At 48.2% G+C, this 132,367-nt stretch overlaps 6 protein-coding genes across 9 annotated transcripts; 1 reads left to right on the plus strand and 5 right to left on the minus strand.

Annotated features, from left to right (window-relative positions):
• The first annotated feature begins 1,429 nt into the window (after positions 1–1,429).
• On the plus strand, positions 1,430–4,630 carry LOC8032421. The gene is made up of 3 exons (XM_040498999.2): positions 1,430–1,759; positions 2,907–2,983; positions 3,689–4,630. Exons 1-3 carry the CDS (start codon positions 1,457–1,459, stop codon positions 4,590–4,592), a joined length of 1,284 nt encoding a protein of 427 aa, XP_040354933.1. The 5' UTR covers positions 1,430–1,456; the 3' UTR covers positions 4,593–4,630.
• A 1,900-nt stretch (positions 4,631–6,530) lies between these two features.
• Positions 6,531–23,407, minus strand: LOC8032420 (ubiquitin-associated protein 1). Of its 4 annotated transcripts, XM_029979894.4 has the most exons (10): positions 23,310–23,362; positions 23,181–23,199; positions 19,385–19,421; positions 17,935–18,053; positions 17,413–17,532; positions 16,273–16,569; positions 15,097–15,402; positions 12,868–13,005; positions 12,205–12,306; positions 6,531–6,710 (listed from the first exon to the last, which is right to left on the minus strand). In XM_029979894.4, the coding sequence occupies exons 3-10, from the start codon at positions 19,404–19,406 to the stop codon at positions 6,585–6,587; spliced, it is 1,230 nt and encodes a 409-aa protein (XP_029835754.2). In that variant the 5' UTR covers positions 19,407–19,421; positions 23,181–23,199; positions 23,310–23,362; the 3' UTR covers positions 6,531–6,584. The 4 variants fall into 4 exon arrangements, with proteins under 4 accessions (XP_029835754.2, XP_029835753.2, XP_040061131.1 ...); XM_029979893.4 differs by lacking the exon at positions 23,181–23,199 and having other exon boundaries at positions 23,310–23,407; XM_040205197.3 differs by having other exon boundaries at positions 23,181–23,377.
• LOC120836367 (piggyBac transposable element-derived protein 4-like) lies at positions 9,386–11,056 on the minus strand. Its single transcript, XM_040205199.3, has one exon. The coding sequence runs from the start codon at positions 11,042–11,044 to the stop codon at positions 9,743–9,745; it is 1,302 nt and encodes a 433-aa protein (XP_040061133.3). The 5' UTR covers positions 11,045–11,056; the 3' UTR covers positions 9,386–9,742.
• A 16,553-nt stretch (positions 23,408–39,960) lies between the features above and the next one.
• On the minus strand, positions 39,961–51,159 carry LOC121835019. Its single transcript, XM_042288890.1, has 7 exons — positions 51,071–51,159; positions 47,905–48,090; positions 46,328–46,349; positions 45,667–45,797; positions 44,302–44,346; positions 43,440–43,483; positions 39,961–40,090 (listed from the first exon to the last, which is right to left on the minus strand). Exons 1-7 carry the CDS (start codon positions 51,150–51,152, stop codon positions 40,004–40,006), a joined length of 597 nt encoding a protein of 198 aa, XP_042144824.1. The 5' UTR covers positions 51,153–51,159; the 3' UTR covers positions 39,961–40,003.
• A 14,361-nt stretch (positions 51,160–65,520) lies between these two features.
• LOC115310876 (transposable element P transposase) lies at positions 65,521–69,847 on the minus strand. Its single transcript, XM_040206315.3, has 4 exons — positions 68,160–69,847; positions 67,803–67,904; positions 67,530–67,709; positions 65,521–67,048 (listed from the first exon to the last, which is right to left on the minus strand). Exons 1-4 carry the CDS (start codon positions 69,685–69,687, stop codon positions 65,643–65,645), a joined length of 3,216 nt encoding a protein of 1,071 aa, XP_040062249.3. The 5' UTR covers positions 69,688–69,847; the 3' UTR covers positions 65,521–65,642.
• Positions 69,848–106,483: 36,636 nt separating this feature from the next.
• On the minus strand, positions 106,484–112,143 carry LOC115319900 (V-type proton ATPase subunit E-like). The gene is made up of 3 exons (XM_029979934.3): positions 112,023–112,143; positions 111,108–111,395; positions 106,484–106,798 (listed from the first exon to the last, which is right to left on the minus strand). The coding sequence occupies exons 1-3, from the start codon at positions 112,119–112,121 to the stop codon at positions 106,484–106,486; spliced, it is 702 nt and encodes a 233-aa protein (XP_029835794.2). The 5' UTR covers positions 112,122–112,143.
• Positions 112,144–132,367: the final 20,224 nt, after the last annotated feature.

Consider the following 132,367-nt stretch of genomic DNA (forward strand, 5'->3'; position numbering starts at 1 on the left):
CCCAGAGTACGTCCCTCGAAAGTCGACGTGGAGTAGAAAGAGGCCTTCTCACCTTCGATTTGTTTTGTTTCTTTTTTCTTTTCTTAATAAAAACTAGCGCTCGCAAGAAAATACTGTTTTCTGCTTTTCGTTTCATAGGTGACGCAGATTAATTTCCGCAGTTAATTGGCCAAAGTCTGAAAATTGTTGCACAGCCCCTCTAAAGGGATACTGAATCAAGGAATTTAGTGCCCATAATAAGTGACGCAGGTTCTTTCCACGAGCCAGCAGCCGCCGGTGTGCGTGAGCACACGCAACAAAAATGACGTCAAAGACCTCCATTCGCGGTTAAAGGAGCTGTGCAACGATATTCAGTTGGAATGTTTTTCACTTTACACGAGCTTACTGGCACTAGTGGGACTCTAGAATATTCTCGCACGCAACGCCACTGGCCAAGAAACTCCTTTGTTGCGGTGTAATTTCAAGGGCAAAAGCGATCATTTTCATTCAATGTCTCCTTTGCAAAATTTGATGACGGAACGTGGGGATCGCAGTACACCCCAATGACGATATTTGAATGCGGTTCCTAGATTGGACCCGAGCATTGCGTGGACACTCAATTTGGGCTTGTGATAATTACTAGCTCGAGAAGCATTCGGGTAGTGGCCCGTGTCCAATCGCTGCAACGACAATAGCCGAGCCATAACAATGTCTGGAACTCAGCGCGTGTCCTTGAGCTTTGCCAACACCAGCGCATGGCAATGATCAACATTGGCGGCATATAATCGGTTCCAGGTCACGTGGCCGCTTGTTCTGGCTGAAAGTTGAGGGGGTGAACGCAGTTTATTTTTCTTCAATTTTTTTTCTGGGACTTCTATTGCGTGGAGTGAAAAACGAACGCGTGTTTCATAGGTCATTAATGTCAGGGATCCGTTCTAAGCGGTATTTGCGCAAAGTATACAAAAATTGTTGTGGTGGTGCATAGGGCCAATTGGTGCATAGGGCCAAAGGAGAATAAAGACAAGTTTTTTATCTACACAGTGGTGTCTGGTGTAAAAGGTAAGCGATTAATTGGTCTAACAAGCACGTAGCTTTCACTTGTAGAGATGAAAAGCCAGTCTTTATTCTCCTTTGGCCCGAAGCCCATGCATTTCACTGTCCTCTTAAGCGCGAATGGAAGTCTTTGACGCCATTTTCGTTGCGTGTGCTCGTGCACACCGGCAGCTGCTGGCTCGTGGAAAGAACGTGCGGCATTTATTATGGGTTACGGAGCCTTTGAAGTATGCTTAAAAGCATACTTCAAAGGCTCCGGTAGTGCGGTACGCGGAGCACGGTAACGGTTTGTCAAAGGTCCCTAATGTCTCAACTGCAGCGGGGACACAATAATATTTTTCTTTTAATCCAAGTAGCACAAGCATCTTTGGAAGAAGAGGAAGAAACCAGAACAACAGGTCGCCGGCTCCCCAAAGAGGCGGCCATGAGGGCTGCCGCCTTCATCACCATCCTTTTGGCGGTGTCCTCTATGGCCATCATCCCAGACGGCTCGGTCGCCACTGCCGTCTTCCACGGCGCTCCACCGTCACAGACCTGGGCTCGTGGTTCAGACACGGCGTCCAAGAAACGTCGGCATGACGCGCCTTCCTTTGACCAGATCATCGTGGAGACGCTGGACCAAACGGCGACGCAGCGTTCCTCTACGACGTTAATCTTGTTCCTCTTCTCGACCGGACTGCTCATTGGGGCAGTCTTGCTGCTCCTCTGCATACTGTGTATGCTCAGGGTCTTCAGGCGAGTCCGTGTAGACGTACGAGTGCAAGCACAACTTTCTAAAGATGTGTAGTCTAAGCTACGGGCTCCCGTGCGCTCGCGCACTTTGTAGGCCCATCAGATATGCACATGCACTCCACTTCGGTAATGCTACAGAAAGTTCTGATTGGGTCTGATGCTCCTCCTTGCCCTTGCAGCCTATCTACCACATGACACTGAAGAGAGCGAGAGTGAAGGCAGTTGCTCGCCTGCGCTTGCCCGTTCGTTGTGGATTATACTCCGTGTCACTAGTTGCGTGCAGTACTGGCGAAGGCAGCGCCAGGCGAGGGGAGAAAGTGCAAGCACTAAAAGGCTGGAAAGGAGGAGAGAAACCTCTTTTCCTCTCTAACGACTCTAGTGCTCTCCCTTTCTGACCTCGCCCTCCACTTCCCTTCTCTCCCGTTCCGCCTTCCTAGTGCTCGCCCTTACTCTCTTCGCTTGGCATTGCCTTCGCCTGCACTGCACGCAACTAGTGTATGTATGTGTCACACAGTATAGCTCCAAGGTCACCTCTGCCGTCTGGTACAGCCCATTGTACCTAGCGTTCCCGGTGCTCCTTTCGGCGATGCAGACGACGCTGTAAGCCTTGGGAAACATATACTGTAAACGACACAATTTTCGCAAGAACCTAATTTTTGCAAATCGCCTACAATTGGCGAAAAATGCGTCCCGCGAACAATTCCGGTAAAATGTAAACACATTGGAATCTATATAGAGATCCCATTGCATCGCGACAATTTGAACCTGCGAATTATTCTAAAACTCCAGCTTTGACCTAAAACACAATATTGAGCCTGCAAAAATAAGTCCCTTACAGTATTCATGCCTATCTACAAAGTTCCAAATAATATGTATGCGGGAAGCAGTACCACCTTGCACTTCAGGGCTAGAAGAGGATGCTATCAAAAATGGGCGGATTCAGAACTTCATAACACTCTGTAGACAAATGGGAACACAAGGAATATTTTTTTATATATTTCTTACCTGCTTCGTTTTATGTAAAACCCCATTTCCTAAGAACTAACTGGTCTTTACCGTTGTGGTACTGCTGCAGGCTATGGTGCCCATGCTGTCACTATCACTACGGTACCATGGATATAGTAACACACGAGGCATGAAATGCGGGGCTGCTCTCAGCTGCTGGGAGAAGCAAGCGATTACCAGACCAGTCTTTCTTGTCCACCATAAGACCAGCCAGGTTACAGCTAGATTTGGTTGCTGCCACGTCTCTTGCTCGTTGCCCTAATGTGTCTACCACACACCAGGCACGTATCCAATGGGGGGGGCATGAGGCCCGGGTTCCCCTGAAATCTTCTATTTTGCTGGGGCCTCCTTTTCCCTTTCAGCCTCATAGAGCATTTTGTGAAGGGCGGGGCCCTTCTCCCGAAATAAAATCGTGGCTACGTGCCTGCTGCACAGGCCTGTTGCAAGTTCTGTTCTGTTCACCACGCACACGCCTGCATGTCTTGGGCACCAACCAGGAAGCCATCCTTCCAAGGCAATGCAGTCAAAGCCGGTCATGGTGGAAACGGCATATATTAAAAATAGAGGCAAAATTGGCAGCTGTTAGCGATTTCCCGGTGTTGTAAAGGATGGTTTTACTGTTGAGACCGGTTAAAACGAAGTCAACGGGAATCGGAAATCACTTCGCTATATCCGCTATTTCGTTATAACCAACTTCGGTTAACGAAGTGCAGAAGGGAATGGGAAATCATGATTGCTTCGCCGTAGCCGCTATTTCGTAATAACCGGTCTTGACAGTATGCCGACAAACAAAGCCTTTCATTAACCAGTGTAGTCCGTTGTTAGATGGCCTTGTTTTATTGTAAAACTATATGGTCTTTCATAAAGTGATAACAGGCAGTTAATTTGATCATTACCATTCCCAAATGTCTGTGCCCAGGGCCCAGATTGCCTACCAGCCAGTGAAGCAGCAAGACGCCGAGGACAAATTCTGCGTCGCAGAAAAACGAGGAGCGTCCTTTGCCGGTGCACCCATCAGGAAACCATTGGCGGTTCAGGGCAGTGCAGACATCCGGAGCCTGACCTTCGACCAAGGGACGGCTGGCGTGACAACACAAAGTTCGGAGGATTCCGAGACCGTTAGATCCCGGCGGTCTAAGAAGCGAAGGGCAAAGGAAAAGTATGCAAGACACCGCCGTTCATCGCACCAGAATAAAGAGGACGAGGATGAGGACGAAAACGAGGACGACGACGGCATGAAAACTATGTCCCAGCTGCGGTTGGATCTCCGATTTCAGCAAGACAAGCCCAAAAGGACCAGCTACAATGCAGCGAAGAGGTACTTCGAAGACGACAACACCAGCTCGGGGTCTGCCGAAATAGCAGAACCGCTGACGGCCAACCAACCTGCGATTGCCAGTTACAAAAAGACGCGTCCGTTGGTCTTCTGCCTTAACGCAGACGATCGGGGCAAGAAGACAAGCAGAAACGGCTCGAGACCCAGGGGTGCTAGCGACTGGTTCGAAAAGGAGAGCCAGTCTGCGAGGCGTCGGGATAAGGCAGCCCAGTCCGCGACTCTGCAGTCGAGTCAGAGCAGCGAAATCGACGAGAAATTCAGCGGGGAGAAGGCACCCCAAGTGCACCGGGCCTTTGCGTACAAGCCTGAAGTGAAGCCAAAGCCGGCGCTCAGAGAAGATCCAGCAAACGGGTACGGACAAGCCGCTTTGAAGGAGGGTGGCGTGACGCTGGATCATTTGAAGGTTTTGCTCGACGAAATTCTGGCGGAAAAGAATGACGGCAGGAAGCCTGCGATCAAGAGCCACACCGTCAAGAGTCCTAGGTAAAACTGAAGAAAGCTGTACTTGACCTCGCCTTTTCTGTACGGACCAAAGATATTAAATAATTGTTATGCATATGTCTCCGTACTCACCACAGGTTTCTGTGTATTGTTAAACTTTGCTGTTGGTTAAAAAAAAAAAAAAAAAAAAAGAAGCAAGGAAGACATTTCTTTTTTTACCTTCTCAATTTCTCAATGACTTGTAGCTACATAACTAAGTGGAAAAAAGGAGAGGTGAATCCTCCTCACCCCATTTTCTGGCTGGAGTCATTATCAGTGTATGTGTATATGGTGCATACTTTGCTCGCTTTCCAACATGATGAGCATGTGCGTGCTGGGCTGGGGACTTGTACTGCAAACATGCACAGAAACATCAGTTGCTTGCTCCTTTTTCAGCACAGGCATACAACCTCAAACTTATCATAATGTGTGTGAGCATAGCCTCTTATATACTGACAAAGACTGGCAGATCGCCATGAGAAGCAACCGCCAAAATGGAAAAGGTGGAGCGTCGGACAACGGATGACAGGAGAGCCACGGACCCAAAACACACAAGAAGTGTGTTTCGGGTCCTCGCTAATGCAAAATCTGTGCGCTGACGTACAGGTTCGCCGAGAAATGGCTCTTTGATGCTGTGTGCTGCCAGATCCTTGCGCTCCAAATCTGAAATGGCACTCTATGGCTCCGTCGTCGAACTGCCAGGCTTTGTGAGTATACCGTAGAATACCGCGCATCCACCCAGTCCACATTAAGCGCCCATTCCCAAATTTGTAAGATCTGAGAAAATACGCACAGTACATTTATATGTAAAATTGATGACCGGAGAAGCGCCCATCCTCCATTCCCTCGCAATTATTTCTAAATTTTAAGAGGGCGCTTGCCCGGTATTTTAAGGTAGTGTGAGCTACTGACAGCTAATGCAATCACAGCTTTACCCCCAAATCTCCAGTTCAGCTAAGTGTTCAAAGTATTTCTTTCCAAACGCCAAAATTACAATGCAACAGCCGTAGATCTGTCCACCTCCCTCGAAACATTACTATTTCCATGATCTTGGCATCATTATGAATGCGACGAGAAACTGAGGGAGAGGAGGAGACCAGTGTGCGCAGGGGCATCAGAGCGCCAAGCTCTGGTTGGAATGATTAGTGGATAGACCTAAAGCTACCTGCCTTTGTCTCCACTGCACTCATCAAATGCGTTTAAATGCGAGGCCCAAAAGCCGGATGCTGGCGTTCCGCGTTTCAACACGTTCAATGAGTGCAGTGTTCTAATGTGTTTTACGAGCGCAGTGGAGACGAAGGCAGCTAGTTCAAGTCTACCCACTATTCATTCCAACTAGAGCTTGGCATTCTGAAATCCATACACGCTTTATCGGCGCATAGCGGTGAGTGCACGGACTCGAGCACTCACCATGAAGACACATATTCTTTTATCGTACTGTAAAATACCGAGCGAGCGCCCATTCAAAATTTGGAGATGTTCATTTGAAACTGGGGGATGGGGGCTCCTGAGGTCAACGATATGTAAAGATATGTCCTCCGTTTATTTTACAAATGTTACAAAATTGAGGGGTGGACACTTTGTGTGGAATGGGCAGATGCTCGGTATTTTACGGTAGTTGGGGACAATATTTCATACGATAATTCATTTACTAAGAGCATTTCAGTTCTTGACAATCTTGCCAACATATGTAGGAAGGCTTACAAGCATAAACAGAATGATGACAATCTCAAAGCAATTGTTGGGTGGACCCTTACTCCAGACCACGTAAACCAAGCACACACTGTCTGCAATTATTGACAATCTTACTGTACCCAATTAAATATTCTAGAACGTTATTACCAGACATACTTGATCATAATAGAACATTTTTAGTTTGACTGAACAGATCTGCTCACATATCCTTGTTTGGTATGATAAAGAATGGCAGATAATAACCAATAACTATCAGAAAAAAAAAGAAGATATATTTATTAACCTATAACACATACAAAAACTTTCACCCCAACAATGAATCAAGAGCCTTGTCTCGGTCATTTTTGTTCTCCATCAAAGCCTTTGTGACAGCCTCTCTTTGGAATCCGAGGTCGAGGAATTGCTTCTGAAGCTTGAGAAATTCCAGTGCCTTCAAGAAGAAAGAAGAAACTAAATGTTACGTAGCGAACACACAACATAAAAACCACTTGTCACATTACAAGGCTGCTGCATCTACTTTTGAATGTAAAATAATCTTACATTCAAATGCAAGATCATTTTACTCATAAATGAACCCCCTACTACTACTAAATCAATATGCTGAGCATAGTATAAAGCTCCACAAAAGTGCAACCAGTGTGTGGAGATCCATTTTTGCATTTGCATGGTTACCTGGATGCAAAGCTCAAAACAATTGGTTTTACTTTCCCAGTTCTGTACTATTGAAAGCAACAGGTTACATTGGTGAATTCACGCTATACTTGCAACCTTCACCATTTCTTTTCTTCACAACCCGAGCCTCAGTGATGCCTATATACAGTAAAACCTCGATAATTCGATCTCAGTTCGTTTGGAATCCCAGATAACTCGCAAAATTTCTATGGTCCCGTAATTTCTCATGAAAATATGACCAGATATTACAAGTGATTCAGGCATGCCGACGCAGTTAATTCGCCGATTTGGTCTTCCAGGTTCGGTTTTTAGTTACTAGGTGGTGCAAACTGGCAGGTAGCAGAAACCAACAAGGCACGAGTCTTCATTGTTCCATAGTTGCGTTTCTGGTTTGCTGGTTCATGTGCATACCATGGAACACATCCCTTTGGCTGTGTTCCAAAGCTTACCCAAATAGGTCAGTTACTCAAGCAGGTCGTGTCGCAGGACAACATTGATAGAGCAACGCTGGACATGGATAGGTTATGGAATGCCAACGTACAAAGCCTTTATCCTGGAGTAAGATAGAGTAAATTCTAAAGCACAACTTTCATCTCCTTAAGCTAGGGCTGGCTCATAGGGCTAGTGCTGGCTCGCGTGTGGTTCTAGGTCTCAGGCCGTTTGAAGCGTTCAAAGCAGTGCAGACGGGAGATGCCGAAATGTAAACCTTTATCATTACAATGGAAAGTTTGCCTCATCAAGGAAGCAGAGAGCCAACATGTACTAAAACCAAGCTCGCGGGGAAGCAACAGGTGCCCATTACCACAGTCTGCTTCGTCCTCAAGAAGAAGGCGAAAAGCCTTGAGGTGTACAGCAAGATGCACTCATCGAAGCGTTCGTGGATTTGGTTTTCGATGTACCCAGACGTCAAAGCTGCCCCAGTTACCCGACTCCAGAATGCCACTGCAGCTCACCTTCCAGTCAGCGGCATGACCTTACGAGAGAAGGCCAACGATTTAGCGTCGCAACTTGGTCACAAAGAAGTTAAATGCAGCAACGGATGGCTCTCTCACTTCGAGCAACGGAATGACTTGACGTTTCTGACGGTGTGTGGTGAGAGCGGCACTGCAGACAAGATTGCTGCAGTAGGTTGGATAAAGCGCACCTTGGCCCTGCTTCTTAGCATGCACAGTGCAGATGATGTCTACAATCTGGACAAAGCGGCTTTACGAGATGCTTTCGACAAAAACGTTTGCAACAAAGTACAACAGTGTCAAAGGACGGAAGCAGCCAAAAGACGGAATCGCAGTCTCATTTGATGCAAATGTGACGGGCAAACGCAAGATGGCCCTTTTTGTCCTAGGAAAAGCGGAGAAACTGCAATGCTTCAAGCATGTTCGGTTCCCACCTGCCAGTGAACTCATCCACTGACGCAACAAGGAGGCCCGGTTCACAGCAGCAATCTTCGAAGAGCATGTGCGACTCCACGACCCCAAGTTTACGGCGGCAAGACAAAAAGTTGTTTTCGTCATCGATAACTGACCGACCAAGATGGATCAAGACGTCTATCTCGCAGCCAATGAACTAAGGCGTTATTCTGCATGTACGAAAGATCTATCATCACCACTTTCTGAAGCGAACAATGCTCCGCTATGACAACGGCAAAAGCTATTCCATCGATCTTCTCAGGCTATGTGTAGCGCAAGTTTGTCTGCTTCTTGCACACGGGTTGCAATAATGTTAGAATAATGCCGAGCTCTTAATGGCTGATTGAAAAAGATAGCAGGTAGACCTCAAGGCATCTAGCATTGAGCTCTACCCACTATCCTTTCAATCAAAGCAAATCAGAGCTCGGCATTGTTCTGACGTCACCGCAACTCTTGCGCAAGAAACAGACGACTTGCTCTCTGAATATGCTCAATTGTGCATGCTTGGAAACAAGTGAAGGAAGATGTCACCTTATGGTGCTTCGAACATGCAGGGTTTCCGAATGAACAACTGTCCGAGGAGCGGGAAGGTGCAGCCGGTGTCGACGTTAGTACCGGCATCATTCTTGGAGTTGACTATGAGGGAGGGGTGCTTTGCTCCCGCAACAAGGACAGCGACGATAAGTCGGTCGGTACGATTTTCGTCGACCGCTTACACGGTAAAGAGAATGAGCAAATCTGCTACACGGACATTGAAGGCAAAATCACAGACAGTGCGATGGCAGAGTCTGACGACGACGGCGCCCAGCTGCCTCAAGTCCCCGCTTTAGGGGAAGTGATGCAGTCGCTGGATGTCGTCCGTAGCTTCGTGGAATGTAAAAGCGGGGATTCCGAGATGTTGCGGCTAGTAGTTTGCCTTTTCGAAAATTTGACGTTCGGCAGAGCTAATTATCGAATGCGGCAGTTTCATGTCGGCGACCACTTCGGGCGACGTCTCTTGTTTTCGACTGCTCATTTCGAATTAACTCTTTCGCTACCACGGGAAAAAGGGCAGTTTTTACTAGGTGGAAGGAAATATTTTTTGGTGCAGATTCACTAATGCCTTATTTACATTGTTTGGTATCAAAATGTAGTTAAAAGAATTTTCTATTCGATAACATAAATGCTGCATATACATTTATTGCACAACATAATAAAAAAAATGTTTTAATGTAAAACTTTATACAGTGAGGATGTTGTTCTGCTTGACAAAGGTGGACAACTCTAAAAATATCAAGAGTGAAAAAATTTCAAGATATGCATTCTGTAGCTTATTATGCCATAAAATGATAACACAATTTTCAGAGGGTATTGCTGAAAACTGTTCTTTGCGCAAAAAAAAAAGTTAGCGTGGGTGTGTGGCGTGCCATCCTCCAAAGCAGTCCCTCGTTGGGATGAAACACAGATACACACCACACGGCTCACAAAAAACTGCAGTCTTCCTTTCGACCTTCTTTTTCTCGTAGCAGAGCTTGCAGTTACGGCGCTTTTCTTGCACCTGGGGCTTGTGCTCAGACTTCTTTGGAGGAGGCGGAGGGTGAACATGTCTGTCGTCCATCCCGAAAATCTGGTTGACCAGCTCAATACGGAATGCGAGCTGGTCAAAGCCAGTCTTTCTGGTGAGCTCCTCTATCTCGGGGTGATGTTCCCTGTGTCCTTGGAAGATGACAAAGCTGTTGACGACAGCAATGTCAATGCAGTGGAAGAACAGTGTCTTCCACCACCTGACACACTTCATCAAGACATTGTAAGAAGCGATAAGTTGATCGGACTTGTCAACACCAAGCATGCCCTTATTATAGTCTTCTATTATGAGTGGCTTCCTTATGGGGATCCTTGTCCATCGGTCTCCTCTCTTCACTTTTCGCATTGCACTGACGTGATTGTTGGCAGTGTGGGCTGTGCTCATCATGTTTACAGTGCGCTTGTCTTTCCATTGCAAATACAGCACATCACGGCACCGCAGCCAGCGAATGTCCCCTCGAGTTGCTCTTTTCTCCCAAGTGGTGTCTTTCAACTGGGAGGGAAATCCGCGCCGATCTTTGCGTGTTGTTCCACAAGAGAGAGTCTTCCTCTCAAGAAGGTGTTCAAAGAGGGAGGTGGATGTGTAGAAGTTGTCAAGGTAGATAATGTAGCCTTGATCCAAATATGCATCACACAGGCGCGTTACAACGTCATAAGCCAGTCCCTTTGAGCTGGGTGTTTCTCGCTTCCCGGTGTAAACGCTAAATTGCACAGTGTAGCCTGTGCTTGAGTCAGCAAGGACCCACAGCTTGTACCCCCATTTGACCCCCTTGTCACGCATATACTGGCGTATTCCCGATCGTCCTTTTGATTTGACCATTCGTTCATCCACGCACAAATTTCGGTATGGCTGGAAATGCTGACTTGACACGTCATTCATATGTTGCAGCAGATGTGTGATCCTGTGCAGCTTGCCATCGCGGACAGCGTCAGTCTTCTCCGGGTCCATGACACTGAGAAAAGCAAGAAACGCAAAAAATCGGCTTCTGGACATAATCTTTGGAAGAATGAGGCCGGAAAATAACTCCGAGGTATTCCAGTATAGATGGAGGCGAGGCAGTTCCACAATTCCCATGTAGATCAGGACTCCTATGCACTGCATCACTTCATTGGGACTGAACATTTTCCATGAGCCGTCCTTTTCTGCGTACGTTTGCCTCTCTAAAATATGCGCCCACGCATATTTGTTTGTGTTCTCACAGATCATGTTGATTAGCTCTGCGGTGAAGAAGAGTTGGAAGACATCGACGGCCCGGACGAACCGCCGTGCGCTACTCCGGACCGCGCCGCCAACTTTGACTCCCGGGTTTCGTTTAGGAAAAAACTGTACGCGCTTCACAGCTGCTGGCAAGGAATCATGTCCGTATGACGTTGAGACCCTGAAAATAAATAATATAGCTGTGAGTACATGCTCCGCCGGTCATAACTATTTATTAGTAATCTAAATGTGCGCCCCACATAGAGCTGACACTCACCCGCTGGATGTTCCGGCTTGAGTTGGTGCATCCTCGTCATCGGTGCTGAAATCTGATGTGTCCACATCATCTTCAGTCTCACTACTGCTGATTGCATCCGCAAAATCGGCTCCTAAAGAGCTCGAAAGGCCAGAAGCACGACATCTTTTGGGAGCGCCCGCGCACGATGACGACGCCATGATCGAAGCCCTCGCCCGTCAAAGCTAAACTTTTTGCAACGCGGGGAGGAGCGCCGCAAAGCAGGAAACTAACAAAACATAGCGGAGCACGTTGTGTGTTTCCCACTTTCTAACCTAGATGGCGCTAGGCGCCCGTAAACCGCGCGAGCGCGCGAAAATTTGAACTGGAAGTGCGTCGATCAAATTGATCGATTTGGATAGGCGCGGTAGCGAAAGAGTTAAATGCTTCGTCCGAGATTAGGTGCTTTGCTCACGATTTTTGTCGTTTTCTTTCTTTTTTGGACACTTCGCAAATTTGTTCAAGTGGCATATTTCCGCCGTCCCACCAACTTTGAGTTAACGAGGTTCTACTGCATTACCATGTGGCTTTGAATACGTTGTGCTCACGACCTGCCATGCTTCTATAGTTGTATGTAGTATTGTCAAAATCAAACCACAAGTTGGGCAGGTTAGCACTGCACAATAATACCTCTAAGTTTTCAGCAACTACTAGCACAAGAAATCGAAAACTAATGCACACCTCATTCGTTATAAACGCTGGGGATCCCTTTTAGTCAATACTTTGTGGAAGTGAGCTACACGTTCCATGGTGTCTTTAGTGTTGCCTTCAAAGTCTAGAAAAGACTTACTTGTTCATAGTTGCTCTTGTTCAACCCAAGTGCCTCTTCAGAATCAAGGTCAGTGAACCCAGCATCCACCAGGGACTGTACATGACACAAGTGTTCTATGACCTGGAAGCCAAACACGAACCCGATTGAATGGTGATGCCAATTCAACCACACGGACAGTCTGAGACAGATATACACTTGTTGCATATGTAAAAGTTTCACCATAGATCATAGCTGTGAAAGATATGAACTAGGGAAACATTGTACGACTACGAGTACCTCTGAAAGAAACCTAACACTCAAAATTAGACTAAAGGAACAGTAAGCTCTAAAAAGAAACTTTTTTTGTTTTATTGCATGTATAGGACAGATGTGTCCCACACAGGCAGTAAGAGAATTGGCCATGAGTCAAAACAAATAAGACAGTTTGCCACAAGTCAGACAAAAACAGTTTTGTTTTTAATTTCTTGGTCAGTTTGAACAAAGTTCACGCATTTCAGTGTGCCGGTGCAAACGGTATAAAACACTGCCTGAAACAATAGTGGGCTCCAGCAGAAAAGCAGCTGTTTTGCTCGTTGATACCCCCACCTGTCACGACACAGCTATACTGCAAACAAAGGCACAGAAACTAGACTGGTGACTATTGCTATTGTTTTAGTCGGAGGCATTAAGGCAAAAGCTTACCTTCTTGTCATCCATTCCCTGGGATTCAATGGCCCGCAGTGCCCGGTCTTCTTCGAAGCCCATGTCGACCAAGTATTTCAGGAGTTGCTCCGTCGCGGGGCTCAGGATTCGCTTGGGCCTCGCATCCATCATGCTCGGCTAAGAAAACATACCACACGTTTGCTGCGTTACATCTGCACACATTGGAAGGGCACTGCTCGAGCTACCACATAAGCAACGTTTCAGATTAATGAGACTTCAGCCATCTTGTCGTTTAAAGTCATTGTTGGCGGTCATCTGAAATCACGGCGAACGCTTCTCCACCCTATAGAAATGTTAAAACGGTAGGCGACAAAGGAGAACGACGTTGCCGTAGCCTCCCGACGCCGTACGTAAGGCTCAGGGAGTCTAGTTTTGTACTTATAGCTATCGCCAGATGCACCCGCTCCAAACTGGGTGCCGAAATGGCGGCGTCCACAAGATAATCTGACAATGAAGTGCCGATACTTTTGGCGTGACCTATTTAGTGGCTCTAGGCAGTGCACTATTCTTTGAGAGGCTGTTTTGCTTCACTGTTCCTCTTTTACTGCATTTGACAGAAGCGCTCGTAAGACAGTCCCATGAAGAGTCACGTCCATTTCACTCCGCCTGCTATTCGCAATAAGGCAACTGAACAGTGAACACATTCATATAAAATCGCATTGTTCCAAACCAAAAGGAAATTAAATGCCGGATTAAAACTAATAAATTAAAAAGGCAAGCTGCAAAATAGGCGGAGAGACTAAAAAAATTCTGTTTCACTATCTTCGCAAACTTCGGTGGACTCCGTTGAGAGTCCTTGCAGAGGTCTCAATTGAAATATTGATGGTCAAGATTTTCTATAAAAGCTGCAACATGTGTATTAAAGGGATACTACAACGAAATTTCGGCACTTATTTCTTGGTCTATTTGAGTACAATGGAGCATTATCACATCAGACACACCAATCTCTCGTTGAAAAAGACACAAAAAGGAATTCCAAGATGAATTAAACGATTAGCAAAGAGCACCTGGTGGATGTCGCTAACGCCTTGTTTGTAATGCCCGTCTAGGAACCTTGACAGGTTGTGACGGTAACTGTCTCGCCTCCGGGCACGACGAGAGAAGAGCTGAAAGAGGAGCTCCCCTCTCCTTGAGACTCTCTTGTTTGTGTGTCCCAGAAGTCACTATTGTCCCTCTACGAGATTATAGAAGATTAACCCGTCACTCAAAATTTGTGCAAAGACAGCTTTGGGGTTACTTGCGGTGGCCCAATCGCTGGTGTGCTTCGGCTGCTTTCAACGGATGCTATGAGCCATCAGGGCCTATCCAAGGGCGTGTGGGACCTTGGAGAGGGGACAGCGACGTGTGGAAAGCGTATCACGGGCTACGTGCACAAAGCGGGATTGGCGTGGATAGCTCGCAGGCGTCCGCTGGGTCCGGACGTAAGGTTCCAAGACAAACTACGTCACGATTGCTGCAGATGTGACGTGATCTCTACTGGCTGCTCTGCGAGCGTTTACCAGAGTGGGCCGTTTATAACAAAAAATACGGCCATCAGGCTCAAAATAGAAACATGCGATTGCCATTTATGGATATTGTGGATCATATTCAACCTATTTCTGAACACGACGGGTATATTTCAAATTTTGTTGAAGTATCCCTTTAAATACTGTACAGAACTTCATTTATGTAAAAACCTAATTATTCGCGTGACTAGAAAAACATTGCAAAAAATTGATTGTGTGAATACATACCCCCTGGTAGCAAATACAAAACATACCATTCCAAATCACAAAAAATTTCGGGCCCACAAAACTTTTTAAAAGGCCTCATTTTGCGAGATACCAACCCCAAAAGATTAATTTTGTTGATAGTAAACTTTCCTGAGCGCATCTATCAAAATATCTCGCCAAGGTATTAATTTCTTTGGTACAAAACTAAACTCGACACTGGAGGGTTTTAGTAGATCGTTCCGACGACTCCGATAACTATACCCGATACGCCGCCGCCGCCTTTGAGCATGTATTGGGTATCGTTACCGGGGTACCGGATGTGTCGGAAATATCTACTAAAGCTCTCTATCTGCGTGCTTAAAGCCATGGATGAAACCATTTTGGGCTAAGTGTCACAATGGCAGCATCCGAGCTTGAGAAGCATAACAGTGCCCTTCAAAGCTACTATTATAACAATTATTACTACGCACCACCTCAATTGATGTTTGACTCTTACCAGGTGTGGTACGTTGCTGTGGGTGTACGGTGGTGGAGGTGTGTTTGAGCGCCATGCATTCTGCAGGCCTTTGTCTCCGGAGCTCCGGACGTCCGAGGCACTTCTGGAAGGCCTCAGTGGCTTGGCGTCCTCGGCCGCTGCCGTAGCCGAAGCTGCGGTGCCGTCAAGATATCCATTGACTTCGGCCTCTTGCAAGACGGGGACTCCGGGAATCTTGACGTCGAACGTCGGCACCTGGCTGGCCGCAGGCGCCGACGAGTCGGCATTTTCGCTTTTCGGTGCCGCGGGATGGCACACCGATATTCCCTACGGGAAATATGTGCTTTACCAACCGGCTCCCGAGGTTTAAAACATTGTGAGTGACACAAGACATTGCAAGATCACTAAAACATGGAGTCGAGAGAGGGCTGTGAGAGTGCGCCTATTCTGACGTGCACACCCTCCCTTCCCACTATGCCGTTTTATCAGCCTCAAGGAGATGCGGCATGTATCGAAGGTCACGCACGCCGACGTTCCCGCTCGTACTGTTTGCGATAGTGCACATGATCTCGTAAATACCGCAAAACCTTTGCTCCAGTGAAATGCAGTTCCACGGTCATCTCATAAAGCTTGCCAGAATGTTCTCTCATTGTAAGAGATCACGAGATCTTGGTCCTAAGCAGACGCAAGCGTGTGAATGGCCCTTCACTCTTTGTTCAATGAGTGCCACATCACTAGAACACCGCTTTGGTTTTCTCAATGTATATAGAGGGTGGTTTCTTAAACTCAGTATAATCTAAAAAGAAACATTTTTTTGAGGTAGCATTAATGGCCGCAGCGGGTGCCAGGCCGCGAGAATGATGTGATTATTAAGGGGCTAACATGGCAGCACACGCTGCGAGTGTCATGATCGGAATGGGATGTTCTGCAGTAACTAGTCACCGTCGGGTGGACATTTACACAACGCCTCTGAAGACGTCTTGTGGCCCCCAAACTATTAGCACATTAGCCGAACTAGAAGACGGCTTCAAGACATTTTAAGAAGTCTGGAGCTAAACTGCCTTGCCACGATGTTTGCGGACATGTTTTGTACATCCTTCCAAGATGTCCAGCAGGGTTTCAACGGGATGTGCCTCATGACGGTTTTGCTCATAATCCAACTAAAAACTTGCATCGAAGAAGGCGGGCACAACTAACCTGAAAGACGGAGTTGAGTTCCTCCAGATCGTTGATAGTCTGCAGCTCGACGTAGTCGAAGGGACTGGAGCTATCGTTCTCAAACTCGGCCAGACTGAAGTGCTGGTTAGTCTGCGGCCGCGCCGGCGCCGTGGAGGCGGCTTCCTTGGTCTCCCTTGATCCCGTTGCCTGTGCGGGCAGGAGGATGGCGCCGGACGGCACCACCACAGGGGGTGCCACGGGTCTGGCAGAGCAGTCATTGGCCGTCGTTGCAGTGGCAACTATGGGAATGGATCCATCGCTTGGCGACGTACCCACCTGTTCCACGAGTGAAGCTTCAGAAAATGCTCGCTTCTTCCTTCTCGGCTGAGCCGTGCACAGACCGAATTTCACGTGCACCCGCGGCGAGTGTCCTCGCCTAGTGACGCAGCCTATGAAAGCAGCGGGTGCTTCGAAAAAAACACCCTTATTTCCTTTTGTTTTTCTGCACATGCCCCACCTAGCTAGTCACTAAATGGCTTATGCTTAGAGTATGGACACCCCATTCCCCGACTGTCCTGTGGGCCCTGGTGCAGGGTGGACACAACTGGCAATAGCTAAGACTCAAATTGCGACTTTCTGAGCATCAGATGCGGTGTCGTGAAGCTTGGCTGATATTGTCTCACCCTGTTGCGGGCTGTTTGAGCATTTCTGGAGGACGGAAAAGCATTTCCTACGATTTCAGATATGGTTTAAAATGACTGGCAACAACGATTCTAGGCAACAAGATGACTAGAGCTTTGTCGTCAGTTCGAACCATAGCTTATTTAACAAGGCCCTAGACCCGTCTTACTAAAAAGGCGAAACTTGGAACATTTATATTTTGTCTTTTTTTGGCTCACTCAGAGGTGGATGGTAAATACATGCTAGCATGACTAGTCGAGCTCCACAACCCGAGTAGAGTTGCGTCTCTATAGAATCGTTCCAAATCACAATCCCCTTCAACTGTGAGAAAGGAGCCAGATAAACGTGACCCATTATGATGAGACATGCACGGCCACATATCTGAGCCGTACGGGTCCACTCGAATCACTCGCTTTCCCAGCCCCACACTATCCAAACTCAATTATCCAACCCCTAATTCAATGGACTTCAATAGCAGCATGCTCGTGGCTGACTGACCTGTGTGAACTGTTCTATGTCCGCTGCCACGCGGTCGACCCTGGCTTGGCGCTTGGCTTGCTGTTCACGGCGGTACCTCTCTGCAAACTCCACAGCTCGCAACTCTACGCTGAAGTCATACTGCAACAAGGGTACCAACATATGCTGCTTGAGCAAAAAATAATTAAGGAGCTAGAAGGAGGCTTTGCAGAGAGAAAGACAGGCTACTAGTACTATTTATTAATTTTCAGTGACACAGAGCTACATTTAGAAGTTCAGTTTATGATTGCAAAGTGAGGCCCCAGCTTCGAAGAAATGTTAGCCTTAAGGAAATGTTGGCTGTTATTCTCAGAATCCCCAGGAGACCTCTCTTTAGAGTCCTTGCTGTCAGCTTCGCTCTTTATCAGCAACCAATGCTGACAAGTAGAATAAACATTCGAGGAAAACTATGACCAGACGCCGGTTCTTGCTGTCCGTTCAGTTGTTACCGTCAACATGCCTTTTAGCAAGCAAAGAGAGAAAACCGGGGAAAGGAAAACTCACATGCTCGTTCAGCGTCTCCGGGAATGTGTTTCTAGCAAGGCTGACAGGGAGCACTACCCTTCGTGGAGGACGAAACTTTTCCGATATTTTCACCTGCACCCCGTCCAGGTAGCTGAACCCTGCCGGCATGAAACAGACGAACCTTCAATCAGCAAATGCAGCTAAAGAAGCGAAGATCTGTGGTCAGTCACAAATTGAGTCTCTGCTCCCCAATTAATTTTTCTCGTTTCAAGGCACTCGTGCAATTAGAGCAGCGGTTCTCAGACTGTGGTCCGCAGACCCCTAGGGGTCCTCGAGAGCATTCATAGGAGTCCGTGCAAAAAAAAGAAAACGCTCCAAGAAAAATGATTGCATCTCCACGTGGTGAATGACGTTGATTGGGGTGAAGCTATGGTGGTGCTGATGATACTGATTTTATTGCTCATAAATAGTGCTGATGGTGCTGATTTTTTTTTTTTTTTTATTGCTCATAGGTACTGCTGAGTTTTGACTTCATTATTATTGCTTTATGGTCGGTGAAATGCAGAGCCAGTGGTTCTTCTAGTGGATCAGCTTGGATCCGCTAGAAGCCGTGGGAACGCATCTCCACTGCTTAAGTCAACGGTCCATGTCAGAAGGAGAATGTGTGGTATGGAATGTGGTTATATACGCATTTGAGCATTTGACTGCAGCGCCCTCTCGTCTATAAACGTTGAGCCAATGCATGCAAAGTTTAATGCGATTACATACGCATTTGACCGCAGCGCCCTCTCCTGTACAGACGTTGAGCGGCTACATGCAATGTTTCATCCATGACAGAAACCCCAGCTCTTGAGTTACTACCATATCTCAGAGCCCCCGACTCGTCCCGCAGTCGTGGCCGAGTGGTTAAGGCGATGGACTAGAAATCCATTGGGGTCTCCCGCACAGGTTCAAATCCTGTCAACTGTGCAAACATTTTTTCTTTTTATGTGAGCACGGACGGACGGACGGACAAGGCTAGACCCTAAGGAGCTTCGCCCCTAAAAAAACCTTCCTATGCCATCGCACAAGACCTCTAAAGACAGAATGCATTTGGGGTTTGTGAACAGCATCTGAGTGGGTTGGGGGTCCGTGACAGCCAAAAGCTTGAGAACCGCTCATTTAGAGATGTGGTAGGCGTTGTTACATGAAGCACGTAATTAGGCCATGGTATGAGTAAGGAACTACTATAGTTCACCCCCAAGCTGACTGTGCAGGCGGAGGTACATGCTCATCGGACACATTGACCACCTCCCTTTCAGCACCTGACCTCGCTCTCTGTACACGAGCGTGGGCGAGGATGTAATGATATGGTGGAAGATAGATGTACGACTGGTCCTGTGAGCATGTAGCTCGTACTGCATTGTCCGCTTAGGGGTGAAGGGAGTACAATGTGCTTCAGAACTTCGAAGGCCAAAATAAACATTAAGAATAATGGGAAGTGGCTTACCATCTCTGCGCGAGTATGCCATGGTGTTACTTCAAATCTGCAAAAAGATAAAAGAAATTTCAAAATATTTCTCAAAGTGAAAATTTTCACTGCGTAGAGGCTTAAAATGTCGCCCGCTTTTTCCATATTTTTAAGATGAATATTTCTTAAGCTAACACACAATCGAAAAAAAAAAATGAAATGTCTTACTGATGATTGGATGTGTTGATCCAATAAAAATTGGTGCCAAGCACATCAACTCTGAAGATTACTTCAGAGACATCCAAACTTTTGGGTTGCATTTCTTTTAGTATATATAATTTGTATGCCATCACTAATCAGGGAACGCGACGGAAAATATGTCAAGACGCAGCAACTAATTTGTGATCATGTTAATCCACCTTAGTGCATTTGGGTCTAGGTCACTGGGAGCCAGGAGGTAGGGACGGTGTCACACACCAGCGAGCACAACTATGGTGGCAGTCACGTTAGAGAGCATAGATTTCAGAGAGGGGGAAGCTCAAACCACAGAGAGCATTTGTAATTTAATGGCCGGCACCTCCAGCACCGAACGGATGCTCGTGCACATGCATTCATGAGTTGTTGCGTAGGGGCAAAGAGTGAGCGGAGAGGTTGAGCAAAAGTTGGAGACTCTTGCAGACGACCGACGCCTTCGGCTCCTCCTCACAGCTACCGTAGAATACCGCGCATCCGCCCATTCCACATTAAGCGCCCATCCCCAAATTTGTAAGATCTCAGAAAATACGCACAGTACATTGATATGTAAAATTGATGACCGGACAAGCGCCCATCTCCCATTTTCTTGTGGTTATCTCCAAAGTGGGCGCTTGCCCGGTATTCCGGGCAAATGCCCACTCTATACTGCAAGTATAGAGTGGGCGCTTACGTAAGTATACTGCAAGTGTGACCCACGAACCACATGACCCCGATAGAGCAGCTGGGAACACTCTGTAATCTAGGCACACTGTAGGCCAAGTGAGCCAAGAAAATTCACATGCGGTCGCAGATCCGTCATCTACTTTCATCTCGGCAAACAGATTGCACATACGCCGCATTATATGTTTGGTGCCCATAGTTTATCCCGGTCCCAGCATTGGATAGGGAGAAAAAAAAAAGTTTATACAAAATTATTTACTGCATGTTGGCATATTCTGATAGTGTTCCATAATATAAAATATTATGCAGAGTAAAAAAAGAAAATGCAGCTGAAAATTGTTTGGTCTTTTCTCTTTTCAGGAATAGAAGATGTCTTCCGAGTTCATGGTGCACTCGTTCTGAATTTTCATACTTCGACACTTGGTACTGAAGGGTAGTGTTGAAATTCTCACCACAAAGAAGCCCGCGGGAGTTAAGCTTACTGGTCGTAGGCTCACCATAAAACCGTCCGAGTATGAGGGTAAAAAAGATCACCAGTCTTTAGAGTAAGAGGGATACGCTCACATACAAATTAGTAAGCCATTTAAACTGGTGGTGGTTTCTAAGGCTGGCCCTGCATCAAAATTCCCACCAACTTTCTTCTCAAGACAATAGACTTTTTTTTTGCTCACTCTTGTCCCCAGCCATTTGATAGGCAAACCCAATATAAACAACAAAAAAAAATCTTGCAAATAGTAAAAAAAAGTAGAGGGGAGGCAAAACGAGAATGGACGACGGTTAAGCTTATATCCTGAATATATTCTACTGGAATAAAATAAAATAAAATCATCTGATGGGCTAGTTGGGTAAACATAATTAAAAAAATAGCGCAAGGACGATGGAGAGAAGAACGAGAGACAGGAAAGAGCGCTAACTGACAACTGGCGTTGTCAGTTAACTAACTCATACCCTTGTTACACGGGCACACTTAACTGCGGTTAACTCAGCTTTAACTGCGGTTACGTGGCAGCACAGATGCCGCACTATACCCTCGGACAGCTATTTCAAAAGAAGTGAAGAGAGCGCGTGCACTGCTTTGATGGGTGCTCAAGATGCTCAAGCGCACGTTCGCCCATAGCTCTGACTGCATCGCCGCAGAATGTTGTCGGCAAGCATTGTGCGCTAATTGTGGTTTAGCGTAACTGCAGTTAAGTGTGCCCGTGTAACAGGGGTAATAGTTAGTTAACTGACAACGCCAGTTGTCAGTTAGCGCTCTTTCCTGTCTCTCGTTCTTCCCTCCGTCATCCTTGCGCTATTTTTTAATTATAATTATTCTACTGACGTGGCGACGGCAAAGCAATGTTTTCCCCAATACTGGAAGTGACGATAATCAAGATGGCTGCATTCTTGTAAAATAAATCTATAAACAAACATCTTTCTTTTCGCAGTGTCGAGTACCGTCCGACGGCACTCTTGCAGAGCGTTCAGGTGTCGTCCGACAATACTTCACTCACGTGTTCAAGTGCCGTCCAAAAGTCTCGTATAAAATGAGTTCTCAAAACGAGATTTTCGAAGCGGAGTGTAGCTTAAGGGGTATTCACACGAGGGAGAAATCCCGGGGATTTCTCCCCCGCACGCGCAAATCACGAGATGAAAACGCGAGGCTTTTGCACATCGCAAAGCTTTACGTTTTCGTCGTGGGATGCGGGTGCCAGGGAAAAATCTCCGGGATTTCAATACCCCTTTAGTGGTAAGATGTCTGTCTCATAAGCAAGCGATCCTGGGTTCGATCCCCAGAGCGGCCTTATTTTTTTGTTTTTGTTTTCTCGTACATTTCATTTTGCCGACGCATTTGGCGATATTTACATTTATTTTTTTTACGATTAACACAGGAAAAAACTAAGTTTGCTGCCGACATTTCGCTGAACGAAATGGTATGGGACTTCGTTTCCCGAGGTGCATGAGGTACAGTGGGGCTTGGTTTGCCGGCTGGACGGCGCAAAGCGGCGTGTACGACGGGGCCAAATGGGTAGCCGCACACTGTCGCCGCGAAGCGGCGTGAACGCAAGCGGGGATTGGCTTAACACGCTCCCCAGTGATACACGTGCCGTCCGACCCTCTTTCGGATAGCACTTGTAGGCGCGATTGGAGTGCCGTCAGACAACACTGTAAACACAACCTTTTCTTTTTGGTAAAGGGGAGGGGAGGGGAGGGGAGGGGGGGGGGGGGGATTAAAATACATGTTAATGTATTAGGGTTGGCTGTGTAATAGGGTTGGCTATGTAACAGGGTTGGCTGAATTTCAGCTCAGGAAGAGGGGGGCAAGGCCCCCTTCTTGGCTACGCCACTCAACAGTGTGCAGGTTGCGATTTTGTTTTATTCACAAAGAAACATCAGTTTAACACTTGGCATAACCTTGATGAAGTGTGACTCACATTCCAAATCGGTGGTAGTCAGCTAGAACGAAAACCATATGATCAAATGGCCGATATGTACACCAGTTATTGTGGAAACACAATCTTCTCGCGTAGAGCGGAAGAATTGAATATAAATCTTGGCAACGCAATTTTTAATGCACAGTTCGCTTTCGGTGCATCAGCTTCTATATCGCTTCAAAATGAATTTTAAGATCATGTTTCGAAGAGGTTCAAGAATCACACTAATGAATACCTCGTGGAATATGTTCCTGACGAAATAAGAAAGTGGTATTCTAAAATTCCGATGCACGGCAGACCCGGAATACAAGGGTCTCCTACCTAAAGTCGCCCAGGGAGACAGCTCACAAGACCAGCTACGCATATAAAACAAAAACAGATTGGCCATGTGACAACATCAAGTTCAATGACACGAGTTATCCGACATGTAGAAGAGAACGAAGGACACTTTAGTTTGCGGAACCAAGGCAACGAAAAAGCATGCCGGATGACTGGTACAAACTCACTTCCATACGGCCTCCTGTGCTGCTTTCGTTCGATGGAAGAAGATTATATTGAGCAGGACAGTCTATTATTAAAACACACACATCCTGAGCGACTTTGAAAACACCGCAAATTAACGAAAACGCACTCACTTCATTAGTGGCGAAATTTGGCGACGCTCCCCAGCTATCACAACAAAATTATGTCTGAAATGGAAGATAAATAGATAAATGGTATTGTTATACATTATGATATTGGGCGGTAGCTAGCACCACCTAGTTTAAAAACATGCTTTCCTCCGAGCCTCCGAGATCCCGAAGCGCGCGCGCGAAGGCTTCTCCGGTCTGCTCCGGCCGTCCCACCATTGTCATAGAGATCAGTGGGCCGTCCCGGCCGTCCCATTCGCCTCGCTCCCAAATCTCTATGCTCCCAAGGAGAAGAATGTAATTGCACTAACTCTGTCGCTCGCCGCGAGGCGGCGCTGTTTGCCCAGTCATTGCGAGCGCGCCGGTTTCGAATCTGGAGGATCGTTTCTTTTCGGGGTCTCCCTCTAAACGTCGCGACGTGCTGGACACCGTGGTTTTTTCACACGAAACAATCGCACACCGTTGCCAAGATGTCCAAGGGGAGGAGCCGCAAGGTTGCGAAGCCAGAGGACCCCCTCATCGGCTGTGACAAATGCGGGAGATGGGCATACGTTTCCGAGAGCGATTTGAAGAACACTCAAAGGGGCTGAAAATGCTGACTTCGTCTGCAGAATATGCAAGATGATTGACGAGGTGGACACGACACACAGAAACAAGAGTGACAAACTGGAAACGACCATGACGGACATGATTAAAAGGTGGAAAGACACCAACAAAGCAGGTGCCGTGGATCAGAACGACATGATACATGCACTCCTAGACCGGGTGGATAAATTAGAGCATTGCGTCGAAGAGCTTGTGAAGCGAATGTCGTCCAGTCGAACTGACAAGGTAACTCTGGACACAACAATGGAGGATTCTCCAGAGTACAGTGCGCGACGTGAGCAAGAAAATGAGAAAACGCCTAACCAGATTGACAATCAGCGACATGGGCCTGTGATGTCCCGAAGTGGTAACCCGTTTCCTGAGACCTACGACAGCGGAGCAGGACCACACCTTCAACATGAAAATGGCATGATGCAGGTATAAACAGAGCAGCAAGTGGCAACCACATTAGTAAAGGACTTGCCCAGCCAGGTGGGAGACAATAGCAACACTACCACCATGAATGGGACTCGCATAAACCAAAGGCACATCGATGAACCCATCCGACCTCCTCAAGGAGTGACACGAGAAGGGATTGTTGCAGGTGATAATAATGTTGCCCGGTTTGCACGCACTCTCGTAGATCGAGTAGGGGACCATCGACGAGTGGAAATTCTATATAACAGAGGTGGAACAATCGCAGATGTACACCACCTAATAGGCGAATATGAAGAGAAAGCAAGGAAAGTACCCCGAATGTATATATTGCGTGTGGGTGTAAATGACATCTTGCACGGCGAACAACCTGCGGCGATTGTAGAGCAGCTGAGGCTGAAATGGACCGATCACAAAGACGCATTAGCCATATGCTCAATACCAGAGCTTGAGGGCAGTGGCAAAGGAATTCAAGCAGCAACCATGCTGCTGAATGCCCAACTAAAGAAGCTCTGTAAGGACCTCAAGGCGCGATTTATAGACCTGAGCCGAGATCTCAAAGCTGAGGATGCAATGGAGAGAGGCAGGCTACACTATAAGGAAGATGGGGTGCGAAACGTGGTCAAAAGGCTAGGAGCCGTGGCCAGGCTTTTTTTAGGCGTACAATGGTGAAGAGATTCACCAACCTCGAAGATCGGTCAGCAGGGGAGTCCACTGGTAGAGCACAGGAACAAACCAGTGCAGGGACGGAATACAGCAACAATGTATGGCAAACCTCAAGCTTATCGCCCAGCCGAAGAGCACCGCATGGTGCATCAGGCAATGGGGAGCCTGCACGCACAACACACGGACGACCCCGCGAACAGATGGCACGCCGGCAAGACCGAAGTGCTAGCTGGAAAGCCTTGCGATCACTATCCAGTCGAAGAGCAACGCACGGACTACCAGAGAAGTTTTCCGTCATTGGGCCCAGTTCGCGAATTGGAGAGACGGACACCGCGACCCCAAGACATAGTACATTGCGTCGACTCGAACATGCAACTTCCACCATCGCAAAACAGTCATGTAGCAGTAGCACTAAGGCGGGCTCCACAAATGGACCCTCTACAACCTCAGAGGCAAACACTGTCACACGGGGGACTCCCAGGGTACTGCCCCCAATCCTGAACCCCCCCAACGTCAACACGTCTCTCCCAAATGTATACACCGGTGCTGCCTCAACCCCAAGACCTGTGTGCAATCGTGGCCGAGATGGTGAGCCAACAACTCGGTTACCACTACCAGCGGCACAGGATATACACCAACTCATGTTTACAAACAAACCGGAGCGCCCCTAGCGGACGCCACCGGCGCCGCGCATGCGCGGTGGATGGTGGGCAAGAAGCCCGCCGTCGCCCATAAACAAACCATTGAATTGCGTTGTTGTCGGCGTCGGTGGGAGTCCCCGTGCTCTTTTTCGCGTTGGAATTGTTGATTCTACGTCCTCCTAACAATGTCTGACGACTTGAGCGGCTTCAGAAAAACTAACGAGGCAAAACTTTGCGTGAATAATGTGACGTGCGGCGATTCATTTCACGTGGACGCCGCAGAATGGGCACTAAAGCCTGACTCCCACGATGAGATTCTGCTCGCTGTTTTCAATCGCGACGTCGCTCGGACTGCAAAAGCGTGGACCGTAGCTGAGATGGATGACGTCGATACTGAAAACCGCAAGTAGAATTGGGCATTACGAGTCGGTGATGGCCACTGGTATAAACGATCAACATCTTCTTGTATCTGTTTACACTTAGCCTACTTACCCCAACCAACCCTCAAAAATGTTTTGAGGCCTGCACTTAGTTGCAACGTTTTGTTTACGGGCCGCTGTCGTTTGAACGAGTTGACGACAAAAAGCAGCCAAGTTTGAAAGAGCAGACGACAGCTCGAACACATGCGCAATGGAGTACGGGCAAGAAGCACCGCGTCTTGCGTCAACAAACCATTCGAATGTCACGTTGCCGGCGTTTGTGTGAGTCTGCATAGTCTTTTTCGCGTTGGAATTGTCGATTCTACGTCGTCATCGCAATGTCTTACCACTTAATTCGCCTGAGCGAAATTATCAAGGCTCGTTACGCCGCTAAACTTTTCGTAAATAATTTGACGTGCTGCGATTCATTCAAATGAACGCCGCAGAATGGACGCCAAAACCATGATGATAATCTTCTAGCTATTTTCGGTCGCGACGTCGCTCGTGCTGCAAAAGTGTAGAAGGTAGCGGCGATGATCGACGTCGATACTGAAAATCGGAAGCGGGAACAGACCAAGCGTAACGAGTCGGTGATGGCCACCGGTACCAATGATCAACATCTTGTATCTACTGCTTACACCGAGCCTACTTAAGTCTTTTCAGGCCTGCAATTACTTCTTATTGCAATCACTGGATCAAAGTTTGGTCTACGGGCCGCTTTTGTTTGAACGAGCAGACGACAAAAAGCAGACAAGTTTGAAAGAGCAGACGAAAGTTCGAACGATCAGGTGGCCGTGTGAATTTGAAGACGCACTGAACCCGTGGGTAGTCCGGACAACTTGGCGGTTTTCTCTCGTTCATGTTGGAACAAAGCAAATACATCTGGCGACCACAAAGTGTTGCCCGCACACGCAATCGTAGTTCGACAGCGTCTGGTTTGCCCTTTTCACGGCTGCTATCCATGTTCTCGGACGAACGGAGGGGGCAGAAACACATTAAAACTGATCTTCAAATTTTTCCAGACTCTCTTGGTACAGCCCCCGTCGCAGCATTTTGACGCGAAGGCAGGTTTTTTGTCTCGTTTCTTTCAAAGGAAAGCAGGAATACATGTCTGGCACGGCGACTTCTGCCCACCGCCCCAGACCGGAAGTGCGTCCGGCGCGCCACCACCGCGGCGTGACGTAGGAGAGTTGAGTTCGTGTATATGGCCGCTTTCGGGTAGGGGGGTCGGAGATAAGAGGGTGAGGAACAAAAGTAGGTGTGGCAAAAAAAAAAAAAATGAAAGCCGTTTACAATTCCCTGTAATGCCGGTTAGAGCGCAGCTCTTGGGGAGGAAGATGGAAGCGTACTGAGGGATAGGTGACTCCTTGAGGTCACGTGACCTCAAGGGGGTCACGTGACTTCAGGGGGTCACGTGACCTAGGGGTGTCACGTGACCTGGGTGGGTCACGTGACCTCGGGCGGGTCACGTGACCTCGCGGTTACGCCGACGCCGCTCAAGCCGGAAACGGGCCCCTAAGAGCTGCGCTCTAAAAGTCGGAGACGACGTAGACGCAGCAGACGACTGACAGATGTGGTAGGATTTCTCAACCTCCAAGGAGCGAGACGGGAACAAAAATGGGAAGAGCTATATAGGGAGTTGGAGGCGGAGGGTATGACACTTTTTGGAGTGGCAGAGACGCACCTATGTGATATTGAAGAAGCTCCAACCGATGCAAATTGGTGTTGGGCTGGACGCAATCGTGTGGAGGGACAGCGTCGAGGTGGGGGAGTTGGCGTGCTGTGGCGCAGTACATCAGTATGGTGCAAGGAACCACGAGACTGTTGGGACCATATTTGGGTAACGGGAGAGATAATCGGGATTCCTGTTGCCGTCTGTATAGTATATGTGTCGGTGGGAGCTGCGCGCAGAGTGGAGAATCAAAGTTAAATGAGTTGTGTGGAAACCGAAGTAAAGGACTTGGCTGCTACAAAAGACATTTTCATCATGGGGGATTTTAATGGACACCTGCATGAACTGGACGGATGGGAGGACGAAAATGGGTGAGCGATGCTGCGGATGGCCGAAGATAACGCCTTGGAGATACTAAATCTCAGGGCCTCATACATGGAATGCCCGGGACAGCAAAACGTGCATTGATTACGCCTTAGTCTCACAGAATCTGGCCCGTTATCTGGTTCACGCACACATTGATGAAGCTGGTGAACACAGTATTGGGAGTGACCACAACCGGATACGGTTAGAATTCTCCAAAGCTACACCAAAAATAAAAAGAGAAAAGCTCTCTCCGACAGGCCGTTCCCGGCTAGACGGCAGTGGAGAAGGTGGTGGAGGAGTTTGAAAACAGCACCAAGAGAAAGAGCGCGGCTGGATACGCGGAATATGTGGCAGAATTAAAGCGAATCATCTGTCAACATTCTACAAAGGACCGACGTGGGCGACGACTAAGAAAGCGTTGGTGGGACGCGGAAGTTCAAGCCGCCATCAGACTATAAGACAGGAGCTAAACAGGGAGCACCGCATGGTTCTCCATGGCGGCTCGGCAGACGCTGTTGTAATAAGGTGGCAAAAGTACAAGTTGCAGAAGCAGGCCGTAAAACAGCTTGTGCAGGACAAAGAACCCAGGCTGATGTAGCTACAATGAGAGACATCAGTTCAAGTGGCCGAGACGCACGCAGAAAGTTCTGGCGATATATCGGAACTCTCAATGGAAGAGACCAGTGCCTAGCAATCCTGGACGAAGACACAGGGCTTCCCACAGAGAGACTTGGGCAATGCCTTACAGATAATCTCGTTGAAATTTTCTCGTCTCCAGGAGAGACACCTACAAAATCTCTGTCCCAAGCAAGGCGCAGACTGTGCATCGGATCGCAATAATGTTACAATTGGTATGGTGTCAGTTATACGCGCACTAGCGCATATTAAGAACAACACCGCCCAGGGATTAGATAACATTCCGGCAAGTGTGCTCAAAGCACTGGGCAAGGATTCCAGGGACCAACTTGCAGGAATTTTTAATGATATTGCATCTGGGAAAGAAGAGATTCCTCGAGACTGAAGATGCGGCAGGGTTATCCTGATTCCTCAAAAAAGGATGTGACCGCCAGTACCTTCGACAGTACAGACCCTTACTGGGACAAGTGCGGTGTATAGGGTATACGCCCACATCATGAAAAAGCGCATGACCGAATGGGCAGAGGAGGAGGGTATGCTGACAGAAATCCAAGGAGGCTTCAGACGGGGACGCCGATTAGAGGACCATCTTTTTACCTTAACACAATGTATTGAGGTTGCACGGACAGAGGAGAGGAGACTAATATGTTGTTTTTTTGACATCGCAAAGGCTTATGATAGTGTTTCCCCTGCCCAGCTTATTGTTAGCCTACAACAGCTTGACATGCCGCCGGAGTGGACAACACTCATCTCCCGCCTATACCATGGCAACACGGTTATGACCCACCTTGATGGTGCTCACTCTGAGGAGGTGCTGGTGACAAAGGGCTTACGCCAAGGTTGCCCGCTTTCTCTTGTATTGTATATGTTATATGTATCCACCCTAGAGAAGCAACCTATACAATCAGGACTGGGCTTTTCACTAGCACATTTGGAGCATGGGGATCGAGCTGACTGGGTTCTACCGGGATTGACGTACGCGTACGATGTGGTACTGACCGCAGGATCAGTGTTTGAAATGCAGAATCTTCTTGACATATGCTCCAAGGAGGCTATGGGACTTGGGTTAAAATTTAATACCAGCAAGTCAGCGGCGGTGGTGTTTTCGGGATCCGTCGAGACAACTCTCGATAGCCTTCGTCTCGGAGGGTCCGATGTACCAATTCTTAATTCTTACAAGTACTTGGGCATCACAATGTCGAACGACACAGGCTACCTGCAAGGCCATCACACCCATCTCCGCCAAGCAGCCCTACGAGGAGCCAGCATTCTCCGTAAGCGAAGCCTCTGGAGTTGCAACAGGTTCATCGTTTCGCGGGAATTGTGGAAAGCAGTAATGGTACCCGGACTAACATTTGCAAATGCAGTGGTGTGTGTCCCAGGAGATGTCCGCGCCAATATGGAGCGTAGGCAGAGAGACGTGGGACGCCAGGCACTGGGCTGCCATGGAGCGGTCGCCAACGAGGCAGTGCAGGGTGACCTGGGCTGGTCCTCTTTTGAGGCTCGGGAAGCTTTGAAGCAAGATTGCGTATGACGGACGCCTTCGACTTACGGATAGATGCCGTTCGGCGAAGAAACTGTTTATATACACCAACTTGACTGGGCTGCGGACCCGCTGGCAGAAGCGCCTCTATCAGCTTCAACACAAGTACGGCTTCTTCTCGGAGCCTGCTGATGCGTCGACGGAGACGGAGTGGACGTCGGAAGTTAGGAAGAGAGTCCGAGACTGCGAGACCCAACAATGGCTCCAAGACGCCCAAACGAAATCGACGCTGGGGGTGTACCTCACCAACAAAATAACCATCGCCTCGGAAGTCCGGCTGTATGACAACAGCCTGGGTAGCCGCTTCTTGTTCGAGGCACGTGCCGGGGCACTGCGGACGCTGTGTTTTAGGCGTCGTTTCGACACCACTGTTACGTCAACAATGTATAGGGTGTGTGGGGTAAATGACGAAACGGTGGAGCACATTGTGCTAGACTGCGCGAGACTCAAGCCGTCCCGGTCTCAGGACAATGGCCCAAGGCGTCCGAGACCCTTAGCGCTCGCTGAAGCGTTGGGCTTCACTGACAGTGAAATCGGACAATCCACAGCAGTCTGCCCAGCTACGGGGCTGAAGGTAGCCTCCAACGACACAAAAAGGCTTGTTGCAGACACGAAAAGGAGACTGGAGGACTGGTGGCAGAAGATCCACCTCAGGGAGCATTAAGACACCTACGCTCCTAGGCTTGGGCACAAACCTTGTTTGAGTCCTCCCGATTCAAAGGGAAATAGCCGCATCATCATCATCATCTTGCCGAGTTGTTGTTACACGAGAACTCTGGGAAAGCAGCCATAGGTGGCCATAGTGGCCATTGTACCTGGACCGCTGCCCAGTCATAGCCGAGTTGTTGTTAAACGAGAACTCTGGAAAGCAGCCATAGGTGGCCATAGTACCTGGACTGACTTTTGTAACGCCGTTATCCGCGCACCCGGAGATGTGCGGGAGATCTTGGAGCGCCGTCAGCAAGACGTCGGGAGGCCGGCGGGCCAGGCCAGGCCGTAGGATGCCATGGTATGGTGGCCAACGAGGCCCGAGGCTGTTCAAGTGGTCCAAGGAGACCTCGGGTGGTCATCCTTCGAAGCCAGAGAAGCGACGAGCAAGATCGGCTACAACGGGCGGCTGCGATTCATGGACCGAAATCGGTGGGTAAAGCGACTCTTCGTATACATTCACCTTACAAGTATACAGACAAGATGGAGGAAGCGGCTATATCAACTGGTAAAAAAAAATTGGTTTCTTCACAGTGCCCGTGAGTGCCAATACAGACAAAAAGTGGGAAACGGAGGTGCGGAAGAGAGTGCGTGAGGAGGAGGCCCTTCAGTGGGCAAAGGCGGCCCAAAGCAAGTCAACGCTACAGGCGTACAACCTCAGCAAAAATACAATATCAGCGGAGGCTCGGTTATACGATAACAGAATGGGAAGCCGCTTCATTTTTGAGGCACGTGCAGGAGGGCTGAGAACGCTAATATACCAACAGAAATATAATCGGATGGTGGAAACAACAACATGCCGGGCTTGTGGAGAAGAGGATGAAACCATCGAACACATCGTCCTCATGCACAAGCCTGCAACCAAGGCATCTGGTGCAGTGGACGGTGATGCTGCTGCTATCCCTCAAAGTGAGGTTGAAACGCGCGCCGCAGCGTCCACGAAGCCGTTTGGACGAATCTGGGAAGTAACCGAAAGAACGAAAAGGAGACTGAAGGACTGGTGGCGAAGAACAAAAGCAAAGTGAACGCGAAGGACAAGGGAAAGAAGTAAGTGTTTTTTTTTTTCGTTTAATATTTTTTATTTTTTATTTATTTTTTTTTTTTTTTTGGGGGGGGGGGGGGGGGGGTTAGGTACGAACGTGGCTCGGAACCGCCCAATACAAAGGGAATAGCTGCAAGATCATTATTATCATCATTAACAGAAAGGCGAGCCGTCAGCGTCGCAGGTAGAGACCTGCACTGGTACGGGCCAGACCGCGGGCCATGGGCCGGCTCGGCCCTCGGGCCGGCTCGGCCCTCGGGCTGGGCTCGGGCTTTACGTCTATATTCATGGAGGGCCCGGGCCGGGCACGGGCCTTGCATTTAAGTCTACAAGGGGGACCAAAGTAGGCCAAACCGGCCATTACTCTTTTTTTTCCTTTTTTTTTTTTTAGCGGCATATTTTTTGGAAGTGCGTTCGGGGGTTGGGAGAGGAACCACAGCGGGGGATAAACAGACGCTGAAGCATGTGTGTGTGCGTGTACGTTTTTGTACGGTTCGGTGTGTGTGCAGCGAATGCTGTTCCAGAGGACTAGCGGCGCGGCGTTCCCTTTCGTCCCCGGCGGCGCCGCCGCCATCGCTACTCACCACAAAACGGACATACACCTGGCGGCCATATCTGTTTACGTGGTTGCTGAGCGCGTGCTGACGGCGAGCTTCCACAGTTCTTTTGCAACGCGCATTCCGCACCATCAAGATTGGCGGTCTTAGCAGGCTATTAATGTCAGCTGATTTTGAGCATGCGCCCTAAACATCGCCCTCAAACATGGCGTCCAGTGAATGCCCCCTATACCATGCTTACCCTCGCCGGCGTAAACCATCTGTACGCACGAGTGCTTGCATCCCCAATAGGGGTGAAGAGGTTCCCCCTAAGGGGTACTTTTCCTTAACTATTTCTCGCAGACCACCGCAAAAGACGACAACGTTGCTGTATTTTTTTCTCCTTTTTTTACCGTTGTGCGCAGCATGCATGGTTGTTTCTAGTCATGAAATATTTTTTCTGTACGAAGCTAATTTTTTTTTTTTTTTTGTGTTTTATTTGCGCTACAAGAAATGACCATGAGAAACAAAATTCTAGGATTGTACGGTCGTTCTTGGTCAACATAGGCGTGACTATGAAAGAAAGAGTAGCGTACCGAAAGAAACTGCTTGAAGCCAGAGTTGGGCAGTATCGCGATACAAATGTATCGCGATAGTATTTTAGAAATACATTTCGTATCTGTATTTCTGTATCGCGATACATTTTTTTCACCAGTATCAGTATTCCTGTATCGAAATACATTTTGGAATGTTTCTTTGTATCGCGATACAATCAGGATGAAATGTATTTCGTTACATTTCTTGAGAAATACTCCTCCCCACCCCCCCCCCCCCCCCCCCAAAAAAAAAAAAAGCCGAAAAAAAAAAAAAAACAAGTCCGAATGCATATTTTTTATTTGTTTTTACTTTTCCATGCGTCGGTCGCAGAGGGTCGGCAGGAGGGACCTTCACAACAGGGATGCCAGAGTATTTTTTTTTTTCAACCGTAACAGAAGATGAGACACGTGTTCCAGGATGCTTCAGGTGGTCCACTAGTCTCGAAAATTCCAAATGACATTGCCTGCACGATCTTCAACGAGGTAACCTACAACGAAAGTACCTATTGTACTTTCATACAGCAGCGTGGTAAAGTTTAATGTTCAAGGCCACACCTACAGATAAAGAATACCAGTTTATTCTGCCGTGACGTCATGTGATCAATGTTGGCAGGGACGTCCTTATTGGATAGGGGCGTGGTGACGTTTTGATGAGATTTAGGTTCACATAGAATTTATTTAGAGGTCGAAGTCTTTTCGTATCCCTCGTCAGACAGACAGGATGTCAGGGAAGGAACCGCGGTCAGTCCTTGATGGAACGTTTTTTTGAGCCCATTGAAGGCTCCTCGTCGTCCGAAACCACTACCTTCAAGGCAAAGTGCCAAGCCTACGGGAAAGTAATTTTGGGATAAAAAACGTCCACTTTAAACTTCAAGCTTCATCTCAGTTGGCGTCTCTAACAAATGTGAAAAATGTATTCCAGTATCAGTATTTCTGTATTTGTATTTCTGCCCTCCCTAGAATGTATTCCTGTATTTGTATTTCCAAATACTTTTTACCTCTATTTAAAATGTATTTCCGATACGTATCGCGATACATTTTTGCAGATGTATTTTAGTATCAATATTTTGGCTACTATTTTAATGTATCGCAGTATTTGTATTTCCAAATACATTTTTGAGTATTTCTGCCCAACCCTGCTTGAAGCCATATTGCATCGCCAAGTACTTCGCGTCTAACCTTAAAAATCAAGGCTGTAAATATGCCAGGTTGGAATACCGAATAAACCAGGCTGGAAGAAGGTTGGAATTTATAAATAAACCAGAGTCCCTTTTCTTGAGATTGCATTGTTTGTATATCAATTAAGCTACATCGCAAATTGCATTACGGGATACTGTGGTCTGTGCTACATGTGCAAAAAACTAGACGTCTACAAGATAACGCCCCACTTTTCAATCAGTACCTACAATTATCACGAAGTTTATAAAAACAAAAATGGCGAAATCATTGCGAGGTGGTAGTACTTCACCGCCATAAGTTTTTCCCCAAAGCCGGGGTCACACTGCTTGTACATACATCACACAAAGGACAGTCTGCAAACAGATTCATGCTCGAGTCACCACGAGATCTGAGCTTCGAATGCCGCAAGGCAACGAGTTCAAGGAGACACTTGGCACGCGGCATTTCAACCATAGATATCGTGGTGACTGATATCTGCAGACTGTCTTGCGTAATAAATATTAAAAAAAAAAAAATATTAAAAGAAGGGCAACACGGACTTCACTATATAGCAGGGGTCTCAAACACGCGGCTCGCGGGCCGCATGCGGCCCGTGACTCGGTGGGATGCGACCCGCAGGCAACCGGCCGAGAGACCCGGTTCTCATGTCTCGAGCGTTAGAAATGGCATGCACCATAGTGACCTCATCTCGAAAATTCCTTTTCGCTAAAATGTAGCTCTGCTCTTTTATCGTATTTTCATAGTTTACGCATACTTATCTGTGTTCATTTGCCCTTTCTTTCGCTTCATTTTTAGGCGCAGCTCGCAGGCGCCCGTTTCCGGCTTCAGCGGTGTCGGCGTCGGCGTAACCGCGCGGTGCATTATGGGAAATGTCCCATAATGCACAGCGCGAGCCCCCCCCCCCCCCCCGGGGTCACGTGACCCCCCGAGGTCACGTGACTCCCCTGAGGTCACGTGACCCCCTCCCCGATGACGTCATCGTCACTGATGACGTCACCGGCATCCGCATCGTCATCATCACCGATGACGTCATCAGTGCGTCACTGATGACGTCACCGGCATCCGCATCGTCATCATCACTGATGACGTCATCAGTGACGTCACTGATGTCGTCACCGGCATCCGCATCGTCATCATCACTGACGTCACTGATGATGTCACCGACATCCGCATCGTCATCATCACTGGTGACGTCATCAGTGACGTCACTAATTGAGTCATCTGCATCCGCATCGTCGTCACTGATGACGTCATCAGTGACGTCACTGACATCATCGGCATTGTCACCCCTAGGTCACGTGACCCCCCGGGTCAGCTGACCCCCCCCCCCCCCAGGACCCTTCCCTCCTCCTCCTCGAGAGCTGCGCTCTAATTCGGCGTTACAGGGACTTGTAAACGGCGTTCGCTTTTTGGCTTCCCAGTTTTTTGTAATGTACAACGATTCCGCTACTAGGCTGCAAGTGCGAGCTCTTCGTTGAAGGGTGCATCTCGGCTGCGCGAAATCTCTATCAACAAGAGCAACTGCCAAAAATAATTACGAGTTCGGGATTCTTGCCTTGAAATATATATATATATCTTCCTGACGAAGGCCGGACTCCGGCCGAAACGTCGAAGATTAAATCGTCCGTAGTTGCTGTTTTTCACTAAAGGTTTTTTTCTTCTCAGTTTTATACCCACGCCTTCGGCCTCCCGCCACCATGCCCGTTATATATATTACATTTAAAAGACAAGTATTTGTTTAGAGTGCTGTAATAAAATTGAGGTAAACAAGAACTATCAAATTAACAATGTCCTTTAAAGACATGTTGAGCCTGGTTAATTCTTGAGTGAATTGAGCAACGGGGAACGACAGTGTACTTGATCTCTTGTTCTATTAAAAGTGCCAGAACGTTGGCGGGGTGGTGTCATTTTAATTTTTGTTATCACATCAGGTCAGAGCCCAGAGTAGTCATATAAACAAATCAAATCTAAAGATGTCATTGGCAAAACTGTGAGTTTACAAAAAGCAAAGATTACGAGTTATCTCCTTACCAACCAAGCACTCCAGCGGAGGTCAACGTTCACAGATCTCTGGTCCCAGATTGACGGTTTAGCTCACACGAGCGAAGTTAGAAGCTCGTTCTTGTTAGCGCGTGCATTCTTTGCCGGGGCAATCTTTCTCGAATGGGTCAGCGGGATCCACGCGTCCGGCTTCCCGTCACCCGTCCCGTTTTCTTGTTCGTTCCGACAGACCCAGTACGTCATCATGACGTTCGCGCTGTGCTGTCATTGGCTGGATGCATCTGACAATCCCTCCGCCGTGCGAAACTATCTGCCGCGTTGGATGCATGTCGGATCGCCGATCCGAAGTCTGAAGCGACCAAATTATTCAAATCAAATCAAATCAAATCAGTTTATTTTCACCTTGTACAAAGATGAAGGAGCTGTGGAAAAAAGCTGCAGCATTGCAGCTTGACGAGTCCACAGACCCTTAGTATTGGCAGCTAAGCAGCATCCTGCTAAAGTACTTACAAAGGAGAGAAAAACAAAAGAGAAAAACAAAAGAAAAAGGCGGGAAGAAAAGTAACTGACACCCCCCAAATTTTTTTTTTTTATTTTTTGCCAGGCGCTTTATTATGGTGTCGGAGGACTACCCAATTAATATTTTGCAACAGAGTAGCGTATTTTTTTAATAAAGCCAAAAGGCGCAACTGCTCGAAACCGAAACCGAAACCCGACAGAGGTCGGAGAAGTGGAGAGAAGAGAGTGACTGGCGGAAGTCACGTGGCTACACCTGACCGTGCGTTTTTTTTTTTTTGTTTTTTTTTTTCTCCTCTCCGGTAGCAGACGACACGACATGCGGCGTGCGATGCGGCGTGCGGGAACTTTCCGAAAGATCAACGGGATCGGGACCAATGGCTGGCTGCAATTCCTGTAGAACATTTACGGGCAACTCGGAAAGCGTACGCTACCTGATTTATATGCTCCTTGCATTTTGTGGAAAGTGATTACATTAAGTTCGCAGGTGTCAAAGCGGAAATCCCATACCATTTAATTCAGCGCAGTATCGTCCACAAAATTTGTTTGTTTCTTCAGTGATGATTGTAAAAAAAAAAAAGAAAAAGATATGTAAACATAAAAAAATGTTAGAAAAAAAAAAACTAAAAGTTCATGGGAGATCGAACCCGGTCCTACCGCGTGTGATGCGGACGTCTTTCCCACTGAGCTACTGGGGCATCTGTTTTCTGGTGCATCTCTTTCCTTAGTAATAATTCAGCGGGTAAACTGTAGGTTGGAAAGTTTGCTGTCGATTTTTCTGTAGCAAAAGCACTCCCGGGTCGAAGTCGGGAAGCACCACGCTTTGGGGACATTCGCACCTAGTAAAGAAATCGTACGCGTACATATTCAACTCGAAGTAGACACGTCGTGCTTGACGTTTGCGCGAGCGATGTCTTCAGCCACGAGAAGGGAGCGACGGCTCGGCGACGTCTTCGTGCAAATCGGCTTGGTGGCCGGGCGTGTTGTACGGGATGAATACCAATTCTTTTGATCAGTCCCAAATTTCACTTTTAACGGTAGACAGAATTCGCCGGTAGCGCGAACGACAGTTCTGAAATAGAGGTCCCACGCCCGTCGTCCCTGCCATCACCGTCCCCGCGAGTCCCACGATACGCGAAACGACGAACGCACAGAATGCTTCCGGTTGTCTGTGGAACTTTTTTTTTCAATCAACGTATTTACAGCTTTTTAGAAGCCACAAAAAATGGGTTTCATATTTTTTCCTATTTTTAATATTGAGTGTGTGCCTTCAGTGACCCACGACTTTGATTAAATTTGGTGGTCGCATCGATACCTTAGAAAACGGCCCGTGACCGCGAAAAAGAGAGTGAGCAAGACTCGAACCGGCCAGTTCTTGATCGGCGGTTTTCGGGCGGAAAGAAACCACATTTCGAGCCGCAAATTCTGTTCTGGGTAGTTGAGCTCTCGTGTGTCACGTACAACTAAAAACCTCGGCGAGCATAAATACCCTGTCAGTGTCCCTTTAACAATACATTGCAACAACACACTCACCAAAGAACAAAACAAAACAAAAAAACATTGTGATCATAAATGTTTAGGGCGCACACAATTACACAAAAAACAAACCGTAAAAAATCATACTCTGTCAGTTTCATACATTTTACGGAGTTCACTGTACTTACAGGTAAATAAATCAAAATGCACAAGATGATATTCATTTAATAAAGACGGCAGTATGAAACTTAGGCAATCTTTTCCATAGTTCGAACGAGGTGTATGCACCACCCAATTTTCTCTATGTCTTGTTGAGTAACTAGTTATGTTCTTTATTTGAAGATGAGCCAGATCACGTAAGTTAGTAATATTGTTTCGTGTTTCTAATTTATACCTGGTACTTAATCGATATCTATACAAGTTAAATGCACTAATCACATGGGAGCGGTGGAACAAGTTAGTACTTGGCGCTCCAAAAGGCTCATTGTAAATATGACAAAGACATTTTTTTTTGGTAATATATGAACACCTTGAAGGTTTGAAATTATTGTTGTTCCCCATACCAATTGACAGTAGTTTAAATGAGAGTAGAAGAGCGAATTATAAAGGAGTAACTTACTTTTTGTGGAAAGAAGGTATTTAATACGACCTATGATGCCTGTGATCTGAGCTATCTTAGTTACTACATGGTTTATGTGGCTATCCCACGACATAGTGGAAGAAAATACGACGCCAAGACACTTAAAATGTTCAACAATTTCTATAGAACGTGAATTTAGGATGATATCTTTATGTACTGGAATTGGCTTGTTTTTTTTGTTTTTTTTTTGTCTGAATATGACTGCTTTAGTTTTTACTTCATTTATCTGCATGGAATTGGAAACTGACCACTTTTCTATTGCTTTCCTTGTAAAATTACATTTGTCTACAAGTTTGTGGATGTCATTACCAGAAAAGAAAATACTTGTGTCATCCGCGTATATTATGAATTTGGCAGTAGGGTTGATGTTCACAATGTCATTAAGATAAATGTCGGATCAGGCAGTCGTACTGCCGGATCGGACGTCGGATCGGATGGATTTTTCGCGCATGTGTCTCGCGCTTAAGCTCTGTTACGTGTTGCGGACAACGAAGACAAGGCAGACGGGTCATACCAATACGGCTTTAGGGCGAATCGCAGCTCGACCATCCTGGCCACTGGTGGTGTGGCGGCGTCTTCGTCCTCATACCCACCACTCTCGTTGCGCTGGTCGGCCACCACACACAGGAGACACCTCTGTCGGTTCCGTCATATGTCATCAGCCCTCGGGTACCTAGACTAAACGAGATTGTAACACCTTGACGTCTCCAAGTGGCAAAACTTATAACTACGCTACGCTTGGCCCTCCATGGCGCGACGACGTCAAGACCGCGCCGGATCTGCCGCATCCCCCAAGATGCATCGCGTTCTTCGGTGGCTGATTTTGAAGCGGTCGCCGAAATCCAGGCACTTAGAACAAGAAATATAGCCATCCATTTCAAATACAACCATGCCATTATCAATTACAGTTTTATATAATCCTATTTGACTTATCTCATGTCTTTTTCTTAATTTAAAGTTTCGATTCAGTATCCCTTTAAGCGAAGAACGAAGGGCAAAATGCTTTTCATTTTCGCATATTTTATGATATCAAGCATACTTCTTTATTCCTTATAGAGCACTTCGTCTGGAATGAACTCCCGTCCCGGGACCTCGTCATCGTCTTCTGGCTGACGGTCGAGCGTTCCTACCTGAAACGAAACAGCGTTAGAAAGGTGCCCCAACCAGAATAGATCTTTTTCAAAAGTGCGCGCCCAGTCCGCCATTGTTTGGGCACACAACCTGGACATGGATTGGACACGAAGGCTGCGTCAGCGTTCGTCGACGGCTCGGATCCAGTACCACGCTTCGAGGCATCCAAGATGGCGACCGCCATTCATGCTTGGGGGTGGTTTGAAAAGAGCGTATTACTCTCGGTCGCGAAGTATTCTGTTAGGTTTAGTTTATTGTCGAAGTCCAGAGTTAAATAGATCTTTTAGTTACTTTTAATGCGAAAGCATTATTAAAGGAGCCATAAAACGATTTTTCTACTTTTACGAACTACTTTTTAGAATTATTCCCTAACTTTAATGACTGAATAAGCTTGCCTTAGTTTTTCTTTCATGCAGTGGCAGTCGCCAAAACCATTCGATAACTATGAACATCGTTTATCCCCTTATGTCGGAGCCAGAACAAGCGGCCACGTGGCCTGGTGACTATCCTATGCCGCCAACGTTAATCATCCCGCTCTCTAGCGACGCCACTTTTCCACGGGATGCGGAGTGCACGTTATGACCGTCTCCCAGTCCGGCACATCAAGAAGGTGCTGAATGTTGGAAACCTTCGCGCCGAACTTGGTGAATTGAAACACGCGCCGGGGTTGGCAAAGTAGAAGATGCACGCAGAGCTCCAGGCATTGTTAGAGTTAGGTTATTTTCATCACCGCAGGGGTCGGACACGAGCCACTACCAGCGTGTCCCCCGAGGCATTGATTGTTACGAGCCGAAGTCGAGTGCTCGCGCAGTTCTCGTGTCCAATACATGAGCCGCGATAGAATGTCGTCGGGTGGGTCGCTTCGATGCCACGATTACATCACCAATCTTTGCGAACGCACAATTGAAAGAAATAGTCCCCTTTTATCCTCGCAATTTCACTACGACAAAGAAGCTTCTGAATCAGTGGCGGTTTGTGCGAGCATGCTTGGGCCAGACTAAGACCAGTACGCCTTTGCAAGGTCATGAACATTCCAACCCGATATCGCTTCATGACCCCTTTAATCTACTAAAGATTTGCACCTATGTATATCTGGCGTCCTAATGTGCAGTAACCATCTCAGTTCACTGTGATCGCACCCCTTAGTGCCGCGCATATGCCGAGCGGCAGTACGTACTCCTTCCCATTCGCACCCTCTTCGAAGGACCTGACGACCTTGACATCGTCCTCGATGTTGTCCTAGACGTTGCCCCTATGAGATCGTCCTTGCGATCGTCCTAGAGGTCGTCCTTGAGATCACCCTAGAAGTTTTTCGAGACACCGTCTTCGACGTCGTCCTTGAGGTCTTCCTAGTGGTCGTCTTAGAGGTCGCCCTTGAGGTCGTCTTAGAGGTCATTCTTGATGTCGCCCTCTAAGACGTCGTCCTAAACGACGCCAAGGCGGCTCCGAGGACGACATTAGGAACGACGTCTAGGACGACCTCTAGGGTGATCTCAAGGACGACTAGCATTTAGCGCCGAGGTATAGGACGGCGCTTTATTTAGCGCGAAGTTCCCCCCCTGAATTTAGCGAAAAAAAGTGACGTCACAACCTATGCACCAATTGAATGTTTCCCAGCTAAACTTGACGGAGTGCAACGATAAATGCTATCGCATTCATAGATAATCACTCCCGTGGTTTCTACAAATTTCACTCGAGCATCCATTTGCCGCCCTTTAATTTTTTTTCGCCTTTTTGTGCTGTGGCTCACAGCACAAAATAGGTAATTTACATTCAATAAAGAAACATAAAAAGGGTACCAATTTATGCTTGCGCGATTGAGTGTCCGCAAAGTAGCACTGAAGGGACTGATATTTCTTGATCCTTTCCTACCCGGGACGGATGCTCATCGGAACAAACAAAAACGGATTTATCTTTTACCTGTGGACAATTTCACATGGTCCATGAGTGGACCATGTGACTCAACGAGTATCAATATCCAAACAGTCTCGTGCATAAGACTCGTTGGACATTTTCGTCTCGCTGAAGCTCGTCCAAGTCAGCAGGATCCGCAACAACTTCGACTTTCACGAAAAACTAAGACCGTTGTAATATTCGCTCTATGTGCGATGCCATCTTTCTGCAGAAAGCGTTTCGAGCATGCGCACTAGCTCTTCTGCGGAATATCGGATGCCGCGCTGGCGCGCACCACACAGTAACTCGATGTTTTTTTCTTCTTTTCTTTGTCTCTTGAGAGGCGTACAGTCGAGTACAAGTTAAGAAGGCGCCAACTAAACTCCACCACGTACCAACCACGGCATCGGATCGCTCCACGGAACAACCAGAAAAGGCAGTATCCATGACGAATTATGAGTAAAGATCCGTTGTTTTCGAGATTTATTATATTTTCTTGCCAGAATCGGTGTTTTTCTGTGTTTATTTTCAGCGCCAGGCCAGAAATCAGGGTTCGGGGCTAACAACTCCATATCCATAAATTTGTGACCTCCCCCTCCCCCCCCCCCCCCCCCCCCCTCTCATCGGTCCATGGAACTTACGCCCGTGACCTAACTAGTTAAAAAAAAAAAAGACACTTTGTTACTGACGTCAGGAAAAGACAGGGGCCTGGGGCAAGAGACTCGGTTTCCAAAGGAAAAATACAGCCTCAAGAACGGATAGTACGGGCTGTGTTCAGGGTCACAAAAACAATGCTGCAGATATCCTTCACCGAAACCGGGGATTTCCCTATTTAAAGGCACCTCCAATTCGGGGCTTTTCAGTTTTTCCCAATTCAGAGAAAACCTTATGGGAGTTATTTATCGAGGTTTATAGGTATTTACCGAAAACACAGAACCCTATTAACGCAACGTGCGCCTCGGTAGCGGACTATTTGCGCGTCGCTGAGGGACTGTGGCTGGCGCTAAGGAGGGTGGGCTTCTGGCGTATTCTTGAATTGTGTCTGAATTTTAACTTCGTCTCCCCTTGAAGTTTGCAGCCGCAGCCATCGAACTCTCGATGCATATTCTTTAATGCGTGTCAATACGCCAGCTGCTATATTTGCAATGCGCATGACCAAACAAAAATTTTGAGAGTACCCATATCAGCTGATGGTAGAGGCTGTTTTATACTTACGGTAGGTCAGTTTTTTTTATTCGATATTTTTTTATATTCAAATGCTCAATTATTGTTTACAAAAAAGTATGAGACGTATGGTCTCAAATATTTTGTTTTGTCCGCACCAAACCCCCCAGCTGTCGTACCGCGTACCATATCTAAATCAATCTTCATCACTTTTGTACAACTATTAAAAACAAAGTATCCAAGTATATTACTTGTTACCGAGTCTCAAAAGAAACAGGTAGTCGTACTCACACTAATACTTGTCGAGACGTTGCTATCGGGCGGCTGTTCTGAAACTTTAAGAAACGACGAAGTTGAAAGAATTATCCTAGAAAAGTTCTAAAATCGTGCAGCGATTTTAGTTTTGGTTTTAGCCCGAGTGGGTAGCGGAACTGAAGAAAAAAAAGTAATAACAATTAAGCTTTTCAATACGAAATCTGGTTGTGAGACATTAGCCAAACCACCGCTTTTACGTTTGCGATTAAAACACCACCCGAAAAAAAAAAAAAATACAAGCATTATTATTATTATTTTTTTTTTTAAACTATACTTTGTTTCACCTCAGGTCCGAGCGCGGCCGATGTTATGAGCGGAAGGACCAATCAAACGGCGCAAAAAGAGCAACGTCATGGCGTGCTCACCAGTGAAGTGACACTGGCGAGGTTATTATTTTAAGCTCGCTTTGCCGCTACTTCCTGCACCAGTGAAGTGGCACTGGTGCGGAAAGGTTAAAGGCCGACGACCAGTTCGCGCTTTCCACTTTTCCGATCGCTTCCTCCTCTCCCCCCTTGTACCCTGTCCACCGTTGCCTGTTTTCTCCTCCCCTATGGTGAGGAGGATGTTGTGCCTTGCAGATTCTCGAGTCTGGTAGTCGGCCTTTAAGGGTCTGTGGCAGGTTAAGAAGAGCAGGACAAACCTTTCGCGGAAAGCTCTGTGGTCGCCATGATTTGTGGCTTCCCCCTCTCCCCTCACCCCCTCTCTGCGTTTGCTCTGCTAAAGGGAAAAAAGTAAAGGGCCTTCTAGGAGGTGCTTGTCCTGCCATTTCTTAACCTGCAACAGACTAAAGTCTAGGAAGTTACCACACCAAAACAGTAGGCCCTGGCATAACCCTCACCCTGAGAAGGCTTCTTGGTAACTTGTAGTGGCGGCGTGGGAATACCTGCAGTCAATAGTATACACACAACCGTAACGTTGCTGTTAGTGTCCTCCAAAAACAAACCAAAAAAAGAAGTGAGAAGGGCTTCAGTCACAGAGAGCTAGTGACTCGTAGCCCGTCGTTCTACGACTGGACAGTCTGTTGAACTTTGACGTGAAACGATCAAGACACGAGGAACCAATATGTTCGTTTTATTCCAGTGGTGAGAACTTGTTTTCGCTGTTTACAGTCGCATATATGTCGGCACCACGTCCCCAATACAATAATGTGGCCTTATTATGGGTCATTATAGCCTTCACAAAGCATCTGACGACCATCCGCGTACACTAAAGATATCAAACAGAAGCAGCGCTTGGGTTGCGAGACTATAACTTCGAAGGTTGCAGCTTCAGCGCAAGAGCTAGAGTACACTGCTTCACTATGGCTTGCGAAACAACAAAAGCTCAAGTTCTTGTGAACCATTGAGAGCGTCAGAGCGAGGTACCTGACAAAGTATCGATAGAGTGCACTCGTGCACTAAGGTACCTCCTCGTATTTCGCTCCGTCACTCTCGGAGCGAAATTCCATTTTTCACCGCAGCAGCTGCGACAGTCGAAGGTCGCGGCTGCTCCCGGCCATAGAGGGAGAGAGAGAAAGAGAGAGAGGGAAATTGGATGACCCAATATGGAAATAAATATTTAACTTGTCATATATGATAAAAAAAAAAGTTTGGTGCATTGTTCATGCGCCGCGCGAATAATAGTTCTTACAAGATTGGGTTGCCGAAATAAGCTATAGGAACGATGTTTTCGGCGTTTGAAACGTGTACGTCTTGATAAAATAATATAAATCCAATCGAACATGTAGCTACATATATCTTGATTCACCGCATGAAATAGGAAAGTACTAATGTGGAACAAAACATCAAGCTTCTTTTTTTCACTACAGTTTATGAGGTGAACACGAATAGAAAATACATTCTACTCCGCCCATTTGCAATATGACGGCCCACCCCCACCGTCGTGGACAAGCCGCGTCTGCGCATGCGCATCGCGCTGTTGCACTTTCGTGCTGTGCCGAAAGAGAGGGCTGCAGCCGACGCACCGACATACCGAACTCGCCGAGACGGCAGAAACGGCTGTCTCCGCTGCCTCGAAGGCTGTTCACGATAGTAGATGGCGCAAGCCAACCCTCCCAATTCAGAAATGAAAACCCAGAGACTACGCGCGTCCAGCCGTTCTATCTACGCAAAAGTTGTCCGCTGCAAGGCCATTTGATTTTCGCAGAGTAAAATGTAAAGTCTTTTACGGAACTGCGGAACACGCGACTTTTCATAGTGCTCACCGTTCCTGTTGACGTAGTAGGCGATTAAGAGCACGGACAGTGTCAGCGAGAACATGGTGAAGCAGAGGCACATGAACCAGGCGATTGACGGCGGGTTCATGCCCAGCTCTCCGGGGGACACGTTGAAGTGCCTGCGCCGACACGTGACTCCTTCATACATGCTTAAACGATGAACGAGGTGTGAGTTAGCACTTGGCTCGAATGATGACTACTGAAAGTTGGTGGGTGTCGCTCGCGCCGTGAGAGCGATCTAGTCACGGCCAATAGGGGAGTTTCTATTCGCAACTCCCACAGCTCCACAGGAGGCAACGCCACCCAGCGACAAAGACGCGAGGAAGAGAAGCGGGGAGCGACATCACATCCAAGTTTAGAGCGAATACAGGCGCTGCCTGGCGGCCTAAATGTGAAACAGAGAAATGGGAATTGAATGCACATTATTGGAGTTGCGAGTATTGCAGGCCCGACTCTGTTTTCGAATTCTCGGGGAGAGATGGCGCCCCTACGTCACTCAGCACGAACGCAGCACTTTGTCTTGCGTAAGGGCGAGGGACCAATATTCGTCAGAGTCTCAAGTGAAACATTGGTGTTAAAGGCAAACTCTGCCTAATGCCCAGTGAGCCTCACCGAAATTCTAAAGAAAAAAAAAGAAACCTGTACTTACACGCGACGATCTTTGCGTGGCTCTGGATGAAGGAAACATGATACCGGTATTAGAATAGAACCAGGACAAATATTCATTTGTCGGATTCGTATACAACGTCGGTGCGGGAACCTACTTCTACTGTGCAAACAAAAATTAATGTTTGTATTTTATACCTAATGTTATAATATGATTACTAACACAACAAGCACGTACAAAAAAAACATTAAAACGCATTGAATGTACTAATTCAACCAGCGCTTGCTTTAAGTCCGAGTTTCCTCGACACTTTTAACAAAATAAATGTACCGTATACACACGTATCTTTTGGTAAATTAAGCATACTGCTATAGCCGCACAGAGGTTGAGAATGGGTCAAGTAAATACCACCACGTACCAGTCACGGCGTCGTCGAATTACTCCGCGGACCAACCAGGAGAGGCAATACCCAATACAAGTTCTGTGACGTCAGCGCGATGCGCGCTGGTCGACGGAGGACTCTTTGCGCATCGCGGAGGAACAGTGACTGGCGGCATATGAGGGGTGTGGGAGGAGCTTCTAGTGCGTTCTTTACTTGTATCGGAGTATAGTGCACGACTGAGTTACGCAATTTATCTCAAGATAGGTTCAATCCATTCGGCCACCGCCGTCCTGTATGTTTGTGCGCAGAATGTCGCAAGTCAACCCGTCAAAAAAAGCCAATCGGTCTTCACTTCAACTTGGAATAATAAAAATAACATTCCCGCTTTCTTGCCATGTCCTTCAAATTAACTATCACGTCACGTGACGCAACGACATCATGTGATATTGTCATGTCACGTGGTACAATGACGTCAAGTCACCTTGTGAAGTCACGTGGTATCATGACGTCAGGTGTCTCTAAACCCCCGCCAAATCTAGCGGAGAAATTTACCCGCTTGAATTTAGCGCGAAAGTTGAGGCGTCATGCGACACGACATCTTGTGACCCCACCACGCCGTCGGTGTCTGGACACCTTGATTGCTCGTTAAATTTAATGAAGAAATTTGCCCGCTAAATCTAGCTGAGAAATTTCTCCGCTCAACTTAGCGGGAAGTTATGTCGTCGTGACATGATGTCACGTGACACTGTACCGTCCCAATGTCAGTTAGGAGACTGATTCCCCGCTAAATTCAACGGAGACTAGGAGAAATGAATCACGGCGTGTACGTATACACGAAACAAAATACGGGATCCACCGCAAAACCTCGCCACCAAGGACTCGTCGTGGGCCGGTTTTTCCTCTCCGTTCTGCATTCCGCAACGAGGACGGCGAAAACGACCTACAAAAATCCCCCCCCCAAAAAAAAAAGAAAGAAAGAAAAAGAAACGCGCGAAAAAAAAATATAAAAAAAAAACGGGCAAAGCAGAAGTGAGCACACGCCGAGCGTTGCCCGTGTTATGGCTGCGCTTGTCCTGTGTTCACTTATTCTACTTTGTCCCTCTTTTTTGCGCGCTGTTTGCCCTTTTGTCAGTATGAACCAACTGCCCCACATCGCCACCCCACAAAAACTCCCTTTTAACAACGGCTAGATTGTTGTCAAACAAAGAAAAAGAAATAAAAAAGAAGAAACACCCACTGTTCATGACGACGTCGTCGAAGACCTCCGTGCGGATCGCGTAGATGCTGGGTCGGCGAGCCCTGGCCCTCGGGTCGTAGACGGGCTTGGGCAAGACGTCCTCATCCCCGTCCGGCACCGGCTTGGATATCTCGGACTCTCTCGAAGGACTCGAAGTGTTCGGAGTGCCCGGCTTGGATTCCCCTTCTGTAAAGTGCGTGTTTTATAGAGACAGCTGTTGCTGGAAACCTCCTCGGAGGAATTGCGTTGTCGTCCTTCGCGAAAACTCTCGGTGCCTCGGGCGTCCGCGCCTTTCCAATGTTTACGAAATCACAGTCCAGCGTGCGATCTTCACAGCCCAGCACGTGCGTGTTCGTCGCTTCGGAAAGCGAGGAAAGCACGCACCATGCGCACGAACACTCGAGATGGAACCGGCCACACGCTCTTTCTTGGGAAGGTCCACCTTGACTATGGCTGTAGCCGACACCCTGATGATTCGGGGCATGCGCACGACCATCGGAGCAAACGAACGTGCACTGCGTATGGCTAGACCTCGGAGAGCTCAAAGAACGCGACTTTCAGTTACGGCGCGCTGAGGCTCGTAGACGCAGCATTGGTTAGGCACGGTGGTTGAATCGAATGCGAACGCGAAAATGGCGTTAAAATCCCCAGAATCGGAGAAATGGCTTTAAAATCCCCATAATCGTGTTCAGGAGGATGCGCGGAAGCATCAACGACGCGACAAACAATGGCGAATTACAGGAGCGCCGAGTTGCTGTCTCTGTAACAGACGTTACTAAATCTATAACCTTAGTAATGCAGTCTGATTTTTTTTAATGCATAGCTTTTATGGCTTTTTTTTTTTTAGAAACGGGCTTGTTGTCGGTATCAATTTCAGCGTTCGTGCGTATGGTGCGTGCTTTGCTCGCTTTCCGAAGCGCGAAACACGCGTGCGTGCTGGACTGTGGAGAGGCGCACGTTGGGCTTGAAGGGTTCTGTGCGTGCTGGACTGTGGAGAGGCGCACGTTGGACTTGAAGGGTTCTGTGCGTGCTGGACTGTGGGGAGGCGCACGTTGGGCTTGAAGGGTTCTGTGCGTGCTGGACTGTGGAGAGGCGCACGTTGGGCTTGAAGGGTTCTAAAGCCCCTTTTTCCAGTAACTATCGCTGTCTAGAGGTTTTTTTTTCCCCGCAGAATTACAAACTGAGGCCACTTCAAGGTAAACGAGCACTCGTTCTTGTTGTGCCCTACTATCCTAAGCAAGCTTTCACTTTTATTATCGTGACCTTTTTGGCAACTAACTTCCACGACATGCTTTTTTACCGCGAGCGTTTCACAAGCCACACATTTACCAAGAACAACGCTATTTCTATAACTAGTTTATTCTTGCGAGTTATTGCCTCTAAATAGTTTTGTCTCAGACGAATCTGAAATTAGTTTAAAAATATATAAATATGAAATCGCAAAAAAAAGGAGGAGTAATCGCAAGGAAGTCAGAGACCACTACACTCCCATCTAAAAGTCTAAACGCGCCAGAAAAGTCAAAGAGGCTAAGACGCACATAACGCCTTCTGCATCTCCCAACGTTACGCAAAAAATCAAAATAAATTTATACCACAATAAAAAAAAAGAGACTGAGAAACATAATTAAAAAAATAAATAAAGAAAGAAACGAACAACCCCGCTATTATCAGTTTGCCTGTTTCCTTTTTTATTAATAAAATATTTTTTTTTGTAAAATCGTGTTTCTAAAACAAGTACATTTTGACTGCTTAGAGGTTTATCATCGTTATTTACAACCAAGCCAGGTGATATCAAGACGGCTCCTTATCCTGCGCATTCAGGTGGAAGCTTTTCCGCGCTTCCTCTGCGTCTGCGCAGACGAAGCACGTTTTACAGAGCAAAGCGTGCTTGCGCTCCAAGCGTCTTCCGACCAGGCCTATTTAGCGACGTGCCCGACCGAACGCGTCGCTGCGGTCAAAGTTGGCGATTAACCAAACACCGTAGCTTCCTGTACACTGATAATGCCTGCCCAATGCCCGATTCACTACGAGGAAAATCCTGCCAATCACGACGAGGCAAATCCTGGTTGCGACGTTAGGAACGAAAACCATAGGATGACGCCACCGAAATACCTCGGAGAGGAGGGCTTAGCTTCTTGCCGCCCTAGGCAACTTTTAGCAGTGCCGCCCCCCTCCCCTTTCTCCATGGTCGGGAAAGAAGGGGGGGGGGGATGAAGAAGTAGTTAAGTTTTAGGTTTAAATTTTTTCAAATGTAGCTAGACCTAAAGCTACAATCCCCAAAGTTTCAAAACTCAAAGCTAGATTTAAAAAAAAGAAAACCTTTAATTTGGGGGCGGCCACATCCCCGAAATGCTGCCGATCTATAGGCAGCTGCCTACTCTGGCTATTGGGAAGTCCGCCCCCGCCCAGCGCTCATAAGGGCAGGGTCAGGTCCGTTCTCTTTGTACTGCCGTGAAATACGCAAAACCAATGCAAAACCGATATTTTCACATCGCGACGAGAGGATTTTCACGGGAGGCAGAGCGTTTCCGTGGTGTTGGTATGACCCTCGAAGTTTGTTGTACCTTCTTAGGGTAACTTAACCTACCGGTTAAGTTACACCATGGCATCAGATAACACTTTGACGCTAGCGGTTCGAACCAGATGCCAAAGTTTCATTACTAACTGTCATCTCGTTCAAAAGTCACGAGTGATTTTCTGCAAATTTCAGTTGGAAATCGGGGCTCGTTTTCAGCAACTGGCACCACTCAACTCCATGTATTCGAGAGTTCTGTCCGTAGTCACTTGTAACTTTTGAATAAGATAAAGGTTAGTCCTGAAATTTTCGCATTTGTTTCATAACGCTAGCGCTACATTTTGGCGGAGAATCGGCGTTCGGCGACGCATAATTTATGATTGAAATAAAAAAAAACGCTGTTTTTTAATTATTTATTATTATTCTTTTTTTTGGGGGGGGGAGTGGCATTTTGTACATGTTACTGAACATGCGGATCATTTGGCCGTACGTTTCTATTGAAACCCGTGCAATCCTCCGCTGCAAGGTGGCAGGAGAGATCGCGCAGATGCCCATTACAGTTCTCGGAAAGAGATATGATCGACTACCCGCTGGGTTAGCGCCACGTTGATCGGGATGAGAGACGTTGAGAACAGGACTTGGACCACTCACCTTTTTCGGAGTTTGGCGATTCGGATTTCGACTGATCCGATTTCTTCGTCGCATCGACGGGTGTTGAAGGAATCCGATTCATGCTGAAAATCGAGCAACATAAAAGGTTCAAAAAAATGAAACCCGTTTACAATTCCCTGTGACGCCGAATTGGAGCGCAGCTCTTAAGGAGGAGGAGGGAAGGGTACTGAGGGCCACGTGTTCTCGGGGGGGGGGGGGGGGGGGGGTCACGTAGGGGCAGTCACGTGCTCCCCCTCAGAGGTCACGTGACCTCGGGGTGTCACGTGACTACCCAGGTCACGTGACCAAATTTTTCCGCTAGATTTAGCGGGGAAAGTTTTTCGCTAGATTTAGCGGGGAAATTTTTTCCGCTAGATTTAGCGGGGAAATTTATCCGCTAGATTTAGCGGGGAAATTTTTCCGCTAGATTTAGCGAGAAATCTTTCCGCTAGATTTAGCGGGGAACTTTTTTCGCTAGATTTTGTGGGAAACTTTTTCCGCTAGATTTAGCGGGGAAATTTTTTCCGCTAGATTTAGCGGGGGAATTTTTTTCGCTAGATTTAGCGGGGAATTTTTTCAGCTAGATTCAGCGGGGAAATTTTTTCCGCTAGATTTAGCGGGGAAATGTTTTCGCTAGATTTAGCGGGGAAATTTTTCCGCTATATTTAGCGGCGAAATTGTTTCCGCTAGATTTAGCGGGGAAATTTTCCCGCTAGATTTGGCGGGGAAATTTGGCGGGGAAAAAATTTTTAGAGCTGCGCTCTAAAAATGAAACCCGTTTACAACTCCCTGTGACGCCGAATTAGAGCGCAGCTCTTAAGCAGAAGGATTTAAGCGTACTAAGGGTAGGCGACTCCTTGAGGTCACGTGACCTCAGGGAGGTCGTGCGACGTCAGGGGGGTCACATGACCTCGGGGGGACGGGGGTCGCGTGACCTCGGGGGGGGAGGGGTCACGTGACCTCGGGGAGGGGGGGGTGACGTGACCTAAAGGGGGATCACGTGATCTGGGGGTCACGTGACCTCGCGGTTATGCCGACGGCGACGCCGACGCCGCTCAAGCCGGAAACGGGCCCCTAAGAGCTGCGCTCTAAAAAAGTACGTCTCCGACTGGTATGCTTTCTTTTAAGGGGTTTAAAAAGCGGTTTCTCGATTTTCGCCTGATGACGTCATATATGAGTCATGCCGTCGTCTGCCAGGCATCGTGGCATGGTATACGAAGACGCACGTTCTGCTGCAGCTTTAGCAGCCGTGGAGTTGGGACGCCACGACGACAGCGACGCTCGCTTTCGCTCGTCCATTTTGCCGAGACGTTTACGTTCAACCGCAAGGATCGCGACATTCGACAGCGTGATACGCCGGTTCCTCTGACGTCGTTTGTTGCCACTCCGAGACCACACTTGATGGATGGCCAGGGTAGGACGCTAAAACGCACCAGCCGAAGACACGTTCCAGAAACCGCATAGCTGGAATTAGTTAGTTCAAGTTGTATACAAGTAAAAAATGGTGCAAATAGTACAGAGGCAAGCCGCCTCGGCGGGTTCGATGCAAAGCGCCGGCCTACCAATCTTCATTTGGAGTGTTCGAATCCAGGCCAAGGTATACACCCGCAATTTGACGGAGGCTTATATGGCGCAGAAGGCGAGGTCTAACCGAGATTTGGACGTCAGAAGATTCCCCGGGCGCTCGAAATTAATCCTCATTCCTCCGCTGGGCTCGTGCCAGCTGCCCTTGGTAGGTTCGAAACCTTGAGTACTCCCAAATGTGAATTTCCTTAAGTACTGGAAGAACTGGTGCTGCCACCAAGTGGCAAAGCTCGTAAATTTTACCCAGACCAGCGTTTGCCATGCTGAAACAGACGTTGTCAAGCATGTCGCAAGGTGTATAAAACCCGTCAATGGCTGGCTACGTTTGCATTCATGTAAACACAACCAGTGACTGCGTTTACCTGGATTCGACCGTAGCACTTATGAAACATGACACAGTGCGGCATAACAAAAGAAATACTTAGCGAATTGTTAAAAAGAAAAGTGAGTTGTTATGTTATGGTCAAATCTATCTTAATTATAACCGAATTGTATTTGTTTTTATTTGACCATGCTGTTGGACCACGCGGATCGGCAAGCCGCTTCGGATGCGAATTTATGGGTATACAGGGTGTCACAAAAGAAAATTTACATGGTCTTTTTTATCGCAAAAATAAACTAGGCATCGACGAACGCTCATTCTGCGCCCAAAGGTAGAGCTAGAGGTCACAACCAGATGCCAAAGTTTCAGCCCGATCCGATAACTTAATCAAAAGTTATAAGTGATTTTCTGAAAATTTCAATGGGAAAATGGCGGCCGACGGAATTTTCAAACACATGGAGCTCTACGGCACCAGAAACCGAAAACGGGCAAAATTGGGCTCCATTTCCCATTGAAATTCTCAGAAAATCACTTATAACTTTTGATTAAGTTATCGGATCGGGCTGAAACTTTGGCATCTGGTTGTGACCTCTAGCTCTACCTTTGGGAGGAGAATGAGCGTTCGGCGATGCCTAGTTTATTTTTGCGGTAAAAAAGACTGTGTAAATTTTCATTTGTGACACCCTGTACTTTTAAAACCTTCGAATGAGTCTGAAAGGTAAATGCACATTTCTTTTCTCTTCTACTAGATTCGTCGCTTTGAAACGTCGGCGCCGGCTTACATTGCGAATGATGTTGCAGAGCAAAACTGGCAGCGATAACCCGAAGATTGTTCCTTCGTTTTCTTCTTTCTTCTTTCTCGGCGCGAGTTGCTCGCCCACTGTTTTAGGTGCGCACGCGCACGCAAGAAATTTTTGTCTTGTTGACCAGATGAATCCGCATAATTAAAAAGAAACTAAAATAGTTTTGTATTTTACAAAAGAAAAAGAAAACTTAATTTAGCTTTTTTCTAAATATGTGCTGCCGCATATGGGAACATCTGGGTTCAAGATTAGGTTACACCACGGGTACAGTGTTCTACCGGGTGAAACAAGGAGACGGTAGGCTTTTTAAATCGACCGGAAAATTCGGTTTCTTAACCTATCGCGCTACGACTTTGTGCAGCGTTGCCCACAGATGGTGCATTTTTTTTTTTTTTTTTTTGTAAAATTTGCAAAGAGCGAACTTACCTGAGGGAAAAGTAAAGAAAGAAAAAGGCTTAGCTCCTATGAAAACGCAGCGACGCCACCGGTCTGCAATCAACACGGCGCCGTTTTGCACGGTAGACAAGAGAAGGCGCAACGAACGCCGCCAACGTAAGGGACTTTGCGCCAACGAACGAGCATACGGGCGCCGAGAGCCGGCCGAGGTATTCCTCAAAGGCTCTTTAGCAGACGATCTTTTCGACACAAAAGCGGCGCGCGTTCCGCAGGCGGTGACAGTCGCAGAAACAAAAAAGACAGGCGCGGTAACAACAAGGAACTGCAGTTCCTTGTCTGCTAATTACTAGGGATGTCGCGAACCACCCTAGGTTCGATTTCGAAAGGTTTCGATATTTGCGAAGCGAACTGAGGTTCGATTTCGAAAAATTTCGATATTTTCGTACCGACCGAGGTTCGATTTCGAAAAATTCGCAACTTTTGACCACAGCGGAGTTTCGAATTCGAAAATTTCGAAGCTTTCACGGTTTCTAAAATTTCGAATTCGAACATTTCGAATATTTTTTTACTTCAGGTTCAATAAATTCGAAGATTTCGAAATTCTTTGTAAAAAAGATTCGAAAACTTCGAACGCTTCGAATTTTTATAGACATGAAGTTCGAACAACTCGAAGATTTCGAATTTCTTTTTGCATAAAGTTCGAAAAGTTCGAAGGTTTCGATTCTTTTTTAACGCTAAACTAAAAAAAAAAAAAAAAAAAAAAAACTTCGAAGATTTTGAATTTTTTTCTAATCCAAGTTTTCAAAGTTCGAAGTCCGATTTTCAAGTTTTTCTACAGTTTCAGTTTCAAATAACGTTTTCACGACTCACTTGTTTTCACAAAATCAAGTTTAGAAAAGTTAGGGTGTGATATCTAGATTCTGCGAAGTTGGTCAGGCAATTAAATGAGACGACGAGTGTCCCGGACGTGCTAGAATCTTTGCCAGTGCAGAATTGTGACCGCCAGCCCCGGGGGGGGGGGGGGGGTCTTTAACCTGCATCACGCAGTAGTGATTGCACGAACACACTGTTTTACGAGACTCATCCAGTTCGAAACGGCCAGGGGCGAGCAGGAGGTTGAGGCTCAGAAAAACCTTGAAGCGACCTGGCAAACTACCTCCCCACCCCTTGCACGCTGGTAGTAATCCGATCCGGTGAAGTTTGTAATTGTCCTGGAGGTTTATTTTCTGGGACGGAGGAATCGCCTCGCAAAAAGCACAAAAGCCGACACAACTCGAGGTCGAGGAGCGTTCTACCATACAAGTGGCGTCGGAAGAGGGAAAACGGGGGGGAAGAGTGTAGCGGGGGGGGGGGGGGGGGGGGGGGGGGGGGGGGCTTCAGCCTTCTTCTTTCTCTTGCAGGTATTTCGGACTGTTAAAGAAAACAATACGGGGAAAGAGGGCGTGGTCGAGCTTATTTTAATCTGAAATTATTTATGCATATGTATAGCTCTTCACTGCATAAAAGGTTGCGTAGATGGTCATTGTTACAAACTCGTTGTCAGAAGGCACTGCTCGCCACATGCTTAGTGGTTCGGAAGTTCAAAGCTGTCTTTTCGACCTAAACACCTGTGCCGATAGTAACAAAAAAAAAAAAAAAAAAAAGAATAAATGCGGGAATAAAAAGCAGGAGAAAAAAAAAAAAAAAACTATCAAGAATTCGTCGGAAGTGTTCTATTCATGCATATTCAGAGGTTCAGAACTTCGAAACAAGTTTCTTTTACCAAAATGTGTACAGGCTAAAAGAAACACGTCCCAGAAACGTGAAGCGAAAAAAAAAAAAAAAAAAAAGTTTTCTTTTAATGACGTGCTGAACTTGAACACTACTAGAAATCTTCTCCCATGAGTTAATTTATTCCTTAACCTGAAAAAACAATAAATATATTATTTTGTATTCTGCAGATGGCAACGATATGTACTGTGTGTGGTGTTAATTTAAATGCGATACCTCAAACAACTTAGACGAAAATAAATATCAAGTTTAGGACATAATTGCATGCAGATACATGTTTGGACATTTCTTCGAAACTCACGTTGAATAACAATAATCACATCTTAAGACGGCACTTACCTAGGCTATACATAGATCATTCTTAAAAAAAGTATAACATATCTACCATAAATAGCTCCGGCTGCAGCGTGCTTCAAATCTGGCACAAACGATAATCGTCAAAAATCCGTCGTCCTTCCTCGCCCCTTCGGGGATTTATTTCTTTAAACCTAAGCATGCCAGAACATTGAAATAAACGACATTGTCTTTCGTAAGGAACGCAGCACCGCGTGTAAAAGTTCGAGAAAAAAAAATTACGAATGTACCCCACTACTTGAAATCAAATGAAACCGTCCGCCGGTCTTTCGAAGTTCGACGAACGTCGAACTTTTACCCTAAAAGTTCGAAGTTCGTCGACCTTCTGACTTTTCAGAATTCGAAAGTTCGAAACTTTTCGAATTCTCTTGATAAGTAAGTTCGAAAGTTCGAAATTCATCGATTTTTTTGGTCAGTCAAGTTCGAAAGTTCGTCAAGCATCGAACCTTGCAGCGCAATAAGTTCGAAAGTTCGAAAAAGATCGAATTTTTTAGCGTAATAAGTTCGACGGTTCGAAAAGCGTCGAACTTCTTAGCTTAACAAGTTCGAAAATTCGACCTCAGTCGAATTTTACGATATAGACAATTCGAAAAATCGAAATCTTTCGAACCTTTCGAACCGCTTGATTCGATCATCGAAACTTCGATTCGAAAAAAGTTCGCGGCATCCCTACCAATTACGCCGGCTCTCGGCGTCGTCTGCTCGTTCGTTGGCGGCAGTTGGCGTCGCGACCGCTTGCGCCATCTCTTGTCTACCGTGCAAAACGGCGCCGTGTTGATTGCAGACCGGTGGCGTCGCTGCGTTTCCATAGGAGCTAAGCCTTTTTCTTTCTTTACTTTTTCCTCAGGTAAGTCCGCCCTTTGCAAATTTTACGAAAAAAATGCACCATGTGTGGGCAATGCTGCACAAAGTCGTAGCGCGATAGGTTAAGAAACCGAATTTTCCGGTCGATTTAAAGAGCCTACCGTCTCCTTGTTTCACCCGGTAGAGGGTGTAGTGGCAAGAGCGGGCGGCGCCACTGATGGGCGGCGCTTTTTAGCCTCGACCGCAAGGAGCAAAAGCGAACAATAATCTCGAACCCAGACGCTCATGGGGAGGGGGGGCTGCGTCGGCCTGTGCCGCCGGTTCCTGTTGAGGGCTTCTTCGCTGGTGTGCCGACTGCCGTTTCGCCGGCATCGGTCCTGTTTACCGCGGTATGTGAGTATAGTGCCCGTAAAGAGCCGTGTGTCCATACGCCATTTTGCCGCTGTTGGTTTTCATCTAGCCGAGCCAGAAAACATCTCGCGACGAGTTGACCGCGCCGTGAGTGACGAAGAAGAAGCAAACATGGCGACGGTTTGTGCGATTGCTTTGGTGGCTCCGGTGTTGAGTGTCTTCAACGTCCTCGTGAGAAGGTTCCCCTGCCCTTCGAAGTTATTGCAAGCACCACGAAAGATGTGGAATCATCGTCTCAACTACAAATAAGCAGGCCTTCACGAGCAACAACGGCGCCGAGCAGGCGCTCGGCACAGTTGTGTCAGGCTCACGCAGCCAGCGGCACAGTTGTGTTGGTTGTGTCGTCAGATGTTCAACAACGCCGAGGTATTTTCATTTATCATTTGGAATGGCTTCAAGAGTGGGAAATTAATCTATTTCGCGGATTGTTAACGCCGAGGCGAGTGCCCTCCGTTGCAGTGCCGTCGTCGCGCAAAGTGCAGAGAAAACCGGGTGGCGATGGCGGCGGTGCTCTTTGATCTTGCGCCGTCGGGTTCATGAAGTCCGGAGTAAGCGTACGTACGTGCTTCTGCTGGATCGGTGTTTTGGACTTCCTCAAAACTCTTCTCACGCGCATTTTCCTTGTGAAGCTTAGTAGCTCATTACACCTCATCGTCGACTGCGCTCATTTGACTACGACGGACTAGCCTGCGTGATGTGAATTTCACTGCCTAAGATCCTTGGTGTGCTGTAACGAGGGCTAATAAAATATCACCGCGAACTTCTGAAAAAACGAGTCGAAGTTTCGTCTGCTATCATAACTGATCGCCTGTCACAATATTAACCAGTAGCGTTCCTAGACTCCGCCCCCACAGGCACCCTGCTTCGTTGCCCGATAGTAAGTGTCTCCTGGTACCTCGTAGAATTCCAGCTCCCACTTCAAGTAAGTACCATCCTTTAGAACTGGCAATTAATAGTTTCGAACCCAGACGCTCGCAGTGTGTTTGTGTGTGTGTTTGGTGGGGGACCCGTGCTAACATACTCGGAGCCCTCGTTTGTGCCGCTTCGCAGCGGCAGACAAGGCGCCACATCACAAAAGAAAGCTAATCCGAGCTGTCTATGTAACTAGACCCATTCGCTAGTCATTCGATGAAACGTCGTCGTCTCGTTTTCATTCGCTAAAACGGCGTTCGATCAAGTGAACGCCTCCCACTTATTTCGGCTCGGCAGAGCCGCGCTGCCGCAGAAAGGCAAGCAGGTCGCGAAAATCGGTCTCAAACGTGCCACGAATGTAATGTCGTATACAAGAAGCCAACAATCAAGCATTTGAAAGCTACAAGAAAGCGGTAGCGAAATATTTACTACGCAATGAACCCGGACTGAAACGCGGATGTCAAGGGTCAGCAGACACCGAGAACATCCAAGACAAAAAAGGTTTTCCCTTATTTTCCTTGATCGAGATGGGTTCTCGAATGTTCACGACATCTTGCCTGTTGGAGAACGGGCCGCAGAGGCTTCTGGTGAAGACATCTTTCACGATGTGTCGGTGCATTCGGACAGCCTGCCGCATCTAGCTACCCAAAGCAACGCCGCCAACGCAGCCCCCCCTCCCTGCCTGCCAGTTCTTTCCGCGTGGTGGCGCGAGCGTAGATATCCCCACTGCGGGCAACAACGGTTCAGAAGTGGCCATGGACAGCACGGAGGAGCCATCGGCCGCAGGAGAAACTTCTACTCCCACGTTGCTCCCTACCGCAGGCTTCCTGCCTGTAAACACGATGTCCAATAGTGTGCAGCACCTTGTCTCGTCAGAACCCCAGGTCAGCGGGCACTACCAGCCAAAGGCAACGACACTGGTTGACGTACATGCGGCCTGTACCGCCGCCAATCGGCAAGCCGACGAGCCCTCTCAGGGTGCTACGCCGACCACTGCCACTCGCGCCGCGACGCCCGTCTTGACGCCAGACTCCGCCCGGACTTCCCAAGCCACCGTGAAGAGTACCAACATTGCAGCGGCTGCTGAAGACTCTGCTGCAGCTGTTGATGACACCATCAATAGTGTAGACTGCGGGTCGTTGGAGCTGAAGGCAGACCCGAAACATGACGACACGAATCAAAGATATCCTCTCACGTGCAAGGTATGTGCCGAGATGTACAAAATGAGGGATGCACACGAAAAAAGACTCGAGGAACTAGAGGCTCAGATAGGCGCCCTGTCAGTACGCCTAGACCGAGCATCGGACGGGCGCAGGCTGTCTGAAGTGACTAAGAGGATATCGACACTTGAATTCAGGATAAACGAGGTGGCGAAGAAGAACGAAGCACTGCAAACACTAGTGACAGCGCTCTCAGGACATGCAGTAGCAGCTGGACAGACAGGAGAGTCCATGGTTACAGAAGATGGGACAAGCAGCTCCCCATCGGAATCTGAAGGGGAGAACCAGATGAGTAGTGAAACAGAACTGCATCACAGTGCGATTACATTGAACGATGCGACGAAGGCTGGAGTAGACAAGCAAGGAAACGCACTACAGGACGACCGTCCACAGGATGCCGGTAGTGCCATAAATAACACCAATAATGTGACAGCGCAGACTGACACGCAGTGTGACGAAGTCCCAAGCAAAACTTCAAGTGGAGTCACACACATGTCCATTCAGGAGATTCACATGCCCGTGGCTGCAAAGAAGCTGACGCATGAGGATGTTCAAATCCGACCTCCACGAGGGATCACACGAGAAGTGATAATCGCAGGAGATGGGAACGTCCTGCGGATAGCTCGAGCTCTCATCGAGGAAGTCCAAGCACCTCAAAGCATGGAGTTTATAACAAACAGGGGAGCCACAACTGAGGTAGTACATAAAATTATCGAAACATATGAGGAAAAAGCAAGGAATGTACCACGCATGTATATACTGCACGTGGGGTTGAATGACGTTCTGAAGGGCGAGCAACCTGACACAATTATAGAGCGTCTGAGGCTACAGTGGGCCAAACGTAAGGCGTCACTAGCCATCTGCTCAGTACCCGAAATAGACGGCAGAGGAAAGGAACTACGCGCTACGACCATGCTCCTGAATGCAAAGCTGAAGCAGCTGTGCAAGAGAATTAGAGCAAGGTTTATCGACCTCAGCCGAGAACTGGCCAGCATCCCAGCAATGCAAAAGGACGGGCTTCACTACTGCAGAGAAGGTAGCCAGGTGCTAACCGACCGAATGGGTGCATTAGTGACTCATTTTTTAGGGCTGCAAAGAAGGGACAATTTCAGCGACCATGCTGGGAGCAACAGGAGACGATACGGGACGCATTCCTCAGTAGTAAACCGGTCAGAGGCAGAAAAAAAAGCACACGCTCACGACCTCCCAGGTCTGTCTTCTGGTCCCAGAACGAGTGGAGCACACCGGGTGGTGAACACGCCTCCAATATCAAAGGAGACTGTACAGAAGCCGGTGCCCAACTTTCACGGTCCTGTGTATCCCCCACAATGCCAGAGGGACCATCCGCCACAGTCGTCACCTCTGCACGCAATATGGGTCCCCCCACTCCTCATACCACCCAACGGACATCTTCAAGGACAAAGCTGTGGGGCACTCCCATCGAGGACAGGCAGTCAGGAAGGAACATTTGCTCTAGGGCCTACTGCGAGACAGACCTTTCCTGTGTGCAACCCAATGCTGACCGACTTGACCGGATGCCTTCAGCACCCCACATGTGCCCCATCACAAGAGCTGACGCACTTTGTGAATCAACTGGTCCGAGAGCAACTAGCAGCCATGCAGCTTCAGCGGGAGTGTTGACCGAGTTTCTGGCGCGGCGGCAGCAAGGGCAACCACGGAAAAGAGACAGTGCTGTCGTTGGCTTTTTAAATTTGAATAGTGCGAGGCGTCAACGAAAGTGGGCTGAGCTCTATGTAGTACTCCGGGAACAAGGCTTTTCTTTGTTCGGGGTTGCTGAAACACACTTGCGGGACGCTGAGGAACCCCCAGTAGACCCTTCCTGGTGCTGGACTGGGTGTAACAGGGTGGAGGGTTACCGACGGGGAGGTGGTGTGGGCCTCCTTTGGCCAAGTGGAGGACAAGCATGGATAAGGATATCTGAAACGTGCTGCGAACACCTGTGGGTTCAAGGACAGGTGGGTAACATACCGACGGCGGTATGCACCCTTTACCTTTCCGTGGGGAATGCCAGGCATGAGGAGAATAAGGCCATACTGGAGTGCGTTCAACGTGACATCGAAAACCTAGATCGAAGATTGTCTGTGCTAGTTATGGGGGACTTTAATGGCCATCTGGTTGAGATTGACGGGCGTGAGGACGACAATGGCCGAATGCTGAGACAGCTGTCGGAGGAGTTCGACCTGGAGATTCTAAACCTCAGAGAGGAATGTGAGGGGCAACACACATGGATGGCCCGGGACCGACGAACATGTATCGACTATGCCCTGGCATCAAAGAGGCTCGCACGTCGCCTTCAAAAAATAACTGTGGATGAAGATGGCGAGTGGAGTATTGGCAGCGATCATAACAGCATCATACTTCATTTTGGTGCAATCCAACGACAACGCAGCCGGCCGAAACGTAAAATGACGTTCCAATTACGTGAATGTGATATTGAGGCAGTATGTCAGGAGTTCGAAGAAAGTGATAAGCGCATAAATGCCCTCATCTATGATGACTATGCCAATGCGCTTCGGCAGGCAATCACCACACGGTCGATTATGAGAGGCTCAAGCGGGAAAAGACGGCTTGTATCGTGGTGGGATGCTGAGATCCGGAGATCCATCCAACTCAGGCAAGACGCAAACAGAGACCATCGCCGGGCTCTGCGGACGCTTGGAAAAGCACCGGAGACTCTGCGACTCTGGGAGGAATACCAGAAGCTCAAGACAATAACACAATCTATCGTCGAGGAGAAAAAACAGATACATGAATGCAAGGTGATGAAAGATATCAGAAAGGGTGGAAAAAGAGCCGGAGAGAAGTTCTGGCGTTATATTGGAACACTGGATGGAAGAGATAATGCTCCCCAACTGATCGATGCCAAAAATGGAGGTGTAGTGCACAACGTTAGAGCTCTCTTGGATGAACACCTTCACAATCTTTTTGGGACGACACAGGATTTCCACGGTAATGAGAGCGTGTCAGCAGGAGGCCCTTATATCAAAGATCCACCGCTACCTAATTTGACGAGTGACAACACCACCATCGTGGGAAGAGTACAGGTCGCACGCGCTCTCGCGCGGTTGAACGGCGGCACTGCGCAGGGGCTGGACGGAATCCCGGCTAAAGTACTGAAAGGCCTGGGACCCGACGCTCAAGAGCAGTTGGCCCACTTGTTCAGTCGCATATGCTGCGGAGATGACCCGATCCCCACTGACTGGAGGCGCGGTCGAGTAACCTTCATCTCGAAAAAAGGTGGAAACAAGCAGCTGTTGCATGACTACCGACCGCTCACCGTCACGGCAGTTGTATACAGAGTATTCACGACTATCATCAATTGGCGAATCACAGCATGGGCTGAGGGAGCCGGCGTGTTTACGGAACTGCAGAACGGGTTTCGAGTTGGCCGGCGGTTAGACGATAACCTGTTTACATTGACCCAATGCATCGAGATAGCGCGAGCGGAGAGGCGACCTCTGATATGCTGCTTTCTAGACATTGCTAAAGCGTATGATTGTGTCCCTCATCTAATGCTGTTGGAAAGGCTGAGACACCTTAATATGCCCCAAACATGGGTGAGGTTGATCCGTCGGTTATACGACGGCAATGTGGTGACGACATCCTTCAATGGTGTGACATCAGGCGAGGTCACAGTTGGAAAAGGTTTACGACAGGGCTGTCCGTTGTCGCCGACGCTATATATGCTATATGCCTCTAGCATGGAAAAGGCCATTGAAGACACTGGCATTGGTTTCACTTTGGAACACCGCCAGCATGGTGATATTGTAGCGTGGCGACTCCCTGGCCTTGCCTATGCTGATGACCTCGTGCTGATGGCCGACAGAGTGGAAGACATGAGGAGGTTGCTCGTCGCCTGTGAAACTGCAGCGGAACACCTCCGACTACGCTTCAATGCTGGCAAGTCAGCGACAGTCATCTTTTCTGGCGAGGGGTGCAATCTTGGGTCACTCATCCTGCAAGGCTCAGCCATTCCCCTTCACACCGAATACAGGTACCTCGGAATAACGCTGTCGGCTAGAGAGGACTACTTGACTGAGTACCATGAGGGCCTCAGGAAGTCCTCAGTTAGCAAGCGGAACATACTGCGAAGGCGAAGCCTATGGAGCTGTGACCGGTACATTGTCACCCGAGAACTTTGGAAGGCTGTGGCTGTGCCCGGGCTGACTTTTGGAAACTCAGTCATATGTGTTCCTAGTGAGCTACGCACATATCTTGAGCGGCGCCAAAGGGAGGTCGGACGACAGGCACTAGGGTGTCATGGACAAGTAGCCAATGAACTAATAGAGGGCGATGTCGGCTGGTCTTCCTTTGAAGCGCGGGAGGCAAACAGCAAGCTTCAGTACTACACACGTCTCCGGTACATGAACGGAGACCGGTGGGCCAGGCGAGTTTTTATGTACATTCACCTGAAGCATATCAACTCGACGTGGAGGAAGCGAGTCACTCGTCTTGGGACAAAGTTTAAGATCTTCAGCTTGGCCACTGAACCTCAAACAGAAAAGGAGTGGATGAGCACAGTGCGGGAGGAAGTAAAGAGGGTTGAGAGGGACCGTTGGATGAGCGGCATGCTACAACACCCTTCCATGCACATGTACGCGTCTCTGAAGACGGTGATTGCCCCGGTGACTTTCTGCGGGAACACACTGGGCAGTCGACTACTTATAGAGGCCCGTGGTAGTGCCCTACGTACCCGCCTATACCGAAGCAAGTACGATAGCAGCGTGACTGACACGGTATGTAGTGCGTGTGGAGCGGGCGAAGAGACAATCGACCACTTGCTGCTTGCGTGCAGGGCGCTACACCCAACGCCTGTCGTGGGTGCCCGCTTGGAGCAGGCACTTGGTTTCACCAACGAACAGACCCATGTAGTATGCTCCAAGCGGAGGCTCGAGGCATGGTGGCAGACTCGACTGAAAAATCGGGGTCGTGACCAAGACGACCAAGGTGACCAAGATGGCCAATAGCCGCTGCTTTACTTTTGGCTGGAGGGGCAAGCGTTCACTTAAAACGACGGTGTCATGTGAACTGATTAACTTTGACTGTGCGAAAGTGACGGTTGGCGAACTTTGGACACACGTGCTAACCAGTTCTCTTTCGTTGTTGTCCTTTTTTATTTAGTTTTTATTTTTTGCTTTTATTGGCATGTCTTACAAGACTCTCGTTACAAAGAGATTGTGCCTCAAATATACATACATATACATACATACATACATGGCGGCGCCCTGGAATTGGCGCGGACACTGGTCTATAATGGGCCGCGTGAAGACGGTCAACGTAGATGCCGCGAGTGGCGCTGGAGTTCTGTGCCCTAGGAGAATTTGTGGCAGATGGCAGACGTGGCGATGAGCGAAGATACAGTGCCTAGAAATATACTGGCTAGTGTTCCGAGCGCTCCCGCTGGGGTGGCACGGAGAGCTATGAATGTCATCGGCGGCCGCGCAGGGGCGCTGCTGTAAGGGTGGGTGCTGGGTGGGTGCTGCCGGTCCGCTCGCTTGTCAGGTTTCCTATCGCGCGTCGTGAGCAAGGCGTCGCTGGGCCGTATTTTTAAGTGTTAGTGTCAGGTTGCGAGGAATGTTTTTCTCAGGCGTAGTTAGCAGTTCTTGCCGGCACCGCTCAGCTGGTAGCGTTATCCGGGTATTTTTGTTTTTGCATTTACTGCAGGTACTTGAGCGGTGTTGTGGCATCAGGTTGCGCTTGGTTTTTTTTTTTTCTTTCGTGCTTTTTTCTTTTCTTTTGGAACTGGCTGGTGATGTGCCCATGCCGGTGGCAGTTGTTAGCCTGTCCATTCCAGTTTTCTGTGGTAGAACATTAAATAATAATCGCGAAGAGAAAAATAACGGGACTCGAAATAGTTTCACGTTTTACTTTATTAGGCATGTAAGACATTTATTGGAATCAACAAAATAGGAACAAAATACAAATTATGAAAGCCTGCATTCAAAATTTCTAACATCAATTTGAGCAAGGAAAAGCTATTGGCAGTGGCGCAACTTAAGATATTTCAGTCGCTGCCTTTGGCCTTCGCGGTCTCTGTTCAAACCTTTTAAGAAAAATCTAAACCTTAAAAGAATATAGAACTTCACTACAGTTGCCAAGGTTTTCTTTCCATGCTCGGGGCACCCTATCTGAGGCAATTTCGAGGACTGCAGGCTCCGTGCAAACTCTTGCATGCTCTTTTCATGCACACTGTTCTTGCTGAAGAAGCTAGTGAATGCATCCTCCATGGCTGCTACTGTCTTTGCCAGGTTATCAGTGGGATAAATAAGCCCACCGTTATCAAAATGAGCCGTGAAATAAGAGTTAACATCATTCATCGCTTCTTTTTGAGACACGCACAACTCGGCTGCGCAACTCGTGCATGCATTCTTAGCTACCGTTTTTCTAGACACATAGCCAGCAACGTAGTACACCAAAGCCGCGTTGCTTTTTTTGTTAGAATACCCTTCATGGTCATTTTCTGGGTGAATGGACTGAAGAACGTCTTCTGCTTCATCAATGTTTCCATTGTCCAGAAAATGGTCCAGTTGGTCCGACAGACACTTCGCTGTGACAGTGGGCACATCTGCAGTACTCAAGAGCGATTTAACGACTGCAGGAGGGCAATTGCCTCCCTTTGGTGACCTCGCAAGGTTGCAAAAGGACAAGACGTTGACAGTTACTAAGAACTGTGACACGGTTGGGTGGTCGTTACAGCCTGCGGATTGCCTGATTATCCCAAAGAGATTTTTTAGTTTGTCCTGGCTCAAACGAGCAGTTAAAAGGTATGTAAATCCTGCAACAGAGTTCAGGTAAGATAGCAGGTCAAGCGTGCTTTTAATTGTGACCCTGAGCCCAGAAGCTGTACTTCCTGTCAAAAAACCTCCTCCAGCTGGCTTCGCGTGGGCCTCCCACTCATTCAGATATACTAAAAATTTCTGTAAAAACGTTGCGTTTGGACTGCCAGGCTTCAATGCTCTGGCGCTCATCCTTGCTGTCATAATACGAATGAGTTTGTTCATCTGCCGAATAAAATCCTCTGTTGGCTCCATTGTTCTGTACCGTGATAAAATGTGTTTCCTGTGTTCAAAGAGCCCCTTAATAACTTCATACCCGAAAAGCTGGAAAGCGAGATTTACTTTCATCTTTTCAAAGCAGTTAGGCTTGATATGTGCAAGCGTAATGCTAGGCATGGCCTTCAATCTTACATTGTCACGGTCCACGTCCCAGGCTGCCTGTACTACGCCACTGTGGACATGACCAGATGGTGTCAAATAGCCCTTTGCGACAAATCCATTCCGAACATTCTTAATTAAATGTGGAAAATCTGAAATGAAGAAGAGCTGCCTCGTTGGGTCCACAGGATGCCGTGTGCTGTTTTTGATGCGGCCATCTGCAGAGACTAAAACAAAAGAAGTGATAACAATTTGACGGAGGACATGGGTTTGAAACTTTTGAAATGCTAGAAATAGGTTGTTGAAATTTGCACCAGTTTTCTACTTCGTTACTAGATTAGGCGGTGCAAAGTTTGGGGCATATCCGACCGCCAGTTTGCAAGTTACAACATTTTTAATGTTTCGCCGCGCAGTGTAAAAGGCGTCCTTTCGAACGTGCCCAAGAAGGCGAAAATCCGCCATGCCATTCGCGATTTAAAATTCTCCAAAGCTGCGCCTTTTCATCACGTTTTAAGGGCTCATTTACTACTTTATCGCTAACATGGCATTACTCAACCCAGCAATGCAGAGGAACTTTACTGGGTGATATATTGCACCATATAGAGTAGAAAAAACAGTTCCAGAAAATCAATATTTTTTTCAGGTTTTTTTCGATTTTGGAACCCGCGTCTTCCCTTTACACCCTGCAAGTTTGCATGACCCCCTTACCTTGTACACCAAAGTGTCGCCACATGCTTCTATTCCAGCTGGCACCATCACATGTTACGGTGTTAACAACCAAGCCAGCTTTTTCTGCAAGGATGGTGGTTTCTATGATGATCTTAGCAAGAGTTGGTGCCTTCACATTGCCTCTCGCAGCAAAAACACCAAGTATCTGTGTCCAGTTCCCTAAAACAGGCACAATCAGAAATAACATGGATGTAGTGTTGGCAACAGTCCCTAAATCGTAGCCCTAAGGAACGTAGATTTGATGCGGCTTACCGGTGAATGGCTGGAAAAGTACAACCATGCCGTGGTCTGCCAGAATGCCTTTCTGGTCACTTGGTGATTGCTCGCCAAGATCAACGAAGCCCTCAATGCCACCTGAATTGCAAAAATAAAACAAAGAATACAATATATTTAGTCCCTAACTTTTTCTTACATATCTTCATTTGTGAATTTTTGCCTAGGCATCAATTGAGGCCAAGGCGAGCTGGCCTTCAGAAAACGGAATGCACAGCTTAGACCAAGCATACTCATGAGCTTTTAGAACTGGACATCCTCAAATTAAACCAATGTGACTAATGCAACAATACGCTATTATTTCAGTAGGGTTCTGGACTCAACAGTGAAACTCACCATTAGATTTCACATCAAGGTGCTCTGATAACTTCAACTCGTCGATTACGAGACCACCATGGCAGCTGAAGTCATCCATGTCCTTCGTTTTTTCAGCCAGAGCAGCATACACCTTTGGGTTTAAACCAAAACCGCCTTCAAAGCGCTGCAGATATTTCTTAAGGCAGGTTCGGCCTGGGAGGATCATGACTTTTTCTTTACGTAAGTGCTCATAAAGTTTCGGACTTCGCATCCGCATCATTATGCACTCAACAATCCATTCGTCATCGTAAGTCATTCCTCTGAGCGACTTCCGTTGAGCAGCAGTGAAGCAGTTCTTGACAGCAAGCTTCTGTTTCTGAGGGAGTGCCCGGATCCTCGCTTCTAGAGCCTCTTCGCTTATTGTTTTATTTTCCTCTTTCATTTGAGCCACTTGTGCCTGCACGCGAGCCAATTTCTTTTTTGTTCTTGTGAGAGTGCGGGATGTGTTGTGGTGTTTTCTTTTCTCACATGTGGACCCCTTCTGCTTTCTCAACCTGCCCATCTTGTTCTGAGCAAGCACTCGTTGATATTTGCACTGGGCGCAAGAACCTCCTTCGGTTTCAGTTGTTAACAGGCACCTAGCAGCAAAGAACATTTTTCTGTACATGGAGTACTTGTTTGACACTGGCTTCATGCCACAGCCACAGCAAAGAATCATCATGGAAATCTTCTTCACCAACAATTCTGCCTCACTTCGGGTTGCAAGCACCTGTTTGCTATGCTCCCTTCCTCTTAGATACACGGTGGCTAAAATGGACCCCCGCTCAGGCAAGGCCTTGCCAAAAATTACCATTCTTTCAATGAAGAGGTTTCCGAAATTATTTTCCTCGGCTTCGCAGGATGCGTAGGACAAACAGTCATTAGATACACTTGGAACTTCCATCCATGTTGCAGGAATCGAGATACCACTAAATGGGTGGCCACTCTCGGTTGATGACTGTAGTACAGGCTGGTTGTCGCTTTGAGACTGTGATGCCGGCTCTCCCTGCGAATCCAACCTTTCGGTGCGTTTGGCACACGCGGCCGAATCGTCAGAACAAACGGAACTTTCAATTTCATCCGTTGCAATGTTGCCGATCACACCGCCGTCCAGCGGATGGGATTTTTCTCTGCGTCTTTGTGGAGGCGGCTCCTGTAAGCAAAGGTTCCTCACCTTTCTCTTTGGTGCTTTCTTGGGCACTAGATGCTTCGGATATTGCTCAAACAATGTTGGCACAGCATCAGGCTTTAGACGTGGTTTGTCTCGAGCGATCTCATTCACCACGCCGTTTACCGTCACCTTGAACGCGCGCTCAATGCAGCTCTCCTCGAAATGTTTTTCACACACGACAGATGCTAATGTCAACCTCCTGTCTTCTCTTTTTATCGCCCTTTCCCACTCCGCCAGCCGCGTAGCGTCGGCAGGTGCCGTGAACAGAGACACTTGCTGCTTGTTCGAACGGTAGCCACTCGTGCACAGCGGGACAAAACATGTTCTCTCTTTGCACTGCCTCTTGGGCTTCGACATTTTATGGTGACAATGCCTGCAGAAGTGGCATCAAGAACAGCCGCTGTAGCTCGGTGAACAAAAAACGGCGCGCACCAGAAGAACAATCACATATACGCAGAAGAGCAACCGCTTGTACACTTCCAAAGCTAGAAAGCCGCGTTGTTTGCTGCGGCAGCACCCACCTAGGGTGCCTACATGTCTGTCTGTCTCAGGGTGAAGACATCCATTGTTCCCCTGAATGTGCCAGTGCGTGACGCTCTCGCGCACTCGGTGCGTGACTTGGGCGGCAAAATGGCGCCTATGTATTAGCTAAAGCTAGACGCTCGAGCTGAGTGACACCGGATTGCGCGCACTTCAAAATGCATAAAAAAACGAATGGGCGGAAAAATGGCTGACATGTCACCACTCAAGCAAACGCGCGTGTGTATGAAGGCACTCTACACCCACCCGACAGCCAGCGCCCTCTGCTGCCTTCGGTGGGCATTCATAACAAGAGTTGCCACCCTCTCCCTTAGGGGAGCGCTGGCGCTCGTCACACTAGCCAGTATATTCTAGGCACTCTATAGCGAAGAAGACGACGAAGCTGAGGCGGTACGCTTCTCCCGAATGTAGCACCGTAGCACTTTTCATTGTGGTCTAGTGGTGGGGAGTCTTCCCCGTTCCGTTGCCGTCTCGGTCATAAATGCAAGGAAAAACACGGACGCGCACACAGCTTCGCGCCGGGATGCAAGTCGGGCTACCCGGTCAACAAGGGCAGCCACCAGCGATCGTAAGCCGTCGCTGTTTCGTGCGCCAAAGGAGGAGTAGCGCAGACTACAGGAGAAAAAAAAAATCTTAATCGAGAAGATAAACGCCTCGCCGAGACATCAGCGGTGTGCAAGAGACATTTTGAACAGCGCCTTATCCTTCGGGACTATGTGCACATCGTCAATGGCATTAGGATTTTATGCCGCAATATATTATGACTATTTTGTAGTCGTTTTGCGTAGTATGTTGCTCGATATCTAGCATGTGCTTGCTGTGCATGTCGATGAAGTGTGTTACCACTTTTGAGAAGTCACAAAGTAGTGAGTTTAAAATAATTTTTTTTTTTTTTCATATTAGAGGTTGTTGAAGTTCGCTATTAGCCCCGTGCGCGACCGAAAGCGTCGCTGTGGTCGGCCTTCCACGATTGGCCCAAAAGCTGACTATGACGTCGGAAAGGGTATACCATCGACGGAAATAAGAGGAATGAAAGAACTTTAATTTCGACGCTGTTGGCAGTGTTGCTTTGCGAGCGCAATGATTTCAGGCTTCCACCATGCTATTTACAAACACCATCGAACTTGTTGTTCGCAAAATAATGACGTCACAAGGGGGAACCATAGGAGGGCGCCACCAAAACATCTCGCCGCTAATAGACGATCGCAATTGGGGCGACTAGAGCCACTAAATAAGCTGCGCTTAGAGTATCGGAACTCCGTTCCCCGACATTGTTGTGGGCGCCGCCATTTTGGCTCGTATGCAGAACAGACGCAACGGCCGATCGTCATGATTAAAAAGTGCGACTTCCTCAGCATTAGATTCGGTGTTAGGAAGGTCATGTAATATTGCTTTGCTCTGTCGCGAACGGTTTAAACATATGTGGAGGGCGGAAAAGCATTTCCTGTGATTTCAGATAAAGCTTCAGATAACTGGCAACCATGATTTTAAGCCACAATATGGCCAAGTGTCGTTACTCTGAAGCGTAGCTTATTTAGTGGCACTAGGGGCGACAGGCCGCCGCCATGTCCCTGCTTGTGCAGACGAGTCCGTGCAAATCCAAGCTTGCCAAAGCTACGCTCAAGCGCACGCCTCACGTGCTTGAACACTTAGGCGCCAGTCGTGGCGCCTTGGCCGTTCCCAAATGCGCTCGGCCTTGCACTTTACACAACACGATGACAAAAAACAATATACCAGTTTATTGTTCCTCTCACCTTTAAAAAAGTGAGAGATTTATTGAGATTTATTTGTCTATTTTTCATTGTTATATCAGTCACTACTGGGAAAGGGGGGGTTTCGATATCAATCAAATGATCTCCATCAAAAACGCACGAATAATAAAGGTAGAGGATAGCACACACTCTAGAGGAATTAGTGCAAATTAAAACTATACAATGTTTCACATTAGTGCTTGTTCTGCGTCGCGAAAAGCTCCAGTCGAACCACAGTAGTACACGCCAAGCAGCGCCGACGACGAGGCTGACGGGGGCACGTTCCTGTAGCAATGTCTAGGAAGGACGAGACGAGGCCATGTCCGCTAAGCTCTAGACATGAAGCGCGTGTGTCGCCGGCGCTTCGTTCTTCTTTATTCAAGCCTCTTGCCACAGTTCCTAGGGCACAGAACAGCAGCGCCACGGTGTCGTCTACGCGCAAAATCTTCACGCGGTGGCCGCCGCGTTGACTTTTCTGTTTCTCCCTCCTTCATTCTTCAGCTGGTTTCACCCGTAATGTAAGGTTATACCATGAAGAGATTCGCCGCTAGTCGTTCACGTGGTTCACAGCCTCGCGTTCTCAAGACCTGTCCTATTCATTTGACTGCGGTATTTGGTTACCTTCGTAGCATTTCCAGGATTTGGAGTCACATCACGTATTCACATATCATCGGGATGAGCAACCGTCTGATTAATCATGGTAGAACGTGGTTGTCCTGTGCTTGTCCTCCGTGTTTTATTCTTTCAATTTTAAGTAAGCAAATCTGGTTCGTGCTTCAGGTGGACCACTGAGTCGTCATACCCCAAACCGTGCGAACCGTTCCAATATATATGAGCCCTCAGCGCAGCGTGCGATCTCCTCAGCTAAACACGCGTATGTTCGTCGCTTCGGAAAGCGAGCAAATCACGCGCCATACGCACGAACGCTGAAAATGGAACCGGCCAGGAGCCCTTTTTTCTGCTGCGGCAAGAGTCCATGCCGCACTCGCTTCGCAACAAAAACATCGTTACGACAGAAGGTGATAACCGACGCCGTAAAGACCGAAACTATTTGGTGTCATAAACTAAAGGTCAAAGCATTAAATCGGCCCAGAGCTCCCAAAACGTCGACGCAATGGTAAAAAAATGTTAAATTAGTCGTTAGTTGTTTATACAGCAGGAGGTTAGTCTGCCAGAACCTGGCGACATTGCTACCCACTGCAGATAAGCAATTTTACCAGTGCAGTACGACCGCTAGCCTGCGGTCTTTAATGCTCATCACGCAGTAGTGATACACGACCGCACGCCGGTACGATGCTCATCCTGACTGAGACGGGCAGGGGTGGGGATTGCGCGAGCTTTCGCTACACGTGCTCCGAGCTGGTGTGCGCTATCCCACTCGGCAACCGATCCCCCGACGCAATGGTTGTTGTGGCTTCGAAGTTCGTTCTTACTCATGGCTTGGGTAAAAAAAAAATGCGGAGTGCAAGTTCGTCTGCTTATCGCACATGGGTTGCGCTGATGTCAGTACGCCGAGCTCTAATAAGCCGACTGAAAAAATAAATATAGTGGGTAGACGTCAAGGCATCTAGCATTCAGGCCTATCCCCTATTCTTTCAATCAAGGCCAATCAGAGATTGGTATCTGTCTGACGTCACCGCGAATCCTGCGAAAGAAGCAGAGGACTAGCTCCGCATTGAACCAAGCAAGCGGAAAAAAATTCTTCCCCCCCCCCCCCCCCCAAAAAAAAAAAAAAAAAAAAAAACTATGGGTAAACGAGGCTTGCGCGCAACACACAAGATGGCGGATCTGTTTTGGTAGCATGCAATCTCGAATCCAGGAGCGCCGAGCATTGCGCGCATGCGCATTTTGAGGAACAGGCCGGAGCGCGCCGACGTCCAGCAAGAGTGCCGTGCCGAGGAGACTGCGGAACAGCGTCAGATGTGTTTGCGAGTAGCTTGGAAGGGCAAGAAGCAACGAGTGGGCCAGTAAAACCAACCAAGAATAGGAAGTTCGGCTGCAATACGAGCGAGATGGCAGGGTGAAGACATCTCGTGAAACGGATGATGAGACGCAACTTCGGCTGGTGTGGTGATGACTTGGGGTGCGGAGGGGGGGGGGGGGGGGGGGGAGGAGGGGGAACTGAGGCCCCATAAGCCTTCCCCCTGGCTAGGCCACTGACACTGAACTGTAGGTTTGTAAGCGTTGCTATGAGGTAAGGTCAACAAAAGTCGGTGATTAAAAAGGTTTATTGTACCTTATAGACGCTTTACACACGCGCCAGAACACAGCCGCCATTGCTGACCTTCTCTTGTTTTACCGAGATACCGAGCCACTGAAATTTGTGTGGACGAGCCTCCACAAAGGCCAATGCTGGGGAGAAAGACAGAATAAAATCTAGGATGGCAATGACCAAGCCTGCTGTGGTAATAATGAAGTGAAGTAAACGTAATACGGGGAAACAAAAACTGAAGGTCAGTTATGGCGGCGCCCATGCACAGCTGCTGCAAAGCGTCTATAGTTGAATTCAGTCGGATATGCACGGTTATCGCTCGAATGTTGGCGCATGCCCAGAAATGCATTACAGTATCTTTTGAACGTCTCATGTTGATGCTAACAATTCTTGGCGAACGCAAAACAAAACATTGTTTATTGATACGTTAGGTTCTGCTATGTAACGATTCGCCAGAACATTGCTCCGGGTGTTAGTGATTTCGCAGTTTTTTATGACACGTCGTTTGCTTCACTAGGACGCTAATCGACGTCTTAGGTTTGACGGTGGCGACGTTGCTTGCCATAGGAGGTACGCGTTCCAGTAGAGCCTGCAGTGCAAAGAAATTCGAGTATGTTTCGAAATTTCTAATTTTATGCATGGGGATTGGATTTTCATGCTTGCATTTGTTATAGTTCTATTTCTACGTCAATTTATTATTATTATTACAGCGGAGCTGTTAAAGGCGAGTTTCCCCAGAATTTGTTTGCTGGCGGACACCGCCAGCAAACAAATCTCGACACAAAACTTTTGACACTTACCGCCATCTATTAGCGACGGCGACAACCAGACAACCGGCTTACCGGGTGTCTGTTTGGCGCCGTCGCTCATAGATGGCGGCAACCTTTCCAGCATTTCCACTCTGGCTTGCCGACTTGCGGTCGGCCATTACTTCATTCCCATCGTACAGCTTCGCTGGTCTTTGTTCTTCACCAGAGTGGAAAAGCTGAAAGTTTCATTAATATTATATTTTTAGTTTATGGGTGTGCCGGCACCAAGACCGGATGTCCGTTCCTGGGCACCAAATCAAACTGATTTTTGATTATTATTATTATTATTATTATTAAATTGTTGGGGCCTGTTTTCAGCTAAATTTGAGGTGCTGTACCGAAATATAAAATAGTTATAACAAAAATATATTGGAAAAGGTATACCCTTACATCACCAATACAACATAAATCGTTTTAGACCGAATCCGTGAGGGTCGAATAATTTTGTTTCTTCATTTAATAATTAGCCCGTAATGCCCAGGGGAGTAAAAGCAGTTTACAGAGATAAGACACACACACACACACACACACACACACACACACACACATACACACACACATACATACATACATACACACATACACACACATACACACACACGCGCACACATACACACACGCATACACACACAGATACACACACACACACACATACACACACACATACACACACACATACACACACATACACACACACACATACACACATATACACACACACACACACACACAAAACAGATTCATTTAAACAGCACACTTGTCCTTCCGTGAGTTGATTCCATGGCAAAATCGTTCGAACAAAAAACATACTTGTCCTATCGCGGTAGACTCTAACTTTAAGACTAAAATCATTTCGATTAGATAACATAATAGGATTGTTTTAAGTAAGACTCGCTATTTATTCCAGTTTTATTTTTGGTTACTGTGAGCAGAAATTTTAAGTGCAACATTTCCCGACGCGCGGAAAATGTTTTTTCACTTTCTGTGCAACTTTCTTTTCTCCCATATCTTCCGAGAACGAACCTAGCCGCCCTGTTTTGTATTTTTTAAAGCTTATCTATTAACGTATTTTGGGCTGGGTCCCCAATGGAACACGCGTACTCTAGAATGGGTCTAACACGTGTGAAATAAGCCGTTGTCTTCGTGTTAGACTGTAAACTTTTTTAGTTATGTTGAATGAAATTCATTGCCGTCAGCTTTTTTATTACTTCTTCCATATGCGCATTCCACGAACAGTCAGATTACCATGAGATACCTAAATACTTTTATTTCAACTCCTTGGTTACTGGATTATTAATTATGAAAGACTCTGATCCAGTTTTTTTTTCTATGTGAAACAAATATGAACAGATTTTTTTCGAATTTAAATTCATTTTCTAAGTTGAGCACCAACTGTGGATACGATACAGGTCTACTTGCAATTGAAGAGCATTGTCTGAACTTTCAACTTTCTTACAAATATCAGAATCATCGGCAAACAACCAAATACAAGAGGAGATTCCAAAAGTGATACCATTAACATAAATTAAATACAAAAGCGGACTCAGTACAGAGTCCTGTGGAACTCCTGATGTTACATTAACCATAGCTTCTCCATACTCACAAAGCCGGGCAGTTCGATGATGGAGCAAAAGAGTGCCCGGTCGCAGATTTGGAGAACGAGGATCTGGTAGCACTCATTTCTCGAGAAGCCTGTAGACAGCGCACAGCTTTTGCAGCGGCGAGGACCCGACACATGGCTTTCAAACCCGATGAGAAAAGAAGCGGTACCCCGAGGAACGCGAGAAGTACGAGCGGATATTCCATCGTTCGGGCCAAGTGTGTTTCGGCGTCTCGCCGCAGCGGGGCGCCCGTTACATGTCTCTTGTCTGCCGCTCTACGTTGTCACTTTCGGCGGCCGCGTCCTGTGGCGATCTGCCAGGCTTTGTCAGTATAGAGGAGGCCATGGATCAACATAATCCGAATTTTTTCCGCTCAATACCACACATTGGCGTCGCTGAAGGACATCATTTTCAGTCTATCTAAGGAGAGTCGAATCTATGTTTGAAATTCTAGGTTTATTACTAACAATGCTTGGATTTGGGCTAGTTGGTTTGACATTATGAGGTATACTGCACTGCGAAGTTACACTGAACACATAAACACATAAACTATGAGAAGATATGATAGATCGATAAGAACATGACGTGCTTCTGAAAGCGCACTATCATCGTTACCGCCAGCACAGGCCAACGTGACGTACAAACACTTTTTGGATACAGCGGAAGATCAGAGTGAGAGTCTGTGGAAGGCATGTTTCACCCATACGCCGAGAAAGGAAAAGAGGACGAAGAGCAAAAATTAAAGGATAATTAATACGACCAATCTGATTATTTCAGAAAGGATCTCCGAGATTTATAAGGGAAGGGTCCCAAAAAACGCAATACAGCCGAAGGCAAACACAGTAGACTTTGCGTTATTCCATTATGTTCAGAAGGCTGCGCTTTCACAAGTATGTCATGTTCTTATCTGTCTACCATATCATCTCATAGTTTACGTGTTTGTGTTCAGTGTATACCTTTGCAGCGCAGTATACCTAATAAGTTTATTAAGGCGTGAGTGCGAAACCGTGTCGAGCGCCTTTCGAAAATCCGAAAATGCAGAATCTATTTGACCTCCTTGATCAACATCGATTTCCCAATCTCTGGCTTCCCCATGCTTTGGCGCCGTTGCGCCTGCTTCACATACCCACCGCCAGGGTGACCCCCCCCCCCCCCCCCCCAAACAATAAAGACTATGCTTGTCTACTGCGCACTGCTACTACCGCAACGTGCGTAATTTCAGTACTTTCAAAACGCATATTTCATAGGAGGTAACAGCAGCATATTTAAGGTGGCCCAAGTAACCAGGCTCGATCTAAAATAGACCGTAAAAATCGACGCCTGCACGTAGCAATCTGAACTTTTCGTTAAAGGTGTATTTCACAGGTCTGTTCTTTCTTGTAAAATTACAAAGCCCGTAGCTCTCTTTCTGTAAAAAATAGGACCAAGAAACTCAGCAGGGTCTACGGCGGGTGGCGCCATTCTGCGCGAGACCCGGGCACTATTCTAATCGAAACTATAGACCCTTTTCAAAACCCCATCAAGCAACATTGGCGGCCGACATTCCTTGGCTACGAAGCGCGTCATTGGATCCGAGTCCGGGCTGAACGCAGACCCAGCACTCGTTTTCCTTACGGATGGAGCCGAGTTCACGCAGAATGCTGACGCAAACATCGTGTCCAGTGCACGCTCGCAGTACGTGCCCCAGGAATGGCGGACTCAAATAATTATCTCAGCAGCCACAAGATGGCGCGCAATCTTGAAAATGGTCTATTGTATACCCTGGGACATTTGGTACAGGACTGTCGTGCTCGGATCACGCGTGGACTAAGCGCAAGGATCACCAGAAGCTATAGGCAGCGTATCCGATCCACAGACAGCTCTGGAAGACCAGCATGAAGCCCAGCGGGACGGAGAGTAACCAGTGCAGCTGACCCGCGAAGTCGAGCGCCTGCAGCCAGGCGAGAGTGAGCACGACCACCAGGGTGACGTCGAACGCCAGGCTCACCGTGAAAAGCACGTGGTCCGCCAGGTTGTCCTTGTCCAAAAGCCATTCTCGCAACGCCTGAAGCGAAGATAGATGCTCAGAATAACGTACCGTTCCACGAGTCTCTTTCGGTCTCACACAAATTTAGCTTCTAGTAATTCTTCAAAAAGAAATACGCGCGAGATCCGCTTTTGGGGTGACGTGTTGGTAACATCCCTCGAACTGTGCGAAGATTCACATTCTGTGTATATTTATACTAATACAACCAAAGCCACGGCAAGGAGAGAGCGAATCATCGCGACCAACGAAGTCCGGCGAATGACATAGATTTGCGAAATTAACAATTGTGAAACGTTATGCGCGGTGTTCTAAGTGCACATCAGTGTTTTAGGATTGGAACGTTCTTTATTAATTCGAAAGCAGTAACTGTCTCATAAAACGAGCCGACGTCATCAGCTTTGAAGCCGCGCCAAACGGCACCCAAACCCCTTTCTCCAAGTGAAGACGAGATCTGATGGATAGATCCCATTGGCTGGCGCGCGTAATTATTTCAAGGAAAGAGGCTCCCATTGGCCGCTCCACGTCAGTTTCAACGACCGCCACCCCATGGCGCTGCGTGTCCGCGCCGCCAGCGCGTCGGTGACACGAAGCATCTGGCCGCCTAGCGGCGAGGAGAGCGCGCCGCCGTCGACGCAAGTACGCAGCAGACAAAATAAAGGAGCGGAAGAACGACATGCATGCTTTCGGATTCACAACTCATAAGAAGAGCTTAGGTGTACCTCGAGCCTTATTTTTTTTTTTTTTTACATTTGAGGTGAAAGTATTTCTTTCGGTGTAGAATGTACACGAAGTTCACCCCATAAGCTCACAGGTATGTGCAAGTTACAAGCTCGTTGAACTAGTCAAGCGTCCATCTGTCGCCAAGTGATCACGCTTTCGCCAATACCCGCGTGCTAAACAGGGAACGAGGTAACAAAATGGAGGCGGCTGATTGGTCCGCGTAGCACCCATCACCATGTCAGCTTGAACTAGAGTCACTAAATATAACGACGGTGCCGGATGCAACAAACAAAGTTACTCACCTTTTTGCGATTCCATTTGACGTTGAAATAGTAATGACAAACGTGACAAGTCAACTTCCTCTTGTGAAATATTTGCGTTGCTACGCAGTTTCTATGTGCGTGATTCAAGGAACCTGCAAAAGAAATATAAGATCCCTGCAGCCAAACTAAGGGATTACGAGCGTGACGGTGATCTGTACCATAGCCTCCTTTATACTGATAATGCCTGCCCAATCGTTGGCTTCACCATGCTTCGTCGTCGTCGCGCCTGCTTCGCATGTTTGCTGCTAGACGCGCCAAAACTCCATACAAAAATGCAGACGACTCTTCTTCGCTGCCCGTTGCTAGTCTACTGTGATGCCGTTTGTGAATTGAATTCATTTGTAACCCATGCTACATACCAGGTGCAGGGCACCGTCAGAATAGATTTTATATATAAATAAGTTATACCTTTCTTTTAGCTTTCACGTCTTGGTTTTGTTTGTATGCTGAAATGTTACCAGACTTCTGGTGCCCGTCATATCGACAACATAAATAGTTAGTGCCAATTAAAAAGGAGACAGACAGGCTGACGGACTTTCACAACGTTGAAGCAGCGACCACTTTAGAGTTTTTATTGCTACTGGAGCACAGCCGCAAAACTCAAGGCCCGCGGACTACATGCGGCAGTCATGTGGTTTTTCTCAGGACCGCGAACGCGTCCCCGCTGACCGAAAGCCTGCGCACCCGTCGGCAACACACTGACCGGGGGTCTTGATATACAATTCCAATTTGTTTTTTTAAGTGCACAGCCCCTTGATGGTTTTGACCGGTCTCTTGTGGTCCGCACTGTTTTTCACGTATGCAGTTCTAGAGTTTTTTAACGGCTTCGTAGATTGTGGCTTGTTGGTGAAGATCTTCTTGGAGTCATGCTTGTCAGTCACAGATGCCGAGTAGTTTGTGAAAATTGGCCTGAAATATCTAGTACACAGAAGTTGCAGAAAATCTTAGTGATGGTTGACATCTTTCTCTACCTTTGCGTTTTTCAGAGCGCCATGGTGTATAAAGCCTGGTTCAGACAGTTGCGTTTGACTGCGTTTGACTGCGTTGCGTCTACGAGAAACCAGGACATCCCTGCTGCTTATATCGCGTGCCAAGATGATTCCTTGAATTGGATTCCACGCTTCATACGAAGCACAGATGTGTCGGTGACTCGCTTTCGGTTCTCGACACAACGCAGTCAAACGCACTCAAACGCAAGTGTCTGAACCGGCCTTAAGAGTATCCACCGCAGTATCACCAGCCGCATGCTAAAGCTTTTTCATTTTCAGCATATTTCGTTGTTTTTTTTTCGGTAAAATCTCTACAAAGTTTTTCAGCGCATGCAACGCCCTCACTAGCTTCACTGATGGATAGTATAGTCCTCCCTTGTCCTGGTGCCTGAGGAGGGGATTACCAGGAGCCATAGAAGCCTGTTTAAGGACCACTAGGAAGTGCAACTTGCGAGTCCGAGTTGCACATTGGCACACACCAGTAAGGTATCATGCGACTTAGAATGCAGCACAAAGAGTTGGGGCTAAGTACAAGGTGCTGATGTGCCCATGATCAATAAATGGAATGAAATGACCGCGCCTGTACGTGTGGCGTCGCGGTGCGCGTGCCACGAGCAGCAGACGGCTTCGTGCTATTGAGCTATGCCGGCAATTGCTAAGCGCTCTATCTGCGGGTCGAACGACGACCGAAAAAAGTTACTCGCGTCACAAACAAATTACGTGATCAAGTGACCTATTTGATCACGTAAGGTCACGTTACCACGTAACTTAACATAGAAAACTTACGTTATCACGTAGCTTAACGGATAACGTAGCTTACGCTAGCTACAGTGAACTGTAGCAGCAGGCAGCGGACAAGCGTCGTCTGCATTTCTGTATGGGGTTTTGGCGCCCCTTGTAGCAAATCTGTGAAGTAAGCGTGACGACGACAAAGAAACCATTGGTCAGGCATTTTCAGTATAAAGGAGGCTATGTCTGTACACTCTAAATATGAATACATTGATGGACGAACACGGCTCAACCTTCTGGATGGAGCTGCGGCTTGTGCAACGTAACCAATTTTGGGGCGCAGCTCGTAGGCGCCCGTTTCCGTGTTTCGCGGCGTCGGCGTCGCCGTCGGCGTAACCGCGCTAAATTTAGCGGGAAAATTAACGTCACGTGACCTCAACACCAGTTTAATTCTCTGCTAAATTTAGCGGAAAATTTAATTGGTGTGAAGGTCATGTGACGTTAATTTTCCCGCTAAATCTAGCAGAGAACCTGAATTTGTTCATAGGTTACGTGTAGGGTTGTGCAAATATTCTATATTTCGAATAGTAGTTCCGAATAATACACTATTCGATATTCCCTTCGAGAAGAACTGCACTATTCGCGTTTTTCGAAGTGTTGATTGCGGCGGCTTGATCCCGTTGAGTGCGCTTCTTACCAAGCACCGGTGCGCTGCGGAAAAGCAATACCCGCGGAAGCGAGCTCCGCGGGTGTTGCTTCCCCGCAGCGCAACAGTGCTGGGTAAGAAGCGCACTCAACGGGGTAACCCGCCGCGATAAACACTTGGAAACTTACGAATATCGTAATTGCGGGCTTGGAAGTAAAGCATACTACATTCAAAGCGGGATGGTGCACCTATGCCGATTGTATTTGAAAATAAATGAACGGTGCACCTATGCCGATTGTATTTGAAAATAAATGAACACTTTGTGAATGTGTATATCTACATTGCAGTAAAAGTTTTAAAATTAAATTGTTATGCAAGAGTGTACTATGTTAGGCAGAGATGCTCTTACAACCTGCGTTCATCGTGCACGATTTGTTCTTTTTTAACTCGAGATTAAAGAAATAATATGTTATATAGCAAGATTTGTAAATTAACTTCATTGGGTATAGTTGGCCATCTCTATAGGTTTCATGTTATGTCAAATCCGTCGTTTACTTGCCATCCCAAGACACCAGGCCTTCTGAGGTCACAGTTCACAAAAAATAGATAGATGAAACTTAACTTATAAATGAACAAGTGGAAAAACCTTCACAAGTTTAGCTGGGTTTTAGTCTAAGCATTATGCAATGGTATTAAAAGGCGTGGAAAAGCTATTCGACATTCGAATCGAAGATATTTGGCCAAAACCACTATTCGCTTCGAATTCGCTTCGAACTCAAAATCCACTATTCGCACAAGACTGGTTACGTGACACCAAATCATGTGACGTCATTTTCCCTCTAAATCTTGGTGGAACTGAGTTGGTGTTCAGGTTACGTGGCGTCGATTTTTCAGCTAAATTTAGCGGGGAAACAGTGGGAGGAGGGGAGGGTATGGAGGTGGAGAGGGTAGGGAGGGAAGGGATCCGAGAGAAGTTACGTAGGCGGAGGAGGGGAGTGTACGGAGGAGAAGAGGAGGAGGGAGGGTGCGGAGGTGGAGGAGGGGCGTACCCTCCTCTCCGTACCCCCTCCTCCTCCTCTAGATCTGCGTCTGATCTCGCGTTAGAGTTGTAAACGTCTTTCATTTTTTATTTTTAATTTAGCACTCAATGTTTATTTATATGTAAGCATAAGGTTAAAAGATTGAATAGCGTAAGTCATTAAAAATGAGACCACGCGAAGGTCTGAAGTAGGGCAAACAACAAAGCCAGCTGTGACCCACCTGACGAATTCTTGGCTACAAGCGTTTTTAGGCTGTCTTGCATTCCTGTATTGCTACTATAGACGTTTGGGCTCCGCCACCTTGCTGCTGATGTGGGTAGATCATCTAATAGTCAAGCATTGTTGAGGCGTACCCACGGCCTCCGCCATGCTTGACTATCAGACGATCTACACCATCAGCAAGAGGGCGGCGTCCAGAGGCCGTACCTGCAAAACGCAGGGAACGGCGTAATACATTCACGCTTCTTGCAACGTGATTGGCTAATGGGCGTTCTTAATCGGCTCATGACGCAATCTGATTGGTTGCGGAGCGATAATGAGATGGATCAGGCTCGCCACGCCTCACGTTCCCGTCAGTGCCTCTGGCAAGTGCCCCAACAGGAAGGCTGCGGCCATAATAGGGCGACTTAAATGAGCAGGCACAACTAAATCTGGGCCATGCTGTTTGTTAACAGCGCCCGTTAACCTATACTTAGTTCACCTCTAAGCTGACAGTGCGCTGGGATCTACGCGGTCACAGGAAGGATCAGCACCCTCCTTTTCATCACCTGATCCCGCACTCTGCGCGGGGCGGGAGCGTGATCGCGCGGCAAAAGATAGACGTAATGACTGGCCCTAGAGTCACTGAATAAAACAGAATAGAAGTCACGAAATACGAAACTTTATGATATACGATTCCCAAGGAAAACGCGTATCATGCCGCTAAGTGGCCGAGAAGAAGCGATCAGAAGCTGGCTGACCACAATATGGTGACTAATTGCGTAGAGCTAGTCCGTTGTCGGAAAAGCACTAAAGAAAGCGAATGCGGAATTCTGACAAAGCATTCAGTGTGGCACCAAGTGGTCCTATGAGCACGTAGCTTCCACCGCGCTGTCGGCTTAGAGGTGAACGGAGTTCGCACTGAGTGTCCGTTGCGAGACGCAACAAGACGCGTTCGCGGTGACGCCGCGTGGATCCCAATCGTATTCTGTTCACACTTAGGCTGAGACAGCGACCTAAGCTCCAACTTGCCCGCGCTCTATGCTTTGAGAAGTCCCTTTCTAGGGCGAGCTCTGGTTTTCAGGGAGAACGTTTTAAAACCGCAATATCGTGCTCTCGCGCTTGTAGCCTTTACTGCAATCTCAACTGAACGGTGAACGGAATATAGCGACGACTTTCGAGTAGAGAAGGAGCAGACCGTGCCTTATACAAAATTCTCTTTGTACATAGTTCGGTAGACAAGCCAATTACTTTACTAATGGAATACATCATACTCGGCTCATTGGCATTAGACGGTGCGCCACTGCCCCAATTTCTCCCCTTGCGGTGGACGGCTCGCCGCGCCGGGAAAAAAAGCATCTTTTTGCTCTAAAAATGCTTAGGGAACAAGCTATAACAGATATGGAACAAACACTTGCATCGACCGAACGGCCCGCGGCGCGCCCTTTGCCAGGGGCGGCGAATGCTTGGTAACCGCGACTTCCAGTAAGTGGCGCTTCCCGCCACTTCTAATGCGGGTAAACCCAAGGTTTCTGGTCATCCAGCCATTCAAACTGCGCCAAGCCTGTCCGCGCCTAGGCCATTGTATTATTGGGGAGTAGGAAGCATTCCCTCTTGTAAAGTATTCGGACAAGCCTCGCGAAGACAGCCCCACGGTTGCCATACTGCTGCCCAAGAAAGCGCTTTTCACCCAAGCTTGCCGGACTAGCTCCTGAAGAGCGGCATTCTTTCAGGCGCACATTAGCCGGAGACATCCGGTCCCGGCATTTTAAATACGGAGGTAAGGAAGCCAAGGTAGCGCCAAGCAGGACGCTGCAATTACCCTTGCAGTTGCACGGTGATATCATGTTCCTCTGGTTGTCTATGCCCAAGCAGAAACGACACGCCTGCGTCGACGGTTGGTCAGGCGACACCGATTCGCTCCCGGTGGCAGGGTCTCGCCACACGGTGTCGCTTTCTCCTCTGTCATCTTCGTCGTCTTTCCCAGCGACGTCTACGGACGTCCTCCCTAAAGTCTTCAGACTGGGTCTCTCTGTTGGCCAAGTAACAGCTAAAACATAACACAGAACAACAAAACGTTAAGAGTTTTTTTTTTTTCATTTTGTTAAATACTTGGCTTATTCGATTTGCCTGCACCAGCCTTCATCGGTGCAGAAAAGTGCTAGGGAATGTACTTCCGGTTGTTTTTAGGTATGTTGCGCACTCGTAAATTGAATGCGGCGGTGTGCACCAAGTGCAGCTGGTGCAGGAGGTGCACGTAAATCTAACGCAGCAACTGTTTTCAGGTAATCTCATTGCTTCCCTGACCAAGGTTTTCTTCTCTTCTTTTTTGTTTTGTATCTTTAAAGCCGGAGTGGTGCTCAAGCAGGACAACGGCCATTGTTATCAAGTGCTAAGGACTTTCGTTCGTTCTTAGTTCCGTTCGCTAACTGTTACAGAAAACACGGGAAAAAATATCGAACAGGGTTAACCTCCTGCACTCGAGGCCATAACGGTTGCTAAAAGGGGAGATTAAACAAAACTCTTGTAACACACTCTCAGTCAACTTCCTTCGCACCTCGTGTGGGGGTGGGCGTGCTGGTCCGGATGATGACGACCGATGGTGCATGATGCTCGCCCGATGACAGCCCCCAAAAAGTTGAATAAAAAAAAACAAAAAAACTAAAAGTTGCTCGATCCCGCTGAACACATTACGACTTTGGTTGGCTTTACAGTGGCCAGTGTGGCCACGTTTATTATGGAACAAAACAACTTAACAGTGAGATAAAATCCCAAGATTAAACCCCATACTTTTGTCCCCAGTCTCCCAATATCGAATCGAAACCATTTACCGAGAATCCTCTCGGCACTCCTTTTGTAGGCTCGTAGGAGCCTTCTTTCCTCTCAAGAACCGACCAATCCCTTCAAATTTCACCACTCCCACGTGGTACACTGTTGCCCAATAGTCGGCGAGCTGTCAGCCTGGCGCTCCAACCGCCAAATCCAAATTCCTTCTAGAGTCGTACCCCGCATTTTCCCCAGTCTGGCTGGCGCCAACAGCTTAATTCTTGCACCGGGCAAAAGCGACAATTTGACGCTAAGCGGCGAAATCATATATACACAGTTACACTTGGTTAAAAGCCGCAAGCAGCTCCAAGCGAGGGTTCTCCCCGCACCGCCTCCCGAAACCCGAGACGTTTCTTAACGACCGCGGGGGAAGCTCTCCCACCTCGGCCGCGATGCTCCCTCCAAAACGCCGACACCAACATAAAAAGGTTAAACAAAAAAGAAAAAAACAATGCCGACGCAACTCTGGAAAGATAAACTTTTCTAACAAAAAAAAAACACCTATAAAATAAGCAGAATTTCTACATACTTAACACTGCCTATATCTGGTTTCAAAGATGCCGGAAATTCTCACGAGTTCGTTTTCTTTCTTTCCTGCTTCGGTATGTTTTGGCGCCGCCTAAGTGTATATATACTGGGTGAAAACCAAGTAAACGATCAGTTGACAGTCAGGACTGAGTCCCGTTCCTTCTTGTTCTTCGTCCTTGTCCAGCTGCGCTGTTTTTACCTCAAGACTCACTACACCACGCTGTGCTATGGCTATCTGAATCTCCATCTGAACTCTCCGTGCTGCAGGCTGCGGTGTGCAGTTACACTCAACCATTGATATCACACACATACACGCACGCACAACTGTGTCAGAGGTCAGCACTGCCTTTCGTTAATACGCCCACTCCACAACAATGCCAAAGGAAAAGCGACATAGGCGCATTTTAGTTCTTAGACAGAACATTGACAACAACGTTTATCGCATTCGTTGGTGTCCTGAATGAGGACTTTCCGTCCCACTTTATGACAGCCGTTTAATTCTAACAACAAAAAATAACAATGAAAACTGGCGATAAACTGGTGCTAAAGGTATCGCACTAGGATTACAATCGCGCTGCAAAACAATGCTAAGCTTGCCTGAAACAGCGCGTCCGGGGTCTCGGTCACCAAGGTCTTCATTCTGAATCAAGTTTGCCATGACCGCGACACGCAAACGTGGGGGGTCCTCTTACGTATAGGACGAGGGTTCAGATTGCGCCAGTACGAGGCTGCAGCCGGCTCTTTTTAATATAAGCGCACTTCATCTTCTCTCAAGAACGCTCCATTGAGCCAATCTATACCAGGGAGCTCGTGAAACGAAAGCTCGCGCTGCGGAACACGAAATCCTGGGTTCAATCAATAACACCTAAAAGACAAGGCTTGCACCCTTTTTCCTATGACGTCATCACTGATGATGATGATGATGATGCGGATAGACGCTTTGCAGCAGCTGTGCATGGACGCCGCCATAACTGACCTTCAGTTTTTGTTTCCTCCTATTCCGTTTATTTCACTTCATCATTACCATGGAAGGCCAGGTTATTGCCACATTAGATTCAACTGTGTCCTTTTCTAAAGCATCGGCCTTTGTAGAGGATCGGCAACTACCGTTTCAGTTGCTCGGCATCTCGGTAAGACAAGAGAAGGTCACCAATGGCGGCTGTAATTTGGCGCGTGTGCAAAGCGTTCATGCCCAAGCTTGTGGTATTTGTGTGTTATTGCCCCCTAAGTTAGATCTTTTTCCACCAGTCCTCTAATCGACTCTTGCTTGCCTCGACAGACCGCCGAGCGGGCCGCTGGGGGCCGTAGGCTCCGAGGCAGGCCTGTCCGCTGGTGCGGCTGGCCTAACCCCAATGGTTCGGTGTCCATCTCTAGAAACAGTGAAGCCCAATACTTCGGCAAGCTCCAGGGGACTTTGAAGGTCTCGATCATTATCTCGTGACCGGGTCGGCCGGAGTCCTGCACATTCCAGTACCACGTGTCCTACTGTTTCGTCGCAGGCCCCGCACACCCGGCACACGCTCGTAGTCACGGTGGAATCGAAGTGTCGTCTGTAAGACATAGTCCTTAGTGCTCCGGCTCGTGCCTCAAATAGCAGACGACTACCCAGGCTATTATCGTATAGCCTAGCCTCCGAGCCGATGGTCATCTTGTTTGCAAAGTACACATCGAGCGTAGTCTTCGATTGGGCATCTTTGAGCCACTGCTGTGTTTCCTGGTCGCGAACGTTTTTCCGGACCTCTCTCTCCCGTTCTGTGGCCGACGACGCTTGGGCAGGGTCGGCAAAAAAACTGTACTCGCTTTCGAGCTGGTATAGGCGTTTCTGCTAGCGGGTCGGCAGCCCAGTCAGTTGAGTGTATCTGAAGAGCCTTTTGGCCCACCGGTAGGTGTCCATATGTCGGAGGCGTCCGTCGTAGGCGATTTTACTGGTAGCTTCACGGGCTTCAAAAGAGGACCATCCTAAATAACCCTGAACAGCCTCATTTTGCTACTGTACCACGGTAGGCTAGCTCTTGGCGCCCGACCTCCCACTGCCTACGTTCTATGTGAGCTCGGATATTTCAAGGGACACACAGTCCAGGTACACAATAGTGGATCCACGCAGCGCCACCTAGCTTGCGTCAGCGTCGCCGCCGACTCGTCTTGCGGAGTTTCACAATGAGCGCGACGCTAGCACGCGGCGACGCCAAGGCGGACGCGTCTGGCGCTTTGCGTCGACTCTCTCCAAGCTTCGGTGTGTCGGCCGTTAGGGGCGGGTTGGAAAGCCACAAACGATGACGTCATGCACGGGTCTTGCATTCTAGGTGACACTGACTGGATCCCCCCCCCTAACCTTTGACCTGGAGAACTAGGTTGGACAGTTACATGTACATTTTAGAAGAACTGACGTATTGGCGTCCGATTGGTAGAGGCACCAATTAGACGCCAATACGTTACTTTCATGACCTTTTAAAAGGTACATGTAAATATCCGACCAAGCTACCCAGAAACTTTGCGATGAACATTGTACCGGCGTGCGGTCATGCTTCACTACTGCTTGATGAACGTTAAAGGCCCCCTAGGCTAGCAGTGATACTACGCTGTAGTGATACTCCACTGGCCACACGCGTCACCGAGCGACCGCGTGTCTGGCCGAATGGTTATCGGTCTTTGCCTTCGCGCGGAGACCCCAGATTCGATTCCTGGAAGCGGACGATCCCTTTATTTATTCTTTCAGTTTAGCGTCCTCGTAAGTTCGAGATCTTTCTCGAGATCTTCGTCGTCAGATCGAGGTACCAATATTCTAAGTGCAAAACGTTCTACGCCGAATGTTCCAGAAACCCATCCGGGTACAAAAGGTGCTACGCGTGGCGGTCCAGAAGCAGTCTCGCTCTTGCGCTCGATCGTGCTACTACGCCGACCTTCGACGCCTGCGACGCTACCTCTGTGTATTTTTGTTTTGGGCACAAGTTCGCCTCTATTAAACGTTTAGTTTGCTACTGCACTAACCATCTCTCTGCCTGTCATTCGTGACAATATTTCTCATCTAAAGCGTGTAACAATGATGTCTCACTCTGGCAGACTAAACTCACGCCGTCTACGTATATAATAATAATAATAATAATAATAGTAATAGCAATCTTTATTAACTCATTTTTAGAGTCAGGAGCAAGTTCCAGGTCTTCTGGCTAGACCCAGCAGTAGTAGGAAGCATATTAGATATTTGCACATTGTCATCTGCACACACACGCACACACACACACACAAATTACATACCGATGGCATTCGCTCAACGCAGAGGGTCATATTTCTGTTGCTCTTGAAAATGAGCGAGAAAACACACAATTTCATCAGAAAAAGAATCGCTCACATACGCACATGCAGCAGCAGATTGAGAAGACAATAGAAACCGTAGTTACTTCGGAAACAGGAGCGAACTGTCGAAAACCAGTTTACGTCTTCACAAAAAAAAAAAAAAAATTAAATAAGAAAATAAAAAAGCACGCACACACTTTTACGCAATTGTTTTTCCTAAAAAAAGAAAAACAAAAAGCGCTTCATACTTTTCAGAATGAAAAAAAGAAAATATATTCATGGTCACAATTACTCTTAAATTTACTTTTTTTTTTTTTTTTTTTTTTTTTTTTTATTCGTGCAACAAGCAAAGCTTGAGAGTTTAGATTAGGTGCGCTATGTGTGCATCCCGTATAAAGCCCAAAAGGGCTCCGGCATGCGCGTTCACTCTGGTCCATTTGTAGTAGTCCTCAGGGGATGCTAGGTTGAGGTCTCGTGCCTGAGTCAGGGGAAGGAGGCGGTGCTGAAGATTTGGGCAGTTCCAGAGAAGGTGTCGGAGTCCAACTGCGGACGCCCTGGCAAAGCAGTAGGGGCACGCCGGGCTGGCATCATCGGGGCCTCGGCCCCAGGAGGCCAAGACTGCTGGGGTGACTGCGGAGTCCGTCCGGATCCTTGCGAGGAGGACCTCCTCCCGCCGGGGCAGGCCCGCCGGGAGAGGATGTGGGCACGCGGGAATGAGTGCACGCGTAGCGACCCTTATGCGGGCCTTGCCCACGACGAGTGAGGCCTCCGGCTCATCCGGAATGGGGGTGGGATCAGGGGGGGGATGTTCAATCAGGGCTCGAGCGATTTGGTGGGCTTTGTCCTGGTGAGTACCGTGCTGGTGCCCAGGGGTCCAGAGAATCCGGACTTCTTTAGCAGATGTACGATTTAGGGCATGAATCTCATGGCAAATATGTAGTAAAGATCGCGTTGACTTGAGATGTCGGATGGCAGAGGCACAATCCGTGTGAACGCGTACTCGAGTGACATCGGGCATCCGCGTTAGTGCTTGTATGGCGTCTCGAATCGCGTATAACTCGGCGATAAGCGGATCGTCCAACTGTGTGGCGTAGAACGCCGATGTGTCAATGGAAGGATGAGATGGACAATGCACTGCGGTAGCGATGCCATGTCGGCACGTTGCTCCGTCGGTGTAGACATCTATCGCGAACTCATCCGAGCTCGGGGCCGCGACCTGCTCTACTCGTGGTGGCGCGGAGCCGGACGGATGCGTGCGGACGGTAGCAGGCTTGTTGGTAGTAATTGTAGTGTAGTACCATGGTGGCGGTGGAGCCCCAACGTACGGAGAGCAGCGGGGAGGTTCCTCGTGCAAAGGAGTGATGGTATGTTTCAGATTGCGAGCTTCTTTTCGTTGATTGACAAGTTGTTCAATAGTGTTCAGTTGCGCATACTCGTACAGGTGCCAGGTAGGGGTATGCCGAGGGAGACCAGTCATGCCGCGAATTGCGTCCCTATTGATGATTTCAATACTCTTCCACTGAGATGCAGTGAGACGCTGGAACTGAGCTTGGTAGATCAATCGAGGTTGAAGGACGCATTTAACCAGACGTTGGGCTACCTCAGTCCCCGCTCCGCCACATCGTTTCGAGATGCGTCGGATGAGGTGTGTTGTAGACGCCGCCGTCTTGCGTGCCGCTTGAAGCCACTGCTTGGCTGAGCCGGACTGGTGAATGAGGAGTCCCAAGATCTTGGCTTGTGTAACCATCGGAAGCTGTGTCGACCCTATTCTGAGGGGCATGGGAGTCAATGGCAGTTTCTTCCGGGCAGCGTTGTTGCACACATGAAGGAATTGCGATTTCTCGGGAGACACCGTCAGGCCAAAAGTCTTTGTATGGCAGTCTAGTTTATTCAGCCCGGCCTGCAAGGCATTTTGTTGCACCTCTAGGGATGGGTGAACTGACCACATTGTGACATCATCAGCGTAAATTAAAAAACGAAGGTGTTGTATATCAGCGAGAGCCCAGGCCAGGGGAAGGAATGCAATGTTAAATAGGAGTGGTGCAAGTACTGAGCCTTGGGGCACGCCACAGTTTGATAGGAAATTGGACGACTCGCCATATGATAGGCGGACGGCGAAAGTTCTGTCGGTAATGAAGGCGTGGACAGCATTTATGACACGAGGTGGGAGGCCGAGGACCACCATTGCCTCCAACAGGGGGGCGTGGGCGATATTGTCATAGGCCTTTGATATGTCAGTAGCTACAAGTGTGCGAACCAAGTGACTATAGGGTGACAGATGTAGGACTTCCTTTGCAAGGCGGTCGAGGCCATCTTCCGTTCCGAGATGTTGCCGGAATCCAATTTGGTTGGGGTGATACAGACAGTGGGCCTCCAGCCACCAAGAGATACGTTTAGCCATCATACGCTCATAGATTTTGCAGATGGTGGGAGTCAGTGATATAGGCCGCAGAGCTGTGAGGCCGGTCGGTGCCTTGCCCGGTTTGGGAATCGGCACTACAATCGAATGTTTCCATGATGTGGGGAGCTCGCCGGCTTCCCAGATCTTATTGATGATAGCTAGCAAATCTGTGACTGCCTCTCCCTCGAGGTTCTTGTACACTTCGTACGGGAGACCGTCATGTCCTGGAGCAGAGCGGCGACTAGCACTCTCGATGGCGTCTTGGAGCTCAGCCAGAGTGAAGGGCGTAGTGATGCCAGTAGTGTCAGGCATAGCCGTGACAGGGCGCGGGACCGACGGGCTGGCATGTCGAGGGAAAAAGGTATCCGCCGCGCGCGCCGCAAACTCATCATCGGTGAGCCCCAGACGCAACTGAATGTTGCCAGTCCGGCCTTCAGCTTGGCGAGGTCGTTCCATGGCGTGAAAAGTCCGCCAAAGAGCCTCAGGGTGCTTCGGGTTACTCAACGAGGCACACCAGTCAAGCCAGCGTTGGCGTGTAAGTCGTTTCTCGTGGCGGCGTGCCTTAGCTGCTACGTGGGAAGCCTCATCCTGAAGTTGGTGGTCGTCGGAGTGTAAGGCTGCCAATGTAACCGCTTCAAGTCGCTGTTGCCACAGGCGGAGGAGGTGGGGATCAGGTGTTGGTTGATCACAGTGCACCGTGGTAGTCGTGGTGCAGTCTATCATGGCTTCTTTGATGTCTCTCTGAACTGTTTCTGGGTTCTGCGCCATGATGTTAAGAGATGATCGAAGTTTATCCCAATCGGTTACCTGAACTTGCTTCCGGAGGCGGTTATATGCCGTTGGGAACCATTTGATAATGATCGGAAAATGGTCACTTCCCCAAGTGTCGTCTTCAGTCCTCCATGCCGGATTGCCAGTCCCACGCCACCAGGTGAGGTCCGGAGCGTTGGACGGGTTCCCTAGGCGAGTGGGACCCGGCAAGTTGAGAAGATGGAATCCTCGATCAGTGAAGCGATCGTATACTTGACGGCCTCGGGGGGAATCCTGCTTGTACCCCCACTTCGTGTTGGGGGCATTGAAGTCGCCACCCACGATAATAGGTATGTTGGGATGGAGCGAGAGAATGTGTTCAAGCCACCCGAGATTATGACGGACGTTTCCAGGTTTTCCGTAAAAAGAGACTGTCAGAACACAATTGTAGCGTGTCCGGACGAGGACAGCCACTACCTCCTGGCGGGAGGTGCACCATTTTGATAGGTCTATTGGGGCGTGCTGAAGATTATCTTTGACATAGATTGCCGCTTTGCCGGGCCTAGAGGGCTCGGAGTCTGAGGTCGTTAAATGCCGGGCATCAGTAATGGACGGTGAATGGTAGCCGCAGTACGTGGGGATACGAATGAGTTCCAAATGTTCTTGTACAAGGATGAGCCATGGATTGAGCAGATGATACAGTATTCTAGTGCGTAGTTCCCCAAACGTTTGACGGCTACTACGACAATTCCACTGTAATATGTGGAGCGGAGGGGCTGGACGACACTCTACTGTCGACTCATCCATCGCTGCAGGATCATAAGAACGGCATCTAGGGAGGATTGCATTGCAGCGATTTGACTTGTCAGTGTGTCCAGTGCTTTGGCCACGGACAGCAAGTGACCGGTTACATCATCAATGTTGACATTTTCTGCCGCTGAGGGTGACCGGGCCTCCTGACCACGCCGTGGGGTACGAGACGGCATGTTCTTGGCACCCCTGGGTTGATGACAGCTGCTGGATTCTTGCGAAGCTCCATGTAGATCTTGAGACGAATGTTGAGATGTGGCTGTCTTTCGTGGCGGTCGCTGAAGTTTCCTAGTGGCCTTGACAATCGCTGCGTACGAGGGTTGTAGTGCCTCAAGGCCGTCGTTTGATGATACCGTGTGATCACTTTCCTCCTCTTCCCCTTCTTCGGCTAGGGCTTGGAATCGATTTTTCGTCAAAATCGATGCTTTGCCGGTATGAGGAGCGGGCTTGTCAGTCTTACGGGATTTAACTTCCGCCAGCTTCTTCTTTCTTGGACACTTTGGTGAGGCAATTGAGTGATCGTTAGTGCGGCATAAGCCACACTGGTAGCGCGCGCTGCCGTCAGCGTTGACCAATTCAGGGTTCACAGTTTGTACAGGACAGAAGGCCTTCATATGTCCTGGTTGGCAGCAACGGTAGCAGATAACCGTAGATGGCTTGTATTCTCGTGGGCGCAGGATCGCCCCGAGGTGATAGATGATGTCAGGTATTTGCTGCTCACCTTGAACGGTTAGGAGGTATGTGTCTCCCTTGCCTAGTCGGCGAGCCGCCAGAATTCTGTGAGATGGTGTACGGAGATCAGGTACAATATCTTGATCAGGGTGGTCGGGTACAACGCCTCTCACTACACACCGATGGACGTTCGGACCTGAAGCTAGATACGCTTGCACCTGCACGGCTCGATTACCCTGCTGTTGAACAGTCAATAACTTTGTTAGCTGGAAGGCGTCCTCTAGCGTGGAGACGTATGCCGTGGCAGAATTCGATGGCTTGTGACGATTTAGCCCTTGGTAAGCAGTGGCGGAGATGACTGCAAAGATTGCTGTTTCAATCTCCCGCGTCGTCACTTGATAAAAGTCCATTTGCTCCCGAGGCCGGATGTTCACCTTGTACATTTCGGTAGGTTTCTTTTGGGCCGACGCTGTGTTCCTAGCTTGAGGAGTCGAGCACGTTGCCGATACACTTGGTCCGGCCGTTTGCGGTACCACTTCATTCGTTTCCATTGAATCGATTTGTGACTGCGGCGTCGGGGGCGAGGTACTCACCTCAGGTGCGATCGGAGCCGAGGCGGACATCATGCCTAGGCGTAGCTCGGGTGAGCTAAGCCTCGCCCGGGTGTCATTTGAATCGGTGGGCCCGGGTGTCGAGATCTCTCCCGGCCTGGGGCTCCCTGTGATTCCTTTCTTCGCTTTGGGTCGTCGGAGTCCCGGAACGGTAGTTTCGACGTCGGTTGAAGCCGATTTTCTTTTCAAAGATGCGAAAGCGACGAAGCTCGGAATAGCCACGTCAGTCTTTAACACGCGCTGCACGCGCTCCCCTAAATTTACTTACACGATCACTCCCCCCCCCCCCCCCCCCCCCCCCAAAAAAAAAAAAATGCATGTAGGTTGGTGAAAACATGTACATCTGGTGGCAACACGGCTGCAGCGCTCGGTTTTAGGGGCGAAGCTCCTTATGGCGAATTCGCGTGGTCATTTCCCGGCAAAATATTTTGCCATATCTCCGCCAAGGGCGTTCGCGTGGTCAAAGGCTGGCGAGTGCGCGCCGTTCGGGTGGCAGTTCTCAGGCGTGCGCTGGCAATTTACCGGCACAATTTTTGCCCGAGCTCCGAGAGGTCGGGCAGCTTGTCTGCCAGACTGTATCCGGTATCGTCATATCCGAATCGGGAAAGGGAACCAAACGAAACAATGGTCGCCGAGAGCGTGTTCTAGTAGAACACGAAGCCATTGAGACAGACACCCCTCTGTGGTCCGAGAAAGACAGCAAGAACAACGGAGATAAAGATAAAATATTTTAAAGGAAGCTTCCGCAAGATCAGTTTCCTATGGGACACAGCGTGTTATTACACCGCTGTAAAAAATGTATTGATAGTGCTGCAGCTCGACACTTGAACGCGCATTACTATTTGAGAGGGCTGGGTCAAATCAAAATGCTGAGGATTCCAGCAAAAAGGTAATAACAAGAAAATGGAATATAAAATGGCGACGCTGGTGAGCCTTCTAGGATCCTTGTAAGATGGCAACAGTTCCTCGAGAATCTAAACAAAATATATTACAATTTGTTTACCCACATCTCAGAGTCCGAATATATGTTGCTGATGCCTAGAGCGTGCCTATTGTATCATAAAATAATCGTGGAAGAAGTTAACGAAGTTCACGCGCGACCAAGGCAGACGAAAACGCCAGTTGCAGGCGCTTTGTGTTCGGGTGGAGAGGGTCACGTGGTGCGCCGCTGGCGCGGTTTTCGTTGCCTGTGCCGCCGGCGTGAGCTCGCCGGCGATTGACCACCCGAATTCGCCATTAGGGGCTAGCCATGTCCGTATGTCCGTCCGCCGTCGGGTGCATGTGCTCCTGCTCGTGAGTTCACGCGCTCACTTGCTCACGTGCACGTGAGCTCGTGCTCGTGTAGGGCAAAAAAAAAAACGCATCTCCACGTGGTGAATGATGTTGATTGGGGCGAAGCTCTGATGGTGCTTGTCTGCGTAGACGGTGATCCATAGCATGCCGAGCCTTTCGTTCGTGTTCATGCATGTTAGAAAAAGAATGTGTGGTATGGAACGTGGTTATATACGCATTTGAGCATTTGACCGCAGCGTGACATGGATGAAATCGAACGAAAGGCTCGCCGTGCTGCGGCTCAGCGTCTACGCAGACAAGCACCACGAGAGCTTCGCCCCAATCAACATCATTGACCACGTGGAGATGCGTTTTTTTTTTTTTCTGTATGATTGGAGACAGAGTCCAAGGCTTATATATAAGATTGGAGACAGAGTCCACTGGAGACAGAGTCCAAGGCTTATATATAAGATTCCTTGTGGGGTTTGCGCAGCCACACACAATGGCGAAACAAAGAACTTTACAGAGAGAATCCGTTAACATAAAAACAACGTACGCAAGTTTGATCATGAGCGTAGCGCGGTCGCTGAGCACTGCGACGTCAAAGGATTATCGTATTGACTTTGACAACGCATGCATCATTGAGGTTGAGACAAATTCCCGAAAGAGACTGTTTATCGAATTTTGTCATATTCAGACAACGCCACAGAACATCAATCGGTCTCTCGGAGCTTTGCCATCCACAGATGTGAATGGCCTTCGTCACTTAATTGGAAAAGTAGAGCAGTGGAAGAAGAATTACACCAGATACCCACTGTAGAAAAAAAAGAAAAGGACCCTGCTACCCAACGTCCATAGCCGTAGTCGAAACGTACGGTACCTATAAAAGGGCTTGGCTGGTGTTTGAACTTTTACAGCGGAGCTGTTAAGGACTAGTTTCACCAGTATCGTGTTCGCCAGCAAACAAATGTCGACACAAAACTCTGAGCAGCAACCGCCATCTATCAGCGACGACGGCAACTAGACAACCGGCTTGCTGGTTGTCTGGTTGCCGCTGTCGCCCATATATGGCTTCAACCTTTCTAGCCTTTCCACTCTGGTTTTCACAATTGTAGAAAGGCTGAATTTCTCTAGGCGTCCTCCTTGAGGTCGTCCTAGACGTCGTTTTTTAGGAATCGTCATACACGTCGTAAAGATAACAGCTTCACTGGTCCTCCATCTTCACGTGAAGTGGAAGGGCTCTACATTGTTGACGTCACAATGTTGACGTCAAAGTCAGCGTTTGGCCAATCGTGGCAGGCCGACCACAACGACGCCTTCGATCACGCACGTGGCCTATTCGCGTCGAGATCGAACAAAGTCGCCACCGTGCGGCCGGTGTTGGAAATACTAATAGTGTGGATACCGCCGCACGTCATCTGCTCTCGGCGCACGTTTAAACATTCATCCTCGACAAGATGAAGGCTTGTTTGCGGGTAAACTGCGTTATTTACGTTGTGAATGCTTGTTTCTTCGAAAAGATTGTATCGTTCCACGAGAGTGGAAACACGCGAAGCCAAGGAATGCCAAGCCGGATGCTTATATAATGTTGCTACTGTGGCTGCTGCGATGTTTTTTTGTTTCTTTTTTTTTAGTTTTAGTGTTATTGCATACTATTATGGAGTACATTGCCGACGCCAAGCGCTGCGTTGTCGAAGGCGAACAACTTGTGAATACCGGGCATACTATTGAGTGCAGCGTTGTGGGCCCAACGCCCACGACGACGAGCGTACAGGTGCGGAGTTACGTACTGCAGCCGTCGGCTCTCAGCAAGGATCCCCACACTGTGGATTTGAAAACCCAGGAACGGTGCCACGATTGATGAAATTTCATGCACTCGAACTGCGCCGAATAACTATTAATTGTAACTCCAACGGTCGCATATATACGTCTTTGAGAGATTCGCACAATTCGTCCTCCCGATCGTTTTAAACGCTGCATACGTAAAACCCTTTATTTTTACAATACCAATTATTCGAAAATTAGGCGTAGTAACCTATTCGCGGATGCTAACTCTCGCGAATTCTAAAGTCTTGAATTCTAGTCTCAAAACAAGAGAGGTATTCGCGTGCCTTTATTTTTCGATAATTTTGTAATTCTTGAAAATAATAGGTTCGCGAAAGGTCTTGCAGTTGGCGGTGCAGTAACTTCGGAAGAAGAATGACTCCAGCTTCGTACGCGGCACCCATGTCCTTTAGTGAGCTGCGAACCTTAGATGTAGTCATGCCGTTTTCATGTAGCGTGATTTGCCGTTGAAAATTTGTTTTTCAAGCGAAGTTTCACGAAACTTTCGTCACGCGGAGTTTTTCGACTTCGGGGAGGACTAAGCGTGCGGAAAGAAGACAGAGTCTTGGTCCAACGCAGCATTCAACGCGCGGCGCAGCTCTCATCGGAGAACGCAGGACACGACGCTTTTCGCTTCAACGAGGAACAAAATACGCTCATCGTGAGCACCCCGGCACTCGAAAACGCCGTCAAATACGGAGGAGTGCACTTTATAAGCCTCAAGGGACAAACCTACGAGGTTGTTGCGTACGCAATACCGCCAGACGACACCATAAAGGGCGTAATTCACGGGATACCGGACGAAGACTCCGAGCAAGACGTTCTAAACAACCTAGTCACGGCGAGGAACCCAAATGTGCTCCACGCCAGACGGATGGGCCGCTCCAAGTCGGCGGTGGTACTTTTCAAGGGCCAGAAGGTGCCGTTCTGGATCATGTACGGCAACGTGGAGTACAAGTGCAACCTGTACAAGAAAAAGATCGAAGTATGCGGTACGTGCGGCGGAGTCGGACATCGGTCCGACGTGTGTCCGCGACCGAAAGAGCAACGGTGCAAGATTTGCAACGCTCTAAACTCGACAGACGGCCACGCGTGCTCGCCGTCGTGCGGCATCTGCGGCAAGGCTCACCCCACGGGTGACACACGATGCAAGCAGCGTTTCAAGACGCCGTACATCCTGCAACAGCGGCAGTGGGAGAAGAAGAAGAAACAAGAGGAGAGCAGGTTCAAGGAAGAGGACTTCCCGCCGTTACCCAAAGGACGGTCGCGGTCGCGTTCGCGGTCACGGAGCCGAGCATCCGTGCGGTCAACCTCGCGGCAGCGGTCCGGCTCGCGGCGGAGATCGAAGTCCAGGAGCAGGTCCAGCTCCCGACAGCGAGTCAGCTGGGCCGGAGTGACCGACCACAAGGCCTCGGAAAGGAAGAGCAAGGAGGCCAAGACGCAGAACGACAAGTTAGACGAGATCCTTGTCATGATGCGACAACTCCAGGAAGAAAGCAAGGCTCTACGCGTGATGGTAGAGAAGACCGAGAAGGAGAACGCATGGCTGAGGACACAGCTTCAGCAGAAAAGCAACGAGACGGAGAAGGAACCGGAGAAGGCTTCGCCACCCGCGAAGAGGAAGATGGTCGTAAGACCGGGGCAAGAGACGGTCGCATTGGATAAGGCCGAGGCGCCGCTGCAACAGGAAGTTAACAAGCAGGTGGTCGAGCTGATGTGCAACCCCGAGTGGCTGACGCAGCTGGCTAGGCACATGGAACAACTACGTACGGCACAAGTCGTTAGAAACCAAGATGGTGAACAGTAAAAAGTACATAATTTGGCCGTGGAATTGCCGCGGGTTTGGCAAAAAAAGGTGCAACCTACAGCAATACGTGAATAACAAAGACGAAAAGGAACGACCGGATTTTATTGCCTTACAAGAGGCGAACCAACTGGCCAAACTGTCGGGTTACAAGTCCTACGGCATGGATACCAAGGAAAAGACGCAAGTGGTCACGTTGGTCAAAAGGAACATACCGGTCGTCGTTCATGACACAGGCGTTTCAACAGTAGAACACGTGCTAATCGAGATAATCTCGGGGAAGAAGAAAGACCAGCGCAGCCTCTTCGTGCTGAACATCTACAGCAGCCCGGCGAAACAGCACAGATTCGCTTCCCTCTTCCAAGCGACCCTGAACATCGCCAGACGCCAGACACTGGTCGTGGTTGGGGACTTCAACGCCCAACATCCGGACTGGGGATACAAGATCGAACGACCCAAGGGCCGAAAACTGTGGATCGACTCTCACGAATGCGGACTATCCCTGATCACCGATCCGGATCATCCGACGAGGAGAGGAGCCGCCCGACAACAAGACACTACGCCAGACCTTACGTTTGTGCGCTATGCAAAGGATGCAGAGTGGACAAACACGTGGGAAGACCTGGGTAGCGACCACTATGTGCTAAAGATAACGATCCGCGCGGGCCCTGGAAAGCCGCGGGGCAGAAAGTGCAAGATCACGGAATGGGATAAGTTCCGAGAGCTGATGGGCGAATACGAGACGGAAGACGTCACAAACATCGGCGAGTGGATGGAATGCCTGCTGGCGGCTGCCGAGCGGACGACCAAGGTGATTCCGGAAGAAGCGGACGTGGCCGCTGCGGATAGCCGACTCTTACACTTATGGGAGGCTAAGGCTAGTCTGCAGGAGCGGCAGCGCTCGCAACGTAACAATCGGAACCTTCGAAGAAAGATCGCTGAACTCAGCAGAACGATCGAGACGTACGCTGACCAGGTTACGCGTCAACAGTGGCAGGATACCTGCGAAGGGTTCGACGGTCAGCCCAATGTACCCAAAACTTGGAACATACTGCGGCACCTACTGGATCCGGACAGTTGTAAGACGGCTCAGCGTAGCAAGATATGCGAGATCATTCGAAGTCACAAGGGTGACGAGGACGATCTAGTAGAGGAGATCCGTAAGCGATATATTGGTGACAACCCGCCGAGAACTCCCACAACATACGGCGGTGCAGACAGTGAGGTGCTAGACGCGGACATTTCTGAGTTTGAAGTTGCTGAGACACTGCGCAACTTGAAGACCAAGTCTGCTCCGGGACCGGACGGCGTCACGAACAAAATGCTGCGGAACCTGAGCAACGAAGCCATAACCGGCATCACAAAGTACATCAACGAGTGCTGGAGACAAGGCCAGCTACCACGGCAGTGGAAAACGGCCAAAGTGGTCCTGATCCCGAAACCAGGCAAGAAGCCTCAGCTCGACGCTCTGCGCCCAATCTCGCTCACGTCCTGCGTGGGCAAGATAATGGAGCACGTCGTTCTACGGAGAATCAACGACTTCATGGAGAGGAACCAATTGTTCCCTCACACCATGGTTGAATTCCGGCCACACTTGTCTACCCAAGACGTGATGCTGAGGCTCAAGCACCAAATCATAGATGGCGAAAGAAGCTCTCATCTCGACACTAGGGTGATCCTGGGCCTCGACCTTACGAAGGCCTTTGACACTATCAGGCATGATGCGGTCCTTGAGAACCTGGAGAAGCTGGGCGTAGGGCGACGCACGTTCAACTACATTCAAGACTTCCTCAGCGATCGGACGGCGCAAATCTCCATCGGTGGCGTCACGTCCGACGACATCAATCTAGGCGGGCGAGGCACACCTCAGGGCTCGGTCCTGTCGCCATATCTATTTAACGTGGCGATGATTGAGTTGCCTGCGAAGCTCAGCAAGATCGAGGGGCTGCACCACAGTATATACGCAGATGACATCACGCTCTGGATGACCGGCGGCTGTGACGGGTTCATCCAAGACACGCTACAAGAAGCGATACGGACGATTGAGGAGTACGTCACTCCGAGGGGCCTAACTTGCTCTCCACAAAAGTCGGAGCTCCTCCTCCTCAAACCTGTTCGGTCCCGCCAGCTGCCGTCGGACATCGCGCTCTACTCGCAAGGACTGCGTATCCCGTCGGTGAAGGGCATTCGCATCCTGGGTCTGCGGGTCCAGGCGGATGGCAACAACTACGAGATGATCGAATCGCTCAAGGCGTCAACTTACCAGATCACCCGGCTTATTTCACGCATCTCAGGCCGTCACTTCGGAATGAGGGAAAGAAATCTTGTACGCCTCGTCCGCGCTTTCGTCGTGAGCCGGCTGGCATACGTCCTTCCCTTCCTACGGCTCGGGGTGGCGGAGAAAGCCAAACTTGACTGCTTGATTAGGAAGGCCTACAAGCGAGCACTTGGCATCCCGGATTCTACGTCAAACGAAAAGCTGGCGGCGCTGGGCCTACACAACACCGTGGAAGAGATCGTCGAGGCGCAACGGACGTCTCAGCTCGAACGGCTAACAAAGAGCGCGACCGGGCGTCACATTCTCGAAAACCTGGGCATCCGCTACGAAAGACAAACGGGCGAGAAAATAGACGTGCCGAGACGGGTCCGGGAGAAGCTTACCATCCCAAACCTGCCACGTCACATGCACCCTGTGCACCATGTGGAGCGACGAACGGCGAGAGCCAAGGCCCTTCGAAGACTACTAGAGAAGGAAGAAAGCGTCTACCACACGGACGCTGCGAGGTACGACAAGGATGCCATGGCCGCAGCCGTGGTTGACAAGCAAGGGAAGATGGTTGCGAGCTGCAGTGTCCGGACGACAGAACCGGAGGTAGTCGAGGAAGTGGCCATCGCTCTGGCACTCAAGCTGCAAGACGCTAAAATCATTGTCAGCGATTCACAGATGGCGATTCGCCAATACGCCAAGGGACGGATCTCGCCGGTTACGCTTCGAGTACTAGGTGATCCTGAAAAGACTGCGAAGGTGAAGCTGATCTGGACTCCAGCACACTCGTCGCTCCCCGGCAACGAGGAGGCTCACGTCGCGGCCCGAGGTCTCACTCGCCGGGCCGGAGCAACGTCGGACCCCTCCATCGAATCGTCGACGGGGGGCGACAGACTGGTTACGTTCCGAGACATCCTCGATCATTACGCCGGCGAAAGGATGCGCTACCCTCCGGCGCATCCCTCGCTGGACAAAAGACAAGCGGTAGCTTGGCGGCGACTACAGACAGGCACCTACCATAGTCCTGCCCAGCTCAGCCGATGGTATCCGGATCGCTACAAGGGAGACTGCCAGTTATGTGGTGCAAGAGCGACTCTTCGCCACATTGTTTGGGAATGCAGCCGGCTCGACCGCAAAGCCCAGCCACTACTAAAAAATATCACCAATCAAGAGAGCTGGGAAGCTCTTCTTCTCTGCACCGACCTTGAGGTGCAGGAGCAAGTCGTCCGACTGGCCGAGGACGCCGCTAGAGTCCAAGGGATTCTGGCCGTCGCCTAAGGGGTGATTGGGAGGGGACTGCTAGATGGGCCTCCGACCAATCTATTAGTCTTTCTGGGCGCAATTAAAGGTTGCCTGCTGCTGCTGCGGGGGGTAGCAAAATTTATGGACTATAAACGGATAATTGATTATTGATTCTCAATAGTCCCTGTTGCTCCTTCGGTAGATTGACTTGCTGCCATCAGCCCTACTTGCCGCGTACTTCCGACCGAACTTAAGAAAATTGATCAGGTGCGTCCGACGTACACGCAGGCACCGAGCGAGTCATGTCCGCTGCAGTCGATGCCTCCTTTAGTCTGGAATAGTGTAAGGGGGCTTGTAGGAGTGACAATTCTAAAATGTTTTTAAAAGTCGAAATCTCATGCAAAAATAGATTTAAAAAAAAACGCAGCGGGAGAATCTATAATGACAATCACACTGCCCGGCAGCGAGCATCAACGCGCACACTTCCCGTGTACTATACTTTGGGCTACGGGTGGCACATACCCAAACAGTTTTATTTTTTCACTTACCCTAGTTGTCATGTACCTTTGGTTTGAAGTCTTCGGCGGTGAAATGTTTAGAGCAAACCATCAAGGGAATCAGATCTCAGCTTCGAAAGCCACTCTTTCTTCCACGCCGGTCACTGGATATTGGAAAACACTGACCCCGCCTAGGTGCAATAGGTATTGCACTGAAGTAGTGAACAGTATGGGAGCATTTTCTATTGAAATTGCTTCCACAATGATACTGTACGGGGCAGAAAACGCGATATTCTGCAGATTCTTGTCCGCGACCGCAGATAGCCTATGGGGCAGCCATATTTCTATCCACACACTGATGATGATGGATGGATGGATGAATCCGGCTGAGCCCTTTGGATCGGGCGGTAGCTTACGCCACCTAGCCATTTTGTTTTACCATTTAAGCTTTTACCATTTATTTAAACGTGAAATCCATATTCACTCCGCACTGCAAAAAAAGCGAGGCTATAAAACCCCCTTGCCATCAGTTAATAAGAAAATACCTAGTTTTCTCTCTTTTTCTGCCACCATTCGCTTAATCTTTGCTTGGTAATCTCTACAGTCTTGAAATACACTCTCCCTTAGCTGTCTCTAAAACCCAATGACTTTATTAAATCTATGTTGTCTTCGGTAGGCATAGGGTGAAGCCCTTTACAGTAGAGTATCAAGTGCTCAGCCGTCTCGTCCTCCTCTCCACAAGCAGTGCACACTGTATCCATTTCCTGGTACTTCACTCTGTACGTCCTGGTTCGCAGAACACCCGTCCTCGCCTCAAACAACAATGAGCTTCTACTAAAATTGTCATAAATGCTTTCTTTGGCAATAACTGTTTTGTTTAATCTATAGCTTTCCAGAGCCGTCTTTGTCTGCATTCCCTCTAGCCACCGATCTCTTTCTGTGGCCTTAACTTTCTTCTTAACTGAGACTTGCTTTTCCGTATCTTCACTATAGCCTAAAAACTTTCCTCTTAATTTCCTAGTGCGCTGTCTCCACTCTGTGTCTATACTCCTCATGTATAAATAGCTGAAAACCTTTCGTGCCCATTGCTCCCCATCCATTTGCCTCAACCTATCCTCAAATTCTATCTTGCTCACCGCTTCCCTGCTCTCAAATGAGGCCCATCCCATATAATAGCGCGACAGTAGCGCCACCTTTAGTTCGATCTCGAGGTGAATAGTACAATAACTCTATGTATATTCGTGACTCCAGAGACCTATAGGGGACGCCACTATCAGGCGAATACGGCGGTCGAATGCAGGTCGTGCCGTGCCACGTGCCAGTTCAACGCACAACGCTCGGGCACCAGCAAGAAAGCATTGGACTCAACATTGGTTCCCCCGCGTTTTCCACGTTTCGAACCTGCGGCGATGTGTTGGGGTAAGCGAACTTCCAGAGCCTGGACTTTCTTTGAGGAAACGAGGAACGGACTCCCCCTGTCCTTCCACGGTGCTGATGAACGTTGATAAACGCAGAATGTCTGGCTCACGCGGTTCCACAGGTCGCGTGCAGAGCAACCTGGGTCACAAGGCGATACTACGGTTACGAGTCTTACGACACAGTCACCGTTACAACTGCTCTATCGCGCAAACCACCGACAACATGCAAACACGGGAGCCAGAAGAGACGAGCAGAAATCGCGAAGGAACCTGTTCCGGCCAGTTCAGTGTTTTCCCGCTAGGTGCCGTTCGTTTTGCTGGAGTCACGAATAGTTTGTTTCACCTTATGTTGTACCGCAGCGAATGTTAGAAGCGCGAACTCATAGCGTTGGCAGCTGCTCTTAATAGACCGATCTCAGCAGCTAGTTTGAGTACGCCACCGCTGCCGACATGCATCGGGGGAGCTGTAGTCTTTCTGCACGCGCGACAACTCTGCTGGAGGCGTGCTTGAGCAGAGCACGAGGCGGCATGAGCTATCTCGTGAACTGGCGTCTGCCTCCTACGAGCTACAGTTATGGCGGCGTCACGCATGCGTGGAACGCTTGGTGGGATCGGTCTATTCACGAGAGCTTGTGCCGCCCAGATGTGCCCCAGAGCAAGGAGCTCGCGCTTGTAGCCTTTCCTGCGCTACATCATAAGGTGAAACAGAGTATAGTACTTTCCATAGCGCTCTTGTGACATGCATTCAACATCATCAATATGGCCTTTCTTATCACACATAAGTGCAGTTTTGACATAAGTACACTGTAACATAAGTGTGAACTCGCTCTCAGCATGCGCCATGAAACATATACACAAGTATGGCGCTCAGTGAACTCACACTGCAGAGTTGCCACCATTGCTTCAATTATGTTATAGGGGAAAAAACAGTGAAAATGTAGGGAGCGTATGCTGCTTTTGGGGAGAGGGTGGCTAGTCAAAGCACGGCCGGGTTTGATACGCCTCTCAATAGAGAAGAATAATGTCAAGTCTGAATTGAATAACAAAGAAATACATATCGTACCTTTCAGGTGACATTTAACTTTGATCTTGGGATCGTCCAAGTCGTAATTGAACACTCTGTTCAACGGGTAAATGAGAGGTCCATGGACACACAAATTGAGCGTTGATTATTTTGTTTATGTATATCACATCCCAAAACCGGCAAGGCCACCGAAATATTTTTCGCTAAACGTGACGTGAACCAACGAAACCGCTGATGTCATCCGTGGTGGCGCCATTATCTTCCACCTTTGCCATCAAGGGCGTCTCATGGACCTTCAACCCTACCCGTCAACACGGAGTCTACAAACGCTCAGTCGGTGTGCTTTCTGTCCGGATTCTTGCCAAAGAGCTCCACGCGAATCCGTGGCAGAATCTTCTGCGAAATGAGCTCAAGCCTGCTCTCCAGTGTGTTGACGATCCTGACCTTGCCCTTCATGGAGGACATCTCCACGCCTCCCGTGGACGCTTCCGGCAAGAAGTTGTCCTTGTCGAGCGTCACGTTGGCCTGAATGCCCGTCTTCTTCTTGAAGACCTTCGAAGCCACCTCCACGGCCGCCTGCACCAGTTTGGCGTCCTTGCGTCGGCAGACTACGGTCACGTCGTGATCCAGGAGCTGATATAAACCCTGGACACCGGCGAGCAATGTGAGATAGCTGACCTCCAGAAGGGCCCTGTCCTTTGCAATTCATCACAGGGATGCATAAAATGGCTCCTGGAAGCTTCAGACTCACATCAGACGTATCGCTAAGAGAATTGCCCGAGTCTCTTTGCCTATCAGCGAAGTCTCTTAGCGAAACGACGACTGCAACTCTCAGGGTTCAAAGAGGTTCTTTCTTAATTTCTTCCGACCAAATTCAACTGCCTGCTTCACTTGTTCGGACATCGGACTGGTGAAGCAGATTATCAGCCACAATTATCCCATTGCTATTGGGCAACCTATTACATTGCATAATGGAACCGGAATATGTTGCAACATAAAGCTGCAATCACACTGCATATAAAATACAGTTTTCAGACACTGTCCTAGGCGCGTTCCTTCCTTGCATGAAAGTCGTGTCCGATTGGTGATACAAAAATATATTAAAAAAATGTATAAACCACCACACAAAGTGCGTTGTGATTAACGGCAGTAGCTGCTGCATTGTGGAAAGGTATGTAGAAGGAGATTTGCTTCCAGCCCGTGTTCTGTACAGTATTTGCAAAGGGTTCTTTGCTTTCGGTGGAATTGATGTATAGACCTTTTCTGTGTACTCTCGTCTCCAGCCACCTAATAGCCGTATCCGGTATGGGCGACGAAAAAATTATTCAACGTTTCAACCTGCAAATAGTAAAAAAATAAAGGGGAGGCAAAACGACAAAGTGTGACGTTTACGCTTATATCCTAAATGCCTTCTCTTGGCGTGGCAAAGGCAAAACAATGTTTTCGCCCATACTGGAAGTGACGTCAATTCAAGATGGCGGCGCACTTGTAGAAAAGGTCTATAGAAGACGTCTGTGAGGAGATGTGTGCCTTGGGAAGAACGATTGTGCAAGATGTTGCATGCGTTGAAGAAGGACTCAGAGACGTGCTTTTTCTATGGCTGAAACGCTCTTTTAGACGAAAAAGAGGGGGGCGGGGTGGCGCCCGTGACGCGCCTGCGGTGGAAAAAGCGAAAGTATGTACGCGAGCTGTTGTGCGCCTCTACAGGACAGCTCGCGTACATACCATGGGCGGCGGTGGTGGGGAGGCGAGGGAGCGTGTCCAAACAGCGCGACCACGTGGGTATATCGCAATAGTGCGTTTTCACTCAGTGGGGTGATGACCCGATTTCTATAGAAATGTGAGGGCAGATCCTTCCCTGCAGTTCTTACGTTGTTACAGACTGACGAGGTCAGACACCGATAGCTAGAGTACAAATCACTCTATACTTAACCTGCATCACTTTCGGTCTCTCCTGGAAAACAGATGCTTTCCAACACATGCCACACTTATACTCCTGTCCAAGCGCGGTCAAAGCCTATATAGTACTTCGTTTCCCTTTAAGTCTAGAAGCATCCGACGCTACGTGCTGACCGGACCAGTCAGGCAGCGTCAAAAGCGCACCATCATGGTGTTTGTCGTGTTTCTGTACTTGTTATTGTCATCGCTGAGCCAATCCTAAAGAGAAAAGGCCCAGTGACTTGCGCTTTTCACGCTTATTTATTGGTCCCATTACTGTTGAAACCAGAAAATGCAAAAGGGACAATATTACCCAGCACTCATATAGGGAGAAGAAAAGAAAGTATGCACGGCCGAGATCAGGAGGAAAGAGGAAGAAGGGCTCGGCTGGAACATGCACGAAATGACGAAACGATGGCGTCGTCACCTTTTGAGCGCACTCATTTCCTTTGAGTGTTATTTAGTGTTATTTACCTTTACTTTAGCAATTAAATGTTTAACTATCCGTTGCACGGTGTCGGCTCCCCTCTGTGAACGGAACAATTACCTCGTAGCGTCGGCTGCGTCTGGACTTAAGCTGAAAAGCAGTATAAAAGACAAATACGCGCGCGCGCTTACACACCACACACGGAAACTGTATAAAGTCACCGCGCATTTTCTGCGCTCGATTGCATGAGCTGGGAGACGAGCAACGCACAGAAAGACGGCGAACGAACGCCGAACGCAGTGACGTTGAGATTTTGTCATTGGAGGGCCTCTCGGCTCGGAATACCATCGGCTGCGCTTCGACTCCAGGGCCCCTAAACTCGTCAAACACAAAGTTGGGGCCGAAGTTGACGGAGCGCACCGATTGGTCTATCTCGACGATGACTTCGCGCTTTTTTCGCCAACGTCCAATCGGCGCGCTCTGCGAACTTTCGGCTGCAACTTTCTGTTTGACGAGTTTAGGGCCCCTGGTCGGCTTGCTAGAGCAGCGTCTCAGCCGAGACTGGTAGAAAGAAAACACTGCAAAGGCTGGGGCGTGCAGCGTGCGAGGCGAGCGTCTTGAGACGCGGTTTGAGTCCTGCTCAGCTCGTGCGCCATGGCTTTGGCAGTGATTTCTTTCACCCAGGCTCACCTGAGACGCTGTTCCTAGCAAACCGGACCAGGGGACGCGAAGTGTAAATAGAAAACTCCTGTACTCCGTTCAGCCTTGAGCTGAAACTGCAGCCAATGCCACGAGCACGAGAACTTGAGGTCGCTGCTTTGAAGCGTCCTTCCGCAGAACGAGCGCTCGCGCTAGAGATGCACGTCTCAAAGCCAGGCGCGAGCGCGGGTTAGTTCGCGCTTGTAGCTTTTGCTGCAGTCTCAACTTAAAGGGGCGATGCAACGATTTGTGTACTTTGCGGAAATACCGCTTAGAACGAATTTTGACGTTAATGAGCTATGAAACACGCGTTCATTTTTTATCACACGCAATAAACGATTACAAGCAGGGTGACTGGCCGCTGCCATGTCTCCGCTCGTGCGGAAAAGCCCGTGCAATTACAAGCTTGTCGAAGCTATGTTTACGCGCATGCTGCACGAGCCTGAACGTATGGGGCACCAGTGGGGCACCATGCTTGCAATTGCCTATAGAATTCGCAGAAAAAAAATTAAGAAAAACGAACAAGCGGCCACGTAGTAGATTATATGCCGCCAATGTGGCAGAGCACAGGAAAATTAAATGAAGGACACGCGCCGAGTGCCAGACATTGTTATGGTTTGGTTATTGTCGTCATGGCAGCGATTGGACACGGGCCACTGCCCGAATGCTTGCTGGGCCATCGATTATCATGAGCCCAAATTGAGTGCTCACGCAGTGCTCGTGTCCAATCTATGAGCCGCATTCGAATATCGTCACTGGGGGTACCGCGACTCCCCAGCTACGTCGTCAAGTTTTTGCCAAAAAGAGGTTGAAAAAAAAAAAACGCTCGCTTTTGTCCTTGATTGAATCTACACCGCAACACAGGAGTTTCTTGGTCAGTGGCGTCGCGTGCAGGTATACTTCGGCCTTACAGTAAACTCAGTAAACTCGTGTAAAATGAAAAATGTTCAGAGCAAATATCGTTGCACGGTCCATCCGATCGCTTCAGGAACGAAACGAAGAGAGGAGGAAACGAAATATCGTGACGTCACGCGCCTCGTCGACCTCGTTCAATCTCGACCTTTTTTTTTTCTCCAAAAATACGGCCGTCGATTCGAGATATCACCTTGCGAGTAGTGTTGTAGGGGTTGTAGCATCCCGCCTACATCTCCTGCATTGTTTTCTGAAATCCAAATTTCGGTTCACCATCCCTTTAATGGGCGTCTGGTGTCTCAGCCGAGATGAGAAATTTCGCTAGTGTAGTAGAAATGCTGGCCTCGGGTCTTTACCGTGCACCAAGATGTAGTAATACACGACCGCTCGCGGTACTATGTTCAACCAAATTGAAACGGGGGGGGGGGGGGGGGGGGGGGGGGGGGGGGGACGGAATCCTGGATCCTTGGATTCTGCAGCGCCACCTTTCGCAACACGTGCTCCGGGCTCAGGTAAGCTTGCCCACTCGGCTGTCGACCCCCCCCCCCCCCCCCTCCCCCCTAAATGAACTGTCCATTGATAATACTAACAGGTATATCCCCCCCCCCCCCATCAAAAAAAAGCACAGTGTTGTTGGGGGCTTTGGAAAAAAAGCTGTTGATACAGCTTGACTAGTCCTAAGCCCCCTTGCCTTCAGCAGCTACAAGCAGCGTGCATGGGAAAAGGAAAATACACTGAGAACACTAAACGAAAAAGAGGTTGAACAGTCGGCAATGAGATATATGAAACTAAAAAAAAAAAATAAGCAGACACTATGGTAAAAAGTCACTTGCGAACATCGTTCAACGCACTATAAAAAAAATTCGGTCATACAACAATTTAGAGTAGACAAAAAAAAAAAAAGAAAGAGCACTGCCCCACAACATTCAAGGAAAAACCAGAAAACAGACTGCGTGTTTCATTGTAATGTCTACCCACCTGGAGGACGAGTCTCTCGAGAAACGGTCTGTACCGCTTTTCCTGTCCCGTGATGACGCCCAGGTTTGCCTTGGCCTCGGCTAGGACGCGGCCCACGTGCTCGTTCATGGCGTTCAGGAGGCGCAGCCTGGCGGCGTTCTTCACGTGCGAGCTCTGGATCTTACGCATGCGCTCCACCTGCTTCTCTTTCTTGGCGTAGAAGTCCATGATGTGGATGCGCTGCTCCTGGACCAGGCGGCCCTTTTCCGTGTTGAACTCTTCCTCGGCCTTGGCGTCGATCTCTTCCACCTTGGCCAAGGGATAGGGGTCTCGTTTCATCGGGTTCAAAAAGCACACGCCATCGCAACGATTACTAGAAAGGCACTCTATACGCTACGCTAGAGTACTAGCGCAGCATTCCCTAGTTCTCTTACGGGTGCCGTAATTTCAGAGCTTACTGCAGACCGTGTGCCATAGTTCCCACTAGATATTAGGACTTCCTGTTTTCCTTCACCTGAGTTTCCCTTCACCTGAGACTTCCTTCATCTAAGTTTTAGATACGCTGTCGCGAAGCTCGGGCATTGTCGCTTCGCTCAGTCGCAGACTAATTTAACATTTCTGCGGTGCTAAAAACGTTTCCTGCGATTTCCAGTGAAGCTTCGGGTGACTTGCAGCCATACCTTTAAGCCCCTTTTAAGACTAGACGGCGCAACCTACAGTCCGTTATAAAATGTACAGCCGTTAGCATCTGTTCATATATCCATCTGATGGCTAAAGCGTCGTTACTTCGAAACGCAGCTTGGATTTAGTGGCTCTATCTAGAAACTGCCGGGGGTGTTTTTCGTCATCATTGGGCATCGCTCAGGCGCATAAACTGAAACGGAGAATGAGTGTGCCAGGTCAACGAGTCGACAAAATGTTGCCGGAGTTTGCTACCTTCTCGTTGGCCTCCTGCTCGATGAAGGCGAGCATGTGCTTGATCGGCTTGGTCACGTCAATTTCGCTGGAGCCCCCGGCCCTTCCTCGATCCGCCATAGTCGAGTCAGTGACGCTGCAGCTTGACTTGCCGATAGAACCTGCGCTTTGGCTTCCCTCTCTTCGTTTTCTATTGCCTCGTTCGTTTCATAGAAAACACGTCAATGTTCGAACAACGTCGATCAGGTGTAAGAAGAGGTCTCAGTCTCCCTTCCTAAAGAGTTTGCCCGGTCAAATTTTGTATTTGAGAAAACAATTGAATATCATTGTTATTGCCTCGAGACACATCGTACGTGCATTATATTAATTTTATATGCCCCTCTGCGTGAGTAATTCAATTTACACTGCTCCAATCGCATCCTAGCGTACAAACTGCTTTCGTTGGCAACATTGAAGCTCTGACATCACACACCACAAAGCGAGAATTTCCGTCTCGTCGTTTACGTGCGAGTGAACTCCGCAGCGTGCTTCGATTTTGTTGTTGCGCTCTTGGGGGGATCGGTGGCCGAGTGGTCTAGCGCACACTAGCGCACACCAGCTCGGAGCACGTGGAGCGAAAGCTCGCACTGCAGAACCCAGGGATACTGGGCTCAATCCCCACCCCTGCCTGTTTCGATCTGGATTAACATCGTACCGGCGTGCGGTCGTGTATCACTACTGCGTGATGCACGTTAAAGACCCCAGGCTAGCGGTTGTACTGCACTGGCTAAATTGCTCATCTACAGCTGGGAGAATCGTCGCCCGTTGAGGCAGACCAAGTTCTAGGCTGTATAAACACACACACAACCCAATTTTGTTGCGCTCGACTTGTTTTGTGAATAGGTAAGAGTTTTGTTGCGTGGTTGGGTGCCACAACCACCGGGCAGAATATCCGAGCCAAGACGTGTCGTTCCACACTTTTCCGCGAGACGTGCAGTGACGAGCTAAATGGATCGTCGCCGTGCGTAGGGACTGGGTTCCCGTCAAGATCGAGATCCCGCTTGGGCATCAATCATCTCATAGAAGAGAGTTACGAGCTGAGCTCTAAGCGGACAGAAGGCTCGTAAGCTGAGGTGTGATGCAGTGCCAAAGATATTCAACTACGGCTACCCACTGGTCGCCCAAATCGGATTAATCGGTTTGATTATGCAGCGAAACCGAAACCAACAGCTAGGCCATTCGGAAACCATGCCGAAAGTTGTATTGAGCACGCGTGCAGCCCGATTCCGTTTGACCCGCGTGTGAAAAAGGAGCGTAGGCACGATTCATCAAGCTCGTCATTCAAGTCAAGTGACGACATGCATTTGAAAGATTCGCCGCTTGCCTTCGACCCGCGGACATCGCCTCCGAGGGAACGACCCGCAGCCTCATCACCGATCCATTGCATCCGCCGATATGTGTACCCACTGCCCAGATGCCGCTTCGTGTACCTAGGTGCCGCTTCAGAGGCCAAATCTGCATCTTTTGCTTTGCAAGCGCTCCTAGTTCGATCGGTGGCCGTCGCGAAACTGCATAAGTTTCTTCGAAGATCATGGCTGTTTTCGAGTAATATCCTGCTAAAGGGCTTGACTTCTTTTGCACACGTTTGGTAACTGCATTAAAAGAAACGCATTTCAGTAGTTTACAGTCTAGGAGACTATATAATTCGAAACAAAATACAAAACCCCCTTCGATCAAAGCTGTTATGTCAGCCATTGACAATGGCGAAATTCAGGGTGCAGTTTCGTAGATACGCTCATGAACGGTTTAATTATTAAGGGGACATCCTCGCGTTGCATTATGGGCTCAGTGGACTCTGCTGTGCAAACCTGATATGTATTATGACGTTAAACTTCTTTTTCTATATAGACCTGAACGTGTTGACATTTCGAATGTTGTAATATGCATAGTGCTGACGCTCTTGATTTTTGAGTTGATTTTTCTCTCAGTGTATTGTCACTGCTGATTGTTTGTTGCCCAACCATACAAAATCTCCAATCGGAGATGTAGTATCAATAAATAATAATAATAATAATAATAATAATAAATTTATTGCAGGTGCTTAAACGTCTTCAGGGTATCATTTCGGGACCGTCAAAGTCCTAAAGACTTGTAGGACTGATCCCAACAAAATATCAACAAAAGCACGCATAACAATGAAAAAAAAAAAAAAATGAAAAAAAAAAATAATAATAATAATAATAAAATAAAATGACGTTTGTCTATATGAAGGCTCCCACGACGTAATGAGCGCCAAAACTTAAGTACCTCCGGTTTCGACCGGACAATCCTTTTAAGATGGAGGATTGGACGAGTTGGTTATTCTTTCCTAATCATTTATCCTGGGTTCAATCCCTACACCTGCCCGTTTCAATGTGGATGAGCATGGTATAGGCGTGTGGTCGTGTACCAATACTGCGTGTTGCACCTGAGAGACCCCAGGCTAGCAGTTATACTATACTAGGTAAATTGCTCATCTGCAGTTGGTGAAATGTCGCCTTGTTCTGGCAGACTAAACTCCTGCTGTATAAACAACTAACGACTATTTTACGGCGCAGCTCCTAAGCGCCCGTTTCCGGCTTGAGCGGCGTCGGCATTGGTGTCGCCATCGGCGTAACCGCGCGTTGCATTATGGGACGTTTCCCATATTGACGTCAAACGTGACGTCATGTGTGACGTGACGAGGGTCACTTGTGACGTCACCGCGCGTTGCATCATGAGTAAATTTCCCCGATAAATTTAGCGTAAAAGTTTCCCTGCTCAGTTTAGCAAAAAAGTTCCCCGCTTTCAGCGGAAAAATTTCCCCACTCAAAATAGCTGAAAATTTTCCCCGTTAGCGGAAAAAATTCCCCGCTTAGCGGAAACATTTTCCGTTAAAATTCGCGGAAAAAATTCCCTGTATAGAGGAGGCTATGGCTTAGCCCTGCATGTGAATTGAGGGCATGTGCTCACGTGGCGTGAGGCAGGACAACGTAGCCATATGACATTTAGTGGATCGGGTGCGAGGGGCACGTGCAGGGAATCTATTGTTTGTCGTGGTCGCCATGATGCCGACAAAAAAGATCAGTGGTGTTTTGGTCTCACGGTGGTCGGCTGCTTATTCCCTCATTATAAGCGGCTAGCCCAGGGCTACCCGCAACACGGCGTCAGAGGTGTGATCGTAACAGCAGCCGCCGCGTAGCCCGAGTGCCATAGTCAAATTATACAGAACGAAGCTATCCCCGCCGCCGCCACGGCACATCAGCCCTTCGGTGCCACGGGACTAACGCCTCCTCCGAACTTCGACTTCTCGAACCCCAGGTCTGGGGCAATGAATTGAAGATTCGAAGATTGAACCGTGAACTTACCGTGAACAGCGAGATTGAGCAGCTCGCCAGGGGAGGCGAGCGGTCTGCGCAAACCAGAGTGCAGCGCTCTGAACCGCTCCTCTGCACGCCCACGCCATGTCGTCCTTAGAAATGAGTGGGCAACGACTTGTTTGAAATGTTCGGGAAACACTACGCCATCATTGTGGATTTACTCCCGTTTCGCCGAAGTGGTGAGCCTTACCTTCTCGTCGTCCACAGCCATCGTTGCAGCAGTGAAGAGTTCCTTCGCCCGCTTTGGCAACCCGGATGTTGTGGTCTCTTATAATGGGCCCAATTTTCCTCAAGGGTATTTGCAGCTTTTGCATCGTGCTACGGTTTTCACCATGGTACAAGCAGTTTCAGGTTTCCTCAAGCGAACGGGGAAGCTGAAGGAATGCTACGGACCATGAAAGAACTGTTCTTCAAGCCACAGGATCCGCATATAGCTCTTCTTGTGTATCGACACACGCCGGGTTTCAGTGGGTACAGGCATCCCAGCGCCTCTTCGGCAGACGTTTTCAGACCAAAGTTTCTAAACTGGACGATCGAAGCTCTGATTCCGGCTTGGCCATCACAAGAAGACTTCCAGCGCAAAAACAAAGGGGCGCGCGGACTACAACAACGGGACTTCATTCGGCGTCATCGAGTCCAGCACTTTCGATCTTCGTCTGAGCGGGAAGACGTGTGGGTGGATGTTGTCTCTTGCGCCGCCAAGGTGCTGAGTCCGGCCAAATAATCACTCTCTAATGCGGTGGAGACTCCGTCGGGGGTCATCCCGCGCAATCGTCGGCACTTGGTTTAGCTTCATTTGCCAGACTCGCCGCAAAAGAATGCTGGTCCAGTGCAACACACAGCGGGAACGACTGGCATCATGGCTTCATACAGCGAGGCTTCGACGTTGAGTCCTTGAAGCCGTACTGCTTTTTGTCAGCCACAAACAATGCAATTTGACGGGGTGGTTCAACGGGGTGGTGACGGTGACAGCGCACCTGTAAGACAATATTTCACGCGCTCTGGTAGAAGAGTGAAAGCGCCGGTGAAGTTGAACTTTTAGACATTTTTGTAACAATAGTATTTCTCTCTCAAAAAGGGTGATGTAGCGATTGCAAGTGCTTACGCGGCGTGACTCAGGACAAAAGTAGCCATGCGTCACTGGATGCATCGAGTGCGAGGGGCGCGTGCAGAAATTCTATGGGTTGTTGGGGTCGCCACGATGCCGAAATAAAGATCAGTGGTGTTTCGGGTCTGACGGTGGTCGGCTGCTTATACCCACGTTACGTGCGGCTAGCCCAGAGCTATCCACAACAGCATGCAATCCCCGTAGCCCAGAATGCCTGTGTTCATCCCATTAGAAAGCAAGTAGAACTTAACATTCTCTCTGCACGTTGCCAATGTTGTTGCCAAAGCCCGACGTCTTTTGGGATTCGTGACACGAGTTTCCAAAGCGTGCGGTCCCACCACCTTCCGTGTTCTATACACCGCGCTCGCTCTTCCGCATCTCGAGTACTGTAGTGCGGTGTGGTGCCCACATCAAACTAATTTGGTTGACAGCCTGGATAGCGTGCAGCGGCGTGCTACTCGGACATACTTTACTCGCCAACACAACCCTGCGTTGCCCTACGACAGTCGGCTTAAGAACCTCAAATGGCATTCCCTGGCTCATCGGAGAAGAGTCGCCAGGGTGGTCCTTACCTGCCGACTCCTCGACGGCTCGCTCAAAGGACGTACCTTGCGACCATCCCAAGGATTAACAAGAGATTGGGACAGCCGGAACTTATTCGAGCGCGTACCAAACACCACAGATCCTCGCCGATCTTAGCCCGCATCGAGGACTTCATCTCGGCCCTGCTCAGGATACGTTCGCCGCTTCCCCAGGACCGTACTGAATCTCTGTCGATGTGTCGCTTGTTTTCAAAGCACCTACAGCAGCAGGCGTCATAACAGTGGTGTAGTGTAGTTTGTGTAGTGAGTGCTTGTGTGTGTGTTCTAATAGGTATACTAGGGAGTCAAGTTACACTCCACATTTCACCCTCATTTTTCTTTTAAAACATTTTGGGTTGCGGCCCTGTGTACAAATTTGGTATATGTGTGCGTGTGCGTGTTTTTTTGTTTTGTTTTTTTTTAAATCCTGGGTGGCGGGCTGGCAGGCGCACTCACGTACGGGTTTTAACCTTTCTGCACACCCGTGCACGCCATCCAGGATCAGATTTTTGTATGCAAATAAATATTATTATTATTACAGGCACATTCAAACCTGTTATTCACAAGGTAATGACGTCACGAAAGGTAACCATAGGAGGGCGCCAACAAAACATCTGGTCGCCAATAGTGCGCTGACATACACGCACCAACACAAAAAGAAAAAGAACCCCAAGCAAGAGTTGAATTCGGCTTATTACACGCAGGGAAGGCGTCGGCGAAAGCGCAAAAAGGCATGTCAGATTGGCTTGACTTTTGAAGTGTTCTTTGACAAGCCAGAGCGGTGGCACCAATACGCCAATATCTTGACTCGGAGATAAAACTCTACTGTGAAATCCTTTTAAAGAGACCATAAAATGATTATCCAGCTTTCTCCAAAAGAAGGCACCAATTAATCTTCAATCATCATAGGACCCGGAGCAGGAATCCGTATTCATTTCATTGCCTCCAGTTTTGCACAAAACAAAATTAAGAACTCACATCTGCTTTCCTCCTCGACTCGACCGGACTCGGCTACGAACATCAACGTTCAGCAAAATATGAGATCACGTGACCATGACGTAAAGTATGCCTTTCTACCAGAAATGGAAGTTCGCCCAGCCGACCGAAAGAGCCGCCTTGAACACGAGCACTGCCTCACACAGGCGAATGCGCTCGTCAAGAATCAGTCCGTCGACGAATATCTGAATTCGCGCTCGTGGCCAATGAGTGCCGTGACGGCGCTTAGCATCGCTTGCGAATGACAAGTTCCCTGGTGCGCCGAAGAACGATGGTGGAAGCTTGGAGTCATCGTACCGGTGCCCAAGCACTTCACGACAGCGTGATTTCACATTTGGCTTTTGAGTTGAGAAGGAAAGCTAAGCAGGAAGAAGCTGAAAGATCATCCCTTTAAGAACAAACTCATTCGACGGTTTGGTTAATCACTTCGTGATCTCGACCCTGCGCGTGCTCATCAGCATACGCTACACACTAAAAATAGAAAGTAAAACAAAACAGTACAATAAGCAATACGATAATTAGACGTATCCTTGTATCTTTTGAATAAAACAGCTTTGATAACATTGTTCTAACAATGTGACTTGGCAGGTTATTACAATCGTCGATGGATCGGAGAAAAAAAGATTCGAAAACATCAATTCTGCAATGAAATCGAGGATTTTCTTTAAATTATCTCACCTTCGTGACACGTAGGCAGGCTCAAAATATATACTTGGACTTACAAATAGCGGCATCGCTGTATAACAGTGTAAAAGTTTAAGACGGAGAACTTCCCGCCTTTCACTCAAATGTATTCCATTTAGAGACGATTTAAGTGTAGTTATGCTAGCTCTGAAATCCTAATTACCCGTAACAAATCTTCCAACACGATTTTGTATCTTTTCAACTTGATCTACCGAGTTCTGCATGAAGGGATCTTTAATCTCACTGGCGTAGTCAAAGACAGACCGCGTATTGCAAAAATATAGTGTTATGGACAGCTTGAGAGTTCGAGCTCCGATTAAAGGTGCGCACGCGCACTCTTTTACTTCTTTTGAAACGCCACGTAAGACAGACATCCTCATCACTCTGACCAAATCACGCACGCTCTCACCTCAAGCAAGGTCAAGACGCTAGAATCCCTAGTTCATACTCCCAACCCTGTGGAAGCGACAGTAACCCTGGCGCAGCTGGGCTGCGACTCTGGCAGCTCCGGCACCCCCGGAGTCGTCATGCCCCCAATTCCTGCTGAGCAAGGCCCTGGACACCCACACAGTTCCGAGACGCACCTTCTGGCAGGGCCGTACACCGCTGACATGGCCACGAACGTCGCTGCTCCCCAGCTACTGAGCAGAGAAGGATCCGCCCCCTGTGCCCCAACTGTGTCCATCACGGAGCAACCGCTGCTACCAGGACAGCAGCGGTGTCGTTTCTGCCTGAACGTCGACGATGAGAGGGCCATGGTCACTCCATGCGCCTGTGACGGTGAATACCCTCAAAGTTATGGGCGTTCTACGCTCCCAGCTTTAGCTACAATGTCCATCTTTAGTACAATCCGTTCATTCTAAAGAATGCCCAGATATCCTGAGGACATGGTTTAGCAGACATCCTCGGGATACCTTAATGTTCCATGGACGTCCCGTGAAGGTGAAGAGGATATCTGTTCCCCCTGAAAGAGTAAAGATCGATGTAGAGCCTTAAAGTGACAGGTTTATGGTAAGGTAGAGGCAATTCCTATCGGCCTGAAGAAATGCTATCGCATTAAAAAATAACATGATATCTTGCATTTATTCAGGTGACCTGGTATTGGCCCACGAGAGTTGCGTCAGCAAAGAGGTCCGAGAAAGCCGTAGGTTGACGTGCCCTTCCTGCCAAGTTCACTACGTCATCAACCGACATCAGAGTCGAGTGAGAAACTTTCCCTGGGGAAGGTTCTAGATTGTCTGTTATATGGTTAAGAAGAAACACTGAACGTTACATCTAAAATTTAAAATTTTTCATCTATAACAAGTAGCATGGCATTCAGCATTAAGCGGTACGATTTAATTCTTATGAGTGGGGGAGCTTTTTCTGCATTTTTTCGTTGCCACATACTGCGCACGCTTGCAAGCAGCCACGCCTCAGAAGCTACTCTGGCTACCGTGGGCCCGTCTTAGCAGGGTTATGGCGGGCAAGAAGGGGAGGTCTGTCAGTCGCACGGGCGTAAGCGACCCCGCGATTCAAGTGTACATACTCTAAAAAATGCCCGTGTGTCCACTTTCCCGCACAACACCCTCGCAGAGTCAATCAACTCAACTTACGGAGGCAGCTCAGCGAATGACGATGCCGAAACATATGTTTAGACCAAAAAACGCAGTCTGAGTTGTGACATTAAGCAATGCAAGCGTGACGTTTTACATTGCTTAATGTCACAACTCAGAGAGCGTTTTTTGGTCTAAACATATGTTTCGGCATCGTCATTCGCTGCGCTGTCTCCGTAAGTTGCGGTGATTGGCTCTCCGATTGTTGTGCGGGAAACTAGACGCACAATAATTTTTTTTTGTGTGTGTGTGTGAGTTTTTAGCGCTTCGGTAGGCTTCCGGTAGTGTGTTTATTTGGTCTGACGCAACACGCAAGGCGATCGGAGCAGATTACTCTTCTGGGAGAAACGACGAGTGTAATGCGTTTGTGAAGGCAGAAAACAAAGCGACGCGAAACAAAAATAAGAAAGCCGGAAGTGCGCAAGGGTCCGCCGAGAGAGCGAGACCCGAGTCTCGCAGACAGGGCTAGAACGGCAAAGAGGTCCTTGGGTTTTCGCGCCTGCAGCGCGAGCTTCCTACCTTAAAGGCCAACGACTAGACTCGAGATCCTGCACGGCAGAAGATCCTCCTCAGTATGGGGGAGCATCGGACCGCTCTCGACCACTGGGAGGAGCGAGCGATCGCCACACTTCAAAGCACTGGATGGATTTTATAAACAAATACCACCAAGCTGGTGCATGCTGAAGCGCACTTGAGCCAATAATGGCGTAGCGTCGTCGTCAATCTAGTTCGTCGGGGCGACGCGGCGCCGGAATCTATACAGTTGACAAATAGGAGCGTGCTTGCAAACGGCGGCGCGTCACCGGCGGCCACAGCAGACCAATAGACGCGTGCGCTTTTTGATGTGGAATGCGCGGTGAATCAAAAATGGCGACGCGTCGTCGGCATCCAATAGGAACGCCCGCGGCACGATCAAACGACGGCAGTACTTGGATAAGTCAGGATATCCAATGCTTTACCACACCTCCATCCTCTAGCCCACCTTCGAGGTTCTTGGTTATTTTTTTAAAGGTGTCTTTGAAATGCGGTTCTTTACCACTGGACTGGAAATCTGCAAATATTGTACCCGTCCACAAATCTGGCCCTAAAAATCTGGTACAGAACTACAGGCCCATCTCACTGACAAGTGTGGGCTGCAAAACTATGGAGCACATCGTTTACACTAACCTCATGTAGGTCCTTAGTCAAACAAATTTCTTTAGTCCGTCTCAACATGATTCTCGTACAAGGTTTTCTTGCACCACGCAGTTGCTCGAGTTCTATCATGACATTTCAGAATCCTATGATAAAGGCCGACAAGTTTACTGTATCTTCCTACATTTCAAGAAAAGGTTTTGATATGGTTCCTCGTGCTATCTTCATGCAAAAACTTCATAAACTAAATATAAATCCATGAATTTTTAATTGGACTCGCGATTACCAAAAAAATAAAAGGACCATGAAATGATTTTTAAACTTCCTTCTTAGCTTTAATCCTGAACTCAAAAGCGAAATGAGAAATCACGTGGTCGTGGCGTGCTTATGCACCGGAGGCGACGACTCCAAGCTTCCACGGTGCTTTTGAAGCACACCATGGGACTTGTCATTCTCCAGCGATGATATGTGCCGTCACACGGCACTCATTGGCCACGAACGCGAATTCAAGTATTCGTCGACGGATTGACTGTTGACGAGCGCATACGTCCGAGTGACGCACTGCTTGTGTCCAGTGAGTGAGCTGGGGTAGGCTGACGTGCTTGGACACTGCGGGTGCATCACAGTGAAAAGGTAAAGGTACGAAATACACCGCTATATTGTCAAAATTTCTCACGAAAGCAGGCTTTAGGCTTTCTACACTCGTGCACTAGTTTTATTTTGGCGCACTAAACGATATGTGATTAGTAAAATCCCAATTTATCCCAGCCGAAAATTTATTTCGTGGTTCCTTTAAGGAAACAGTCGATGTTAATTAACGGTGTAGAGTTCTCTTTTATAGAAATAACATCTGGAGTCCAGCAGGGGTCAGTACTTGGCCCTCTCCTGTTTTTAATATTTATTAATGATATAGTTGATTGCATGTCTTCACATATTCGATGATATACAAATCATTAAATTTTTTACAGTGATGTCAGAAACTAACGTTGTTCCTTCGTCCTACAATATTGGTGGTGTTTCACCCGCACAGGCGTCGAAGGTTATTTGGGAATCATTTTTTCGTTTCATATAAAATGGAATAAACATGTTGACTATAGATGCTTTAGACAGACGCCAGACTGAGCCGCCATCGTCGACCTTGCTTTACCGAGTTGCCGAGCCAATAAAGCGAGCGTTGAGGAACTTCCACAAATACGTATGCTGGGGAGAAGGACACAGTAGCAGCTACAATGGCTATAACCTGTCCTGATGGGGCAATGATGAAGTGGAGTAAACGGAATAACAGGAAACGAAAATAGAAGGTCAGTTATGGCGGCGCCCATGCACAGTTGCCTGGAAACGTCTATTTTGAGTGAAATCAAGCCGGTCTCTGGGATTTATACGTAATTTTAGGCTGGCTCCCCCATCTCTGAAGGAGACACTTAGTAGATCAAATTGATAAAATACAGAATCGTGATGCAAGACTTGTTACGGGTAATTATGATTTCGGAGCTATCATACCTACACTTAAATTGTCCCTAAATTGGAGATTTCTGAGTCAAAAGCGGACATTTCTCCGTCTCAAACTGTTACATAAAGTGTTTTACAACGATGCTGCTCTTTGTAGGTCCAAGTTTATATTGAGCATGCCCATGTGCCAGAAAGAGGAGCTAATTAAAAAAAAGATCGTCTCTTTCATGGCGAAATTGATGTTTTCAAACGTTCTTTTTTCCCGCGGTCCTTTAACGATTAGAATAACCTGCCAAGTCACATTGTTGAAACAATGTCGTCGGAGCTGTTTTGTTTTAACAGATTCAAGGACACGCCTAATTATCGTTGTGCATTACTTATTGCATTGTTATTTTATGTTCTGTTGAGTATACTTCTCTGTCTGTGCCCTCCCCCTACCATAATGCCTTTTTAGGTAGTGTAGCTGCATTCAAATAAACAATAAATAAACAAATTAACTTATCAAGGTCATTACTATCCGGCGTTCTACATACACGAGTAAAAACATGGTGGCGCACAGAGGCATAGCCTCCTTTATTCTAAAAAGCCTGTCAAATCGCGAAAGAACGTGACCGCTGTAAAGGGGAAAGGAGATCAGAGAAGAGGGCGCATGCAAGGGCTACCTTTGGCAGCGCCAGACAAATGACCCAGCGGTAAAATATTTACAAAAAAGCGCGTTCTTTTTTTTTTTTTTTTTTTTCTCAGGTATGGAGGAAATCTGCCGGTAGCCCCCCTTCCTGTTTCTCCACTGCGGTTGGTCGTTGTTTCGCGTATTGTTGGCGCTGCCTGAAGGGTTACCCCAAAAGTGACTACGCTACCACATGGGTAACCGTTCGGTGCTGCTCCTCTCCCTTTTCCCGCGGCCGTGCCCTCAGTGGCTCCGTCGTCATGGAATCGACAGGCTTTCTAGGATAAAAAAAAAGGCTATGACAGAGGCCGTACTTGCAAACGTCCATAGTCCCTTACACCAGGGTGCACGTCCTTGACATTCTGGGTATGTTCCGTCTGTGCCCAGACGTTCTGTGCCTGGTTGCTGAACAGGAGTCAACGAGGGCACCACGTGCGCTTCTTGTTCGCTGTCCTGTACAGCCTGAGCGTCGTCATGGTGCTGGCCTTTGCCTGGCTCCAGGCGGACCGCATCATGTCCCAGCAGCACTGGCTTCTCGGCGTGCCGCTGGGCTTCGTCCTCCTCTTCATGAGCGCCTGCTGGATGGCTCTGCCCATCTACAGCCTCTGGTAGGGCCGGGCATGGACGCAACACTTCTCTTTATAGGATCCCCCACAAGTATCTAACGGGAAAATACCATTAGATTTCCGAAGAAAAATAAACTAATTATGTCCCTATGTTGCCACCCTACATGACATCCCGTTCGACAGTATCCACGAAACGTGCAGCAGCTATTACTTAGCTGTTGTTTCGCTACTGACACCGAGACATAAGAAAGTCCTTTGAACACAACGTGCTAAATTTAGCGGAGAAGTTTTCACGCTAAATTTAGCGGGAAAAGTAAAATATAAAAGTTTAAGCGTAACGCCTCGCCGCGTAACATATCGCGGAAACTAGCAAAGTTCCGCTTTAAACTATGATACGTTAAAAAAAAAAGATGCAAGAACGAAAATAGCTGAAGAAAATATCATAATAGTCAAACAAATTTTAAGGCTGAAGAACACACTCAGAAAGAACAACACACCCAACAAAGGCCTGTCTCTCACAGAATTCTAGTAGTGATTACACTATTCGCGACTCCAGCAAAACGAACGGTACCTAGCGGGAAAACACTGAACTGAGCGGTACAGTTCCTTTTACGATTTCTGCTTGTCTCTTGTGGCCTCCGTGATTACATGTTGTCACTGGTTTGCGCGATAGAACAGTTGTCCCGGCGACTCTGTCGTAACAGTAGTATCGGCTTGTTCCCAGGTTTCTCTGCACGCAACCTACGCAACCGCGTGAACCAAACATTCCGCGTTTAGCAACGTTCACGAGCACCGTGGAAGGACAGTAGGCGGTCCTTTCATCGCTTCCTCGAAAGAAGTCAAGCCTCTAGAAGCTCGCTTATGCCAACAGGTCGCCGCAGGTTCAAAACGTGGAGGCTAAAAAGCGGGACAACCCATTTTGAGTCCAATGCTTGCTTGGTGATGCCGCAGCGATGTGCGTCGATCTGACACATATGGCACGGCACAACCTGTTTTAGACCGCCATATTTGCCCGATAGTAGCGTCCCCTACAAGTCGCTGGAGTCGCAAATAGTCACGGGCAGCTGTAAGGCGTTCCTGATTGTGCTCACGCTTTTCGCTTCCCGATTATTTCTTCGGCGTTGATATTGCCGGGTGCATGGCCGAGCGGGGACGCTACTCCATACTTCTTCGAAGATTCGTGTTTACTCTTACCCCGAGTGTAATACGTAAGGAGGCCCAGATGACCCTGCAGAGTCTGCCTCCAAAGTCGTCGACGCTCGAACATTGTAGACCGAATGTTCGAGTTAACGAGTGTACTAGATAAAGGAGCCTTGACGACTCACTCTCGGATTCTCGCGCTAACCAGCTGTCACGCCGACATGTGAACGCTCGCTGCTGCCGCCTTCGACGCTCGCTGCCGCTTTCTCGAGGCTCGTTCGTTCTTTTGTTTCTGGCACAAGTTCGTCTGTTAAACCTTTATTTTCAGTTTAACGTGTCTCGATTCTTTTCCATCCGGGACAATACCGGCTTTTGTAGCAACGTAATAGGTGCGGCGCGATAATGTAAGATACTCTAGACTCACGCGACCTGCGCTTCTTGAGGTGTCGGAGCATTATAAATTACTTCCAAAGCAATCAGGAAGTGAACAGTTCTAAATTATAAGGTCGAGCAAGTGTCTTCACTTTGGACATTGAATGTCTTTATGGTGCACCTGGGAACTGTCACCTGGTTCACTACAGAGATCCTCGGTCAAATTGCGCCTACACCACAATAGGATTCTGCGAAAATGCGTCATCGTAAATCAGATGGCGGAATTGGTGGCTCAAAAGATCTTGATTGGTTTCCAAGATTTTGTACTTTAACAAAGCGCATTTCGAATTTTATTCAAACAGTCAAACAGTTGTTGGTGCAAATTTCAAAACAAGGAATGGCAATGGTAGCTTGAAATCCTGCCGTCACCCAAATTTTGTCAACCACGAGGTGTAATATTTTTTTTTCCTCTTACCGCGCTGGTTTCTTTTCTCCGACGTCTAGGTAGCTTGTCATAAGAAGTAGTTGTAACGATTGATTAAATAAACCTTATCAGTATTAGCAGTTTGATTATTCTGTTTGCAACTTATAGGGAGTATTCACTGGCGGCCATATCCGTGTGCGCGACTGCTGAGCGCGTGCTGATGGCGAGCTTCCACAGTTCTTTTGCAACGTGCATTCCACACCGTCAAAATGGCCGGTCTTAGTAGCCTATTAATGGGGGCTCGTTCTGAGCATGCGTTCTAAACAGCACCCACAAATATGGCGTCCAGTGAATACTCCTTATACTTCAGAAATTAGTGGTTGAAAAAAAAAAGGTAAATGCAATTTTGACGGTGTTTTGTTCGTAGGTTATACAATTAAAGCTCTAGTGGTGACGTACGGACTCAAAAATATAAAATGAAAACTTAATGGTATTCTTTTTTTATGCAGGTTATACTGGACGCATTATCAAATCTGGAGGGTCGAAGGAGAGCCAACCATAATATTGCAGCAATTGCGACCCTGATCGTCGCCGACCGTAGCGCTACTACTCAAATCATCCTAAGCCGTTATAAGTCATTGTAATAACCTGTTAATGTAAATCACAAATAAAGAGTACTACGTTAGGGTACTGCGACGTAGAGAGCTACGATCCAGTTGAGTCCGAGTCTGTTTACTGAAAAGCTCTTGCGACTAAATAACCAACGATACTTTCGATGTCGGGAGTTAGATCTCACCAGGGATGGGCAAAATACATGTAAATATGTATCGAAATACAAATACAAAATACTTTGTCAAAATGTATTTAATTACAAATCTAATTACATTTCTAGAAAAGAATCTAAGTACAAGATACAAATACAACCAAATGTATTTGATCTCCTCCAAATGCCTTTCCAAATACATTCCTCAAAATTTGCGTCAGCGACTTCAGGGCACCGGCAACGGGTTTCTGGGTATCTCATTTTAATTTTGCACCGCACCCTCGGGAGTTAGTGTGCGAGGCTTTAGTAACGTAATAGAAATATAATCACAAAAAAATGTAATCAGCTTGGACGTAATAGGTGAAAAAAGTGCAGAGCTTCAAGAAGCTTTTTTTGTCGATTACATTCTGGTATAGACCAACAAAAAACCGAGACGACCAAGACGCGCAGCACTAGCTAGAGAATTTTTTATTGTTGCAACTCGCACCAGTTACAAAAATCTGGACGACCCGCGCATTTAGAATGTTCCAGGCAAAAATATGGTTGGAAATCAGGCTGGAAAGCATCAGAAGTTGTCACAGGCACTTATTTAGCCAGTCTGCCTGCGAACGTCGATTTCGTCACTATCCTTGCCCTGGACTAGCGCCGTAATCACAAAGTCACTAAACGCTTGTGCTTGATTGAGAGATAGTGCGTTCGGTGCAGAACGTATACGTTTCTTCCTGCTCTGGACAGTGGCATTAAATTTGAGGGATGTATTTTCGCCCACAAAATCGTATTTAATTACAATTGTATTTGAAATACCCACGTTTTAGTATTTAAATACACACGTCAAATACATTACCCAATTTGTAATTAAATACAAATGCAAAATACACAAAGTATTTAAAATACGTATTTCAAATACTTGTATTTGAAATACTGCCCATCCCTGGATCTCACATATACACGCGATCAAATTGTATGCTATGAAAAAGAATACTCCAGTTAATTATATTAGAGAGAGTGCTAAATAGTTCGACAGAACTCCCGATACGTCTGTCAGAGTAGGATGCCCTGCTTCATCTGTCGGGGTTTTTGAGTCAGCAGGGAATGATTGAAGGGCTAGTACCCAGTTGTGTGACAAGAACAGCTTAATTCTATCCAGAAATCGGTACCGGAGCGGCGTGCGGCCAACGAACTAAATGGCTAAAGGGATTTAAATTTAAAAAGACACACATCGAACGGCCCGAATATTCTAGCCAACATAATGCGAGTGCTCAATGCACCACCATCCAGCAGTGCGCAATGAGGAGGGACCCACCGAGCAACTAGTGCCACTAAATAAGCTACGCTTCAGAGTAATGACACTCAGCCATATTGTGTCTTAAAATCATGGTTGTCAGTTATCTGAACCTTTATCTGAAATCACAGGCAACACTTTTGCGCCCTCCACAACCGTTTAAACAGTTCGTGACAGAGCAAAGCAATATTGCCTGACCTTCCTAACAGCGAATCTAACCCTGAGGAAGTCGATCTTTTGAATCATGACGATCGGCAGTTGCGTCTGCTCGGCATACGAGCCAAAATGGCGGCGCCCACAACAATGCCGAGGAACGGAGTGCCGATACTCTAAGCGCAGCTCATTTAGTGGCTCTACGAGCAACCAGTTAGTCTGTCTGTCAATCAGTCAGTCAGTCAGTCAGTAAACCGAGTAATGAAGTTTGGTTCGACAAGTGGTACCACCTTCGAATTTTCGCAACTCTGAGGCGGCCCGCGCCCGCAATCACTGGACCCGATCTCAAGCTCAAATGTCCTAGCTCCTTTCCGAAACGTGACGCAGGGCTAGGCTCTGGGCCTTCCCCAAGTTACCTCTTTTGGCCACCAGCCACGCGGACATGCAGTTAACCGAGGCGCCTCCTATTCACTACCAGCGGCATATTGAGACCGTGCTAGGATATACGCCCTCGCCGGACCAATCAACAGCTTTCCTTTCATCACCTGACCGTGAATGATATTTTAAGTTTCTGACGCAGCGCTCGTCCCACATAACCGAACGCTGGTTCGTTCGGCCGGGGGCTTGTGCTCAGTCAGTGAAGCACCAACCGAACATGAGTTTCAGCCGAACGCTGACGCACAATGCGTATCCAAGTCGTGCCTAGCGCTGATCAAGAGAAAGATGACGTAAATAATCCAGTCCACAGGCCTTTTATGGGGTAAACATCGAGCTCTGTGGAAAACAAGGCGGACAAAGCGCTCATGGTTTTATTCAGTCTTGTACGGTATACTCGTTACAAGTAATCAAATTAATCATAATTGATTATTTTGAATTAATTTTGTAATAACTTGATTAAATTATTTAAGAAGCAATCACAAAAGCAATTTGATTAGTTTTGAATGTACTAAAATCAATGCCAATCATTACCTTTCTCTCTCCCCTTATGGCGTCCTTTCTAAAAGTTGCATGGCCAGAAATCCTAGAACCAAGTCTCCGAACGAGGGATATCACCAAAATTGATAGATTAAATATATAAGTAGTTTATAGTTCGATTATCCTAATCCAATATTAGACAGTACAAAAGACCCGTTTATAAAACGGAAAAAAAATTTGTCATTTCTGAAAATCTGATATAATCGGAGAAATAACGTTTATTTTTTCAAGGGACGGCCGATTACCTTTCCTTCTCGAGTACTCCAGTAACCAAAATTGATAATTTTAAACCTAGCGTAACTGTAATGATAATCGATAACTTCGTTCGAGCCACGGGTACAAGACTTATTCGATCTCATCGCCAACTGAGCTTTGAAGGCTAATCTAACAACCACATGTGCACCTTCGGCACAACGGGAACGGGAATGGGAAAGCAACTACGGGTGCACCTTCGACACACCGCAAAGAGAGCTCAACCCAGCTGAGACCATGCAGTTATTTGAGGGCAGGGTAAAGGAGATTTTGCGGGGAGCAGCACGAGAGTGGGGATGCGGAGGGGGAGCTGAAAGAGTAACCGAGCAAGGACACAATTACAAAAAGAGAGCTGAAGAAAGCAATTAAGAGAGTGGGAGGGACCACAGCCACAGGTATGGACTGAGTCCCAGTGAGGCTAATGAAGGAGATGGGGCCGGAAACAAAAGGAATCCTACAAGAGACCCTGAGCCAAGTAATGACGAAGAGAAGAGTTCCCGAAGAGCGACGAATGTCACGACTTCGCCTAATCTACAAAGGCAAGGGAACCAGGACTTCCCTGAGCAACTATCGCCCAGTAACGATCACACCAGTGCAGTACCGAGTGTGGATGCGGGTGATCCGGTATACACTTCAGGCATGGGCGGAGACACAGAGGGTCCGGGGGGATCTTCAAAACGGGCTCCGGTGGACCAGGTGCCTGAAAGACAATATCTTGATCCTGACACAAGTAATCGAGATCTCCAAAAAAGTAACCTGGCCGATATACCCTCGCTTCCTAGATGTCATGACAGAGCATACGACACAGTGGACCATGAGAAATTTTGTAGGCAACTGGCGAAGTGAGGACTTGGCAATGGGTGGATCAACCTGCTGAGGGAGGTGTACAAGGAGACTAAGTGGTGGCAGATTGGCTGCAGGAAATGAGCGCCAGTAACCAGCACGGGAGCTGAAACAAGGCTGCGGGGGATCGGTGGCCGAGTGGTCTAGCGCACACCAGCTCGGAGCACGTGGAGCGAAAGCTCGCGCTGCAGAACCCAGGGATCCTGGGTTCGAGCCCCACCCCTGCCCGTTTCGATCTGGATGAGCATCGTACCGGCGTGCGGTCGTGTATCACTACTGCGTGATGCACGTTAAAGACCCCAGGCTAGCGGCTGTACCGCACTGGCTAAATTTCTCATCTACAGCTGGGAGACTCGTCGCCCCTGTGAGGCAGACCAAGTTCTAGGCTGTATAAACACACACACAACCCAATTAAAAAAAAAAAAAAAAAACAAGGCTGCCCACTATCTTCATTGTTATTCAGGTTGTACATCGCAGGAATAGAAATGAAGCTGCAAGATAGCTCTTGTCCCTGTTTTAATTGTTTATTCTTTCTTCATCCATGACTTTAACCAACACGCTCTTCTACCAAGCAAGATAGCTCCCATTGCTGTGTTGTCCCTGTTTTAATTGTTTATTCTTTCTTCATCCATGACTTTAACCAACACGCTCTTCTACCAAGCAAGATAGCTCCCATTGCTTTTCCCTGCAGTATATGGAAGAGCTAAGGGCCAGGAATGGGAGAAGGGTCCCGGGTCTGCTCAATGCAGGCGACATCGTACTGATGGCGGACTTCCTACAGGACCCACTTGCCCTCATGACCGAGTGTGGGCAAATAAGGGCAGCCCTGAGGCTGAGATTCAGCGCCCGGAAATCGGAACATATGAGCTCCGGGCGTGGAATAGAACACGAGACCGACGACCTGATCATCCAGGTAACCTAGTGCCGTGGGAGGAACAATACAAGTATCTGCAGGGGTGTGCATCCACACGGGGCAGAGCTACCTGATAGACCAAGATGCTTGGCTCCAGGCAAAGAAAAGGAAGAGCAGCGGAATCGCTACGGCCAGGGCCCTTTGTGGATTCAACCGGTACGAAGTGGCCCGCGCACAGTGGCGGATCCAAGGGGGGGGGCGGTGGGGGCGATCGCCCCCCCCCCCCCCCCCCCCAAACGCCGCGCCATTTTTTTTTTTTTTTTTTGTGGAGCCATTGTTTTTTTAATATTTTTTGTCTTTTTGCTCGCTTTTGAAGCACATCCCTTGGTACGCCAAAAAGTGTGGCGGCAACGCGAAGGGAGTGACGCTGTTGCTTCACTTTCAAGAGCATTCGTAGTGTTACTTATGCGCCATGAAGCCCCTGTTGTCTTTCTTTTGTACGTTTTGATCCTCCTAGACACCGAGAGGAAAATATGACTCAGGAACAACCAGGAAACTGGTACATTATTGACACACGCGTCATACAATGCCACATTGTCGCGTTTTGTCTCGCGCGTATCCCGTTACGCGAATAATTATTTCCGTAAAAAAAAGCACGCTGAACACTCAAATTTGGTCTGCATGAAGCGAATAAAACTTAGGAATGAAATTAAATTATACCTTGGTAGAAAGTCCGTGCCAACCGAGGCGTACTTCTCGAAGCGAAATCTCGCGCGGAATTATGCACCTCTTTGACGGGCGGTAAACTCGGCAATCTCAAATCGGCATTTTTTTTTCTCCGGAAAGGACTTGCCAAAGGCAGTCATTTATGGCTCACGCAAAGTGAACAGGCTAAGGCACGTCTCAGTGAAGCTTGAGACTTGTGTCTAGGTGATAGCTGGCACTAAACAAAAACTTTCGTTGGATGCCTTCACTCCAACTGTCGCATTTTGCCCCGCGTCTCATTTGGCCCATCTTACCCTACTTCACTTTGGACAAAAGCAATCTATTAGTTTTGGAGCTTCCCTCACACGAGTGTTCGTGCGGTCGAGGTGTTTTTTGACATATCAGTAGTAGTAACCAGGCATTGTGCGCAGCTTTTATCGGCGCCCA

This window comes from Ixodes scapularis, unplaced genomic scaffold (assembly GCF_016920785.2).
Source record: "Ixodes scapularis isolate PalLabHiFi unplaced genomic scaffold, ASM1692078v2 PGA_scaffold11__112_contigs__length_91849675, whole genome shotgun sequence".
NCBI lineage: Eukaryota > Metazoa > Arthropoda > Arachnida > Ixodida > Ixodidae > Ixodes > Ixodes scapularis.

What these genes read in the sequence shown, in the direction of transcription:
- LOC121835019 (XM_042288890.1), bottom strand. Translation starts at nt 51,152, where the DNA reads ATGAATCGGATTCCTTCAACACCCGTCGATGCGACGAAGAAATCGGAT. An exon ending in CTACTACGTCAACAGGAACG is followed by an intron (nt 44,347 to 45,666) that starts GTGAGCACTATG and finishes TATTGACTGCAG; the next exon opens with GTATTCCCACGCCGCCACTA. An exon ending in TACCAAGAAGCCTTCTCAGG is followed by an intron (nt 43,484 to 44,301) that starts GTGAGGGTTATG and finishes CGTTTCTTAAAG; the next exon opens with TTTCAGAACAGCCGCCCGAT.
- LOC8032421 (XM_040498999.2), top strand. Translation starts at nt 1,457, where the DNA reads ATGAGGGCTGCCGCCTTCATCACCATCCTTTTGGCGGTGTCCTCTATG. An exon ending in GCATACTGTGTATGCTCAGG is followed by an intron (nt 1,760 to 2,906) that starts GTCTTCAGGCGA and finishes GAGGCATGAAAT; the next exon opens with GCGGGGCTGCTCTCAGCTGC. An exon ending in TCCACCATAAGACCAGCCAG is followed by an intron (nt 2,984 to 3,688) that starts GTTACAGCTAGA and finishes GTCTGTGCCCAG; the next exon opens with GGCCCAGATTGCCTACCAGC.
- LOC115310876 (XM_040206315.3), bottom strand. Translation starts at nt 69,687, where the DNA reads ATGTCGAAGCCCAAGAGGCAGTGCAAAGAGAGAACATGTTTTGTCCCG. An exon ending in ACTTTTCCAGCCATTCACCG is followed by an intron (nt 67,710 to 67,802) that starts GTAAGCCGCATC and finishes TGCCTGTTTTAG; the next exon opens with GGAACTGGACACAGATACTT. An exon ending in GCGACACTTTGGTGTACAAG is followed by an intron (nt 67,049 to 67,529) that starts GTAAGGGGGTCA and finishes CTTTTGTTTTAG; the next exon opens with TCTCTGCAGATGGCCGCATC.
- LOC120836367 (XM_040205199.3), bottom strand. Translation starts at nt 11,044, where the DNA reads ATGTTCAGTCCCAATGAAGTGATGCAGTGCATAGGAGTCCTGATCTAC.
- LOC8032420 (XM_029979893.4), bottom strand. Translation starts at nt 19,406, where the DNA reads ATGGCATACTCGCGCAGAGATG. An exon ending in AACTCAACTCCGTCTTTCAG is followed by an intron (nt 15,403 to 16,272) that starts GTTAGTTGTGCC and finishes TATTTCCCGTAG; the next exon opens with GGAATATCGGTGTGCCATCC. An exon ending in ACAAGAGCAACTATGAACAA is followed by an intron (nt 6,711 to 12,204) that starts GTAAGTCTTTTC and finishes TTCTTCTTGAAG; the next exon opens with GCACTGGAATTTCTCAAGCT.
- LOC115319900 (XM_029979934.3), bottom strand. Translation starts at nt 112,121, where the DNA reads ATGGCGGATCGAGGAAGGGCCGGGGGCTCCAGCGAAATTGACGTGACC. An exon ending in AGCAGGAGGCCAACGAGAAG is followed by an intron (nt 111,396 to 112,022) that starts GTAGCAAACTCC and finishes CCCTTGGCCAAG; the next exon opens with GTGGAAGAGATCGACGCCAA. An exon ending in TCGAGAGACTCGTCCTCCAG is followed by an intron (nt 106,799 to 111,107) that starts GTGGGTAGACAT and finishes GCCGGTGTCCAG; the next exon opens with GGTTTATATCAGCTCCTGGA.